At 45.8% G+C, this 116984-nt stretch overlaps 2 protein-coding genes across 4 annotated transcripts; both read left to right on the top strand.

The window, feature by feature from the left end:
• The first annotated feature begins 9941 nt into the window (after window positions 1-9941).
• Window positions 9942-15599, top strand: Gdf5 (growth differentiation factor 5). Of its 2 annotated transcripts, XM_076570991.1 has the most exons (3): window positions 9942-10348; window positions 11642-12498; window positions 14692-15599. In XM_076570991.1, exons 2-3 carry the CDS (start codon window positions 11886-11888, stop codon window positions 15564-15566), a joined length of 1488 nt encoding a protein of 495 aa, XP_076427106.1. In that variant the 5' UTR covers window positions 9942-10348; window positions 11642-11885; the 3' UTR covers window positions 15567-15599. The 2 variants fall into 2 exon arrangements, with proteins under 2 accessions (XP_076427106.1, XP_006988322.1); XM_006988260.4 differs by lacking the exon at window positions 9942-10348 and having other exon boundaries at window positions 10913-12498.
• An 11950-nt stretch (window positions 15600-27549) lies between these two features.
• Window positions 27550-116499, top strand: Uqcc1 (ubiquinol-cytochrome c reductase complex assembly factor 1). Of its 2 annotated transcripts, XM_006988259.4 has the most exons (10): window positions 27550-27825; window positions 36594-36698; window positions 45635-45730; window positions 46800-46907; window positions 52963-53035; window positions 62070-62127; window positions 79176-79284; window positions 103819-103896; window positions 112042-112155; window positions 114924-116499. In XM_006988259.4, the coding sequence occupies exons 1-10, from the start codon at window positions 27802-27804 to the stop codon at window positions 115056-115058; spliced, it is 900 nt and encodes a 299-aa protein (XP_006988321.1). In that variant the 5' UTR covers window positions 27550-27801; the 3' UTR covers window positions 115059-116499. The 2 variants fall into 2 exon arrangements, with proteins under 2 accessions (XP_006988321.1, XP_042132524.1); XM_042276590.2 differs by lacking the exons at window positions 27550-27825; window positions 36594-36698 and having other exon boundaries at window positions 46797-46907.
• The last annotated feature ends 485 nt before the right edge of the window (window positions 116500-116984 follow it).

Raw genomic sequence — 116984 nt, 5'->3', positions numbered from 1 at the left:
CTGTTTCCCCATCATGATTCTGCTTCTTTTATAGTAATTCTACTTTTTATTTGTTGATTTACCATTTTCATACTTTTCCCCTATGAAATTTAAGGTTCATGAAGTTATGAGAGTGAGTTATCCTGAGTGTTTCTCTTATAGTCTGACAATTGTCTAATAAGTATCCATTGAATTGAATAAGTCAAATTGTCCTCAGAGTTAAAAAAAAAAAAAGTTATAAAAACCCATCAGCAGGGGCTGGGGGTGTGGCACAGTTTGCCTGGCATTTGTGAAGCCCTGGGTCTGATAGAAGTAGGCGTGGTGGACAGGCCAGTAACTCCAGCATTTTTGAGGCAGACACAAGAATATCAGAAGTTCAAAGTCATTCTCAGCTATATAAAGAGTTCCTAAGCCAGCCTGGACAGCATGAGACCCTGTCTCAAAAACCAAAAATTAAAACAGAAGATCTATCAGCAAACTACTTTGGGAAGTGGATGTAGGTTTTAGATTATCAAAATATACCAATAAAGGGGTCAATGAAGTAGGAGATCAATACCAAACAGTAATCGTTAACCTTTGTAAAGGGGGAGGCATTCATGTCCTCACTAATTTATCCATTCATCAGGCAGTTGTTTGTTTTCCTATCAGATAATAACACAGTGTTAGCAACCTGTTGGAGATTCAGTGAAAATGTAATGAAGTGATACCACTGGGAACTGCCTGGACCAAAGCAGAACGTGCAGTTCCTGATGTGGAAAAGCGGGTGACATTGTCCCCTAGAGACTGTCTAGGCACACAGTGGTACCTCAGCCTTCGGGCATCTTGCAAGTGCAAGGAACATTTGGGACATCAAATAAAATTAAACTGGACATAGAGTCACAGTAGCCAGACTAGGGAGGAGGAAAGAGAGGAGAGAGAGAGAGAAAAAAAAAAGTGAATGAGTTAGAGGAAAACCGACACCAGTTCCCTCACCAAATTCCCCTTGACATCCTAAATTGAATCTCGGGGAATTTGCATTCTGTGCAGGTCCAATAGTGACCCTGCACTCACCCAACCTTGCTTCTTTCTTTTTCTCTTTTCTCTTCTCTTCTCTTCTCTTCTCTTCTCTTCTCTTCTCTTCTCTTCTCTTCTCTTCTCTTCTCTTCTCTTCTCTTCTCTTCTCTCTCTCTCTCTCTCTCTCTCTCTTTCTCTCTCTCTTGGCTTTTCAAGACAGGGTTTCTCTGTGTAGCCCTGGCTGGCCTCGAACTCACAGAGATCTGCTTGCCTCTGCTTCCCAAGTGCTGGGGTTAAAGACATGCGCCACCATCGGCTGGCCAAGTCTAACTTTGAATATTTATTAGCCGCTTATAAAGTCTGTTACTATCAGGGGTCTTGCTTCACTTGCCCAGTCTTTTCTGCAATGGTGACTGTGCAAGGCTAAGAACAAGTAGCTCAGTGGCAGTGTGGCTTAGCAGGAGGGCACTCTGTTCAACCTCAGCACCACAAAGACGAAGTAAGGCATAATCATAGAAGAGCAACTGGAGTCAGCTTGTTAGAAACATCTGAGCATTTTTTACTGAGTTCTGTGGGGAATTTTTTCCCTCTGGGGCTGGAGAGAGATGACTCAGCAGTTAAGAGTACTGGTCCAGAGGGACTGGGTTCAGTTCCCGGCACCCACATGACAGCTCACAAATGTCTGTAAATCCAGTTCCAGGGGGTCGGACACTCTCACACAGACATACGTGCTGACAAAACACCAGACCATGTAAAATAGAAATGAATAAATCTTTAAAAAGATTGTTTTCAAATGTGCATGTGTGTGTGTCTGTGTGTGCTGGTGTGAGCACAGCTTTGTGCCACAGCATGGGTGTGGCGGTCAGAGGACAATCTTGGGTGTCAGTTCCTTCTCTGTGCTCTGTGCCGGGGTCTCTTGCTCATCACTACATAAGCCAGGCTAGCTGGCCTGCAAGCTTCTGGGGAGTCTCCTGTCACCCCGCTCCCGCCCCCATCTCTGCCTCTTATTTTTCTGTAGATGCTTTTGGATTACCATTTGTGCTGCCACATCTGGCTTTCTGTAAATTCTTGTTATCCAAACTATGGTCTTATGCTTGTGTGACAAGTTTGCTGTCTACTGAGCCATCTCCCCAGCCTAGGAAATCACCTTGTGCTTAAAAAAAATTTTGAGATAGAATCTCAGTATATAGCCCTAGCTATCCTGGATCTCACTCTGCAGACCAGGCTGCCCTCGAACTCACAGAGATCTGGTTGCCTCTGCCTCCCAAGTGCTGGGATTAAAGGCGTGCACCACCACCGCCCGGCTAATAAAGTCCTTAAACTTCTTATCTGTTACATATCAACTGGGATTCTTGGGGTTTGGAGTTTGTTTTGCTTTATGTTTTGCTTTACATTTATTTATTTATTGACAATTTTCAGGAGTTAGTTCTCTCCTTTTATGTGGGTCCCAGGAATTGAACTCAGGATGTCAGGCTTGACAGCAAGTGCCTTTATCTTGTTGCTCTCTCCTGGAGTTCTTGTGTTTTTTTTTTTTTTTTTTTTTTTTTTGGTATTTTTATGTTTGTTTCTCCTAGGGTTCTTTTTTTTTCTTTTCTTTTTTCTTTTTAATGTATACAGTGTTCTGCCTGTAGGTATGCCTGCAGGCCAGAAGAGGGCACCAGATCTCATTATAAATGGTTGTGAGTCGCCATGTGGCTGCTGGGAATTGAACTCAGGACCTCTGGAAGAGCAGCCAGTGCTCTTAACCTCTGAGCTATTTCTCCAGCCCCTCTACTAGGGTTCTTATATGCAATGTGGAAGGTAGAATTTACCTCCTTGTGTATTTGTAAATTATTTTATTTGTGCACATGTGTTCAGGATTGAAAGTGTGGGCATATTGTGGTGCTTATTTAGAGGTCGGAACACAACTTTTCTGGAGTCCATTCTCTCATTCTTGCTGAGACAGAGTCTCTCATGTTTCTGCTGCGGTGCTGTGTTTTGTAGGCTGCTGGCTGGGAGCTTGTCAGTGATTCCCCTGTCTCCGCCTCCCATCTTTCTGCTGGAGTGCTGGGATTACATACCCTAGCTGCTGCATCCAGCTTTTTGTGGTTCCGAGGATTGAATTTAAGTCATCCTGCTAAGTGGCATGCACTTTTATCCACCGAGCCATCTCACCAGCCCGTTTGTTTTATGTGTTAGACAAAGTCTTAGTATGTAGTCCAAGCTGACCTTAAACTCATGATCCTCCTGCCTCAGCTTCCCGAGTGCTGGGATTACAGGCTTACATCACTATGCCTGATTTGGGAGATTGAATCATTAAAATCCCAGACCACACAGTGCTCCGGCTGTGCCTATCTACAGCACTCTCTGTCTCTATCCTCATGGTTGGTTCTGGGATCCCTGCTGGAGAGCCTGTCTGTGAGTCTATAAACTGACTCAACAGGTGCCCTGATTCCAAGAGTCTGACTGGTACCATTCTCACCTCCCCAAGGAAGTTCACAGACTGGGTTGCCAGGGCTACCAGTGGTGACATGTACCCTGACCTATACAATGGGTACACCTCAACTAGGTACACCTCTGAGACCTATGAGAAGGGACTGCCCCACTCTATATAGTGCACCTGAGCTCTCCTTAGAGCCCCTGCTATTGGTCCATGGTGTTGATAACTCCTGTATTGTGTCTTACTCCCAAAGGACAATCCACCTCAGTGTTCTCCTTGGAAGGAGGATGGTAGGAATGGAATATCCAGCAAGGATTTGAGGTTTCTGAGCTCAAGAATGGCAAGAAGCTGAGTATGGTGGCCTTGCCATTAATCCCAGCAGTAAGGGCAGCATGATAACCTGTTCAAGACCAGCCAGGACTCCGAGGCCAGCCTGGGGTACACAATACCCTTTCTCAAAAGACAAACACTAGAAAGTTTCCAGGTCCCTAACTGTTACCTCTGAGGTAAGAGCTTTGATTGAGGGGTTGGAGGGTAGAATTTTCTGTCTTTCTTTAAAACGTTGTGTCAACTATATAGACTGGCCTCCAGCTTGGGATCCTCTTGTCTCACACCACTATGCCAGGACAACATGATTTTTTTTTGTTTCTTTTTTTAAGTGTATGTGTGTGTGTGTGTGTGTGTGTGTGTGTGTGTGTGTGTGTGTGTGTGTGTATGTGTGTGTGTGTGAGAGAGAGAGAGAGAGAGAGACAGAGACAGAGACAGAGACAGAAACAGAGAGACACAGAGACAGAGACAGAGACAGAGACAGAGTCTATGTATACTTTCATGCAGTGCCCTTGGAAGCCAGAAGAGGGCACCAGATCTCTTTGAGAAACAGTTAAGAGGAGGTTGGAGCTGGGTGGTGGTGGCACACACCTTTAATACCAGCACTCAGGAGGCAGAGACAGGTGTATCTTTGTGAGTTCAAGGTCAGCCTGGTCTATAAAGAGAGCTCTAGGACAGCCAGAGCTGTTACACAAAGAAACCCTGTCTCAAAAAAAAAAAAAAAAAAAAAAAAAAAAAGGCCTAAGAACCTAAAAACACCTAGTCCAGATGTTACAGGCATGCACCTCCATACCACACACCACACTTCTTTCCTTTTTCTTCCTTCCATCCTTCCTTCCTTTATTATTTTGTTTTTGTTTTTGAGACAGGTTTTCTCTGTGTAGCCCTGACTGTTATGGTACTTTCTCTGTAGACCAGGCTGGCCTTGAACTCAGAGATCCACCTGCCTCTGCCTCCTGAGTGCTGGGATTAAAGGCATATATCACCATGTTCAGCCATACTTCATTTTTAAAAATACTTAATATATATATATATATATATGTGTGTGTGTGTGTGTGTGTGTGTGTGTGTGTGTGTGTGTATGTGGTGTGTCCATGTTTAAATGAACGTGCCTGGGGAGTCAAGAAAAGGGCGTCAGATTCCTCTGGAGCTGGAGTTACAGGTACTTGTGAGCCACTCATGTGGTTGCTGGGAACTGAACTCAGGTCCTTTGGTAGGACAGTACCTATTCTTTTTTGTTGTTGTTCGTTTTGTTTTGTTTTGTTTTTGAGACAGGGTTTCTCTGTGTAGTTTTGGTGCCTTTCCTGGAACTCACTTGGTAGACCAGGCTGGCCTCGAACTCACAGAGATCTACCTGGCTCTGCCTCCCAAGTGCTGGGATTAAAGGTGTGTGCCACCACCGCCCGGCAGTACCTATTCTTGACCACTGAGCCATTTCTCCAGCCCCCAAAAGATTTTATTATTATTATCATCATCATCATCATTATCACCACCATCATCATTATTGTCATATAATATTACTAAACTGAGGTACAGTGAGATTAAATAATTTGAGGGCTGGAGAGATGGCTCAGAAGTTAAGAGCACTGGCTGCTCTTCCAGAAGACTTGGTTCAATTCCCAGCACCCACATGGTGGCTCACAACCATCTGTAATGAGATCTGGTGCCCTCTTCTGGTGTGCAGGCATACATGCAGGCAGAACACTGTATACATAATAAATAAATCCTAAACAAAAAGGGCTAAAAAAAAATCATTTAATTGAGATCACACAGTTGGCAAATTGAGGCTCTGGGGTTTATTTGAAGGTTGGTAGTTTCATATTTGTAATCCTACGCTTGATTCTTCAATGCACTACAAATAAAACCGAACTCACTGTTCATGGCTTACAAAGCCACACTGATATAGTTCTGACATGTCTGACTTGATCTCCCATGTGACTCAGTCGTCTCTACCCCCTGCCCTGGCTCCCTCTGCTTTAGCAACACCAGCTTTCCTTGGTTTCTCATTTGTGCTCAGCAGATTCCTACCTTGGGGCCTTGGCATTTGCTGCACCCTCCATCTGGAATGATCATCCCCCACCCCTCAGACCTCAGTAGGCCTCCTTGCACCTCAGTCTCTGCTGAAACACCACCTTTCACCGAGACACTCCTTACTGGAACAGATACTATATCAAGTGTTTTGTCTCCTACACAGCACTTGGAATTCCCTTGAACTGTGCATTTATTTGTCTCTTTCATCAGAATTTGAACACAGACTTGGATGTCTTGTTCATTGCTATATAGCCAGTGCTCATAATTAAGCAAATAAATGCATGAATACTCAAGGCCAGTCAACTGGCAAGTGGCCGAGCCGGGACACAAACTGTGCTGTTCCATCCCTGAGTCCATCTCTCAGCTACTGCGCTGTGCTGGTCTGACTTGAGCTCTCAGGAGGCTGAGAGAACATAAGGAATATGAAATGCCTTTGAAACTTCCTGAGTGCTTGAATAAAACAAGGGATTATTATTCTTCAGTTCACCCTTTGCTTGTCCAGTAAGACTTGGGCTTACTGGCTTTATAAGGATGTTTTGTGAGGTGCCAATGAGATAATGGATGGGGAAATATTTAAAGAAGTTAAAGGCTTTACATAGTGGAAGGGCCTGCAAAGATTATTTCCATGCCAGTGGCTTCCCAAGGCTCCCATCCTCTACCTTGGGTTTGACATTAATATTGCTGACAGGAATGGGGGAGGGAAGGAGCCACAGGGGACCCAGAGACTCTGTGTCCCAGTAATTAAACATGTCGGGACTGAAGCGTAGCCAGCAGCAGCATCTGGTTGCAATTACCAGAGGGGACCAAAGTGATTAGTCACCTTTATAGTAAGAGCCAGGCAGGAACTCTGGGCTCCTCCCTGGAGAGGGCCTTCCATCCAGATTCGGAGTTTTTTTCCTTGCTCCTACCCAACTCCTGGGAGTCTCCTGGTCCTCAGACAATAGGCCCTGTCTGAGACTCCTCCAGGTCCTCCAAGTTCCAGACCATTGGGTGAGTCCTTGGCTGAAAGTTAAATTCCCCAATGTCCACGCCACACCACCTTATCATTTATGGTCCCATTCTAGAGCAAGATTCTTGGTATAACATGTTGAAAAGGCCCGTTGAGATGTCTCAGTAGATAAAGATGCTTCTGCCAACCTGATGATCTGAGTTTGATCCTGGAGACCCATGTGGTAGAAGAAGAGAACCAGCTCTCCCCATTGTCCTCTGACTTCCGTGTGCCACTATATGCAAATAGAAATAAAATTTAAGCTAGACCTTGACCCCAGTACCCAGAAGGCAGAGGCAGGTGGATCTTTGTAAGTTGGAGGATAGCCTGGTCTACATAGTGAGTTCCAGGACAAGCCAGAGCTACATAGTTGAGATCTGCTAAAAAAAAAAAAAAAAAGAAAGAAAAAAGAAAAAAAGAAAAAGAAAGAAAAGAGAGAAATAAAAAATTTAAATGTAATTTTAAAAATATTGGGACAAGGATGGTTGCGGTAGTACACACCTGCAATCCCAGCATGCAGGGAGTAGAGGAAGGAGAATCAAGAGTTCAATTTTTCCAGGTGGTGGTCAAGGCGCACACCTTTAATCCCAGCACTCCGGAGGTAGAGGCTGGCTGATCTCTGAGTTCGAAGCCAGCCTGGTCTACAAAATGAGTTCCAAGACAGCCAGGGCTACAGAGAAACCATGTCTTGAAAAAATAAAACAAAAACAACAAACAAACAGAAAAGCAGGAACTAGACTTCAAAAGTAACTTGGGGTAGTGAGACAGCTTGGGGGTGAAGGTGCTTGCCACAAAAGTTCAATCCTGAACCCAAGTACAGGCCAAAGGAGAGAACGGACACCACAAAGGTGCTCACTGACTCCCCTTGTGTGTGGTGGGGCTCACTCGCCCATGCATGCACATACATAACAACAATAAATAAGTTTTTAAGTTGGGCTGGAGAGACGGCTCAGCAGTTACGAGTACTGCCTGCTTTTGGAGAGTACTGAGTTCAGTCCTCAGCACTCACATCAGTCTCATTTACAATTGCCTACAACTTGAGCTCCAGGGGATTCATTGACCTCCTCTGGCCTCCAAGGGCACCAAACACACATGTTCACACACATATACACAGACACACAAAGAAATAACTTTAAAGAGTAACTTAAACTTTTAATTTACCTGTAAAACAAAGGAAGGAGGTTAAAATGTTGTTCAGAGTGGGGCATGGTTGTGAAGTGAGGCCTGACAGTAACGGAAGACAAAGGCCAGTGTCTGATGAAGAAAATGTCCTCAGAGGGGGGAGCTGTTATTAACATTTGTCGGGGTTTTAAAAAAGTACACAGTGTTTTGCATGCAGGTGTGCATGTGCTCAGAGAGGTGGGGAACTCAACCGCTTCTGAGAGTTGGCTCTGTTTTCTCCTTCTCTCTTGTGGGATCTGGGGATCAAACTCAGCTTGTCAGACTTGGTGGCAGGCACCTTTAACCCACCGATCCATCTCTCCAGCCCTCTTCTCAGGTTTTTAATAATCCATTCCACTGAATACCCACAGAGCTTTTGGTGGGACAGTACTGTCATCACACCTAACCAGAGCTGCAGAGCGGTGGGAAGCCTTTCCGAGATCACATAATGTATAACTAGCAGAAGCACCGTGATTCAGATCCAGGTCTGTCTACAGAACCCTCGATCTTTATCACACCATGTATTGGATGTCTCCTTCCCAGCTTTGTTTATTCAGTTGATAGAGCTTTGAAAATACTTAGTCAGTAGCAAGACAGCAGCTCTCCCTTTTAGGGACTCGAAGTCCAGTAGAAAAGGTAGGATATGTTAAGAATGATGGCTTCTCAGACTTAGCAAGACAAATAGCCTAGGCCTTGTCTTGTAGGAGCTTCTAGATTTATATATGTGGCCTGAAAGTCGAAGAGGGACCAGTGGCTACTAGGAGGATGAAGGGACCGATGGGGAGACGCGGGAACAGGAAGCGAAGAGGGGCCGGAGGAGGGACATGAACATCACATTACTCCCTTTCATATGCAGAAATTGTATATTTAAGTGTATAGAGATATAACAGGAGAATAGAAAGGGGACTTGGGTGGAAGAAGGAGTCTGTCTAGGTTGTGGGAGGTGATAGGAGAGTGAATATGACCACGGTGTAATTATATGCATGCATGAAAATATCATAATGAAACCCATTATTTATTCTAATTTTTAAAAAGAAATGATAACAAAGAAAATGCTGGTGTTTCTTTAAAAGGGCCGGTTTGAGAGTCATTCATACGACACACACTGAGAGTCGGCTGTGTGCCAGGCTCTGGGCCAAGCCCTGGGAATAACTGAAAGACAAATATGGTACAGTGTAGTTATAATCTAACGGGATAGACAGATATGTACATAAATCATGATAGGCATAAGGAATTCAGTCAAAGTAAAACTATGAAAAAAGCGCACAGACTGGAAAACCTGACCCGTGTTGGCGAGGGGGGCAGAGGCTGAGCTGAGTGGATTTGAACTCAGAGCAGAAAGAAGCGCAGCAGGGGAGTGGTGTCAGTCTGGAAGCTTGGTGCTTTTCCTGGGGAGTAAGGGTTGGCTTTGTGTAGCAGTCGGGACATGGGTCAGCTCGCATCCAGGGGCAGGATTGGGACTGAGAGCTCCTGAAGGCCAAGAAGTCAGTTCTAAAAGAATTAACTGCAGCAGGTAAAAGGGTGAGAAGGACAGGGACGGAGTCTGCAGGAGGAAGATGCCAGAGAGGACCGTAAAAGAAGACAAGGCAGAAGCAAAGACAAGAGGGATGGACCTGGATGACCTGAGAGGCTCTAAGGAGTCAAGCCATCCTGCAAAGTCCCTGAAGAAAGCGGGTGGTGCCTTGGTCCTTTGAGGTGGGCCCCTCGGAGCTATCAGTGAAGCTTGGCGTGGCTGAGTCAGTGAACCAGGAGCAACATTATGGAAAAAGAGTGCTTTCTGCTCTTGGGAAGGACAGCGTTCTGCTCCCCGCACCCATGTCAGGATGGCTCACATCTGCCAGTCACTGCAGCTCCAGCGGACCTAATAGCCTCTTCTGGTCTCCTCCAGCACACTCTTTCTACTCATACACAGAAACAAATCAAATACTAAAAAAAAGAAAGAAAGAAAAAGAAAACAGACTTGCAGCCACTTAGCTCTCCAGAGTGAGGACTTTGTTTGGTGTTGTCTTGGTGAGGGCTTTGTGCGCGCTAACCATGCACTGGACTACCGCGTTACATGCCTGTCTCCAGCAGAGAGTTTCTAGAAACCAGCTTTAGCGTATGAATGGGTCTGTTAGGTCAGCTCCAAGAGTGGAGGATTAATAAGGAAGGCTAGAGTAGGTGGTACAGTTCTGTAATCCCCTCCGTAACCAAGGAAGTGGAGGAGGTAGGAGGATCAGGCCTTCGAGGACAGCCTCAGCTAACATCGCAAGTCCAACGCCAACTTTTGCTACAGGAGACTCTCGCGCAAGAAAAGAAAAGGAAGAGAATTTGGACCAGGGGCGAAGCTCTGCGGCCGATAGTTGGCCTACTATGCTCAAGGGAGGCCTGGGGTTTCATCCCCATGACCTTCACCTTCACCACATGAAGCTATTCCATGTGAAGCTCTTTCCTCTTCTCCATGACCCTGAGTAAGTTGCCTATGGCTCTCTAACGTGGTTCTCCACAGAGAGAGTGTTTAAGTACTTTAGCAAGGCACTTTACGGAAACCCCTGAAGCTAGGTGGTGGCCCATGCCTGTAATCTCAGGGTCTGGTAGGTGTAGGATCAGGAGTTCAAGGCCAGCCTTGGGTACTTGGTGAGTTTGAGGCCAGCTTGGGTTACATGAGACCTCTAAAAAAGAAGAAAAGGAAGGAGAGGGACACTCTTGAGTTGAGCAGGAATTCCGTTTTCTTCACCAGCCCATGAGAACGTGCTCTCCCAACCTCCTGCAGGGGTCGCTGCTGCCTTAGGCTGGGGCTGCTGCCTCTGGCCTCAGCCAATTTCTTCTAAGAAAACTGGCGGTCTTTGCCTGGATAGTGGCTGAGTACAACACCCTGGACCTGTTTTCAACCAAGGGGCTGCAGGATGGCAGTGCTTAGCCAATGGCATTTGGTGGGGGTGGTACAGTGGGCACTTTGTTTTTTCTTCTGTTTCTGGGTCACAAGTTTATTAAAATAAAAGAAACTATTGGTAAATGCTGCCATCTGTGCTGCCCCCCCCACACACACACACACACACACACACACACACACACACACACACACACACACACACACACACACACACACACACCAGGTCCCAGACTAGACAGAGGGATTGAAACTGCTTTACAGACAATCCTAGGACTTCACTGAAAACTTAGTTCGTATGCTCAGTGCCTGCAGATTCTCTACAACACACTCCTCAGCATCTCTGCTCAGGGTGGTGGGGTGGGCTGCTGCAGGAGGTGGAGGTGAAGACCCCTGAGTCTGCTCTGGGATGGGGAGGCCCCCTAAGCCTGAGTCCCGCTGTGGGGCTCTGAGCCAAGAGCCCCCGTGAGCCGTGGCCTCCAAAGGGCAGCGGTGATTTTTTTCACATAAATATATCGCACTTAAATGAATTTAGACAGCATGACATCAGAGAGTAATTAAATTGGTTTGGGTTGGAATTCCGTTTCCAATTCCTGAGTTCAGGTTTGTAAAAGATTTTTCTGAGCACCTGCAGGTTTGTGTGTGTGTGTGTGTGTGTGTGTGTGTGTGTGTGTGTGTGTGTGTGCAAGTATTTTCACTGGAAAGGATTCAAAATTAGAGGGAAAAAAAACTGGAGCGCACAGGCAGCATTACGCCATTCTTCCTTCTTGGAAAAATCCCTCAGCCTTATACAAGCCTCCTTCAAGCCCTCAGTCAGTTGTGCGGGAGAAAGGGGGCGGTCGGCTTTCTCCTTTCAAGAACGAGTTATTTTCAGCTGCTGACTGGAGACGGTGCACGTCTGGACACGGGAGCGTTTCCACTATGGGACTGGATACAGACACACGCCCGGCGGACTTCAAGACGCTCAGACTGAGGAGAAAGCCCTGCCTGCTGCTGCTCCCGCTGCCGCCCCCGCTGCTCCTGAAGACCCCCTCCTTTCATGGTTTTTCCTGCCAAGCCAGAGACACCTTCGCTGCCGCTGCCTTTCTCCGTGGTGTCAGTCAGCGGCTGGCCAGAGGATGAGACTCCCCAAACTCCTCACTTTTTTGCTTTGGCACCTGGCTTGGCTGGACCTGGAACTCATCTGCACTGTGTTGGGTGCCCCCGACTTAGGTCAGAGACCCCCAGGGGCCAGGCCAGGGTTGGCCAAAGCAGAGGCCAAGGAGAGGCCACCCCTGGCCCGGAACATCTTTAGGCCAGGGGGTCACAGCTATGGTGGGGGGGCCACCAATGCCAGGGCAAAGGGAAGCTCTGGGCAGACACAGCTCAAGAAGGATGAACCCAGAAAGATGCCCCCCAGATCTGGTGGGCCTGAAACCAAGCCAGGACCCCCTCCCCATACTAGGCAAGCTGCAGCACGGACTGTAACCCCAAAAGGACAGCTTCCTGGGGGCAAAGCATCCTCAAAAGCAGGATCTGCCCCCAGTTCCTTCCTGCTGAAGAAGACCAGGGAGCCTGGGACCCCTCGAGAGCCCAAGGAGCCGTTCCGCCCACCCCCCATCACACCCCATGAATACATGCTCTCGCTGTACAGGACGCTGTCCGATGCTGACAGAAAGGGACGCAACAGCAGCGTGAAGTTGGAGGCTGGCCTGGCCAACACCATCACCAGCTTTATTGACAAAGGGCAAGGTGAGGGGTGGGGTGGCGGGGAGGGGCATTTGCACAGACCCAGGAGTTCCAAAGCCCTGGGGTGTGCAGGTGGGGGACAGTGTGTGCATCCAGCCTAGGGTGGGAGTCTGGAACTTATACATACCAAGTCCCGCACTAGGGGCACCTAGGCAGCTCCAAGCCTAACTTCTGCAAGGTGCAGAATGGGCACCAAAGGAACTAAGATGTGCCAGCTGGATACTAGAATCCAAGATCCACTCTTGATGACTGGGTCATACCTTTGCGTGGGTTGCAACGCTAAAGTTTCTGCGCCCTAGGTTTCCCTCAGATAGCAGAGAGAAAGCAACCTTAGGTCCCCGTGGGTCTTCCACTTTACCCTCAGAGAGGGGGCAAAGGGGTAGGATCTGTGAAGCCTGAAAGCGTGTCATCTTGGAGTCACAGTGGACCCAGGGTCTAACTCACACTGTAACCCTAGAAAGCTTTTTCCCTGGGGTATGTTTTCCTGTATGTACGCTACACGGGCATTGGACTGGGTGATGTCCGAGAGCTTCAAACGTGAATGCCTCTCGTCCTATCCTAATACCCGCCGTTTTCATCAGTAACCTGGGAGAATACTTGTCTTCCTTGCTTCTCGGGAGGTCTGCCCACCTAGTGTTACTGGCTCAACTCTTCCTCTCGACATGCTGTGTGTTCTCAGCAAATCCCTTCCTTTCTCAGAGCCTCGGGTTCGCCACAGTGCGGAGCTAGCTGGGCCGCTGGCAGCTGGTGAGGTGTCTTGAAGTTCACAGGCTCTGGTTCTGAGTCCTGGGACTTTGGCGGGCAGGGTGGGGGAGGGGCCAGAGAGTGGGAGAGGCTCCTCATTAGAGCTGGTCTGTAGGGGAATGACGGGGTGGGGGAGGCACAGAGGCAGCAGGTCTGGCAGAGGTGGGGGAGGTGGCCTGGCTGCCTGCCCAGCCAGGGAAAGCTGTGACCCCTCTAGGGCTCATAAAATAAGTCCTTGTGTCCCCCCAGCACGAAGGGAGCTTGGGGAGGGGGAGAGGGAAAGTTTAAAGGCCTAATTAGTTACCTTCTAGAGCAATATTTGAATATTCCCTAATGGCATGTTGGCATTTAGGAAGGAGGGCATGCTGATTCAGAGATACCACTGAGTTTCACACACACACACACACACACACACACACACACACACACACACACAGAGCACCTTATATTTTATACATATGGTTAATGAATCACATACACGCACACAGAGAGAGAGAGAGAGAGAAAGAGAGAGAGTACCTTATATTTTATACATATGGTTAATGAATCACATACATGCACACACACACAGAGCACCTTATATTTTATACATATGGTTCATGAATCACATACATGCACACACACACAGAGAGCACCTTATATGTTATACATATGGTTAATGAATCACACACACGCGCACACACACGTGCGCGCACACACACACACAGAGCATCATTTTTCAGGTATTCATGGAAGCCCAACTGTACTTACATATGCCAATAGCATATATATTACCTTATACTCAATCATGAACCCAATTGCACACACACACACACACACACACACACACACACACACACACACACTGGAACACTCATGTACACAAAGCTGTTAGACTGGGAACTAGGGAAGCTGAGTTACAGATTGGCTTTGTTATTAATTTGCTGTATTACCTAAATCATTTACTGCCCAACTCTGTGCCTCGCCCGGAAACAAGAACGCTGAGATCCTTAAGGCGGAAGAAGCTCAGAAAGGAGTATTAAAGTTCTAGGTTACGGTTCTATTTCTATTTTCCTCTAGCTAGATGACATGAAACGAATCCCCGAATTTACTCTGGGCTTCAGTTTCCTCCTCCGGAAAAGTGGGCAATTTAGACTCACATACCACCTGTCTTACATATGGGAGATAACCATGCTGGACCACGGATGGGGTGGACACTGGTAGAAGGCAGTCATAAGGCTGATGTGCATCCTCAACACGAGCCGCGGGGGCACTCAGATCCCACGAAGTGGCACACCTACCTTCGTTTGGAAAAGGGATCTTGGTGGTTTGGGTGTTGGCTTCCTCCATAGTGGGGAAAAGGTTAGAGAAATCTCTTTTGAGTGGGAGAGAGCTGGGTCCTCCCCGGAGGCCCAGAGGTGGCAGGCTGCAGTGGTGAGGTGACAGGAATTGACGTCTGGCTATTTTCTCCAGATGACCGAGGCCCTGTGGTCAGGAAGCAGAGGTACGTGTTTGACATCAGTGCTCTGGAGAAGGATGGGCTGTTGGGGGCTGAACTGCGGATCTTGCGGAAGAAGCCCTTGGACATGGCCAAGCCAGCCGTCCCCAGTAGCGGGCGGGTTGCCCAGCTGAAGCTGTCCAGCTGCCCCAGCGGTCGGCAGCCGGCAGCCTTGCTGGATGTACGCTCCGTGCCAGGCCTGGATGGGTCTGGCTGGGAGGTGTTCGACATCTGGAAACTCTTCCGAAATTTTAAGAACTCAGCGCAGCTGTGCCTGGAGCTGGAGGCCTGGGAACGGGGCCGGGCTGTGGACCTCCGTGGCCTGGGCTTTGAACGCGCTGCCCGACAAGTCCACGAGAAGGCCCTGTTCCTAGTGTTTGGTCGTACTAAGAAGCGGGACCTGTTCTTTAACGAGATCAAGGCCCGCTCTGGCCAGGATGACAAGACTGTGTATGAATACCTGTTCAGCCAGCGGCGGAAACGGCGGGCCCCACTGGCCAATCGCCAGGGCAAGCGACCCAGCAAGAACCTCAAGGCTCGCTGCAGTCGCAAGGCTTTGCATGTCAACTTCAAGGACATGGGCTGGGACGATTGGATCATTGCGCCCCTTGAGTATGAAGCCTTCCACTGCGAAGGACTATGCGAGTTCCCCTTGCGCTCCCACTTGGAGCCCACAAACCATGCAGTCATCCAGACCCTGATGAATTCTATGGACCCTGAATCCACACCACCCACCTGTTGTGTGCCCACACGGCTGAGCCCCATTAGCATCCTCTTCATTGACTCTGCCAACAACGTGGTGTACAAACAGTACGAGGACATGGTCGTGGAGTCTTGTGGCTGCAGGTAGCAGCACTGGCCCTCTGTCTTCCAGGCTGGCACATCCAGAATGAAACCCCTCCACACGCTCCTGGAATCACAGAGGAGCTGGGAAGCGGCGGCCGGAAGTATCCCGACAGCCTGCCTTCCGGAAAGGAGAGCTCAGCAGGCATACTCTCTGGGTGTGATCTGGGATAATGAGTCCCCCATCTGAAGACCCCTGCCCTTCTGTTCCTCTGACAGGCAGCGACAGGCCCAAAGAACAGACTCTTGAATGGGACTGAGACCCAGGAGAGGGGTTCCTGAATGAGACTCAGTCCACCACCTCTCCTGCCCGGGGCTTCCTCCTTTTCAGACTCTCCGCAGGAGTGGGTGCTATCCTAAGCACCTCATGGGACAGCCACAGTGCCATCCCCTCTTTGAGTCACCTTTGTGCCGGGTGACTTTCCACCCCTAGGGCAGATGAGATGCTCATTGCCTGGGCTGGTTGAGAAGGGGAAAGGACTTGGGTAGGGGTGAAGAGTATGAGCCCATTAGACTGTTAGACTAAAATGTACATTGATGAGATAAAAAGCTGAATCTTCATGCCTAAAGTTGTGGCAGGTTTCTTGCTTACTCCAGGGGACCTAGACCCCTTAAAGAATTGCTGACCCTAAGAGAGAAGGTAGGTTGCCTCAGGTATAAACTGTTTCTCAGACTTGGACCCTACCCCCACTCCTGGGAACTGAAGCAGAAAGGCAGTCAGGGCCAGTGCTCACCTCTAACCCCATTCCCGATCCTTCCAAAGGCCTGTTGGTCCCCAGCTCCTTCTGCTCCATTGGGGCCTAGCAAAGAGCTAGAGTTTACATTCCTTAATTTAGTTCATTGTCTCCAAAATGAAGCCTTAAGAGAGGGGGAGAGGCTTGATTTCCTTTCAAATCATCTCCACTTCCTTCACCAGCGTCTGCCCAATCTCAGGTCCCCCACTCTTCCATAATCATAGAGTTGACCGAGCCTCACTGAAGGGGCCATCTGCTTTTTTCCACCGAGGAATCTGGGCTGCCAAGGGTCTCTGCATCCCCATGGCGGTACCTCCTTTCTTCCACTGACCATTGATCCGACATGATCTGGCCTGGGACCCCAGGGCTGTTCTCTGGCTCTTGTGATCACAGTGCCTCACTGTCCACTCAGCCCCAGAGTCAGAAGTGGAGTACTCCCTTCACATTTCACATTAAATAAGCACATAATTACACACGAATCACCCATCTCCCTGCTGACTTCAGACAGACAGAAAATGCCATCCTCACAGTGTGCTTCCTGCTTGGCACTTGGCCCACAGTAAATGCTCACTTCCTTTTCTTCTAGAATCTTTGGGGAGGTATGGGACATGAACTTTTGGAGAAGACAGTCCTCTGGTGGGGAAATTTAGGCCCCTGGATCCCAGAGTGGAGCTCAAGGCCAGATTCTACCTGGCTGAGGAGAGACACAAGAACCAGGAGAAGTCCAACTCTCTGGTTCTTACCCAGAGGGCCTCAAAATTTTCCCCACCTCTCTCCAGCTGGGTCTTTGATTCCCAGGGCTCCCAGCCAAAGCTGTCTCAAGAGTAGGGATCCCTGCCCAACAATGGGCAGGTCTTGTGTCCTTCCCCTTTGGGTTGTCAGGACCTGAAGCCAGAGCCCAGTGCAGGAGGCAACCTCCTTTTGAGCTGCCTCCTTGGTTTGGAGGCCATTACCTGTCCCAGAGGGGCCAGACTGAGTCTGGAACTGAGTTCCCTCTGGCTTGGCTTCGTTGTGTTTGGCTAGTAGTGAGCCCGGGAGCTCTGGAAGTAAACAAAAGAGCTGCCACAGCAGACAGAAGCCTGGTGTGTGAGTAGAGAAGGAGCCCAGAGGAAGGTGCTGGTGAGGCCAAGGAGACAGCTATGGACACAGAGAGAGCAGTGTAGGAGCAAGCCAGCCAGAGACCCACAGGCAGAGGGACAGCACCCAGGGGTCACAGGTGCCATTGGCTGCCCCGAGGACTTCTTTCCTGGGTTGGGTATCTCTTGTTTCTTGGAAAGTTCTTCTTGCCTTAGCGCCAGTGGAGGATCACCTGAGCCACAGAGCTCTTCCTGTAGAAGGGCTCGGCTTTGAGTGAATGGTCACAGCTCTGGCTAGACAGCCGTGAAGCTTTCTTTCCCACCCCTGCCTGCCCCGGAGCTCTTTTTCTCAAAGGAACAACCCAGACTTTACAGCCCCTTCATCCAACTCTAGGGATCCAATCTGACCACCGGGAGTGGTAACAGACCTTCCACCCCAACCTTCAGATCAGGGCATTGGCCTCTTTGGAGAACTCTCCTCCCCAGCACCAGGGCTGGCCACAGTCATAGGAAGTTGCATACTTCTGTACTACATTCTTGCTCAAAGAGTAGGGAACTTTTGGGGGCTTTGGAGATGACTCATTGGTAATGTACTTAGCACACAAGCATGAGGACCTGAGTTTTGATCCCCAGCACCCACATAAACATCAGAGGACAGCAGTACCTGACTGTGATCCCAGTGCTGGTGAGGGAGAGCTCGGCAGATCCCTGGAGCTTGCTGGGCGGCCAGCCTAGCTGAATCTTTGAGTTCCAGGTTCAGTGAGAGAGACCCTGTCTCAAAACATAAGGTGGAGAGAGACGGAGGAAGACACCAGACATCAACCTGTGGCCTCTACATGAATACACATAACACACATGTACCCACAGCACATGTGTATGTTTGCACTTGGATGCTCATGTGCACACAAAGACATACCCCTCCAACACACACACACACACACACACACACACACACACACACACACACACACACACACACACCAGGGTTTCTATTCTATTCCATAGTTCACACTCTCCTCTCCAGAGTCCCCAGCTCTGAAGGGTTCAAAAGCTGTGTAGTTTCAGACTTCAGTTTTGTCTTCTGTCAGTTACAGGCCTTGGGAGCTGCAGAAAGAGCTCAGCCCTTTAGAGTGCTTGCTGCCCTTGCAGAGGACCCGAGTTCAGTTCCCAGCACCCACGTCAGGTGGTAACAAGCACCTGTGATTCCAGTTCCAGGACATCTGAACCCCTCTTCTGGCTTCTGTGGATACCCGTACACATATGTGAATACATACATATGAGTGTGCGTGTACACACACACATACACATAAACAAAAATAAATCTTAAGAAAAAGTTACAGCCTTGAACAAGAAGTAGGTACTGCCATGTGGCCAGGCTGCCCTACGACTCACTATGTACCCGAGGCTGGTCCTCGGCCTTTTGGGACTGAGGTGTGTACCACTTGGTTCAGCTCGGTTCCTCATTTGAGAGAGAAGGGAAGTAAATGAAGGACAGAAGGAAATAAAAAAGAACAGCGGCGGGGGAAACAACATATGAATTACCTATTTCATAAAGCGAGCTGTGAGATTTGAAAAGACACTCAACCTAGTAGAGTACGTGGCACAAAGATGGCACTCAGCAGACATCAGCTGTTGTCATTATTGTGCCTTAAATTGTCCTAAGAATAGGCAATGTGAGGACTATTTGTGTGTGTGTGTGTGTGGCTTTTTTCCCCAAATGGCAGTGTGTGTGTGTGTGTGTGTGTGTGTGTGTGTGTGTGTGTGTGTGTGTGTGTGTTTCTTACAGTATAGCAGGCTGGCCTTGAGCTCACAGAGATCCACCTGCCTCTGCCTCCCTAGTACTAGGATTAAAGGTGCGCGCTGCCATGTCCGGCTCCTAAGACTTCTGTTGTTTTTTACTCAGAGGAGTGGCAGAGCGGGAACCACAAGTCTCCTGCAGATCTCTTCACTCTTATACCCACTCTCTGGGCCCGAGTCCACTGACCCCTGTCTTGGCTAGCAATGGAGTCACCTCCCTGGCTTGGCTCCCTGGCCCCAAAACCATCTCCTTAGGGACACACCATGCTGTTAGTTCCTTGGGAAAAATAGCAGAGCAGAGTTTAGGGCAGGAAACATGAGAGGCCCAGAGGGGAGGAAAGAAGGGAAGCGTCCAGCACTCTGCTCCTCATTGCTGGGCCCTGTCCACATCCTGTGTCCCAGGGTCACAACAGGAGGAACAACTTGTCCAGGGCTGGGACACACAACCTTGGGAAGCCTTCAGCTCTCATTCTGACTCAACTGGCCCTCTTGATTTGAACACACATGTGAGGAGGCACAGTAGGGAGCAGGTAGTCACGCAGGTGGGCACTGGGGAGCTCCGGCTCCGGTTCTACCACTGTCCAGCTAAGTGGCCCAGGCTAAGTTAGTTAACCTCTCCAAGCCTCAGTTTCCTTGTCTGTAAAAAATGGATAATATGCCGGCCAGGGGTGGCACACGCCTTTAATCCTAGCACTCGGGAGTCAGAGCCAGATGGTTCTCTGTGAGTTCGAGGCCAGCCTGGTCTACAGAGCGGGATCTAGGACAGGCACCAAAACTGCACAGAGAAACCCTGTCTTGAAAAAACAACAACAAAAAGTTAATATAAAAGTTATAAACCTGGGGCTTGAGAGATGGCTCAGCTGTTAAAAGCATTTGCTGTTCTTGCAGAAGGCCTGTTTGGCTCCCAGTATTCACACAGCAGCTCACAACCATCTGTAACTCCAGTTCCAGAGGATCCAGTATACTTTTCTGGTCTCTGTGGACACCATCCATACATGTGCTGCACATACCTACACGTGGGGAAACACTCATACACATGAAATAAAAATATATAAATTGTTGGGCAGTAGTGGCACATGCCTTTAATCCCAGTACTCAGGAGGCAGAGGCAGGTGGATCTCTGTGAGTTTGAGGCCAGCCTGGTCTACAGAGTGAGTTCCAGGACGGCCAGGGCTGTTACACAGAGAAGCTCTATCTTGAACATATATGTGTGTGTGTGTGTGTGTGTGTGTGTGTGTGTGTGTGTGTGTGTGTGTATGTGTGTGTGTGTGTGTCTTGTAAAATTATAAATCCTTAGATTCTGTATATGAGGGCATTCATTCACTTTACCAATGAATAAATCTTTGATCTAGTCATTCATTGATTGATTAATGAATAATCACTGAAGGTCTGGTCAGACACAGACACTGCACTGAATGTCAGGATAATGATAGTCAGAAATACTGCACATTTACCAAAGGCTTGCTATGTGCTAGATTCTTGTACTTAGCACTCTAGGGGAAGTTTCATACTTATAATGTTCTTAAGGTTCATGCATTAATGGAAAAGAAAATGAAGAACCTAATGCGTGTTGGGATAAGGAAGGCTGGATGAGTGTAGACAAAATAGAACAGGAAGAAAAACCATACCCATTTAAATCCATGAAACCAACTCCATAAGTAAGTATGGGATATGAAAAATGTGGTTTCACCAACTTCGGATTGGAAGAGTATGATGATGTAGGTGGCTGTGAAGCCCATGGAGCTAATGGAATGTAATATGGCTGCCTGAATGCTACAACAAGTGTAGTATAAGAGCTTTAGGACTGGGACAACAGTTCATAGTTCAGGGGTATATAGCCTTGCCTAGCATGTACAAGACTCTGGGATTGAACCCTAACCCTGCAAGAAGAAAGTAAGAAATAAAAGTTTACAAAAGTGGGGTGGAGAGATGGCTCAGGGGTTAAGAGCATTGGCCGTTCTTCCAGAGGAACCGGGTTCAATTCCCAGCACCCACATGGCAGCTCATGACTGTCTGTAACTCCAGTTCCAGGGGATCTGACACTGTCATAGACATACATGTGGACAAAACACCAACACACATAAAATTAAGAATAAATTCTTTTTAAAAAAAAGTTTACAAAAGTGCTCATTACGTGAGTATGTCACCCTACCTGGCTTTGTTTTAGACATTTTTTTTTTTTTACTTTTTTTTTTGGAGACAGGGTCTCACTGTGTACCTTTGGCTGACCTGGAACTCACTATATAGATCAGGAGGTCTTCAAATTCACAGATATCCACTTGCTTCTATGTTGTGAGATATTTTGATCACATTCTGACAATAAAGTTTCCTTTGAATCAGAGGGTGGAGCTAGCTACTAGCTGACCAAAATTAATCGTAGCGGTTTTGGAGGACTGCGGACAGATAGAGAGATAGGAAATAGTAGGGCAAGGTTTGGAGAGCATCTCAGTCTTTTGGGATAGAGGAACAGAAGAGATAGGAGGTCACTGGTTGCTTCTCCTCCACTTCTCTGATCATTCAGGTTCTTAACCTGATATCTGACTCCAGATTTTTTTATTGATAAAGAATAATTAGATAAATGCAACATCTGGTACCCAACATGGGGCTCAAATCCATGACCCTGAGATTAAGAGTCTCATGCTCTATTTACTGAGTTAGCTAACCTTTCTTTTTAATTAGACGAAAAGGGGGAAATACTGTAGCATAATCCTTTTGTATACTGTGAATATATGTTGCTCTCATTGGTTTAATAAAGGGCTAATTGGTCAATAGCTAGACAGGAAGAAGTTAGGTGGGAGAGCCAGACTGAGAGAATGTTGGAAAGAAGAAGAGCAGAGTAGCCAGGAGATGTGGGGAGAAGATGAACATGTCATGCTGAAAAAGGTACACCACATGTTAGAGCATAGATAAGAAATATGGATTAGCCTGGTGGTGGCGGTGCATACCTTTAATCCCAGCACTCAGGAGGCAGACCCAGATGGATCTCTGTGAGTTTGAGGCCAGCCTGGTCTACAGAGTGAGATCCAGGACAGGCACCAAAACAACACAGAGAAATCTTGTCTCGAACCCCCCCCCCCAAAAAAAAAAGAAAAGAAAAAAGAAAGAAATATGGATTAATTTAAGATTTAAGAGCTAGTTACTAACAAGCCTAAGCTATCAGCCAAGCATTTATAATTAATAAGAAGTCTCCATATAGTTACTTGGGAGCTGGTTGGCAGGACAGAGCTAAACTGGCAGAAGACAGAATATTTCATCTACACTTCTGCCTCCTCCTGAGTGCTGGGATTAAAGGTATGTACCACTATGCCTGGCTGATTTTCTAACTTTTTGATATAAGCCATTACAGGATGATCAGAGGAGGATGTGGTAGTGAGACGTCTAGAAATAATGTCTTAAGATATTTAGCTGAAGAAACTAGAGCTATAATGTAATCAGACGTTTCCCATCCTGACTGCCCAGTCCCAAATAAACTTGCAGAGGCTTATATATGAATATAAATACTCAGCCAATAGCTCAGGCTTATTATTAACTAGCTCTTACATTTAAATTAACCCATTTCTATTAATCTATGTATTGCCACGTGGCTTGTGGCTTTACTTGTCCTCTAGCATCTTACTTCCTCAGTGGCTGTCTGGTATTTGTCCTGGCTCCATTCTCCTTCTTCCCATCATTTTCAGTGTGGCTTTCCTGCCTAACTTCCTGCTCAGCTACCAGCCTATCAGCTTTTTATTAACCAATGAGAGTAATACATATTCATAGTGTAGAAAAGGATTGTTCAGCATTTTCCCTTTTTTGTGTAATTAAAAAGAAAGGTTTTAGCCTTAATATAGTAAAACTATATATGACAAAAAGTTATTGAGCAAGAATTACGGTAACAATATCCAATCCATTTACATTTGGCAAAATTAGAGAAAATACTTAATTATCTATATTATCTTGGTGAGTCTAAAGTTTGGTATCTACTTTACTTTATTTTTTTTCAAACTATTTATTTATTTATTATGTACACAATGTTCTGCCTGTGTGTACACCTGCACACCAGAAGAGGGCACTAGATCTCATTATTGATGGTTGTGAGCCACCATGTGGTTGCTGGGAATTGAACTCAGGACCTCTAGAAGAACAGCCAGTGCTCTTAACCTCTGAGCCATCTCTCCAGCCCCCTAATTTACTTTCTATCATAACTAAGGAAAACTATAACTATTTAGTCTTCAACTCCATCAAAGACCCCAGAAGGATGAAATGTTACCTAATGACAGGGACATCAGGCTGGCTGGACAGTCACCCAAAGTTCCTCTGTAATGTTGGGGCATCCAACTCTGGCCTACAGGCCTAGCGTATCTGACAGACTCTCCTGTGAAGCAGGGAATTTTGAAGAACTGTCCTACCTTGTCTTGACAAAGTTTGGCAGTCACCTTTCTTGTATCCTGCTGGTCCAGTTTGGATAGTAACTGTCAGCAGTTGAGGCAAGGGCAGTTTCTTTGCCTACATGGCTAGCTTTTGCCATAAAGAAAACAAACTCCATATGGAGTTTCTTCAGTGCCCTCATCCTCTTTGAAGTGATTGGTACTGCCAGGAGCAAATGTGTCTCACTGTCAAGAAAAGTCTAAGTTATTAAAACATTTTAAATGCTATATTCTGTAGGTCTTTGAAGTGTTTGAAGATTGCCTATCTATCTGAAATATATCTCTATATGACCTTGAAAACATACCTAACATGACTATATGTTTGCTATTATAGATGACTATTAATCTGTATTTCTTAATTATATATTACCTTTTTTAAATGAGCTGTATAAGTACGATATCCTAAACAAGAGTAGAAATATACGTACAGCATAACAGAAATAACTTTAAATTTGATTCAATAAGCTAAAATCTATAGCAATGTAAAATATCCTGAGATGAATAGCTGTTTTTTGGATTAAAGTAAATTCAATAATCTATCCTTTTATCTTATTTCTATATCCCCCCTTTTTTAGAACGAGATCCCTGAATCTAATCTCCTTAGTTCAGTTTTTTTTTCCTGACTATTACCAATAACAACTTGTAACCAACCCCCCCTAAACAATGACAAACACTTATAACCAATATTTTGGGAATGTGGGCATAGTTTTCTAGACTACTTCCTGCTGATTGGGGGCACTGATAATCTTTGGGGGACCCTGAGTTCTGGGATTACAGATGAGTGACAGTCATACCTGCCTCCAATATATATAAACACACACACATACATTTGTTTAAATTTTCATTATTTTAAACTGTGTGTGTGTGTGTGTGTATATGTGCTCGTGCTCATGTGCATGCATGCACATGTATGCATACAGGTGTCCATGGAAACCAGAAGCATCGAATCTCCTTGGATCTGGAGTTGCAAGTGACTGAGCCTCCCCATGTGGGTGTTGGGAATAGAACGTGGTGCTTCGGAAAATCAGTATTCACTCTTAAACACTGGGCCATCTCTCCAGCTCCAACAGTAGTTTATTATTACTACTATTATTATTTTTTTAGAGAGAATCTCACTATATAGTCAAGGCTATCCTGGAACTCTCTGTGTAGACTAGGCTGGCCTCTGAGATATGCTTGCCTCTGCCTGCCAAATGCTGAGATTAACGGCATGTACCATCATGCCCAAAGCCCAGTAGTTTTTTTGTTGTTGTTGGTTTTTTTGAGACAGGGTTTCTCTGTGTAGCTTTGGAGCCTGTCCTGGAACTTGCTCTGTAGACCAGGCTGGCCTTGAACTCACAAAGATCCACCTGCCTCTGTCTCCCAAGTGCTGGGATTAAATGAGTGAGCTAACAAGTCCCAATCCCAGTAGTTTAATTATCTCCAAAGTATGGAAACAACAAAACCAAAAACAAGACAATTGTAACTACTTCAAACTAGAAAAAGAAACAATTATTAGAATGAAGAGACACCTATGGAATGGGGGAAAGTATTTGCAAATCATATATCTATCATGATGTTAATATCCAAAATATATAAAGACTTCACCCAGCTTAACAGCAACAAAAATATCTGATTAAAAACTAGGCAACGAGTAGCTCATTAATAGAGTTCTTGCCCCATTCCCGCTATGTGCAATGCTCTGGGTTTGATCCCTAACACCTCAAAACTGACATCTGCTGGTGTGGTGGTGCATACCTTTAAACCCAGACCCCAAACAATGGGCAAAGGATTTTTGAGAATAGTCATTTCTCCCCAAAAGATATGTAATTGGCCATAGGCATATGGAAAAAATACTTCATCATTAATCATCAGGGAAGTGCAAATTGAAACCACAATGAGATATCATTTCTAGGAGATTAGCTATTATAACCGTGTTGATGAGGAAGTGGAGAAAAGGGAACACTTGCAATACCGTAGGCAGGAATACAGGTTAGAATAGCCACTGAGGAGACAAAAACGGAAGACCCCCATGCAAACTTTTGTATTTTTTTTTTAAGTTTTTTGAGACAGAGTTTCACTGTGTAGCGTTGGCTGTCTTGGAGCTCTCTAGACTAGGCTGGCCTCAAACTCACAGAGATTCCCCTGCCTCTGCCTCCCAAGCATTGGGATTAAAAGTATGCACCACGACTCCCAGCTTGAATTATATTTTTGAATACCACTTGGAGTATTTTTCAACCTAAAAAAAGTGAATTAGTATATATATATATCTTGTTACAGGGAGCCCACCAGAGATGAACACTCAGACACAGTTTATAGGCAATTGAAAGTCTTTATTACAGTCAGCTGGGACTACACTTAAGTATTCTTTGCACCCTAAGTGTAGCACCAAGTGTTTGGAGCCCGGGGTTTTGGAAGCCAGAAACCACATCCTGACCTCACCCTTGGAAGCTGTGGGGGCTTCATGTAAGCAAGCAATTTAACAGAAGCTAAGCTAAGTGGTTATCTGGAGGGGGAGGTTTGCACAAGTGGACAGTTGAACAGAAGCTAGAATAGGTTAACTAGGGCATCTTGACCTTGGGTTTCTAGAATAGAGTTGGGTAATTTTCCACGGGATTCTCCATCAAGGAGATCAAATTCTAGTTAAATCTAAAATGGCCACAGCAAGAATACAAGATGGAATGCTGGGTGTGGTGGCACATGCCTTTAATTCCAGTGCTTAGGAGGCAGAGGCAGGGGGATCTCTGTGAGTTTGAGGCCCATCTGGTCTACAGAGTGAGTTCCAAGATAGCCAGGGTTGTTACACAGAGAGACCCTGTCTCAAAAAACAAACAAACAAACAAAAAAAGATGGAGGTACCTCTGTCTTGCCCTGTCATAACATGTAAACATTCAAAAACCAGAAACTCAATGAATACACAGAATTTTGCCAGATGTGGTGGCACTCGGGAGGCAGAGGTAGTTGGTTCCCAGTTTCAGGCCTGCCACACCTACACAATGAGACTGGCTCAAAAAACCAAAGCAAAATCGTTGAGTCTGGGTGTAGTGTCACAGCCTGTCATCCCAGCACTTGGGAGATGAGGCAGGGAAGGATCAGAACTTCAAGCCCAGCCTCGGGAACATAGAGCCTGAGGTCAGCCAGGGCTACAAGAAATTTTGTTTAAAAGAAAAAAAAAAAGTATCACCCTGGAAGTGACCTTATATGTCACTTTCTCAGGCTTTATTTGGCCAAGCTGACCAAGTAGTTGTCCATATTATGGTTCTTATTAGGTATTTATTGGTGCCTTCATGTTAGTTTTTTATTTTTCTCCCAAGTTGTCTGGACAAACCTGCCTGTACTTTCCCCAACCACTTCATGAGCTCCACCGGTTACCAGGCACCGGACGGTGTCCAGTACATATGGAATACTCAGTGGGTCTTTATTGACTGGGTAGAGAGGAAGTACTTCAATTGCTAACTCTTCAGCTTCCTGTCAGTCCCCCAAACAGCAATATCTTCTCTTTTATACTTCTCCTGGGATATAAGAGTTCTTCAGCCAAGACCATCCTCCCATTCCCACAGGCAACTCCTTCCCTCCTTCGTTCTCCTCATTTACTAATTATTTTTTTTCAAGGCAGGGTTTCGCTGAGTAGCCTCTATGTAGACCAGGCTGGCCCCGAATTCAGAGATCTGCCTGCCTCTGCCTCGGGAGTGCTGGGATGAAAGGCGTGCGCCACCACCACCAGGCTGTTCATTTACTAATTCTTTCCTATCAGTATTCAAAGATGCTCCCATTAACCAGCCAACCACATGCCTCAAGTTCCTCTTTTGCCAGGTCTGGCAAGTGACGACCTTCCTTCTTGGCTTTCCAGGACCGGGCTCGTAGGTTCTCATACTCCTCGGGCTCTTTGGAAACTATCGGGACACCGGAGGTCCTGCTCGCCCAGCCCCGTCGTCTCCTGGGGGTGGAGTCACGAAAAGGAACGGCTGTCAAAGGGTTACCGAAGGGTGAGTGGGACGGGAGAGGCCGGGGTCCCGGAGGCGGCGTGGGGGAAGAACGTGCACCCTTGTGACGCACAGCCGGGACGGAGTCTCGCGCCCTGGAACCCCATTCAGATCCGCTGCGGGGAACGCGCGGGTGCGCAGTGCGACATCTACGCCTGCGCTGCCGGAGCCCGACTCCCTTTAGCAAGAGGGCAGCGTCCACAGGGGGGTGGTGAGAACCGGGATCCCGGAAGCCCATCCTTCACCCGGAAATGATCGTGGAGGAACATGGCGTTGCTGGTGCGAGTCCTTGTGAGTGCAGGAATACTTTTCTATAGACGCACGCGCGTCTCCGGGTTGGGATTGGAGAGGGCGGGGCGGGAGAGCAGGGGAGAAATGGGGGAGCCCGTGCCACAGCTCGCTTGCGTGGCCGCCTTTCCACAGGGAAACTGGGACAGCTTCCCATTTCTCCTTACCCCTCATTTGGCCTTGGCTTCCCCGCCTTTTAGAAGATAGTGACCTCGGATCTTTATGTGATGAGGATCGCTGTCTGGGAGAAGAGCTCGGGACGCACTGACTGGAGTCGGGGTGGAATTGGGGGCGCGTCTGCTGCACGTCTGTCTCAGTGTGACCTTGAGTCAGATACTGGGGGTTCCAGGTCCATGTGAAAAATGAGGACATACCTCCTTGCAGTCCCTTTGGATTCTGAGGTTTCTTTAGTTTGTTTTAGAGACTTTAAATGAATTCTTGTATAGTTCAGTGGGATGTATAGGTTATCAGTAAAAGCTTTAGGGGAAACGGCCCTATGGCTTTCACTGCCCAGCATTGTATTTGGCACAGCCTCACACTTATTGAATGAATGAAGGAAAAGAAAGACTTCCGGATTATTTCTAATCTTCTCGGGGAGCTCTGTCCACGTCCCTCGTGAGATTTGGCCTTAAATCCTCTTGAGAGTCACTCCTGATCTCTAGGAAGGGTTAAGAAAATGGCAGCGGAGTTCCTAGTCACAAAGGCATGGGGCAGTTTGTAAATTTTAGTCAGGTATTTGCAAAACTTGGTCAAGAGCACTCTTTGATGTAGCAGACACTATTTCTGCCTCTGGCTAGCTTTTGGATTGTTATTTTATGTGTTTTTATTAACTTTATATGTGAGTAACTACATTCTCTACGTACGTTCCTTGTTACCCTAGCAAAGTGCAGAACTCTCAATTGCTGCTCAGGATATTTTGTTTGAGGTGTCTTCCTGTTGCCTAGAGAAGGATTCATTTGCTGAAGTACTTACAGATGCTAAGGCAAAAGTTGAATTAAAATCTGAGGATGGCTGGTTAAATGGCAACTGGTCTATTATAAATTGTGTGTGTGTGTATGTGTGTGTGTGTGTGTGTGTGTGTTGAGGGTTAAACCCAGGGCCTCATACATGCTAGATAAGGAATTTACTGCTGAGCCCTAAATTAGTTTTTGAGATAGATAATTTGGGGGAAATAGAAAACAAAAGTTTATTGAGTTGCAGACCTGAAATGAACAGCTTGATTTGCTTTGGAGATTTGTGCCCAACTCTCTTAAATTTCTTGTTCCCGAGCATAGGGGTTATTACAGGTTCATTTCTTCTTATTAGTAGCACCTATAAAACCCGCCTCATCTGCCCTCTGTCAGGTGTGCCCATTTCTCTATTTCCTGTTTATCTTTCTTGGCACAAAAATGCAGGGTTAGATAAAGAAAATCTCCCCAGGTCTTCTAATACACTGTAACAGAGCTTGATGAAGCTATGGTAAATTTTCTAGGGCTAATTCAAAGTGGAAATCAGTAGCAGGTGTTTATTGCTCACCTGCTTGGGAGCGGGATTTGGGCTGGCACTGCACCTTGCAAGGCCTTCACAAATACACAAAGTGAACCTCTCTAGGATCTGGAAAGTCATGGGGATCTTGGTTCCACCACCTGCTGTAGGGGGAATCTTGAATAAGCGTCTGACTTCTCTGAGCCTCAGATTTTCTTTCTTTCTTGTTTTTTTTTAGAGTGTGTGTGTGTGTGTGTGTGTGTGTGTGTGTGTGTGTGTGTGTGTGGCTTTGGCTATCCTGGAACTTGCTGTGTAGACCAGGCTGGTCTTGAACTCAGAGATCCTCCTGCCTCTGCCTCCCAAATGCTGGGATTAAAGGCGAATGCCACCACTGCCCGGCACCTCAGACTTTCCTTTTTCTTCCTTCTTTCTTTTTCTTTTTCTTTCTTTCTTTCTTTCTTTCTTTCTTTCTTTCTTTCTTTCTTTCTTTCTTTCTTTCTTTCTTTTTCTTTCTCTCTCTCTCTCTCTCTCTCTTTCCTTCCTCCCTCCCTCCCTTCCTTCTTTCTTTCTCTGTCTCTCTTTTTCTTTCTTTCTTTCTCTCTCTCTTTCTCTCTTTCTTCCTTCCTTCCTTCCTTCCTTCCTTCCTTCCTTCCTTCCTTCCTTCCTTCCTTCTTTCTTTCTTTCTTTCTTTCTTTCTTCTCTGTCTTCCTTTTTTTGGTTTTTCAAGACAGGGTTTCCTCTGTGTAGCTTTGGCTGTCCTGCAACTTGCCCTGTAGACCAGGTTAACCTTGAACTCAGAGATCTGATTTATTTATGTGTGTGCATGTGCACTCGCCTGGGCACGTATGCTACACTGAGTGTGGAGGTCACATGACAACTTGAGATTCTTCTCTCCTACCTTGTGAGTCCCGGCGATAAAGTTCAGGCCATCTGGTTGCCTTTTCCCAGTGAGCCATCTCACTGACCCCAGATTTTTTTTAAATCAGTGACGTTGTTAGGTTTGACCAGAGAATCAACTAATAAAAACTGTGTTTCTGTGGTGATGATTTCTTCCTCTTCTCTTTGAGACAGCGTCTCAAGTATCCCAGGCTGGACTTGAACTTGGGTATGAGATCCTCCTTCACCTCTCCAGTGCTGGAATTACAGGCATGCTCCACGATGTCTGGTTTATGTGGTGCTTGGAGTGGAACTGGGGCTATGTGCGTGCAAGCACTCTACCAACAGGATTACATCCCTGTATTTAATTTTTTAAAAAAATTTGTCTTTAAGACTGTGTGAGCGCGCGCACACCACTCAGCTATAAGACCTACCTGTGGTAAAAGGTTTATGGTATTTTTTTTTGGGGAGGGGGATAATTTTTGTGATTATACTGGAAATAAAATTAGCACCATAATTTTTTAAATTTTTATATTTATTTATTTATTTTGGTTTTTTGAGACAGGGTTTCTCCCTGTAATTTTTTGGTGCCTGTCCTGGATCTCACTCTGTAGACCAGGCTGGCCTCACAGAGATCCACCTGGTTCTGCCTCCTGAGTGCTGGCATTAAAGGTGTGTGCCACCACTGCCTGACCTGCACCCTAATTTATTCCAATTTAGTTTAAATTGGTACCAATTTGATTTCAGAGATATAAGAACTATGCTTCTATAAAGCTCTATTCTATTTCCTGTGTTTTATAATTCCACTGTCATTCAGATCACAGCTTTCTATATGTATATCAACAGGCTTATAATTGTCTTTTTTTTTTTTTTTTTTTTTTTTTTTTTTTTTTTGGTTTTTCGAGACAGGATTTCTCTGTGTAGCTTTGCACCTTTCCTGGAACTCACTTGGTAGCCCAGGCTGGCCTTGAACTCACAGAGATCCGCCTGGCTCTGCCTCCCAAGTGCTCGGATTAAAGGCATGCGCCACCACCGCCCGGCTATAATTGTCTTTTATAATTAACTTTAAGTTAAAAAATTGAGACCTAAAGCCAGGTGGTGGTCATCGGAAGTATAGGCCTTTAGTCTTAGTGCCAGCACTTGGGAGTCAGAGGCAAGCAGATCTCTGAGTTTATGGCCAGCCTGGTCTATAGTACAAATTCCAGGACAGCTAGGGCTATACAGAGAAACCCTGTCTCGAAACCCCCCATGCCCCACCCCAGAAAAAAAAACCTCAGAGACCTAAAAATTAAAAAAAAAAAAATCTATTTTTATTTACTTAAGTAGTTACCTTTGCCAATGTATTTTATTTCCTCATGTAGATTTGAATTACTGTCCAGCATCCTCTTTTTATTATTTTATGATTTTATGTGCATATTTTGCCTGCATGTATATATGTGTACCATGTTCATGCTTTGTACCCACTGAGCTCAGAAGAAGGTGTTGGATCCCCTGAGAACAGAATTACAGCCAGCCATGAGCTGCCATGTGGGTGTGGGGAACTGAACCCGGGTTCTCTGCAAGAGCAACAAGTGCTTTTAACCATTGAGCCAACTTGTCAGCCCATCTAGGGCCCTTTCATTTCATTAGGAAGGAATATTTTTTTGAGGTTCTGTTTGCTGTCTACACATTCTCTCTGTTTTTGTTTATCTGGGAAGTTTTGTTTTACCTTCCATTTTACTTTTGAGTGATAGTTTTGCTGGATATAGAAATTTTACTTTTTTTTTTTTTTTTTTTTTTTTTTTTTTTTTTTTTTTTTTAGGGCATGGTCTCACAATGTAGCTTAGACTAGCCTCAAACTTGCCAGTATCCTTCCCCCTCAGCGCTTTGGTGCTGGCTTTACAGGTCATGTCCTAGCATGCTCGGGTTGTGACAGTCTTTTTCATTTAACATCTTGAGGATTTCTTCCCATAGTTTTTCGGCTGCTGCGGTTTCTGGGGATAAATCAGTTCAGCGTTACTGAGGGCCCCTTGTGTATGATGAGTTGATTCTCTCTTGCTGCTGCAGTCAACACTGTTTTTTCTCTTTGTGTTTTCTCTTCCTCTTTTGACAGTTTGATTATGATGTATCTTTTTTATTTATCCTACTTAAAGCTAGTTGAATTTCTTAGGTTGTAGAACAAATTTGGGGGTATTTTCTGCTGTGTGTGTGTGTGTAGATTTTATTTACCTTTATTTTATGTATGTGAATGTTCACCTGAATGTGTGCCTATGGATCATATGTGTGCAGTGCCTGTGGAGGCCAGAAACGAGTGTTGGATCCCTTAGAACTGGAATTATGGATGGTTGTGAGCAGTCATATGGGTGCTGGGAATAAACCCAGGTCCTCGGGAAAAGCAACCAGTACTCTTAACTGCTGAGACATCTCTCCAGCCCCTCCCTGATGCCTTCTGTTAGTTTGTTTTTGTCTTTTTCCTGTCCCTTTCTTTCCTTTCCTGCTAAGCTTCCTGACGCTGGACATATTTGTTGGTTTGATGGTTCCCCGTTGGTGTCTTTCTGTTCCCTTGACTGGAGAATCTCAACTGAGGCATCTTCAGGGTCCTCAGGTCTTCATGCTCAAGTCTGCTGTTGAGCCACGCCCCTTCGCATTTTGGTTATTGTACATTTCAATTCCAGATTAAATTTTTTTTAAATATTTTTTTTTAGACACTCTTCTGTAGCCCAGGTGGTCTAAACCCACTAGGTAGACAAGGATGACCTTGAATTTGACTCTCCTGCTTCTGTGCATCTCTGTGCTTAGTTTCATGTGGGTGTCCTGGGCATCAAACCCAAGGCTTTGTGCCTGATAGGCAAGGCACTGTACCCACTGAGCCACGCCCCAGCCCTAGAGTTTCTTCTTCATCTTTCTATTTTTTTTTTACTCCCATTCAGTGGTGCTGGGAATTTAACTCTTTTTTTTTTTTGTTTTTTTTTTCTTCGAGACAGGGTTTCTCTATGTAGCTTTGCGCCTTTCCTGGAACTCACTCGGTAGCCCAGGCTGGCCTCGAACTCACGGAGATCCGCCTGCCTCTGCCTCCCAAGTGCTGGAATTAAAGGCGTGCGCCACCACCGCCCAGCGGGAATTTAACTCTTACACAAGAACTTTACTACTGAGCACCATTAGTATATGTGTTTATACATGTTCGGGTGTGTGCAGATGAGTGTGCATGTGTGGAGGCCAGAAGTCGATGTCCCGTGTTTTCCTTGAGCACTTGTCACCTTGAAAACAGGGATCCTCCACGCCTTTAATCCCAGCACTTGGGAGGCAGAGACAGGCAGATCTCTGTGAGTTCAAGGCCAGCCTGGGCTACAGAGTGAGTTCCAGGAAAGACGAAAAGCTACACAGAGAAACCCTGTCTTGAAAAAACAAAACAAACAGACAAACAAACCAGCAGGGATTCTCACTGAACCTGGAGCTTGCTGATTGGCCAGACTGTTGGCCAATGAGCTCTCGGAGCTCCTCCTGTTTCTTCTCCCCAGTGGCAGGGTTACAGCTATGCACTGCCAGCTTTTTATGAGGGTGCTGAGGAACGGAGCCAATCCTTTACACACCAAGCGCTTTAGACAGCCATCTCTCTAGCCACTAGCCCTATTTAAAAAAAAAAAACAAGTTCTTTCTTTTTTTTTTTTTTAAAGATTTTTTTTTTTTTTTTTTAAATATGAATGGGTATTTTGCCTGCATAGATAGGTACATCACATGCGTGCCTGGTGGGATGGTTCTCCTGAGCCTGGGGTTACAGACAGTTGTGAGCTGCCATGTGGGTGCTGGGAATTGAACCTGGGTCCTTTGGAAGAGCAGCCAGTGCTCTTAACTGCTGATCCATCTCTCCAGCCCAGATAATTTCTTTATAGAAATTAATAGTCTCTATTTGGTGGCACATTGTTCTACTTGTCACTGTTTTTTTTTTTTTGTTTGATTTATTTATTTACTCATTCATTCATTCACTCATTCATTCATTTATTTATTAATTATGTACACAGAAAAGGGCGCCAGATCTCATTACAGATGGTTGTGAGCCACCATGTGGTTGTTGGGAATTGAACTCAGGACCTCTGGAAGAGCAGTCTTAACCTCTGAGCCATCTCTCCAGCCCCTTTGTTTGCTTTTTAAATTACAAACGACCAGGTCATTTGTGTCCCAGGCTGGTCCCTCTAAAACTGAGAATGACCTTGGGTACTGATTCTTCTGCCTCCACCTCCCAGGACCAGGATTACTGGGCTGCACTGGCATGCCAGGCAGGTGCTGGGGATTGAATCCAGGCTTCATGTGTTTATGGCACCAATTGGGCTGTATTTCCAGTCTAGATTTGCATTCGCTTCCACCTGTTGCCCCCTCCCCCCCCCCTTTTTTTTTTTTGGTTTTTGGAGACACGGTTTCTCTGTGTAGCCCTGGCTGTCCTGGAACTCATTCTGTAGACCAGGCTGTCCTTCAACTCACAGAAATAAAAATTTTTTAACTACTGTGTTTGAAGTGGAGTCTGTCTAGCTCAGGCTTGCTTGGAACTGATGATCCTTCTGCTTCAGCCTCCCCGTTAGAGAAGTGATCAGGGATGAGTGTCACCGTTGTCCAGCTGGCTTCCCTGTTTCCTTTGGAATATAAGGTTCTGTGGATGGCCTGTTAGAAACATACATAATCTGTGAACTTGTGAGACACTTCAAAAAAGTACCTGAAGATTTAAAGTTCTAATGCCTTCCCTCAGCTCACCCCTGACCCTCCTGCCATCCAGGAAATGGGGATTGAGTTCAGCTTAATAACACAAGGTACAGTTGTGGCAGTGTGATCTATCTCTAACTTAGAGAGGAGATAACCAGAGCTCATAGAGTTTGTTATTTTGTGTGGTTTATGACTAGAGGAGCCAAAGCTTTCTGACTCCGAGTACATGGCTCTTTCCAAGGTGTGCTGTTTGTTATGTGTATATGTGTATGTGAGTGCAGACATATGTCAGCATCATACATGTCAGGTCTTGGGAATTGGTTTTCTCCTGTCACCTTGTGGGATCTGAGGATCGAACTCTGGTCATCTGCCCACTCATTGAACCATCTTACCAGCTCCCAATAAGCTGTTTTGTTTTGTCTGTCTGTCTTCTTCTTCTTCTTCTTCTTCTTCTTCTTCTTCTTCTTCTTCTTCTTCTTCTTCTTCTTCTTCTTCTCTCTCTCTCTCTCTCTCTCTCTCTCTCTCTCTCTCTCTCTCTCTCTCTCTCTCTTGTTTTTTGAGACAGGACTTCTCTCTCTATCCTGGCTGTCCTGGTACTTGCTCTGTAGACCAGGCTGGTCTTGAACTTACAGAGATCCATCCGCCTGCCTCTGCCTCCTGAGTGCTAGGATTAAAGGCATGCGCCACCAACACCTGGCTTTTTTTTTTTTTTTCCTTAATTTTTAAAAAGATGACTCTATACCTTATTACATTTATTTATTTACTTACTTGTTTTCATGTTTGTGCACAGACACATGCACATGTATGCACATGTGTAGAGGTCCAAAGAATACCCACAGGAGTTGGCTCTGCTTCCACCGTATGGGTCCAGGGCAGCAAACTCAGGAGGCATGGCAGCAAGTCATAGTGCCAGCCCCAAATATGGTGTTTTATTTCTTTAAGATTTGTTTGTTTTAAATATTCATGTATATGTGCATGGATGAGTACAAGTGCCAGCAGAGGCCAGAAGAGGGCATCGAATCCCCTGGAGTTACAGACTGTTGTGAGTCCCCATGTTGGTGCTGGGAATCGAACCCCAGATCTGTGTGACAACCGGCACCATCCTCCCACCCCCAATATGCTGTTTTAATTGACTCAAAACACTATCAATGGTTCCAGTATTAGAAGGAGCTTTGAGGCGAACTGTTCCTTTTGATCTCATGAACGGGCGTGGGTTCTGGAGGCAGCTACCTGGCTTCCAGTATTCATCCTAAAGCTGCCATCTGTTAATTTTGGGACATTGGAAGTTGTTGACACACAAGCAGAGCAGGAACAGTACACTTAGGTTACTCTGTGGCACTCGGGCGAGTGTGAGCTTTAAGTGATTGGCTCCTTAGCCAGCCAGTCCTCTGTCCTTAGAGTCAAGTCATCTCATAAACTCTTAAGTGTGAAAGTGGTTGTCATGAAAGACAAAACACTCATGTCTGAACCCCAGGAGGTCTAGGAACTCTTGCCAGGAACCAAACTTGAAGGCTGAATATGTATTTCTTCTCCTCCAACCCTTTTTTAAAAAGGGTTTCACTATGTATCCCTGATTGGCCTGGAATTCAGTATGTAGTCCAGGCTGGCCTTAAAAGATCCTCCATTTCTGCCTCCCAATGGAGGAATTAAAGATATTTACCAAATATATAATTCTTACTGTTTTACAATGTCAACAGGTACACTCTACTCTCTACATATGGACTCTGATATAGATTCCTGACAATGTTTTTCTTTTCTAGAGGAACCAGATTAGCATCTCCCAGTGGGTTCCAATATGCAGCCAACTGGTATCAGTATCTCCTACCCAAAGACAGTGGGGCAGGACTCTCTCCAGCATTTCCCAGGTAAAGTTGTTCTTTTGGTTGGTATGAAACCTTATTTATGTGCAAACCACATTTTATGATGGCAAAGCCCCAGGAGAACAGTGAGGGTCTCTGTGATGTCGGTTCAAGACGGGCTCTTTGAGTGACCTGTCCAGGGCATTGCTTCTAAATACCCCAGCAGTGGAACTTAGCCTGGGATACCATGTCACAGTCTGATGGTTTTTACTGTTAGGGACCTTTTCCAGATATTCATCTTAGAGTTAACGTTTCAGTTTTCTTTTTAAAATTATTTTGTGCTACTTTTCTTTGGGTGACAAAATATTTCATTTTCTTTATGAACGTAAAATCCAAGACATGATTATTTAGGGCCTTAGTTTATCATTGATCACATGGTTTATTGTGATGTCTTTAACCTTGGGCTCTTTAAAGAGTTTTAGTTTCTTAATTTTTTCTAAGTCATATAACACTTTTTGTTTGTTTGTTTTTGTTTTTTTTTTTATTTTATTTTTTTTTTTGGTTTTTTCGAGACAGGGTTTCTCTGTGTAGCTTTGCGCCTTTCCTGGAACTCACTTGGTAGCCCAGGCTGGCCTCGAACTCACAGAGATCCGCCTGGCTCTGCCTCCCGAGTGCTGGGATTAAAGGCGTGTGCCACCACCGCCCGGCTTTTGTTTTTTTTTTTTTTTTTTTTTTTTTGTTTTTCGAGACAGGGTTTCTCTGTGTAGCTTTGCGCCTTTCCTGGAACTCACTTGGTAGCCCAGGCTGGCCTCGAACTCACAAAGATCCGCCTGCCTCTGCCTCCCGAGTGCTGGGATTAAAGGCGTGCGCCACCACCGCCCGGCTTGTTTTTTTTTTTTAAAGATTTATTTATTATGTATACAGAAGAGTGCGCCAGATCTCTTGAGCCACCATGTGGGTGCTGGGAATTGAACTCAGGACCTCTGGAAGAGCAGTCAGTGCTCTTAACCTCTGAGATATCTTTCCAGCCCCTGTTTGTTTTTTTTGAGACATGGTTTCTCTGTGTAGCTCTGGCTGTCCTGGAACTCACTCTGTAGACCAGGCTGGCCTCAAATTCACAGGAATCTGCCTGCCTCTGCCTCCCAAGTGCTGGGATTAAAGGCGTGCACCACCACTGTCCTGCTTAGTCATACAATACTTTAGTAATAAAGGGAATAAAATCGCCCGTGACTTCAGATCTGAAAATGTCGGTATTTTCGTCTCTGCTGGTTCTCGTCCCATCTTTATGGAAATGTGTACGTATTAATTTTTCCCTTAAGTACCCTGACAGGGCTGGGGTATAGCTCAGTTCCTTGTATGCATGAGGGACTGGGTTCAGTCTCTAGCACTGAGAAAAAAAGGAAATAGTTAAGTACCTTAACAAATATCAAATATATAGAATTATATATTCTGATGCCTGTTCATTTACTAGTACAGACATTATTTATGTTTAGATAGTCTTTATTTGTTACTAAAATTGTAAATTATTTCCGTTTTTTGGCATTATAAGCTCTAATTTTCTTAACATTTTTCCTTCCTCTGTATAGTCCTGGCTGTTCCAGATCTAGCTCTGTAGACCAGGCTGGCCTTGAATTCAGAGCTCCTCCTGCCTTCGCCTCCCAGTACTGGGATCAAGGGGGTACACCACCACACTCAGGAGATTTTTTTCCCTTATTTTTAATAGGGAGTTTGAGCATCCTAATTATCAAATATAAGTGTAGTCAGCTTGCTTATTTCACTTAGCTTAAGTTCTTTTGTGTTCATACTGTAGCATGTTACAGGATTTCTGCTTGTAAGGGCTGGCCTAATGTTCTGTATGGTTCATTGGACGTTTGGATTGCTTCCATCTCTTGTTTGTCGTGAATAATGTTATAATAGACTCTGGTGTGCAAAGATCTCTCTTGAGACCCTGCTTTTGGATATATGTCCAAATTGGATTGTTTGGTTATATGATAATTCTCTTGATGGTTCTAGACTAATAATCATTACAGTGATATTGCCCAATGTTGATTTCTTCTTTCTGTTGGTCTTACATTTATTGACTGAGGATTTATTTATTGAGACAGGATCTTATTTTATAGACCAGACTAACCTTCAACTCAGAGCTCCGCCTGCCTCTGCCTCTGCCTCTGCCTCTGTAGTGCTGGGATTAGAGGCATGGGACACCACACCCAGTTTCGTAACTACTATTTTTATTACTATATAAGCTCATACTGCTCGAATAAATTTAATCCTCACTATAAAGCAAAAACAAAACAAAACAAACCCCCCAAAAACCAAAACCAAAACAAAACAAAAAAATAAAAAAATAAACTGCCCTAACCTACCTTCTCTAAGTTCCAGCCTCTCCCTTGGTTTTAGTCTCCTCATCTATGAAGTGAAAAAATTGGCCTGGGAGACCTCTGTAGTGTCTTCCAGCCCCAGAGCTGTTCTGAGTTACTTAATTCTTCAGTTGCCTTTCCTCCAAGCCAAACAACTCCAGTTCATTTTAACCTTTCCACCAGGACCTTTTCGTCCTCCTTTGATCAGTCTGTGGTTCTTTTTTGGACCTCCTCCAGGTTGTCCTTCTCTTTGAACAAAGTAGAAAAAAAAATCTACCTAGTTTTTATTGAGTGCTGATTCCGTGCCCAGAATGGTGTTGAGCACTGGGGCGGAGAATAAAAGGATCTAAGTGGGCTGTGCCCTGGTGGAGCTTACAGTTTGGCTGGACTGTGAGACACACGTACCCTCAGCATCCAGTAGTTGTTTGAGTCTGTCTCTGTCCTGCTCCTCCTCCCATCATGGGACCTCTTCACTTTCAAGACCCTTTGGGGGTTATTGTTTTACCTATTTACTTGTTATTTGTTGACTCATATGGTCCAGACTGGTCTTGAATTAACCGTCTGGGTGAGGATGACCTTGAACTGCTGCTGTGCCTACTTCCACCTTCTCTGAGTGCTGGCATTACAGGCCCACCCCACTACACCAGCTTTGGGTAGTGCTGAGGGTGGATTCCAGGGCTTCGATGCCAGCCCAGCATCCCCAGCCCTCAAGCTTTTTGGAAAGGAAAAATAAGTGTGGAATCGATTTTCAAATTTCATTTATTTTATATTGTGTGTGTGAGTGCAGGGTACCTGTGTCATAGTACTCATGGGAAAGTCACAGGACAGCATAGTCTTGCCACCTTGTAGGATCTGTACTGAACTTAGGTTATCAGGCTGTGTGCAAGGTCTTCTGTCCACTGAACCTTCCTGCCTTCCTGTTGTATGAGATCTTACACTCTTTCCTTTTTCCTTCCTTCCTTCCTTCCTTCCTTCCTTCCTTCCTTCCTTCCTTCCTTCCTTCTTTCCTTCCTTCCTTCCTTCCTTCCTTCCTTCCTTCCTTCCTTCCTTCCTTCCTTCCTTTCCGTATGTATGTATGTATGTATGTATGTATGTATGTATGTATGTATTTTTGAGACAAGGTTTCACTTTATAGCTCTGGCTGTCCTGGAACTCACCATGTAAACCAGGCTGACCTCAAATCCACAGAGATCTGCCTGTCTCTGTCTCCTGAGTACTGGGATCAAAGGTGTGCACTACCATGCCCAGCTTCAAAATCTTAAATTTTTTGTAGCATGGGCCTATCTGCAAGAGTTTGTGGTGATAGTTGTCTGGAACAGACCTACGTTTATATTGTATATTATCCATTGTAGTTTGCACATCTCTTTTACATGCATGATTTGTTTTTGGTTCTCAGAACATTTGTGAGGAAGCTAGAGCTTCGGCCCATGGCCCTGTGTGCATTCTTTTCCTGCATCAGGTTCCTCAGCTGCACTCTCACTTCCCTGCTTTGCCCTCTTTTAGGAAGGATTTCCTGGTGATTCTGGGTCATTGTTTTCTCTTTCTGATTTCTGTTGTTTATTCTGCCTATTCCAAACCTAAGTAATCTTGTATATTCTTCTCGGGATATAAGATAAACGGAGGAAAAGGCACAAATCAAAAGTGTACAGCTCAGTGAATTATTATAGAGTGAACATACCCAGCATCCAGGTCAAGAGAACAAGAACCGAGGATATTCAAGTCAACTGGTAGAGTGCCTGCCTAACGCTTATGAAACGGCACAGCGGCACATAAACCAGGTGTGGTGTTGCATGCCAGTAGTCCTACACTTGGGAAGTGGAAGCAGGAGGACCAGAAGGTTATCCTCAGCTACGTAGTGCATTTGAGGCCAGCCTGGGCTACATGAGACTGTGTCTCACAACAAAACAAAACACATTACCAAGATTGCAGAAGTCTCGTCGAGTAGTCACACCTTTAATCCCAGCACTCAGGAGGCAAAGGTAGGCAGATCTCTGTGAGTTCGAGGGCAGCCTGGTCTGCAAAGCAAATTCTAGGACAGCTAGGACTGTTACACAGAGAAACTCTGTCTTGAAAAACAAAACAAACAAACAAACAGATTGCAGATGTCTCTGATTCCCCATTAGCCACTACCCCAGCCAAGGTTAGCAGATCTTTACTTTGTATTCTGTAGATTCATTTGCTTTTTTTAAACATCTGTTAGGCAGTCTCTTGTGTTTGTCTGCTATGATTCAGCCTTGTTTGAGAGATTTAATAAATCTGTTCTTTGTGGTGATGGTTGACTATTTCTCACATGGTATTTACTCTTTTGGGCCTGGGGCTTGAGTGCACAGTATTTTATTAAATGGCGATGCCTTGATTGTCAAGTTCTTGTGCTGATGGTTGTTTGGGTTGTGTCTCCTTGGGGCCTTACCTGACACTGCTGCTGTGAGTGCGTGCAGTCGCTTCTGTTTGGTAAGATGTACGATTCCCCAGCCTTCCTTGCTGGACATTAATCTTAACTAGATGCTACCAAATACTGTTCCAAGTGGCGCTTGCACGATGTCCTCTTCCAAGCAGTGTGTCAGCCTTCTGGATGCCCTCCATCCTTCCTGACACTGCAGTGTTTTCCTTCTGCTGAGTGACATTTTCAGTGTGCTACGTGGTTCTGTTTTTTTTTTTTTTTTTTTTTTTTTTTTTTATATATTAAGTTATTGTTTGTTTTCTTTTCTTTGTAAGACTATGTGCTCCCAGAGGACACAGATTTATTTCTGTCCCAAAACCTGTATGAGGGATGGCATATCTTGAGCATTTAATAGAGCTTAGATAAATGAAGCATGTATCTATGGTGTATATGTGGTCAAAGGTGGTGGGGGTGGGTAATCAAATAATTATTGTGCAAACGGAGGATTTGTTTTGTCAACAACTATTTACATGTCTTCTTTCCATCATGTATCCTTTTGACAGTGGTGATGGAAAATAAGCAACTACTTCAGTGAACATATAATTATATTTCAGTAAATATATAAATATAATGAGTACCATGGAGGAACTGAATAGGCTACCGTTTGGCAGAGAATAATGGGATGTAAAGAACTGTTCTTTTGACAAGGTAGTTAGGGAAGGCCTCTTGAAGGACTGGGGTGTAGCTCAGCTGGTGCTTCTCTAGTACACACCAGGTCCTGCATTTGGTCCCCAGCACCCCATCAGGTTGGGCAGTGTAGTCCAGGTTTGCCATTTCAGCACTGGTAGAGTCAAAATTATCCTCAGCTACAGAGTGAGTTCAGGGATAGGCTAGACCACATGAGACCCTGCCTCAAAAAAAAAAAAAAAAAAGGAAAACCAGCAAGAAAACAAAAACCAAAAGAAGAGAGAGAAGGTCTCTTTGAAAAAGAAATGTTTGAGTTATTTGGGGCAGTTTTGTTTATTGGTGTCTCTTCGGTTTGAAAAGATGAAAAACTGAGATGTTCAAAGGCCCTTTTTGAAGGAAGCAAAGGCAAGGAGAGTGGTCTGCAAAGTAAATGCGTGTTTATAGATGAGCAGAGGAGTGGGAGGCTGGGTGTTGCCCTGGTGCTTCGCAGTTCAGTAAAGCCCAGTGAGAGGAGTCTGTGACCACTGTGGAGCTATGAGGACAGAGAAAGGTGTCTGAGCTACACCAGCAGAGGAGAGGCCCGGACAGAGAAAGGTGTCTAAGCTACACCAGCAGAGGAGAGGCCCGGACAGAGAAAGGTGTCTGAGCTACACCAGCAGAGGAGAGGCCAGAGTCCTTGCTCAGGCTGCACTCGCTGCATTCTTGGAGGCAGCTGAAGTGCTTTGTGCTCTGGATGGGCCATTACACTGATGTGTGTGATGTCATGGGAGGTGTTCTGTGTTTAGTCTGTATTTCACAAAGCCTGCTTGGTACTGGAGAATTAAAGCATAAGTGTCCTGGGACTGCAGAGGAGTTCTGACTAATCTTTTAATATCCTTGTTTGGAAAGAAATACAAATAGTACTGTTCCACAATGAGAAAGTATTTTTCCCTTTATTAGGATGAAACAGCAAAATCATTGTTAATTCCGTTTATCCCTCCTCTTTTTGGAATAAACCAGAATTGAAGGATGAACCCTCTACTCCCCCCGCCCTCCTTTTTTTTTGAGACTGTCCTGGGTAGAACTCACTCTGTAGACCAGGCTGGCCTCAAACTCAGAGATCCACCTGCCTCTGCCTCCTGAGTGCTGGGATTAAATTAAAGACATGTGCCTCCAAGCCCAGCACCTACAACCCCCTTGTAATTAATTTAAAGCAATTAAAACATTACTGGGAATTTGGACACTGAATTCTCAAACTTACCCATAATGCATTCTTCCTTTTCCTGTGGTGCAGGAGGTCAGACCCAAGGTCTTGCCCATGTTAGGCAAAGTGTCCTACTGCAGAGGTACATTCCTCATTTGCACCCCACAAGACAGTTTGACCAAGTAACCATTTCATTTCCATTTATCCACACGCATTCATGATTTTGTTTGTAATTTTACCTATGTTTTCAAAATTTCAACATTTTTTACAATTCTGTTTTTTATGTTCATCGCTAGTATAAACTGTGGTCTTTGGGTGGGTAGTGATGATCAAGTTCACTGTAACAATGTCCTGCTCTGTGGGATGCTCACAGCGGGAGAGACTGTGTGTGTGGAAAAGCAGGACAGTGTATACGGAACCCTGTGCTTTCTGTTGAAACCATATTACAAATAACACTGTAGCCAGGTGTGGTGGCCTGTGTCTTTAATCCCAGCACTTGGGAGGCAGGCGGAAGCAGGCAGATTTCAGTGAGTTCAAGGCCAGGACAACCGGAGTACATAGTGAGACCCTGACTCAACAACAGCAGAATACTGTAATCTCAGCACTTGGGAAGCAGAGGCAGGAAGAGGCCAGCCTCAGCTACATAATGAATTTGAGGCTAGTATGGTTTGCATGAGACCCTACCTAAAAATAAATGAATTAATTAAAAAGAAAGAAAAGCAAAATATCAGTGGGATGTAGTAGCCCAGGCTGGACAACATTGCAAGACCCCAATTCTTTAAAAAAAAAAAATTCAATCCTTAATTATCTGATTTTTCGAGTGATTCTGCCTTAGTTTATGCCCCTCACTGGATATTTCTGGCTTCATTCTTGTAGTGCTTACATACAGTTTCTCTTGAGAAGTTTATTTCCTGAAGTATTATTATTATTATTATAGCAACACTAACCGACTAGAGTTGTAGGTGGACTGAGGAGGAAATTATGGGAAGCATGTAGCTAGCCCTGGCCGTGATCCTAAGTGGCTATTGTGTTGCCATACTGTTGTCAAAGGCAGGGTGGCCGACAGGAAGGCCGTTGTGATCTGGTGGTGACTGCGACTTCGTTCATTTAGTACCTGTTCAGTGAGATGCCCTTTCCACGCTTCCCCATTCAGGCCTCACTGTAGCCCGGTGCAGCAAGTTGTCGATGGCCACTGAGCTTTTAGATGGCAGAAGCAATTTAAAAAATTATATTGTTTTATTTTTTAATTTAATTTATGTCATTGGTATATTGTCTGCATGTATGTCTGTGTGAGGGTGTTGGAGTTTTTGGAACTGGAGTTACAGACAGTTGTGAGCTGCCATGTGGGTGCTGGGAATTGAACCCTGGTCCTCTGGAAGAGCAGTCAGTACTCTTTAAACACTGAGCCATCTCTTTAACCTCAAGGTTTTTGTTTGTTTGTTTGTTTTGTTTTGTTTTGTTTTGTTTTTCCAGACCTGAGGACCGAACCCAGGGCCATGCGCTTGCTAGGCAAGCACTCTACCACTGAGCTAAATCCCCAACTTTTTTTTTGTTGTTGTTGTTGTTGTCGTCATTTTTATTTTTGTTTTTTTGAGACAGAGTTTCTTGGCATGGCCCTGGCTGTCCTGGAATTCATTCTGTAGACCAGGCTAGCCTCAAACTCATAGAGATATACCTGCTAGCAGTAGCATGTTTTAAACTTAAAATCCATGCCCTCTCTCCCACACAGCAAACATTGTCAGCATTTTCATGGAAACTTATTGCAGTACTCTTTCCTATTATAATTTTATTTCTCTGAGTTGACTCAGATTCAGTCTGTATTTCTAGGACTGAATCCTTTTATTTCTTCAAGAATTAATGAATTCAGGAGCTGGAGTGATGGCTCAGCGGTTAAGAGCACTGGCTGCTCTTCCAGAGGACCCGGGTTCAATTCCCAGCACCCACATGGCAGCTCACAACTGTCTGTAACTCCAAGATCTGACACTCTCACAAGATATACATGCAGGGAAAATACCAATGCACATAAAATAAAAAAAAAATAAATCATTAAAAAAAAGAATTAATTAATTCATTTTTGAGTTTTATTTTGTTCTTTGGAACTGTCTCTCGCTATGCTGTGGACTGGCACTGAACTCACAGCAGTCCTCCTGCCTCAGCCTTCCAGGGATTGCAAGTGTCAGCCATCACATCCAGCTTCACATATTTAAGAGATATTCGTTGAGCACCTGCCACCTACCAGACACCACTCTGGCTGCTGATCTTGGGTCCTCGCGGTGATCTTTCACCAGAAGTTGGGCAGGCAAGGTTGGGGGAACCAGCCAGAGCAGCTCCACTTGGGTTAACTTTGATAAGCAATGCTCGAGTCCCTTACATCTGTCTGTTCACCCTCCAGAGGCCACAGATGGAGCAGTCTCGAATCTGGGTGGGATCCGAACACAGTGTTGGGATGGACACACAGCAGAGTAGGAAATACCACACCACAAGTAAGGTGAGTGTGTCCTCTGCTCTAGACCGCCTGCCTGAAGTGAATGTAGAAGGTGAGGTTGCGGGGCTTGAAGGGGTTTCCCCAAGTTTACAGAGGGTGGTAAGTGACAGACTAATTGACTAGGTGAAGTCTATCTTGTGAGCTTGTAGCCTGTTTCTTCTACTGTAGGCTCTTGTCTAGAAATTAAAAATTGTTTTAGAGGAAAACTGTTTTATGGACTTTGTACAAGTTTAAAACAGCCATAAACCTTGCAAGAATTTCTTATTGGTGAATTATCTACCTTTCTTTATTGGAGGCATTGGAGCAGGTTTTCCTGGGATTTTTCCTCCTCCTTTTTTTCTTCCTCCCTCTTCTCTCCCTCCTCCTCTTCTGTCTTTCCTTGTCGCTTCTCCACACCCACTCCTGCCCACCCTTCACCCCTTTTCCTTCTGTTTTTTATGTGTAAAGGGTGTTTTGCCTGCCTGAATGTCTGTGCACTATGTGCAAGCCTGGTGCCCTCAGAGGCCACAAGAGGGCGTCAGAACCCAGAACTAGAGTTACAGGCAGTGTGTGCTGCAATGGGGGCGCTGGGAATTGAACCCAGGTCCCCTGGAAGAGCAGCCAGTGCTGTTAGCCACCGAGTCCTCCCACTCTTTTTCATGTCACCTTTACTCTAGTACCTCTAGTCTGTTCTTTCCTAATTATGGGGTCACAGGCACATGGTTATTGAGGTGGGTATGTCTTGCTTTGTAATCTGGAGGATGTCTCTTAGATACCATTTTGGATGTGTTTGCACTCCTAGGTGAGGGCTTTGAGTCTGGCTCCACGAGAGAGCACTTGCCTAGCACTCGTGAAGCCCCGGGTTTGGTCTCCAGCACTGTACTAAAACAGAACAGAACACTCAAAGCAAGCAATCATATAAAGTCCCCAAAAATCATTCAAAAGAAATCAAGAGATCAGGCAGAAAAAAAGAAGTCAAAGTGAAAAGAAATCTAAGCAATAAAAATGTCCTTAGAATAAATAAATAATAAAAGCATTTTATTTAGAGAATTTCTTGTGACTAATTTTGATTTCTTTCTCTTTGGTTAAGTAGCTTCCTGCTGCCCGCGATTTCCCGCAGCCTGTTGAAGAGAAGGTTGGTCCCTTCACGAAGATCATCGAAGCCATGGGATTCACTGGCCCTTTGAGATACAGTAAATGGGTAAAGGCTTTTATGTTCCTTTGGTCTGTGTCCTTTTTTCTCTTGCTCATAGATTAATTTTAGAGCTTCTGCTTTGAGAAATTCATACGTTCTTTTGAGAATTTCTTGAGAATGCATCCCTCTATCCTCTAGTCAGATTTGTTGTAGAGGTAAGATCAAAGTACTCCTTCAGCCCAATTCCTTGGAAGGGTCGCAGTTGCTGGCTGGGTGGAAGTTTTCAGGCCCTTGCCTTATTGCAGGATAACAGTGTTTAGACGAGTTTAAAGGGACATTCCAATGGGTTGCATTCTTTTGTTCTTTTTTTTTTTTTTTTTTCAAGACAGGGTTTCTCTGTGTAGCTCTGGCTGTCCTGGAACTCTCTCTGGTAGACCAGGCTGGCCTCAAACTCACAGAGATCCCCCTGCCTCCACCTCTCCCCCACCTCCACCCCCGGCCCACATGTTAGAATTATAGGCGTGAGACCTTGCTTTCTTAGATTAGTTCATTTTCCCAACCATTTTCATGGCAGCAAATGCAGGTTTCTGTCTGCAAGCTTTTGTACACAAATTATGAATAGTCAACATTAATCGCACATTTTGTTGATAAGGTTTTCAAATATATGGAGAGGCTACAGATGCTGAGTAACTGATGTTCTTAGAGACCCTGCAGCCTCTTCTAACTCTTCAAGGAAATAGTTATTTTCATTAAAGTTTTATATGTGTGTGTGTAAAATTCTTGACAATTTATGAGTTGTTGATATGTTTAATTACAACTAGACCTTTACTCCCTGTTTTAAAATTTAATTAGTTTTTTTTTTTTCTTTTGAGACACGGCATCATACTATAGCCCAGGCTGTCCTAGAACTCCTAGCAATCCTCTGCCTCAGCTTCCTAAGTGTTGGAATTATAGGTGTAAACTGTCATGCCTAAATTTTCCTCAATATGTTCTTTTATTGTTTGTTTTCATTTTTCAGAGCAGCATTTCTCTGTATATTCCTGGCTGTCTTGGAACTAGCTCTGTAGACCAGGCTGGCCTCAAACTCAGAGATCTGCCTGCCTTTACCTCCCAAGTGCTGTGCACCACCACTCTTGACCTATTCATAATTTTTAAAATGGCGTTTATTTGTGCGTGTGTGCATGTGTGACCGCATGCATGCCATGGGGAACATGTGAAGGTCATAGACAGTTTGGGAACTCTGTTCTGTCCTTCCACAGTGTGGATCCTGGGCATTGAATTTAGATCATCAAGCTCGGTGGCAAGAACCTTTGTTCTCTGAGCCATCTTGTTAGGCCTTCCCTCTATTTAAAAAGAAGTTGTGATTATGACATTTGTAATATAAAACTTAAAATATGTGTGTTGTTTAAAAAGGAGAAATTAAGTCAGGAGTGGAGGTGCCTGCCTTCAATCCTGAATGGATCTCTTTGAGTTCTAGACAAGAATGGCCTCAAACGCAGAGAGACCTCCCTCCCTCTGCCTCCCCAAGTACTGGGAATACAGGCGTGTGCTCCCCTGCCTGCCCCTCCAAAGAAAAAAATGGAGAGTGAAATGGAAAGAAAGAAAGAATAGAGGAGAAAAGTAACTGTTTTACTCATGTCTTAGTAATTGGGTTCTCTTGGTTGCTGGTTGCTTCCATACTTTTTGTCTAGTCATATATTTTGTTTTTTTTAATGATTCCTGAGGGCAAACTGGCCACCATTTGAAGGATTATGAGACCAGTGGGAGAATTCTCACTCTTATAGCTGAGTTAGTCTCTGATTTTTCTTGATTCCCTTTGCTACCTCAATTAAATGTTTGCAGTAAAAACTTTTATAATGTGGCAGTTTTTATAGCCTTCATTTTAAAATCTGTCACATCAAAATATCACAGTATGACATTCTGGTATGATTTTGGTGGGAAAACGTAGTTAGGACTTCCATTTTGAAAGCCTTATAGATAAGCGCTTTTTAGCACTGTTAACTCAGAAGTCTGTGGCCAGATACTTGCATTGGCTTGCATGAGCAAAATGCTTTGTTTGTATTTTCATATGTGTTTGGTTGGAGAACAAAATGTTTAATTGGCTACTGATGCTTATGACCTGCCTTTTCTCTATATTTTTCTTGAATGTTTTCATGTGTAGATTCCTATAGAATCATATTTGGGCTTTATTGCTGCTGGGATCTAACTTGGGGTTCTTTCTCATGTTAGTCAATAAACCATGTCCCTAGCCTATATTTCAGATTTTAAAGGTAGTGTTTCCTTACTTATTTCAGCATCCTGAAATAACATTTTTCTTTGTTTGTTTGATTGTTTTGTTTTGTTTGAGACAGGGTCTCTCTGTGTAACCCTGGCCGGCCTGGAACTAGCTATGTAGACCAGGCTGAACTCAAATTCACAAAGATCTGCCTGCCTCTGATTCTCAAGTGTTGAAAGTAATTGTAGATGTGCAACACTATGCCCAGCTCTGAAATAACCTCTCCCCTGTTGTGTTTACACAGCAGTGTCATGTAAGAACTGAAGAATGGCTGAGGAAAACCATGAATGGTGGTATAGGTCTTTAATCCTAGCATTTGTGTGACAGAGACAGGCAGATCTCTCTGAGTTTGAGGCCAGCCTGGTCTACATAGACAGTTTTAGGCTAGCTAGGGGGACACAGCAACCCCACCCCCCCAAAAATAGAAAAAGAATAGTTGAAAGAAATAGAGATACTTATTATAGAAAAGAGTAGACATTGTGACCTCTTAGTATTGAGGGACAAGTCAACGACAAATAAGTGAAGATATGTTAGCTGAGGTACTCAGAGTAGCGGCTAACGAAAGCCCTCGAGTAGGACAGCTTTACTAGGTTGTTCTTCTTTGAATGGGGCTCAGATTGTTAAACATGAATCAAGAATGTTGTAAAAAGAATTCCAGCCCAGAATAGGAGGTTCAAGTGACAAAAAACCAAGCCAAAACAAAGCAAAAAAAAACCCTGCAGTTCTCACACAACCGTTAGTAGGGTTAGTACAGGCCTCTTACCCTGTTCACTCCTCATCTGTGGGAGGGTACACATGTCCTAGCAGGTGGGAGAGCAGGCCTAGGTGTCCTGTCCTAGGCAAGTGTCATGGTGGGCTCTCCAGAAGTGAGAGTGAAGTAATCATGAAGTCATCCGTGGACCGGAACAGCTTGTATTGACTGAGTGGAAATTTAGTCTGCCTTCTTCCTTCGCTCACATTAACGCATGGTTCTCAGAGAGCTTCTTTCCAGTTGTTATTTCCAGTCCCTGCATGATAGTCCTCAGGGACTTGCTTTAGAGATTTGTCCAGGAAAATGGCTCACCCAAGAATAAAGGTTTGGCTTTGCTACAAGAAAAGTGAAGAACTATAAAATGTTTCTGATGGCCACAGTATGAGCACTGTATAAAGATGCTGGCCGGCCTGGTCAAGTAGTCATGATTTGTAACCAGTGCTTTTTTGTGGTTGTATTTGGAGCCCTGGGCCTTGAAGGCAAGTCTGCCTTTCGAAGGGCAGAGTGATTAGTTGTGACCTAAGGAGTTTATACAGAAGATCCAGAAGGAAACTACAAGCATGGTGGGAGGGTCAAGAATTAAGTGACTGGGAATTTTAGTTAAAGTTATACATTTGTCTTAGTTAACCGGGGCCGTACACTCAACTAGGGCAGGAATTTTTGTCCATTTTGTTTATCCCTCAACCGTTAGATCTGCGGCAGGAACTCAATGGGGTACTCAGTACTGAGTGAGCCTAAAGTTTTTATCTCAAGGCTGGAAGGCCTTCTGGAGTCAAAAGTATCAGGATAAGGGTGTCATTAGGCCAGTGATGGTGTAGATCAATGCTTTCTGAAACCTGTTTTTTCTGTTCCCTGGTTAAACTTGTTCTTGTTTTGTTTTTTGTTTATGTTTTTTTTTTTCCCTTCGGTTTTTCCAGGCAGGGTTTGTGTATGTAACCCAGGCTGTCCTGGAATTTGCTCTGTAGACCAGGCTGGCTTTGAACTCACAGAGATCTGCCTGCTTCTGCCTCCCAAGTGCTGGGATTAAAGGCGTGCGCCTTTGTGCTTGGCTGAATCCTAGTTCTTGACGAAATTTGACAGGCAACTACTCCTCTCTCATCCCTTCTTCAATTTGCCAGTTTGGGGTTCAACTTTGCATTTCTTCATAAACCCCTTCGATTGTGATGTGTTATATCTTAACTCTTGATGGGCTCTGTTTTTATTTATGTTGGAGATAGGATATCATGTAGATGAAGCTTGAACTTCTGATCCATCTCAGCCTCCCAAGTGCTGGATGGTCAAACATGAGCCAGTGTACCTGCTTGTTCAATTTTGCTCTTGTTTCAGTTATTTATTTGTATTATGTATATACGTATTTCACCTGCCTGTATGTGTGCCTGTCTGTGCACCACTTGTGTGCCTGGTGCCTGTGGAGGCCAGAAGAGAGCTTGGATCCCCTGGAACTGGAGTTACAGGTGGTTGCGAATTGCCATGTGGGTGCTGGGAACTGAACCTGGGTCCTTTGTAAGAGCAGCCAGTGCTCCTAATTGCTGAGCCATTTCTCCAGCCCCTGTTTTTAGGTTTTGTTATTATTTTTTCTTTTTGTTGTTTGTTTGCTTTGCTTTGGTTTTGAGACAGCCTTTCACACTATAGTCCAGACTGGCCTTGAACCTGTTTTATAGACTAGACTGGCCTTGAACTCTTTCAGTGCTGGGATGATCAGCATGGGCCACTGTGTTCAACTTGCTCTGTCATTTCAAGAAAGAAAAAGAATCTTGTACAAGTCTTTTGTTGATGTACTGGTTTATTTAGTTTTGAAAGTCATTGATACACCTGTTCGTGTTACTGGCTTGTTCTTCAGACCAACTCAGCTCTTTAAGAATTGATTTTTAATTTTTAGATTTGATCATAATTAAGATCAATCTTAAGATGTAGTGTACATACATAAAATACAATATGTACAAAATACAGAGCTTAGGTAAAAAACAGAACTCATTAAGATCCAAGGGAATTAAAATTTTCTTTTGAAAGATTGATTTATTTTTGTGTGTATGAACCTTTTTGCTTGTATATATGTTTGAAAATGTACCACACGAGTGCCTGTTGCCTATGGAGACCAGAAGAGGATGTCAGATCTCCGGGGGCTGGAGTTAGAGAAGATTGTGAACCTCAACATGGGTGCTGGTCCTTTACAAGAGCAGTGAGCGCTCTGGACCACTGAGCCACGTCTCCAGCCCCTGGGGACACCTCTCTCTCTCTTTCTCTCTTTCTCTCTTTCTCTCTTTCTCTCTCTCTCTCTCTCTCTCTCTCTCTCTCTCTCTCTCTCTCTCTCTCTCTCTCTTTCTCTCTTTCTTTCTTTCTTTCTTTCTTTCTTTCTTTCTTTCTTTCTCTCTCTTTCTCTCTTTCTCTCTCTCTCTCTCTCTCTCTCTCTCTCTCTTTCTTTCTTTCTCTCTTTCTCTCTTTCTTTCTTTTCTTTTCTTTTCCTTTCTTTTCTTTTCTTTTCTTTTCTTTTTTTTTAAGACAGAGTTTCTCTGTGTAGTTTTGGTGCCTGTCCTGGAACTCACTCTGTAGCCCATGCTGGCCTTGAACTCACAGAGATCCGCCTGGCTCTGCCTCCAAAGTGCTGGGATTAAAGGTGGGCGCCATCCCCACCCCCAGTGACATTTCTTAATACTGTATACTAAGTTCTTCATATTTAATACTTTGAGGCATAGTGGAGAGTATTTCATATTTATTAGAGAATTTTGTTTATGCACACAAGTTCTGTGAGTCTGTAGAAAAGAAATGCCTCCCTTCCCCCCCAAAAAAAACCCCAAAAAACTGTAAACTAATTAGTAGAGCCTCCGAGCAAAGATTAAAGGATTTCAGGGGTTTAAAATTTTTCAAATTTTATTTATTTATTTTTAAAGGTAGAGATGGTGAACTGAACTACAGAGTCAGTTCCCAGTAAACATGGGCTGCTTGAGGTCTTATCTCTAAAACAAAACAAATTGCCCGCAGATAGGTTTGTACCCCTCCTTCTAGCTGAAGAAACATGAGTTCTGCAGTCCATACCTAATGACACTAGAGCATCCTCTTGGTCATGTCTTGAGTTTGGTTTTATTCTCTTTGTCTAGAAGATTAAGATCGCAGCCCTGCGCATGTACACGAGCTGTGTGGAGAAAACTGACTTTGAGGAGTTCTTTCTGAGTAAGTGACTCTCATTGTTCTGAAAGGAAATGATACACTGTTTATTTTTGTGGCTGTGGATTTTAGGTTTTTGTTTTAAACCTTTGTTTTGTGTATGTTGTATGTTTTCATGCATGTATAGCCCAGAGGTCCACCTTGGCGGGATCCTCTGAAACACTGTCTATCTCCTTTGAGACAGGGTCCTTCATGGGCCTGGAGCTCACTAGTGATCCTCCTATCTCTGCCTTCCCATGACTGGGATTACAAGCACAGGCCACCATGCCCGATATTTTTAAGGTGGGTTCTAGGGATCAGGCTGAGGTCATCATGCTGGCGTGGCAAGCACTTCACAGACTGAGTCACCTCCCAGCCCTTGATATTCTCTCCTGGAACCTGCTGTGCGGCCAAGGGTGACCTTAAACGCTGATCCTACCGTCTGCCTCCCAAGTGCTGGGTTTACAGGCTTGTGCCACCGTGTCCTCTCTTAGCATTTTGACATGGATTTTTGTCAATTATTTCTCTTTTTGTTTCTAGTTTTTGATTGTTCTAGTGAATCTTGAAATAAATAAATTTCATGATTTGTAGTCAGACTTTCCTTGGGGACACCAGCTCACTTATTAATTATGAAAGCTTGGCCATTAGCTTAGGCTTGTCCCACTAGCTCTTATAACTTAAATTAACTCATATTTTTATTAATTTATGTTCTACCACATGACTTTCACCTCTTTTCCATTCTGTATGTCAGTGTCTTGCCTCTATTATCTCCTCTTCCTCTCTCTGCCCGGAAGTCCCGCCTGTCTCCTGTCTAGCTATTGGTTGTTCAGCATCATCCCCCGCCCCCCCATGAGGACGAACCCAGGGCCTTGAGCTAAATCCCCAACCCCGGTTGTTCAGCTTTTTATTACACTAATCACAGCAGCACATCTTCACACAGTGTACAAATATTCTGCAACAATGATTCTTCTTCTTGTTTTTTTTGGAAGGCTATTGATCTCAAAGGCTTATATAATTTTATTACTTACATCCCATTGATAAATTGCTTTCCAGAAGGATTTTTAACCATAAATTATAATTATTAACATGGCTAACTAAAATAAGTATTTGTAAGGTCCCTGGAAAATGTAAGCTCTTCCTGTGTCCACAGACTTGAGAAGGAATCCTGCTGCTCTCTGTGCAGCAGTCCTGCCCTAAGGAGCCAGGCACCTGACAAGTTTGTATAACGGGCGCTTTACTCTGGCAACAAATATCTGAACACAGTTGAGTTCACAAAGAATGCTAGATGCAGTTTGGATTGCTTAATAACTATTTTGGTTGTTTAAAACTCAAATATAAGTTGTTTGGCTATTTCACTATTTCAGCAGATTAATATTAGAGACTTTAAATATTATACTGAATTATAATTCTAATTTATTTTTTTACTTTATATTTTCTTTTCTTTTTTTTTTTTTAAGGTGAGGAATAGATTTTTTTTTTTAAAGATCTATTTATTTAGAATGTATACAGTGTTCTGTCTGCACATATCCCTGCAAGCTAGAAGAGGGCACCAGATCTCATTACAGATGGCTGTGAGCCACCATGTGGTTGCTGGGAATTGAACTCAGGACCCTTGGAAGAACAAGCAGTGCTCTTAACCTCTGAGCCATCTCTCCAGCCCCTACTTTCTATTTTCTTGTTCATCAGGAAAGACAATTTCCCTGCCCCTTTGTAAACAAGCCGTTTTTTTAATTATTAAAAAAAATTTATCACTGTAGTTTGTGTGTGTATGTATGTATATGCATGCACATGTGTATAAGCGTATATACCATGGGGCCCATACAGAGGTCAGAGGACAACTTATGAAAGTTGGTTCTCTCTGCTGTGCGGGTTCTGGTGATCATATTCAGGTTGTCAGGCTTGGCGACAAACATCTTTACCTCCTGAGCCATCTTGCCAGTCCTAAACTGTTTCTTATTATATAAGAAATTAGTCAAGGGGTTGGGGATTTAGCTCAGTGGTAGAGCGCTTGCTAAGGCCCTGGGTTCGGTCCCCAGCTCCGGAAGAAAAAAAAAAGAAATCAGTCAAAATGAGAACATATACTTTCTTCAAAAGATAAAGAAAATATTGAGTTTTCCCCTAAATCCATGTGCATTCTCCCTTTTTTATTTTATTAGTTTACTTGATTTTTTTAAGTATAATTTTAATTAAAAGTAACATTAAAAAACACCCCCACAAAGCAAACAAACAAATGAACAGACAACCATATCTGGAGCCGGAGAGATGGCTCAGAAGTTAAGAGCACTGAGCACTTGCCGTACTTCCAGAAGACTGAAGTTTGATTTCCAGCACTCTCATGATGGCTCACAATCATTTGTAACTCCAATTCCAGAGGGTCTGGTGCCCTCTTCTGGCCTCTGTGTGCACAGACATACATGCAGGCAAAACACCCATACATATAAAATCAGAATAAATAATCTGAAAAACAAACAAAGCCAACACATCCACCCCATGCTTTTGTCTGTGTTTTCTTGCCGTTCTGGGAATCTTGCACATGAGAGTATCGCTAAGGTCTCCTCCAGAGTACCGTCCTACCTTTTTTCATAGAAACATTGTCTTCATGGCCAATGAGATAGCTCAGGGAGTGAGATCCCTTGCTGTGCAAACATAAGGGCCTGAGGCTGGGGTCCACATCCATGGGAAAAGCTGGGCATGGCCCCATGTTGGGAATGGAGGAAACCTTGTGTGAGTGAGTCCTCAGTGAAAGTGTGTTGTTGACCTGGGCACGGCCATGTTAAGGACCTCATAGCCTCAGACTGATGGGAAGATGACAAAGCCTCTTGGGATTAGGCTCAGAGGAGTGGCAGAGCTTTCTTCAGGGGTCCGTGTGTAAGTGTTGACATTGTGTAGAAAATGTCCACTGTATCTTTCTTCCCCCAGAAATTCACAGCTTGATGACTGCTCCGATGCAGACTTCTCCTACCATGATGAACCAATCTTGCCTTAAACTTGCCTTCTTGTTCAGCTGTGTGCTGTCACCCTGTCTCTGTTCAAATCTATGTCATAAGCAAGCTGAGCTTCTGGGTGTTGTGGTTTCTCTATCTAAGACCCCAGGCCAACCGAACCCAGCATTTTTCTCTGTGTCCATGTGTCTGTCTGTTTGTCTTTTCTTCATTGTTTCAATGAAGAAACAAGTCAGGTCAAGTCCCTTGAGCCATGTAAGGACTCGCAGCCAGATGTGCCTGTAACCTCAGCATTGCAGAGGGGAGGTGACCACTAGTAGATCCTGGGAGCTTGCTGGCCAGCCACAATGGCGAGCTCCCCTGTCTCAAAGGAATAAGTAGAGAGCCATAGGGGAAGACACTTGACAGGCTCCTCTGGTCTCTGCATGCACATGTGTGGGTGCACTCAAACACTCATGTGCATATACCATGCACAGAAGTACAACACACAGCTGGGCGGTGGTGGCTCACGCCCTTAATCCCAGCACTTGGAGGCAGAGGCAGGTGGATCTCTGTGAGTTTGAGGCCAGCCTGGTCTACAGAGTGAGATCCAGGACAGGCACCAAAATGACACAGAGAAACCCTGTCTTGAAAAACCAAAAAAAAAAAAAAAAGTACAACACACATGCAAAAGAAAAAACAAAGGTTTATCATCAGATATTTAATCCTTGATTCATATTTATTATAATTATTTTAGATGAATGCTTACTTGTCTTCAGTCCTCATTATTATTCAGTCCTCATTATTTTTTAAAGTTTTAGTTTACATGTATGAGTGTCTGGTATGTATGTGTGTATGTACACCACATGCAGTCGGTGTCCTCAGAGGCCAGAAGAGGGCATTGGAAACCTGGAACTGCAGCTCCAAGACAGTCAATTGTGAGCTGCTGCCCTGTGGTGCTGGGAGCCAAACCCACGTCTTCAGCAAGAGCAGAGGTGCTTTGAACCTCCGAGCCATTTCTCCAGCCCCTGTGGAAGGTTCTGAAGTTCTGTTAGGTTTTTTTTTTTTGGTTCTTCTGTGTAGCAGTCCTGGCTGTCCCGAAACTCGCTCTGTAGACCAGGCTGGCCTTGAACTCACAGAGATCTGCCTGCTTCTGCCTCCCAAGGGCTGGGATTAAAGGCATGCGCCACCACCGCCTGGCAGGTTTTATTAATATTATCGTATCAAATAAAAGACTTATTACATAGATAGTTAATATTCATATTTCAATCATAGCTTACAGATTACCAACTTAAGAAAAGTTTCAGAAGGTTATAATTACATATTAATAGCTCACATTTATTTGCTCTCGTGTTTGTCCCCTTTAGGAGTTTCCCAATCTTGTGGGATAGTAAGTACTTGTATTTTTGTTTTGTGTTTAGAAACGGTTGAGGCTTAAAGAGCTCAGTGACTTGCCTAAGGTTGCCTAGGCAAGCCCTGCACCTGTGTTGTCTGCTTAAACCTCAGGGATTTCCCCACTGTACCATGCTGCCTGTGAATGAATGTAACCACAAACTAGACATTGTAACGCAGCTTAATAATTTGGGTTTTGCTTTATTTTGATGATAGTTCCCTTTGTGAGATATTGTGTTAGTACTGGAAACTGGTGTTTATACACACAATGGTGTCTATCTTGGTGAGTTTTGCCCTGGCTTTGTCCTTCAGGATAAGTGGCAGTGAATTTCCTGGTGATCACACTCTCCCTTCAGATTTTCCAAGACTTTATTAGGAATTGGCCTATTAAAACCTATGGCGTAGCCTGGGCATGGTGGGTGGCACTTGGGAGGCAGAGAATGGGAGATCTCTGAGTTCAGGCCAGCCTGTTCTACATAGTGAGCTCCAGGCCAGCCAAGACTGCATAGAGAGATCCTCTTTCAAAACAAAACCCACCACAAAAACCTAGAGTCAGGGTGGCACATGCCTGTAATTCGAGTACTCACAGACAGTGGCATGAGGATTGTCATAAACTTAAGGTAAACCTATTCTACACACTAAGTTTCAGGCTAGTGAGGACTACATAGTAAAACCCTGTCACCTGTCACAAATAAACAGACAAACCTATGGCTTATTTGTTCTGCTGTGGCCCTTCTTCTTCTTCTTCTTCTTCTCCTCCTCCTCCTCCTCCTCCTCCTCCTCCTTTTTTTTTTTTTTTTTTTTTTTGGCGAGGTTTACATTTTAAAATCAAACCAAAGGAGTTCCAAAGTGTGGCTAGTGAACAAAGAGCAGATTTGGAAAGTATCATCTGGAAGCAAAAGTTTTTTTTTTAATCTGTAAAATGAGACTGACTTTCTTGTGGTTTGAATCCTAAGGAGTTCAGTGGGGATTTGAATAAAATGAGGAAATATATACATTGCTTCCTATGATTATACCTTTAAAGTGGCCGTGCCCATTCAGATCTTTGCTATAGGGCTTGACTGTAAGGGTCCTGAAGACCGAGAGCTTTGGATAGCTGGCAAATGTTATTCTTCCCCCAGCAAAAGGAGGCTGATGGCATTTCTTGAAGACCGTATGTGAGTGAGTTGTTGGGTCACAGGATACTATGCCTATCAGCTTCTTGGACAGCCCTCCCTAAGCTGCCAGAGTTGTGGGCCTGAGTCACGTCAGAGCCTCAGTGTTTGAGGGCTGCGATCTAGAGCACTCGATGCATCTGAGTGGTCAGCTACCTCGGCAGCTGCTGTTCCTACAGGCTCTGGTGATGCCCCTCTTGTCACAAGGGACATGCCTGCTGTAGTTTGTCACTGCTGTCCTGGAGCACAGACAGCCAGTGAGCTTGTGCTTAATTCTACATTCTCATCTGTGACTCTTTTTACCTCTACGGAACTGATTACCTTGGAGAGGAGGGGCTCTTTAATGAAGAAATTCTGAGTCAGTAGTTGAGGTTTCATTTTATTTTGTGACAGAGTTTTAACTGGTGAAGCCTTTCAAAGATAATTTGAACCCTATTATTTAATTAAATTCAGTGGAAACAACAAGAGTGAATATTGAGTCATTATACCTCTCATTATACAGTCTCACTGTGTACCCCTGGTTGGCTTAGAACTCACTATGTAGAGTAGGACAGTTTCTAACTCACAGAGATCCACCTTTCTCTGCCTCCCAAGTGCTGATGCTGGGGCTAAAGGCTTGTGCCACCACACCTGGCTTTACTAGGCATCTTACAGGTCTTTGATCTTTCCTTTATCATCACAGAAACCCTAAGGTAGGCCCCTTGTTCTGCCCACTGACCTACAGAGAGCAGGAAACTGAGCCTCTGAGAAGCCCAGGAACTTCACCTAGATCCGCTTAAATTTAATTAAATATTCTGACCTCATACTAAAATATGATAATATCACTCTCTGGTGACAGTAATGGAATTATTTAATTTTACTGAACCTGGTTCAAGAAAGAGCCTAGCCTCAGGAAAGAATATGCTGCGTGTATATTGGAGCAAGAGTGTGATCATGGCAGAGTGTCACAGGGTTTAACCTGAAGTATGTAAACACATTTTGTTGAGCTAAGAATCGTAGTTTTGTGTTGCTCATAGTCAACACTCAGTTGTTGGTTTGATGTTTTTGAGGTCTACTCTGTGGGCTTCTGTTCTGACCGCCATGGGCACAGGGAATCACTCATGTGCCAGCTCTTTTCTCATCAGCCCTGAGTTGACCCCCAGAAGGGAAAACTGTGACCCAGGGCCAGCTGCTGACCTGTTTGTCTGTCTGTGCTTTCCAGCCCAAGAACTGATTCCACCTCTGAGGAAGCTGGACGGGCTCCTGCAGGCTGCTGGGAAGCTTTGATGGAGAGGCAGCAGCTGGGCAGACTGTCCTGCAGGAGCAGCCAGATTTCAGACTTCCAAGAAAACTTTTCTTCTTAATGTTTTGTTCTACCATCCAAAAAAAGACCCAACTTGAGATCCGGGCTTGAGAGTTTCTCGGGGCTATTCTTGTTGTAGGCGGAGAGCGGCTGGCCCGCTCTCAGATGGCATGGGTCTTAATAGCTGGATGGCTGGTCAGGCTAGCCTCCAGCTCCCTCCTGCTGGGCTCAGAGAGGAAGTCCACTTGACAGCTGCTGGGCACCACCCAGTAAGCTCACCCGAGTTTTTTGGTGTCCTTTTGTGACAGACCTGGATTCAAACCCCAGCCTTGCCACTGCCCTAACATGGTGGCTTGCCCATAGTTACTTTGCCTTCTTGACTCTGCTTCTTTACCTCTAAAGTAGGACTCTAGTGCTCCTCTCCCAGCTTGAGGTAAGGATTAAGAGAAATATTGTATCAAGACGATTAGCAGTGGACTGGGTGTGGACACTTCTCAAGGAAGTGTCCACATCTTAGCATTAGAGAGGTACTCACGCAGCAGTCCTCACACTGCACAGAGAATCAAGGAAGTCTGAATTTAATCCCATGTGTCTTGTTCCTTGGTGTTATGGTTCTGTAGTCTTGAGCAGTTGTCTGGATAACACTCAGTTTCCTCTCCTGTCAAATGGGGGTATGTCAGGACCCACCTGCTAGGGTTGTTGGACAGATTCATTGACCTAATGACCGTGAAGCGCTTGTTATGTCTGGCATGCTGCAGGCCCAGCCACAGGGAGTGAGGACTCCCCGTTAGTGTGGGTGTGCTCCTCCCTCCTCGGGTTCTGCCCTGTAGTCACTCTTAGTGACCCTCGTCGTTAACTGGAACCTCACTGAATGCTGATTAGCAGGAGATTTGTGTGTGTGTGTGTGTGTGTGTGTGTGTGTGTGTGTGTGTGTGTGTGTGTGTGTTGTTTTGTTTTTTGGCATATAGATTTGCTATAGCCCAGGCTAGCTTGGATTTTGCAACCCTGCCCTGCCTCACAAAATCACAGGATGTGTGTCAGAGCTCTAGGCAGGTATATCATGCCTTACTTCCTTTTTTTTTTTGAGTTGTTGCTGCAAAAGACTGCTTCTACCAGAAGGGCTCACTTTCCCCACTGATCTTCTCCCCTTCACCCTTCCTGCTCCTTGTCAAGCTTTTCTCCTTGTCTTGTAATAAGGGGGTACATGTCGTGGGGACCCCTCAGCCCACTAGAGGGGTTTCTTAGAAATCTGAGGATGGAGAGACTTGAATGTCTGAGCTGAGCTCTGACTTTCAGGATCTGAAACTTAGAGGCTCTGCCCAGTGTTGTCTCTGTAGTCGAGGACTGGCCTTTCAGGGGGCATAGTCCTCTTCCTGATTCAGCTCCAGCTCCTAGAGTCCCACTTCTACCCTCCCGGGTATTTGGGTAAATCATCTGGCACACTCATGGCCATACCACATTGGATTGTCTTAAAAAATTGGAAAAAGCTGGGCAGTGGTGTCACGCACGCCTTTAATCCCAGCGCTTGGGCGGCAGATGCAGGCAGGTCTCTCAGTTCCAGGCCAGCCTGGTCTCCAGAGCAAGATCCAGGACAGTCAGGGCTACACAGGGAAACCCTGCCTCAAAAAACAAAAACAAACAAAAAACAATGGAAAATAAGACCAGAGCAGAAAGGCTTAACCCTTTCAGAAGGGCTCAGATGATCACAGTAGCTGATGCTGATGGGGAGCTGGGAGGTGTATTTGCTTAGCTCTTGAGACTTCAAGCCCAGAAAGGGAAACTAGCTTAGAACCTCATGACGTTGGAAGGAACCATAAGAAACCATCTCTTCCACAGTCTATAAAATGAGAAATTTGAGACTCAGAGGGAAGAAGCAGTTTGCCCAAGACCACAAGGTGGTAACAAGGCTGGAACTGGAAGACCGGTGGTCTGGCTGCGTTCAGTGGTCAGGCTCATGTTTTTTTCTTTCTTTTTCTTTTTTTTTTTTTTTTTTTTTTTGGTTTTTCGAGACAGGGTTTCTCTGTGTAGCTTTGCGCCTTTCCTGGGACTCACTTGGTAGCCCAGGCTGGCCTCAAACTCACAGAGATCCGCCTGGCTCTGCCTCCCGAGTGCTGGGATTAAAGGCGTGCGCCACTACCGCCCGGCTAGGCTCACGGTTTTACATTGTGTTTTTACTGATCTTTCTGCAGTTTCATGGTCAGAAATGTCATCCTGCCTTACATTTTAGTTGAACAGGTCCCCACCAGTGACCAACACAGTCAGTATGCCTCCTCTACACCTTCACGTATTTACACTTCGTTGTTATTTTCTAGGATGTCAGATGCCTGATACATTCAACTCATGGTTTCTTATAACCCTGCTTCACGTCTGGTAAGTGAGGTCACCAAATGTGTGTGTGTGTGCGCGTTGTAAGGCATAGCTTTCCTGGGGTTTGAGTCTATGAAGTGGCGTTTGTTCAACATGAAAACCTGCTCCTTTCATTTTCATAACTGCTGCCTTAAAGCACATTTTTATTAAAGGTCAAAGCAGAAACCCCAAAAGAAACTAATATTTGTAATGTATTTTTTTTTTCAAAGAACACCTAACCCCATGAATAATACTATCAGTATCTCTAAGAGACTCTCTGAGGTTGGATGGAAAGTTCTCTCCCTTGACTGTTTTAGGAAAGTTCACATTTACGTAAAAGTGGTTTGAATTGTGAGAATCCGTGGTCATTTCCATCCCTGGTCCTCAGAAACCTATAACAAATTATACCACTGACATTTGTGCCTGTGCCTCTAAGTGTGTGTGCAGGTTAGAGTCAAGCCAAGTTACATGTGAAAATATTTAACACCTTAAACAGTATAGTTTTTCTTCAGCTGTGAAGTAGCCTAAAAAAAAAGAAATACATTTTCCATCTACTGTCACACAGCATTAAAGGTCAAAGGGGGGCACAGGAGTCACGGAAGTGGGGGCTGGGGGACCCGCCAGATCTTGGGAAGGTAAACTCGGGAGAACTGGGTTTACTACCTTCACCAGAGTGAGCAATCCGGGGAACGTGGGGACTGGCTGCCTGTCAAAGGACCCTTGTTTAGGACTGTCTCTAGCTGAGCTCTGCATCACAGGCCTAGCTGCTATATAAAGATGTTCAGTTACGATCACCTCTGAAGTATTTCTTCCTCCAAACTCACATCGTCACTGAGTTTGGCTAAGGAGCCTGAAGGGGCAGTTTATTTTATGGATTTTTTTTTTTAATCCTCTAAACCAGTAGTTTTTAGAAGGTACACTATGTCCTGGGCACTGTGCTGGGAACCAGGGCTAGTTCTCAAGAAGCCCAGTTTTAGGGAGGGAGATAGGACACATAAATGGCCCGTTATAAACTGGGGTGCTAAGTTCTGGGATCTATGTAAACGGTGCTTATGGGATTGAAGAGGACCCTACAAGTGTTGAAAGCCTTCCTAGTTCTCTTTGAGATATATACTGTGGCTTCTTGTCGGGCAGCTGAGAAGGCACACTGTCTGCCTTTGGTGTCCATGGTGGAGGTTAAGGAGAGGGTGTGGGGGGGGAACTGGACACATTGAGAAGAAAAATGCTTTTTTAAGAGCTGAGGACTGTATGGTAGAATTACTCATTGGAAAGGTGGGAGGGTTGAGAGAAGGCTGAACTGTTCCCAGAGGAGCTCAAAGATAATATTCAGAGCCTGTATGAAAGACTCTTTATTGCCCGTATAGCTAGAGGTATCAGAGTGGTAGAGGGAGTGGATGGCAAAATAAAATATATAATCCCTGTGACCACATCCCAAGGTCAATACCTGACTAATAGCAGCGGGTAGAGCCTTGAAATTATTTGTATTTCTTTAAACTTTCCAAAATGTCTACCCAACCTTTCTTGCTGAAGTTAACTTTTCAGAGTGGGGTATACCCTCAGCAGCTGAGTGAGGGGTGGGTTTACCCCCAGCAGCTGAGTGAGGGGTGGGTTTACCCCCAGCAGCTGAGTGAGGGGTGGGTTTACCCCCAGCAGCTGAGTGAGGGGTGGGGATATACCCCCTGTAGCTAAGTGAGGAGTGAGGTGTACCACCAGCAGCTAAGTAGAAGAGGGGACCATCTATTCTTTATCTTTCTCCATCCTCTACCTTGCTCTTTGTGTGTGTGTGTGTGTGTGTGTGTGTGTGTGTGTGTGTGTGTGTAGGGTTTGAGACAGGGTGTCTCTGTGTAACCTTGGCTGTCTTGGAATTTGCTTTGTAGATGTAGACCAGGCTGGCCTCGAACTCCCAGAGATCAGCCTGCCTCTGCCTCTGCCTCTCTGCCTCTGCCTCTCTGCCTCTGCCTCTCTGCTTCTCTGCCTCTCTGCCTCTCTGCCTCTCTGCCTCTCTGCCTCTCTGCCTCTCTGCCTCTCTGCCTCTCTGCCTCTGCCTCTGCCTCTGCGCTGGGATTGAAGGAGTGCACTATCACTGCAAGGCCTCTTCCTTGCTTTTAATTGCCATGATCTATCTATATAGGTTTTGGTAAAACATCTCAGTAACTTTTTTATTTGAATTAGCAAATCCCTGTCAAGGACCTGCTGTGTGTTTGGGATCATGGGGTGTTGGAGAGAAGGCTGTGGTACCATACACACATTCAAGAAACTGCAGTGGAAATGGACTTTGAGTGCAGTTGTCTATAATAGATGATAATGAAAGGTTTGTCTCAAAGCCCAAAGTGCGTGGAAGGACAAAGGGAGAACTAAGCCTGAATTCACTGGCAGGAGTGAGGATAGCGTTGGGCAGAGGTGATGTTTGAGGGGTATCATGAAGGGTAAGGAAAACGACTGCCGTAGAAAGAGAGGGTGCCTTACGTTGAAGACTGCACCCACAGAACACGAGGTGCTTGAGGACAGCCAGTTGGCTGAGTGTTTGGGGGCAGGTTGTGAGTGTGTGTGCACGAATGTAGTAAAAGGTCACCAGAAAAGTAGTTTTTTGGGGGGCGGGGAAAGCCATGTGGTGATGGAGGCAGTGGATGCCTTTAATTCCATCGAACTTGAGAAGTAGAGGCAGGAGGATCTCTGTGAGTTCAAGACCAACCTGGTCTACAGAGCAAGTTCCAGGACAACCAAGGCTACACAGAGAAACCTTGGCTACAAAAATAAAAACAAAAAGCAAACAAAAAAAGTAGTTTTGGGCTCAGTTGTACAGTGTCTTCCCAGAATTGGGGAACTCCCTCTCCTAAGGGGTAAAAACAGTTGGGAGAGGGATGGATCCACCCCAAGTCTGTAGAAAAGTTAGGTTCTTCCAGTCCTGTTCTCTTTAGCCTGAGGATTCAAGAGTATAGACTGAGGGCCAGGCAAACTCCATTTAGAGATGGCCGTAAGCTGGGCCACTGGAGGACCACGAATTGAAACATCTCTTGGAGTGGGAACTGTGAGACGAGGTGAGGAGGGGGCCACAGAGAAAGACCAAACAAAACCAGACAGACTCCTAGGAGTGGAAGGACCCCGATGACAGACTTGGAGAACATTTGCCTGGGCCCGTACGTAATGGATCCTTATTGGTAGCTGGGTTAGGAACAGGTGCCGAGCGGTCCTTTGTGTTCTCTGATGATCTTGTACTTCTCCAGTCTACTCTTTCTGGGTCCATAGTTTTTCAGTGGGCTGAAGTGTAAGACTATAGACCCTTCTGTTCCTAGAAGACCTTTGTTTAGTTGTATATTCAGTGTGCTTGCTGTGTGTGGCACTGACTATATGTGTCCATTGTCTGTGCTTAACAAGGTCAGTACTGACTGTAGCTGCTGAAAAGATGCTGCTGTTGAAGATACCCCTCCTCGGGTTTGGTGAAGCAGCCCTCCCACATTTCCGTATCCCAGCCATCCATTGTGAGTCCTCAGGTGCCTGCACCAGAACCAGGAGTTCTCTTGACGTGCCCTTCATTTAACCTGGTCAGTCAGTCATCAGTTACCTAGCTCAAACTCTTGACCCCGAGCTAGCAGAAATAAATGAATTTGACTTTGTAACCCAGTGTGCACGCGGAGTCTTAGGTATTCATCGTTCTTACTGCTGGACAAACTCTTGTTCTTTCCTTGGTATCTGAGTAAGCCATGATTTTCATCATCAGCCTTCTCTTCCCTCTGAAGGCAGTTCTGGGACCCTTTGGTATTTCTTCCATTTTAAAATTTAAAAAATTTAACTCATAATGTTAAAAACATAAAAAGTATACACATTAATGGAGTGCTGTGTAATATTTTGGTACATATATACATATATATACACATTATATAATTTGTGTTTGTGTCTGTGTACATGTGCTTTAGTATGCAGAGACCAAAGGAGAGTGTGGGATGTCCTGCTTTATCACTGTTTGCCTTAATAATATTATAATAACTGTGGTGGTTTGAAAGAAAAAGACCCCCAAAGGGAGTGGCACTATTATGAGATGTGACTTTGTTGGAGTAGGTATGACCTTATTGGAGGAAGTGTGTCATTGTGGGGGTGGGCTTTGGGGTCTCATATATGCTCAAGCTATGCCCAGTGTCCAAGATCACTTCCTGTTGCCGCCTATCAAGATGTAGAATTCTCCAGAACCATGTCTGCCTGTATGTCTCCATACGCCCAGCCACCCTGTTCCCTGTCATGATGATGATGGACTAAACTTCTGAAACTGTAAGCTGCCACCTCAATTAAATATTTCTCTTTATAAGAGTTGCTGTGGTTGCTGGGTGGTGGTGGTGGTGGTGGTGGTGGTGGTGGTGGTGGTGGTGCATGCCTTTAATCCCAGCACTTGGGGGGCAGAGGCAGGAGGATTTCTGAGAGTTTGAAGCCAGCCTGATCTACAGAGCGAGTTCCAGGACAGGCTCCAAAGCTACACAGAGACACCCTGTCTCAAAAAAACCAAAACCAACCAACCAAAGAGCTGCTGTGGTTATGTTGTCGCGTTGCCGTAGTTATGGTGTCTTTTCACAGCAATAGAAACCCTAAGTAAGACAGAAGTGGGTACTGGGAATGGGGTATTGCTGTGATAGGCTGGACCATGTTTTTGTTTGGAGTAATATGGACTTTGAGAGTTTGAGTTAGGAAAGCAGTGGACTGCTTTAAGTGCTGCTTAATGGGCCATCCCAGCAGGAGCATGGAAGGCAGCGGTGCTGAGTGGGCTCTGATGGACTGTTGGCGGGGGCTGGCTTGAGAGGTTTCAGAGAATGTTAGTATGTGGCCTAGAGATCACTCTTGTGATATTTTGGTGAAGAATGTGGCTGCTTTTTGCCCTTGTCTGAAAAGTCTACTTGAGGCTAAAGTGAAGAGTTTTGGATTAATTCCTTTGGCAGAGGAAATGTCAAAACAGCCTAGGATAGACCCTGTTGTGTGGTTACTAGTGTTAGCTCTAATGAAGATTTATAATGAAAAGGAGCAAGCTGAGCAAGGAAAAGCATTTGAAGAGAAAAAGAACACCAGAAAAATGGAATGAAGCTAAATCCCATATTCAAGATGAGCAAATTAAGAAATGGGATAGAGGGAGTGGTGAGCCAAGGCAAGATCCCACCCAGCTGAATTTCCAACTTGTGGAAAGGAATTAAAGAAAAGCTTAGAACCAGGTGTGGAGGTGCACACCCTTAATCCCAGCACTCCAGAGGCAGAGGCTGGCAGATCTCTGAGTTTAAGGCCATTCTGGTCTACAGAGCAAGTTCCAGGACAGCTAAGCTTAGGCAGTGAAGGAAACCATGGAAAACAAAAGGCTGGTGAAGATGTAATTGAATGAGGGGCCATGTTCCAGCCCCAGCAAGCAGCAGAACTTGGCAGCTTCAGCCACGTGGTTCTGCAGTTAAGGACAGAAAAAAGGGGCTGTGGAATGGTGTGCACTCTTAAACGCCAAGCCCTGTGCACACACGTGCGTGCACACACATGCGTGCACACACAGTAGATCTCATCCGTAGCCATACTGGGTAAGTGGATGAGAGGACTACTTGGATTGAAGGATGTGGGAATGACCTGGTCCCTTCTAATCTGTGTAACATTACCTGCAGAAAAGGAACCCGAAGGTAGCTTCGTGGAAACCCAGAAGACAGTTTTAAAAACCACCTATCTGGTTCAGTCCCCTTGTCTTACACAAGGAAAGGTGGTCTTGGTGATTTTACACATTTGTCACAGGTCACTTCACGTTCCCCATCAGCAGTGGACTGTTGACTGTTAACCCCTGAGTGTTTGAAAGGGATAGAGGTCTCTTCCCCTGAGTATGAATAGCAATGGCAATCACTTATTGATGGCAGCCGTGAGGTGAGCACTGCTTTTCTTGGCATTCGCTGTCTGTCCTGGTGAGCCCTGGAAATGGTCGATGGTTAAGGACAACAGTTGTTGGCCTTCTGGGGCCCAGAGCCAGAGGATGGCCTGAGCAGTGAGGAGAGGAAGAAGTAACTTGTAAAGTTTCGAGTTCCAAAGGAAGATGGAGAAGGAACATTAGAGAAGCCAGCTAAGAAGACTTGTAGAGAAGAAAAGGAAGTAAACTGGGTGGGAAGGGGCTTGGGGAGCATTCTGTCCCCATCACAGTGCAGCCAGAGAACTAACTGCCTGGCAGGCACTGGCAGCATCTGCACGGGGCTCCTGAAAACCGCCCTTGCAGCTTTCACGTGGCTGAAGGGCGTCCAGGCTCCTGCTGGATTCCAGGAGCTTGAGACCTGCCATATATGGTGGGCCCTGGCCACGTGCACAGCTGCTTTCTCCTGCCCCCAGCCAGAGTCTCGGTTCACACACCCACGAGCATAGGTTGCTGCTTTTTTGTTTTTCTTCACACCAAAGGTTCATGAAGCTTTTATCAGCACACATGACCTTCAGTGCCCTGGTACTTGCCAGCCATGACTTGGATCTTTCTAATGGATCTTAGTTATATGGTGTATGCTTAGTGGTAGTTCACGTCAGGTGAGCTGGTTTCAGGTAGCATTTTTGCCCCACTTGTCTCTTGCCACAGACACATCTGGTGGCTCCTATCCTCCCCCTAGAAGGCTTAGGCTTCACAGGGAGGAAGTTTAGGAAACCAGGTAGAGATAGCCCCAGGAAAGGGTCAGTGTGCCAGCTCACCAATAAATAAACCATTCATTCGCAATCTAAGTGGCATGAGCGTGGCTGTGTTGGCCTGGCTTTCATGGCCTCAGCTGATGATAAAGTAAGGCAGACAAGCTCTATGAAAATTCCACTTGAGATTCCTTTATAGGAGTCAATGTGACAGACCCGATCACATGCCCACTGATACTGAATTCAGAATCAGATCCCCTCAAAAGCAGCTTACGTGATCCAGCCAGGGCAAATCCTGAACACGTCCGAGTGAGACAGGCTGTTAGCGCTGCCCAAATGTGGCAAGAAGTCAGCATTAGGAATCACAAGAATCCTGCCCTCTAGATGGATGCTGAGGAGAGCTGTGGCCTTGCTTTGTGGCCTGAGGAGAGGAGAGGCTCTTGTTGCTTTTGACTATGCAGACAAGGATGTGGCCCTAGCAGGAGGAGGCTGCTGGTGCTGGGCCATCACTGAATTGAAGGAATAATGTGAGAGACACTGGCCTGGGGAAATCTCCAGCTGTGTCTCAGTTCCTCTTTTTCACCGTGCGACCTTCAGTTCCTTACGTGCCTTGCGTCTCTGTGAAACAGAGAGCTGCACTAGATCGGTAATTGTGTAAACAGAAGAAGATGATGATGGGTTCAAGTCTTCTGTTGTCTTCAGTCCTTTGTCCGAGACTCCTGCTCAGTGAGCTTTTCCTCCTTGGCTGTCTCTGGGCTGGCCTTTTACAGAGATGGAGAGCTCTCCTTTTCCTCTTGACTTTGCTAGCTGGGTTATTTGCCTTCCTTATATGTAAAAGAGAGCAGGATTATTTATGAGCCCCTGGAATCACTGAGAGACAGGATAGTGCTGAGGCTTGAAACCTCGGTAATAAATTGTGGGTTTAAGAGCATCAGCAGCAGTGCAGGAGAGCGGCGGGACTCACACTGTCTTCGAAGTAGGTGCTACAGGGACTTGTGAAGCAAGGGATTGGTTAATTACTACAGGAACTTTATCATTACCTTTTCCAGATGTTTACTTTGCATTCATAAGGGTAAGTTTTCCTTCCCCAAAGAGGCCTTTTCAGCATTTAACATAAAATCTGGATGTGGGGATACAGGGCTGTAATCTAGCACTTTGGAAGTAGAAGCAGGAGGATCAAGTTTTAAGACTAGCTTGAGCTGTGAAAAACTCTGTCTAAAAAGCTGGGCGGTTGTGGCTCACCCCTTTAATTCCAGCACTTGGGAGGCAGAAGCAGGTGGATCTCTGTGACTTCAAGGCCAGCCTGGTCTAGAGTGAATTCCAGAAAAGACAGGGCTACACCGAGAAACCCTATCTCAAAAAACCAAACCAAACCAACCAACCTACCTACCAACCAACCAATAAAAACCTTGTCTTAAAAAAAAAAAAAAAAGAATAACAAAAAAAAAAAAAAAAAAAAACATTAACATGAGCCTGAGCACTTAGTATGAGGAATACGTTCACAGTGTCAAATTAAGTATTGGAGTGGAGCTGTTCGGTTCTTTTGTGTAAACTTAGTATTCTGGAAGTTGACTAGCTCATAATGACTCATATTATACAGTCAGGGTGTGGCACATTAGCTTTGTTTAGTAGTAGGCCCTAGAACCCATCTAGTCTTTAGATGAGCCATTTTGAATTTGTTTCATTAATTTTGCTTTTACCTTCCAACTTGTGTTTTTGCCTTTGAATCTCACTTGGTAGTTTTATTCTCGTCTGTTTCCCATTAATTGGTTTCTTTGGAGTCAGGGTAGGGGTTCATCTACCTTTTTGCTTTTTGAGGCAGGGTTTTCCCTGTGTATCCTAGGCTACTCTCAAATTTAGGGTGTTATTGTATTTTTGCCTCAGTCTCTCTAGTGCTGGAGTTACAGGCTTGCAACATCATACCTGGGTATGTATGTATCTTTAGTAGAATTGAGTTTCTTCCTTTCCAAGAGTGGCTTTTGTTCTCATAGAAAGGCTTGCATCAGTTTAGGCTTCTTTCCCTTCCAATGTGTTTTTTCCATTTTGGATTTTATATTTTTTATTTTTAATTAGGTATAGAGAGTGTGTGTTTGTGTGTGGGGGGGAGGGGGAAGTGCACATGTGTACACATGTCCAGAGGCCAGAGATATCATATCCCCTGGAACTGGAGTTAGAAGAGGTTGTGAGCCATTTGACATGGGTGTTAGGAAATTAACCTTGGTCCTCTGGAAGAGCAGACTAAATAAAGACCATGTTCTTAACCACTGAGCCATCTCTCCTGTTCTCCAATATGCTTTTTCTTTTAAAAAGAAATTTTTAAAGATTTATTTTATGTATATGAATGCATTGCCTGTGTTCATAAATATATGTGTACAATCACATGTGCACCTGGAGCCCTCAGGGGTAAAAAGAGGGCATCGGATCCCCTGGAATTGGAGTTATATGTGATCTGTGGGTGCTGAGAATCGAACTCTGGTCCTCTGCGAGAGCAGCCAGGGCTATTAGCCACGAGCCATCTCACCAGTCCCCCAATATGCTTTTTCTAATGTGATGCTAGTTTTAAAACTTGAAGTATGCCCTGTGAGGATTAAAGAGAAAACAGTCCGTAGATTATGGAGGGCTTGTTCTGGTCTGTGAGAGAGGCAAACAAACCTGCCTTAGTGTAGTTCTGGATGCAGGGCTCAGTGCTGACTCCAGGTCTGTAACTTTGGGTGGATTACTGCTCTAGATGTGGGGTTTTTTTCTTTCTTAATTTTTCATTTAAATCTGCCTCCCCCCCACCCCCAATAGGGTTTCTCTGTGTAGCCCTAGCTGTCCTGGAGCTTGCTTTGTAGACCAGGCTGGCCTTGAACTCACGGAGATCTGCATGCCTCTGCCTCCCAATTAAAGGTCTATGCCACCATTGCCCAGCTAAAAATTATTATTTTAAGTATGTGCATGTTTTGCCTACATGTATGTCTGTGCATCATGTGCATGCCTAGGACCCCTGGAAGTCAGAAGAGGACATCTGATCCTCTGGAACTGGAGTTACAGATGGTTCCGAGTTACCCTGTGGGTGCTGGGAATTGAACCCTGGTCCTCTGGAGAACAAGTACTTTTAACTGCTCCAGCCCCAGGCGAAGATGTGAGTTCTTTCAACAGTGAGATCAAGACAGTAGGAATATCAGAGATGCAGAGGCCGAGACAGGAGGAGTCTTGTCCTGCCCGCCCCCCACCCCCCACGTGCTTTGTTTTTTTGTTTTGTTTTGTTTTGTTTTTGGTGTGTGTGTATATGTATGTGTTAAAGTCTCACACTTCTGCCAGGCTGATCTGGAACTTGATATGTGGTTCAGGCTAGTTCTGAACTTGACCTAATGGAGGTCCTCCTCAGTCTCTGAGAGCTGGGATTACAGGTGTAGGCTACTATGTCCCGTATGGTAATTTGAGGGCTATCTATATAGCAAAACTATGAAAGCAAGAAAGAAATGCCCTACAGCACTTAGCCAGGGGCTTAGGATGCAGTAATGTCAGCCGTTCATTTTAGCATTTGCTCTCTCTTGCTATTTAATTGTTTTCTTTCCTAGTCATCTTTAGAATATTAAAAATTGCCAGACAAGCTGTATTCTGCCTAGAGCAGATGTCACTCTCACTGTTTGGGATTTGTGTGTGTGTGTGTGTGTGTGTGTGTGTGTGTGTGTGTGTGTGTGTGTGTGTGTGCACATGTCACAGTGCCTGTGTGGAGGGCAGAGGACAACCTTGGGTGTTGGTCTTCACCTTTCATTTTGTTTAAGATGGAGTCTCCGGATGTTGTGCTGCATGGGCTAGGCTAGAGGGTCAGTGAGTGTCCGGGGATTCTCCTCTTCCCTTCTCAATGTCAGAATAGTGTGTGTAGATGCTACCATGGTGAAGAAAGGAAAAGCTGCCGCTGGGTATAGAAAGGAAGACTAGACACTGGTACTGTGTGTGTATAGATTATGTAGAAGGACTCCTGAGGACCAGCTGCTGTAGCTGCTCTTGGGAGGAGACGGCTTGGGAAGGGTTAGAAAGGAATCTTCCTTTTCATTCCTTGTATTATCTGTTCAAAGCAGTTCCTAAGCAGAGGAGAAGCAGAATTGAATGTGATGAGCTGCAAGGTAGGGTGTTCTAGGAGCTGGCCTTGAACTGCCCATTGGACATCCCAGACAGCTGCCTGTCTTACCGTGTGGGCGTGGCCCTCAGCTCTTCTTCTTCTTCTTCTTCTTCTTCTTCTTCTTCTTCTTCTTCTTCTTCTTCTTCTTCTTCTTCTTCTTCTTCTTCTCCTTCTCCTTCTCCTTCTCCTTCTCCTTCTCCTTCTCCTTCTCCTCCTTCTCCTTCTCCTTCTCCTTCTCCTTCTTCTCCTCCTCCTCCTCCTCCTCCTCTTCTTCTTCTTCTTCTTCTTCTCTTCTCCTCCTCCTCCTCCTCCTCCTCCTCCTCCTTTTTCTTTTATTAAGAGAGTAAGTACAAACGTTCTTTACAGTGGGACTTTGCTTCTTAACTTCTTACAGAGTTTGATTCATGAACTTGGGGCAAATTGATGAGCTTCTAGTCAGCGTGGTAGCTGGAGGACCCTGTGGGTCGGACTCTTAGTTTTTCCTGACAACACAGGAGCCTTCAGTACATACGCTGAGAGAAAAAACGGATTCTTGGCCTTCTAAGGAGATATTTGCTGTTGAGCTTTATAGTGTGAAGTGCTTTGCATCGGCCACATATGAACTAATTTGATGCAGTATTTTAGGAATAATTTGAACTTTCTCTTCTTTTGTTGATAGCCTTCAATACTAAACTATTTCCTAAACTATTGGGAGCACCAAAGATAGATTGTGGTTCATAACAAATATCGCTGTTTATACATTTCACTCAAAAGGCAGGGCAATCTTGTGTTTCCAGACAATGACCTTGGTTCCACAAAAGAAAGACTTCCTCCTCTTTGTCGCTTTCCAGCCTTGGTGTTGTTGATATTAATTGTGGGCTAAGGCTGGGAGGAAGAGCTAACTTCTCGGTGACTCATCTGCTCTGAGTGCCAAGATGGAATCTCATTACATCTTTTCTCCCAGGGACTTGCCATTGGCTGCTTAGTCCAGAAAGGTTCAGACTTTTCTCAGCATGACATTTCAAAGCCACTCAGGATTTCTCTGGCTTCACTCTCCTGCTTCTCACACTCTACCCTGTCACAAAGTTAGGTCTTGGTTGTTCCCTCAACATGTGCTGACTTCTTCCACGGGCCTGCCTTTGCTCCGTGTTCTGGCTTTTGGAAGGCCCTGGCCTTTTGTGCTGTTTGCTTCAGCCCATCCTCCCAGGCCCAGATATGTTTCCTTCCCATCAAGCTTCCTCAGATCCCATCCCTCCCAGATAATCTTTTGAACTCCATTGCATATTTTTCTTGGGATACTGCCTTCTTTTGTTTTGCGTATATTTATTTATTTTGTGTGTGTATGTACATACATGTGCGTATGTGCCATGGTGTGCATGTGTAGTTGAGAGGCCAGCCCTTGGGAGTCGATTCTCTCCTTCTACCATGTGGGTTCGAGGCAGTCAGCCATGGCAGCAAGTGCCCTTACCACTGAGCCATCTCACCAGCCCCTTTCTGTTGTTTGTGTGTGCCCTGTTCTGGTTCTCCTAGGAGACGCACGGCTTGAGAGCTGGACTCCTGGCTTTGCCGTCACTGTGATCCCTAGTCATTCCACCTTAGACCTACATGCAGGAGCAGCTCAGTTTCCGTTCACGGGCTAACTCGTCAGTCAGCTTGAGAGGACCTTCATTGTATATTACCTTGGTAGCGCAGATGACCATTGAGCTGACTATTATCTTATAATGGCTGTAGAACAAGCTGTGCTGTGAACCCCCAGACCCTTCACCTCATGTTGATAGAGTTAGAAAGTTTATGGTTAGAAAAAATCCATGCCTTTTAAACCCCAGCGGGCAGGTGTAGTAACAGACTACAGAATTTTCAAATAAATGAAGAATTCCATTACCTCACTATTGCCGTTGATGAATTGGCCTCCTATGACACTTAGGCATCAGAACACATTGCGTCTTTTCAGGTGAGAGGCTGACAAGAACAATTTGATTAACTTCTTAAAAAGCCTATAAAGATGTGCCGGGCGGTGGTGGCGCACGCCTTTAATCCCAGCACTCGGGAGGCAGAGGCAGGCGGATCTCTGTGAGTTCGAGGCCAGCCTGGGCTACCAAGTGAGCTCCAGGAAAGGCGCAAAGCTACACAGAGAAACCCTGTCTCGAAAAAAAACAAAAAACAAAAAACAAAAAAAAAAAAAAAAAAAAAAAAAAAAAAAAAGCCTATAAAGAAAATGCTATTGAACTTCCCTCAGTGCATTCCTACTTTGAAATATGCTCTCTATTGTATACTGTAGTCCAGTCTTTCTCACAGCCTGCTCATTATTGTCTCAAGGTCTTACATTGGGTACTAACTGGAGTCAGAGGCTAATGAATGAAAATACCAACAGATCCGCTGAGATCAGCAGTGAACCTTTGTTCAGAAAGCTTTGTGCTCGGGGTCCGGGATGCTCAGTGGTTAAGGGAGGTACGATTTTTACAAAGGACCTGAATTCGGTTTCCAGCACTCAACTTGGGCTGCTCACAACTGCCTATAAATAATAATAAAAAAGGTTTCGTGTTCACTAAACATTTATTCTCCTTGTGTGAACTAGCGAGTTTTGTACATTTTGAAGTTGTCTGTTCAATTACTTAAATCTTTAGGTACTTGGCTGCTGGACAGGCCATCAGAATTGGGGGGCAAGTGCCTTTACCTCCTGAGCCACCTTGCCAGCCTGCTCCTTCATCTTTTTTCTCTTCCTCGTCTTCTTAATTTTAATTTTATTTTTAATTGGCCCATCGTTGTATATATTTATAGATTATACAATATTTTGACACATATGTACATTGTGTTACAATCAAACCAGGGTCATTAACATACCCATCATCTCAGATCATTCTGTGGAGTGAGGATTTTTAAAATCCTCTCTTCTAGCCATTTTCAAATATATTACATTATTGTTGCTGTAGTCACACTACTGTGCAATAGATCAGAACTTACTCTTTAATATGACTGTAACCTCATTTCTTCAGATACGATGTTCAAAGTTAGAATCAGTAGATGCTGCTATTCCAAGCGGATTTAGAGTCTTGCTTTGCACACTTGAGGACATATTTCAGTTGTATCTAAAAGCACATTAATTTGGGGTCAGCATCATTATTCTCTTGACTTGCATCGAGCATGTTCTATTACCTTCATCTTTAAAGGCTTTTTTATGTTGGTTGGTAGGTGTGGCTCATATATTCTGGACCTTTGGACCTTTTTTCCCCTGTTGAGATTCTTGTAAGGTGCAGCCCATTGAGACAGACTTGTGGAGATATTTTTGGTTCATAGTTGGGTCATGTAGCATATTTGTTCTCTTGCCCAGCTTGTCATCTGCCCATTTGATAAGTATGTTTTCTTCTTCCAATTTAGTCATTCACAGAGATGTTGAGGCAAGTCAGATTGGAGTCATTCCATTGTTGCTTGTAGATTTTTCTTTTACAAAGGAGTGTAGTGAGACAGAGTCTTACTCTGTAGCTCGGGCTGGCCTTGAATTTGCAATCCTCTTGTCTCTACCTTCCGTGTATTGGGATTTGCATATATGTGTCCTCATAGCCTGCTCGGAACATGAACCTGCTGACTGCTTCTCTTCTCTTCTCTTTTCTTTTTTTTTTTTTTAAAGGCAGAGTCTTGATGTGTAGACCAGGCTGGCCTTGAACTTACAGAGATCCTCTACTGGGACTAAAGGCAGATACCACTACTCCTGGCTAGTTTTTAAAGATTTATTTTTATTTATGCATATGTGTATGGGTACCTAAGGAGTCCAGAAGAGGGTATAAGATCCCTTGGAGCTACAGTTACAGGCCACTGTGAGCCACTCAGTGTTGGTGCTAGGAACTGAACTCGGGTTCTCTGCAATAGCAGCACATGCAGGCTACTCGGGGCAGTAAGTGAAGGACAAACGGACAGACACATGTCCAGTGAAGCTGGATCCAGTGGGGTTCTCTAATGAACTGCAGTCTCCACAGCCTGCAACCTCAGCGTGTTTATTAGGTATAGCACCAGGGGAGGGGTTAGCCTGTCTCAGTAGGAGGTCTGTATAGTTGAGGAGTCTCAGGGTGTTCATGGAGGAGGAAGTTGCAGTTGCTAGTCTTTGTGGAACACCAATAATTGTCTATGCTTTGACTCCCAAGAGAAGCTTTGTGTTTCTCTTGAGCCTGGCTCATATGGGTCACAGCTTTGCCAAAGTTTTCTCATGGGTCTGAGGCTCTGGGCATCCTTGAGATGTGGCCATTCCCGTGTCAAAATATATATTCTCTCAGGACTTCATTTACTCAGGACTTCTTCAGATCCCTACACACATACATTTAACTGCTGAGCCATCTCCCCAGCCCCCTTTTAGTTGATTTTAATGGGCAGATTTTGTATGAAGATAGAATTGGATAAAATATTCTGAAATTATAGCAGGAACTGTCTTTCAGGTGACCAGTCTGTTGCAGTCGCTTAATAGCTAGTTCAAAACATTAGAAATTAGTATGGTAATAAGAATGTTAGGAACTACTTTGAAAAGTTAGTAACCTTGATTATATTCTTTTGTATAATTAAATACAATACTTGCAAAACATTTGTATTATTTTTAATTATGTATATGCATGTGTACCCGTGTGTGGGTTTGTGCGTATGAGTGTTGGTATATGAGGAGGCCAGAAGCCTTGATACCCCTGGAGCTTGAATTACAGGTGGTTGTGAGCCACCTGATGTGGGTGCTGGGAACTGAACCCGGGTCCTCTGGAAGAGTAGAATGTGCTCTTAACCATTGAGCCATTTCTTCTGCCCCTAAATATAATATTTTTTAAATTAATAAAAAGACATAATTCTTGCTGAGTATGGTGGTGTTCACCTTTAGTCCCAGCACTCAGGAGGCAAAGGCAGGTGGATCTCTTGAGTTTGAGGCCAGCCTGGTCTACAGAGTGAGTTCCAGTTCCAGGGCAACCAGAGGTACATACTGAGACCCTGTCTCAAAACAAAACAACAACAAACAAAAACAAGCTTGACCTTTGCCTTCAATGGAATTTACATCTAGTGGGAGAACAATTTGATAATTATAAAAATATAATTGTAATATTCTCAGTGATCTGTATGCCAAATAAACATTAGCCAAGAAAAGTAGCATGCACACCACAAATATAATTGAAAATTTTCTACATTTCTAGTTACATTTTTAAAGTAAAAAGAAATGAAAGTGACTTTGAAGAGAATGTTAGTTTTAATGTGTGGAGTATGTGGAGGGTGGTGGTGGGGGTACATGCAAATGAATGTACCACATGGGATGCGGGAGGAAGATGTTATATTTCTTCTATTGCTCTGCACCTGATGCTTACTGTTTGGACCAAGCCCCTGACCAGGGAGCTCTCAGGCGCCACCTATCTCCAGCCCCCAGCCCTACAGTTGCAGGCATGCCCAACCACGGGTGTCTTTTTCTGTGGGTGTGGGGATTCTGATTCCAGGCTTCATGTTTGTAGAGCAAGCGCTCTTACTCACTGAGCCATCTCCCAGCCCCTGAAATTAATTCAGTAATAGATTTCATTTAAACATGGAAGTAATATTTCAATGTGACAGCAATATTTAAAATGTGGTTCTTTTTCTTACTGTATCTTTGAAATCCTTGGAGTAGCCATATTTAAAGTACTGATAGCTAGCGGCTACTATACTAGACAGGAAAATTCTTCGCCCACCTTTAAAAAATTCTGTAGTGGTGAACAAATATTTTCCTCAGCTGAATGGAGAATTTAGACTTGATTCTCTTCTAACAACTACATATGATTTCTTCCATGTGTGAAGAAGGCTTTTGAGGTGTCCCTGTTTTCATGGTTCATGGTACTTATATTATCATGAGTGATATGTAAAATTTTTTTCTTTTCTTTCTATTTTTTTGTTTTTGTTTTTCAAGACAGGGTTTCTCTGTGTAGCTTTGGAGCCTGTCCTGGAACTCACTCTGTAGACCAGGCTGGTCTTGAACTCACAGAGATCCACCTGGCTCTGCCTCCCAAGTGCTGGAATTAAAGGTGTACACTACCATCGCCTGGCCTTTTTTGTTGTTGTTGTTGTTGTTGTTATTTTTTTGAGACAGGGTTTCTCCTTGTAGCCTAGGTTGTCCTGGAACTTACTCTGTAGATCAGGCTGTCCTGGAACTCACAGAGATCCACCTGCTTCTGCTTCCCAAGTGGTGAGATTAAAGGTATGCACCACAACTGTCCAGCACAAGTTTTTTTCAACTGCACACTTCAGATGGACTTTTTTTTTTCCCCTCACAGTGTCTGTATTATAGCCGAGTTAAAGACCAGCTGAATTTTTGATTCAGTGTGCCATGTTAAAATCATTCTTCTATAAATTGTGTGAAAAAAATGCAGTCATCCAGCCACTGTTTTTTGCTTCTACTTAGGATGTGTCTAGTCCGAATGAAGCAGGAAGGCCGAACTGGAAAATACATGTGCCGGATCATAGTTCATTTTATGTGGGAAGACGTGGAGCAGCGAGGCAGAGTCATGGGGGTAAGCGCTTGCCTGCGGATGCCGATCCCGGACAACTGTGAGGAAAGAATGTCTGACCTGAGTCTGGCGTTCTTTCTGCTTTAGGGTACCTTTGCTTTTGGATTTCTGTGAAATGTTGCCTAATGTCAAAGAGGCAGTTCAGCTATAGTCCCTTTTTTTTTTTTGCCCCTTGGAAGCCTGACATACCACAGATACTTTATGGGTTTGTGCACATTATTGTGGTTTGTTGGTATGAGGACATCTTGTATACAGAAGTAGATAGGATATGGTGATAGAGAGGATGGAATGGGGAACAAATGTTAATCTAGTTTAAGGACACTGCCTTTGACCTTATTCAGTGTTTGAATTAGATCCCCTTTTAAGTTCTTTGGTTGATTGGTTGATTGGTTTTGATATCTTTGAGACGTGGATGCATATATGCTGGCCATGGGCTTGCTATACAGCCAAGAATGGCTTTGTACTTCTATTCTCCTGCCTCCACTTCCTAAGTGCTAGGATTATAGGCATGTACCACCACACCTGACTCTCTAAGTCAGTCCTTATGGGAAGATCCTAGTATGGGGTCTGCTATCCTAGGACCTAAAGAAAACTCCGGTCACTGGCAACCTAGAAGATTTTGGCAAAATACTTGCTGAAAATAAATACTTTAGTAAATTTAGTAATTAGCCTGAGAGGGGAGAATATAGAACTTACGGTCATGTGCGTGCGTGTGTGCATACATGCATGTTTGTGTGTGTATGTGTGTGTGTATGTGTAAAATGACTGCTAGTTATAGAAAATAAATGGTACTGAGTTTTATGCATGTGTGTATGTTTTATCATACATGATCTCATTCTTTCTGTACTTCCATGCAACTCTCTTTTTAGCGCACCATTGTTTGGAGGCCTTTCCATGTTGCATGGGTGTTCAGTCATGGCTGACCTGTGTTACAGTGCCCATTTTCACAGACTCCTATGCTATTGTCTGTTAATCTCGTGTACTTGTTCTCTGTGTAAAATTGCAGCCTTTGAGACTTAATACCATGCATTTAGGTGATGGCTTCCTCCTGGGATCCTGGGTTCAGGGTTTTCTTGTGTCTTTGAAGGAACTATAGTGTAGGAAGCACTATAAATATGGGTCTGCCTTTAAGTATCTTTATGGACATTTACGTGCCATTCTGTGGGGACAGCATGCCATCGGCATTTCTGTTCATGCTGAGAAAATGAAACATCAGCTGTAGCTGTTACCGTCACCGTCTGCCTTGAAGTCACGAGTGAGCGCTCACACTCTTTAATGTGTGTGTGTGTGTGTGTGTGTGTGTGTGTGTGTGTGTGTGTGTTCCTGAATGTATGTATGTGTGCTGTGTACATGCAGGAGCCCTCCAATCCCTTCAATGATACAGTTGTGAGCCACCATGTGGATGCTGGGAACCGAACCCAGGTCCTCTTGAAGAACAAGTGGTACTCTTAACCGCTGAGCTGTCTCTGGCCCAGTACTGAGCTCTGTTTACAACTGTCCTCTTAGGTTTTTGTTGCGTTTCTCCCACTGTCATGCCCGCTGGCTTTCTTTGCAGTCCAGAGGGAGGTCAGCAGACTGAGCGACTCATAAGCTGGATTTTCTACATCCTCAAGTGTTTACTACTCAATCCTGGACACATGGACTGGAGTGGTGTTGGCATCTCCGCTCACCCTGTTAATGACGGCCAGTAATACCCTCTGGCCGGCCAGAGCCTGCGCGGACTGCCAGGGCTTGCGTTAGTGGCTCTTTGACTCAATGAACCTGCTTTGCTGATCTCTGTTGTCTGAACTCCGCTGGCAGTGGGACCACTAGACCCATGTGAGCCACAGCTGTCCTGTCCTAAATAGCCTAATAATCCCGAAATTGCTGACTCCCGGACCACAGGAATTTTTTAATTCCACCCTCTCCCACTGATTTTCTCTTCCCTATGAAACAGCAGCTGACACTTTGCGCCTTTGTGTGTGATCTCCCTCCTCCATCGTAAGCTATGAGAGCAGGAGACTGGTCCGTTCTATTGTTTGCTTATGTGGTGACTTCAAATGGATAAGGAGGATGAGTGAGTGAGGGCATATGGTAAACTTCAGCCTCTGCTGTATTCTGTTTGTTTGTTTGCTTATTTGTTTGTTTGGACAGGGTCTCCTTAGATGGCTCTAGCTGGCCTAGAACTTACTATGTGGACCAGGCTGGCCTCTTATTCACAGAGACCCACCTCTGCTGCCTCCCAAGTACTGGGATAAAAAGTGTGCACCATGATGCTAGTAGATCCTGTTTTAAGGTAACTTAGTAGATAAATGGAACTTGATTTATTCCTTTCTGTACAGTCCTCAGGAGTTTTTGAATTTTTTTCTCCTTTCTTTTGTCCATTTGGATTGTTCTAGATACTGTGCCATCCTATAGGGCAGTATAATATTCCTCCTTTTAGTGTATCTACAGTTTATCTGGTGACCTTGATAAAGTACAGATGTGATTCAGCGTTTCTGACCAGAGCCAGGGAATATGCTTTCCCTCTCTCCCTCCCTCCCTCCCTCCCTCCCTCCCTCCCTCCCTCCCTCCCTCCCTCCCTCCCTCCTCCCTCCCTCCCTCCCTCCTTTCCTTTCTCTCTGTCTCTCTTTTCCAGAGTAGCCTTGAACTCATTCTGTAACCCAGGATGACCTTACACTTCTGATCCTCTTGTCTCCACCTCCTGAATGCCATGATGGTAGGTGTGCACCATCACCCCCTTTATGTTGTCCTGGGAGTGAACCCAGCATGCTAGACAAGCACTCTACTGGCTGAGCCCTAGCTTCAGCCCTGAGAGATTTTCCTCTCCTCTGTCTCTCTCTTCCACAGGATCTCATGTAACCCAGACTGACCTTGAACTCACTACACAGCCGAGGATGACCTTGGATCTCTGGTGGTCCTTTTGCTCCCACGTCCCTTCAGGTGTCCACCATCATATCCAGTTTAGTGTGTCCACTCTTCTTTTTTTTTTTTTTTTTTTTTTTTTTGGTTTTTCGAGACAGGGTTTCTCTGCGTAGCTTTGCGCCTTTCCTGGAGCTCACTTGGTAGCCCAGGCTGGCCTCGAACTCACAGAGATCCGCCTGCCTCTGCCTCCCGAGTGCTGGGATTAAAGGCGTGCGCCACCAACGCCCGGCGTGTCCACTCTTCTAACAAAGCTTCCAGGTTATGCCTGTGTTGGTAGGGGTGTGGGAGGTGACAACCGTATTTTAAAATAGCAAGATGTTAGTGATTCCCCTAGTGTAGGCTCCTAAATTACCGTTGTGAAGAGAAATGCCCAAGCTCTGGCTTAGTTACAAAAACTGTAAATGAAAGGTGGTGTTTTAAAAATAGACATTTAGAAGAATTGGGTAATTAGTGTGCTTGCTTTTTATTGTATTTGACACCCCCTCTCTATCTTGATGGTATAAACAGGCGCCTTTTCTATAGGGAAGGCAGTTGTATATTAACTCCTTACATTTTGTGAGCGTGTGCAGGTCCAGGGGCTTTCAGGGTTATTGTACCGCCCGCAGCAGTGGGACATGAGACTTGAGAGAAGCACTAGATGGAATGATAGAGGCTGGCCTGGTGCTGCCACAGTGGACAAGCCTTGACTTCCCTGTGCTCCAGTACACACAGAAGCAGGTCCAAGGTGCTGGCTACATGGCCGCCACATCTCTTTTCAGCTGTGAGAAGATCCAGATTGGAAGGTGGTAATTTGCAAATCTTTCTGTGTTATTTGGCATTCCAGGTATACTTCTGTAAGGAAAGTCACAGAAAAAAGTACAACTTATAAAGCCAGTCAGTGTTGTGGTGGTTTTTCTCATGCCAAAGCATTCTTAGAAGCCATTACTTTGAGTGGTGGGTGTGGCCAAGCTCAAGAGCCAGAAGTGCCTTTTGAAACTGATGACGAGTCAGAAATTCTAATCAAGAATCCTTTGAAACTAGAATTCCAATCAAGAGCTCATTTGGTATTCGAGTTCTGGTCTCCTACAAGGGGAAATTTGGCTTTCCATCGGCTTCTAAGAAGCCCAGCTGTGGTGGCCCATGGCGCAGACTCATGTGTCATTGGTGAAGCCAGGACAAAAAGCAACTGCTAAATTTGAGGTTACAAAATCACATCGATAATTTAGTGTTCTGACTTTTTAAAAGGAAAAAAAACCCCAATATTTCAATATTTGGGATTTAAACATATAAATTAGCTGTGGAAATAAAGTTCATTATATCACCTCATCTGGTCTTGTTTTATTTCATTAACCGGTTCTTAAAAACCTTTGTGAGCCGAGGTGCAGCTGAAGGGCTGGAGACCATTTTTCCTTGGCCCTTGCCGCACTCCTGAGTGTTGGTAGGAGTGAGAACCAGGACTTCACACAGCTGTGAAAACAGACAGCCCTTTGGCCCCAGTGCTTTCTCCCGCTGCAGGCGGATTTCAGATGTAAATTTCACTCGGCCTCTCCTACTAATGAAGTAAGTTTCTTTTGCTGGGTTTGCACCAGGTGTGTCCAGTCTTGGGGCTAACTGGGTGCTTTACTTAAATTTTCCACTTGTGACGTTTCAACCAAACTTCAAAAACAAACACGAATTAGCTCAAAGCAGTGGCTCAGCGTGTTAACGTAACCTTAGGCTGGTGAGATGGCTTCCTGTCAGCTCTGCTCCGCCAGACATCTCCACCTTACGCCTTCACTGAGCAGGTTGAAGCTTTCCAAGCCCAGGTGGGAAGGGGTGGGGCTAGGCTGTAGTTAAGGAATTACAGTTCATCCTCATCAGTGGTTCCTACACTCAGGTTGCCTCAGGAAGACTTGAGTTAGATGACATCTTGCTAGCGGTGTTCTAGAGTGAGAACGACCCTCCCGTCACTGCCTGGTCCTCTGCCCTTTGTGTCTGAGCTGCTCGATGAGATGAAAGAGGGAAGAGCGGGTAGGACAGCTCTGGTGCAAACTGGTCCCTTGGTGAACTTCGCTGGTCAGACCCAGTGTCTTGAGTTGCAGAATCCTCTCTGGTCACACTGTAGTCTGTGTCAACTGCTCCAAACTCACTTCCTGCAGTGCTTCTTGAGCCTTAGGCACGAGAAGCTTCTAGCACACAAGCCTGGCATTTACTAAGCACTTAGTGAGATTCACCGTCCCTTGCCTCCAGCCAAGCCTTTGCCTTGCTGTTCCTGTCTGGTGTCTTCCCTTCATTCAGTGTGTGCATTAGTGTCCTCATAGTCCATCCCCAGTGCCTCTACCAGAATGGGGCCAATCCGGTCCTCCCTTGCTGCAAGTACCATAGTAATTTATGTGGCCTTCTGTGGACTTTTATTCCTTCTCTTATGTCGTGGTTGTCCATGCATGTTGACTATCTTCGAGATGAATTCCAGAGGGTCAGGACCATCCGTATCCCTCTTCGTAGTCTCCAGGGTGCTTATAATTACCTGTTGGCTAAATAGTAAATATCTGAATTAGGAAAACGGACAGTTCTGGAGGCCTGGGATAGGTATTGGGGGAAATGGGGCACAGAGATGCCCTTTTTTTCTGAGGATATTTGTCTGCTGTTTTAGTTTTGGGGAGAAAAACTGTGGTTTTTTAAAATTACATTTACTTGTGTGAGTGCCTGTGCATATGTGTACAGGTGTGCATATGCCACAGTATGTGTGTGTGTGTGTGTGTGTGTGTGTGGAGGTGGGGTGTGGGTGTGCCAGGTGTGTCCACAGAGGTCAGAAGAGAGTGTCAGATCCCCTGAAGCTGCAGTTTCGGGTGGTTGTGAGCCGCCTGACAGGATGCTGGGTACTGAACTTGGGTCCTTTGGAAGAGCAGGGGCACTCTTAACTGCTGAGCCGTCTCTCTAGCCCCAAAGCTAAATTCTTAAGACAAGAATTAGTTTTAAATATTAGTTTTTTCATTGGGAGTTGGCTCATGAATTTGAGCTGAGTCCAGAGGATGTACCCCTGAGGTACACTCTCTGTCCCCATGAGTTCCAACTTCCAATCCTTAAAAGCCGACAGGAGCATTGGAGGAGGTATTCAGGCAGTTTGCCAGCCCCCAGTGAACACCTGCCCCCAGAACACTAGTCTGATGGCTGTCACTTTTCCTTCTGAGTGACTCTCTGGGTCTCTGTCCCACCCCTCAGTGCTGGATATCCAATCTAGTGCCTTGAGCATGCTAAATGAGTCTATCATTGATCTAAGTTCCCAGCCTTCCTTTTTGCTTTTTATTTTTAGAACAGGGCCTTGCTAAGTTGCCCGAGTTGGCCTTGAGCTTCTTCCATAACCCAGGCAGACCTTGAACTTTGATCCTCCTGCCTCAGCCTCTGGGGGAGCTTGCACCCCCAGGCTCTGCCTAGACCCACTTCATTTTACCTGGAATCCTTGAAAAAGGAAGAAAGGGAACTCTGTATAAAAAAGGCATTCAGCAAATAGGTTAAAAAAATGAATTTGATCTCTTTGTTGTTTTCAGTTTACGGCAATGGTCTCCCCCTCCCCTGCCTGGGTCTTTTAAATTACATTTATTTAGCTGGATGCCCCTACTCAAATAATTTATATAAGGAACAGTGACTTTATTCCATTTTTTTCAAAGCCCTTGCTGGGGACCAGTGAGAAGATGGCTGCCTCAGGATGCTCACACTCCACAAACACCCTCCTTAAATGCCCCTCATGCTGAATCTCCTCGCTCAGCTCTCAGTCAAGGGACCAGCTTCCCCTCTGGTCCTTCTTGTTTCTTTTGCCTGGCTTCATTTGATATCCCCTGTTCCATAGTCATAACGTGAGTAGAGGCGAGTGCATGGTGGACGTGCTAGCGACAGATATAGCCAGCCAGAGTCATTTCCCAGCTCACCTTTCAGGAACTGCCAATGCTTCTTCCAAATAAGTCTCACTCTCCGGAGTTTGTCAGAGGACAAACAGCTCCATGAAAACATCCTTCCTGCCTCACATCTGACGTCACGAGCATCAGTTGAGCCTCCTAAGCTGAATTCTTAGTCAGCCTCGATTTCTGCCTCATTCTCTGCATATCGTTGGCTTGTCGGTTCCATGCTTCGGATATCTCCAGGTCTTACTGTGGCTGATCCATTGCTTCACTTCCGACATCATCTCTGCTTATTGCAAGTCACTTCTGAAGGAATTCTTGGCTGTTCCCATTGCAGGCGGCCCTCCTACGTGGGGTTGCCAGAGGCTGCCTTCCTAAGCCCTGCCTCTGGCCATGTCCCTCTGATGCTACAAACCTCTGAGTGCTCTCGTCACATAGGGGACAAATTTAAACATCTTGGCAGTGTGTATAGAACCTTTTGTAGGTACATAAGCCAGTGTGTTCTTTTCTCTTATCTTTCTTTGTTTTGTTTTTTTGTTGTTGGTTTTTATTGTTGTTTTTGCTTTTGAGATGGTCTCACTATGTAGCTCTGGCTGTCCTGGAACTCACTATGTAGACTAGACTGGCCTCAAACTTATAGAGATCTTCCTGTCTCTGTCTCCTGAGTGCTTTCTTTCTTTTTTAATTAAAACATTGAACTGTTTAGATGTTTCTAAAATATTAAAATATTTAAATGTTTTATTTGCAATTTTTAAAAATTGAAATACAATTACATCATCCCCCCCCTCCTCCTAAACTCCTTAGAATGTTTTGGTACCTGCAGCTATCAAATGATTTAACAAAAGGAAAAAAAAAAGGTGTTTAAACCTCAAATGATGAATGTAGGTGCGGAGGATCCGAATGGCTTGAATGACAAGTATTTTACTGACTGAGCATCTCCTGGCCCCTGAGCAGATCTTTGAAAAAATTAGATTTTTTAATTTTATTATATATATAAATTTTACCTGTGTGTGCCTGGTGCTGAGGAGGCCAGAAGACGACATCAGATTCCCTAGACCTGGAGTTGCAGATGGTTGTAAGCCTCCATGTGGGTGCTGGGAGTTGAACCCAGGTCCTCTGTTGGAGCAGCCAGTGGTCGTAACCTGCTAAGCCCTCTATCTCCCTAGTCCCCCTGTACAAATTTATAAGCTAGAATGTTCTGCGGTGTGTCCTAGTTGATTTATGCAGGTAACTCACATTAGGTGTCCCCAGTGTCCCTGGTGTTGTGTGCAGCAGAGTGTCTGCTGTCACCAGGGCTCGTGCTTGTTGGATGAGCATAGACACCTGAGTGTGCCATTATCATCTGTTAACAGTCATGTCTGATCATACCTGCATTTGTTCTGTGGCTCTTCTCCCTACACCAGCGTCACCAACAAAAGGTTCATTATCCTCTCACCCTGCCTCATGGCTTCTGTGGTTATACTCTGAATCTACTTTACAGGGAAAATGGGCCTCAGACTTGAGTGGAGAGCGAGAGCCTGGGAGAGTCTTTAACTCTGATCTTTCAATCCACGAAGACTGTGTAGATTGCTGCTTAAATACCACAGATCTGGATCAATTCCTTCCCATTTTTTGGTGAGGATATTGAGGTTCAGCAATGTTCAGTGGCTTTGCCCCAGATCATCCAGCTAGCACACGGAAGCATGAGGACCATAGCTGTGACATTCCTATTCCCAGTATCCCCTGATACCAGCCCCCAAATTCTACCTCCTCATCTGTCTTGTTACCAGAGACCAAGGGGGTGGCTTTCCTTGAATCTGGAAATATCTGCTTCTTGGAAAGACTCAAGCCTGAAGTCCCTTTTCATTTGGAATTTCTAATCCAGTACAGCAGAGGTTTCGTAGGCAGAACTAATAGAGACTGGGGGAGAAAAGGCAGGTGCAGATGATGCCAGTGATGATGTGACTCTGTCCTTCCCCGGCATTTAGAGTCCAGTGTGTCTACGTCTTGTGAATTTGCCTCGGTTGATCTTACAACTATTTTTCAGAGACTCCTCAGTTATGTTTTTTTAAGAGGAGCAGAACAGGGAGCTGAACACGGTTTGAGAGGCTGGGCCAGGAGACTAACAAAGGCAGTATTATGCTGCTCCTGGCAAAGCCAATAAATGAATTCAAGAGACACCTAGATGTGTTTCTTGAGGAGGGCATGACGGGAGGGGTCTGATGGAGAAGCAGAAAGGTGGGATTAAGATAAATTAAAAGGGGGCCAGCTTGCTGGATAAGGGGACCATGTCTTCCTGTTCCTACTGTGTTTCAGACTTCTTGTTCTGCATAGTTGAAAAGTTAGAAACTAGTCTGTACCGTGTACCTCATAGTCACTCTTTCAGACCTTTCCTCTTAGGGTAAGAAGTTCGTCCCAAGGCTGTTTCAGCGTGTGCAACACTGGTTTATTGCTGGAGTGCTATACACATCAGATGTTGCTGGAATCTTAGACTTCCTCCTGAAAAGGAATTTTGAACTAACTTCCCGAAGAGTCTCAGAGTTTTGTTCCTATACCTGAAGCCTCAACATCACTTGGAATTTTCTAAGAATCAGCTGGATGAGGAACTCTGGGAGTAGGTCCTGTAGTATGTGAACGAGACTGTCCCCTATGGACCCAGACGTTTGAATACTTGGTCCCTGGTTGGTGGCACTGTTTGGGGAGGTTTAGACGTGGCCTTGCTGGAGGCAGTATGTCACTATGGGCAGTTTTGAGGCTTCAAAGCCACCTGCCATTCCAGGTTTGCTTCCTCTGTGTCCTCTTGGTAGTTCAGGATGTTGAGGTTGTGCGCCCTCAGCTTGTCACCCCAGCCGCCATGCCTGCTGACACTGCCTCTGCCCCATCGTCGTGGACTTTTGACCCTCTGGAACCATAGGCCCAAATGCTTCTGTAAGTTGTGTTGGCCACTGTTTTATCACAGTAATAAAGTAGCTAATCCAGGGCCCAACAGGGTTTATTTTTAAAACAAGCCCTTCTGTTTCAGAACCAGCCCCTAGTCTGACCCTGTCTTTTACCTAACGGAGAGTCAGGGAGATGAGTCTAAATCAGAAACCGACTGGGGAGCCCAGGCTGTCCGTTGTCAGTTCTTAGCGCTCTTCTTGCTCAGGGGCATGAGGTATGTGTGTATACTGATGCCCCGGGATGAGAACGTGTGAGATGGTGACAGCCACATCCACTCGGTGCTGTCTCTTCACCAGGCCCTTCACGAGAACTGCTTGGCTTTTACCCTCTTAAAACTGCCTGTCTGCAGGAGAGCTCGACCCTTGTGCTACAGTTGAGGAAGCCAAAGACTGGAGAGAACATTCTATTTGTTTCCGGTAGCGGCCATAGCATTTATTACCACAAACTTGGTGGCCTGAAACAACAAGTTTATTCTCTGATAGTCCTAGACTCTAGAACCTAGAAGGAAAAATTTTTTTTCTCTGGACTGAGATCAAAATGTTGCTAGACCTATGCTCCTTTCTGGTGGTTCTGGGGAGAATCTGTTTTCTCCCCCTTCTAGCCTCTGATGGTTGCCAACATCCCTTGACTTGTGGCTGCATCTCCAGTCTCTGCCTCTGGCCTCTTCCCTCTGGTTCAAATCTCTCTCAGCTTCTCTCTTGTAAGGATGTGTGGAATTGCATATAGGGCCCTCCCAGATATTTCAACTGATTTCCACATCTTAAAAGTCTTAAAAACAGGTTTATCTGTTTATTTTCTGTATAAAGTAACATTCACAGGGTTCCAGGAGTGAGGTCGCAGGGGTCTTCTAGAAGACTTATTCATTTAGGTAACTTAACCAAGTCTGCATGGAAACCCCAAAACGTCCCCTACTTACTCTCCAAGGTCTCACTCAGCCTCCTAAGTGCCATGGTTATAAGCATGAGCTCCCCCAGCCCAGCTTGGCCCTGCCCCATCACTGCTCTGTGTGGCATGACAAGGCCATGAAAGCTACAGCTCTAGGATTGGCATCAAGGTGACCGCTGTCATCTACTTCTTCCTCTGACGTCCGGAACTCATGTCATGTGGCACTGAAGCAGCTGGTCCTTTCCTACCTTAGTTCACTGCTCCTGGCTCCTCCCACTGGATGGTTAGCTCCTCAAAGGAGGAATTCCGTTTTTTCATTAAACAAAAAATTGATACATAATTCTTCCAACCTTCAACATTTTGAATGTGGTTTTTTGGCTGATGAGCTGGCTCAGCCCCTAAGCCTGATGACCTGAGGTTTGATCCCAGGGGCATGAGTGGGAGAGGAAGAGAACTGACCCCCATAAGTCACCTTCTGACCTCTGCAAGCTACGTGTAGCTGTGGCACATGCTCGCCTGCTCACAAGCACAACGAATAAGTAGTGGTTTTACGTAACTTCGCAGTGTTACATACCTGCACCACTGTCTAATTCCAGAACATTCCCATCACCTCAGAAAGAAACCCTGTGCTCATAACATCACTCCTTTCTCTGTTCCCCACCCTTCTTCCATCTCTTCAGTTTACCCATTCTGAGCTTTTCGCCTCAGCAGACTATCAGCAGAATGTAATGTAATATGCAGCCTTTGACGTCTGGCTGTTTTTACTGAGTATCTTTTCAAGGTCCATTTGTGTTGTAGCATGCTTTGCTTTTTTTCTTTGTGCACATTGGACATTTGGGCTAAATTTTTGTCTGAACATGTTTCTATTTTCTTGGGATTCACTGGATCCAGTGGTAACCATCTGATAGCTTTAGTGGAGACCCAATATTGTTATATCAAGTGATCCTAATTCCTAGCATGATATCCATAGTTTGTTATATATTATTTTTTAGTTTTAATTATGTGTCTATGTGTATGTGCATTTGAGTGCAGCGCCAAAAGAGGCCAGAAGCGGGTGTCGGAGCCTCCTGGCGCTGGAGTCACAGATGGTTGTGAGCTGCTAGACGTGGGTGCTGGGAATCCAACTTGGGTCCTCTTCAAGAGCAATACACACACGTTCCTCTTAGTCTCTGAGCCCTCATCGCAACCCCTACTTGGTTATAATGAAATTGCGTTCTCACAATGTGCAGTTGAACATTGCCATTTCAGCCTAATGAAGGGCGGTGTGGGTGTGGTGTAAAGGAAGGAGTTGTAGCCTGCCTGCAGCTTGCCTAAGTCAGGTCCCCTTGAGTCCCTGAGAGGTGAGTTAGATAATCTCTACCTTCTTTTCCAGACTCAGCCTTCCACATCTGGGAAGACTAGAAAGCTTGCCTCATGCTATGTTCAAGAGCTCATGTTCTGCTTTTTGGTTTTTTAAACTGCAGTTCATCAAGTACAAAATTTTGCCTATCTATTCATTTTATTGGGGCCTGCTAGCTTCCGGATTCTATGTTAAGCACCAGAGCTACAAGGATGACTAAGACTTCCTAGTCCAGCAGAAGACAAACATAAATGTAATTATAATACTGAGAAATTACAATGTTTAACTGGCTGAGAATGCCAGAAGAGAAGCACTCAGGTTAGATGGCATGGGGATGGCTTTCTGCATAATTGAATGTTACAGAGTGACGTGAGAGGACAGTGTCTAACTTCATTTGCTGGCCTTATTCCTTTTCCTGTGGTTGTGAAAGCAGGTTCTCTCTATCTGGCTCTATTTTGATCCTTCTACATGTCTGATATTTACAGATTCCTTGACCTGAGGGTCTACTATATCTTGTCCTGAGTACTGGCCACACACAAACCCTCTTCCTTGTTTTGGGTTTTGTTGTTTGTCTTGAGAAAAGGTCTCTTTCTGTAGCCCTGGCTGACCTGCCAGGCTGGCCTCAAACTTAGAGCAGTCTGCCACCTCTGCTCCCCAGTACTGGGATTAAAGATGTGCACCACCACATCTGGCCTCTGCTTTATTTTTAGAGCACTTCAGACTCAGTTTCTGAGTAAGGAGATTTACTGAATATTTGAGGAGTCCTGGTTAGATCTTAATTTTCTTTGTAGTATTAGCTTGGTTTGGGCATCCTCAAATGCTCTATTGTGCCTGTAAGTGTTTTAGTTACATACAAAATGTCAGCAATGTGACATTGTACAGTCTGATCACCACAGCCCAAACTAAATGTTTAACAACTGATTAGAAATATATATGGAAGACCGGGTTGGTGAAATGGTTCAGTGGATAAAGGCACTTGCCTCCAGACTTAAGGACCTGAGTTCTAGTCTGTCCCCGGAACCCACATGGTGGAAGGAGAGAACCGACTCCTGCCAACTTGTCCTCTGACTCTGTCTTCTGACCTCCACACATGCATACACACTCTCAAAAACAAAACAAAACAAAACAGCTTTTTTTTTTTTTTCACTTTGGAAAAGAAATATATATGGAAGGCTTTGTTTTCAACTGCCCCCTTCCCAGCCCCCAGCCTTCAGGAGGGGTCATTGTACCGCTCTTTCCATGGTCACTGTTCTCTTCACTTTTACTGGAGGGCAAAACTAGGGCAGAGAAATAATTTTTATTCACTTCTGAAAGGTTACAGTAATAAAGAAACTCTTGTTAACATCAGAGAACGGTGCAGCCAAGAGTTTTCACAGTCTGGCATTGTTTATTTTACATGTAATTTGGAACCTTCTGCACTCTTAAAATATTGGCACAAAAATGTTTTAACTCTTGCAGTGCTTCACTGGAGGCGGCAGCCGTGTGGTGTCAGGGGCAGCAGGGCTCTGGAGGACCATTCACCCTCTTCCTGCGGCGAAGAATGGTGTGTGTGTGTGTGTGTGTGTGTGTGTGTGTGTGTGTGTGTGTGTGTGTGTAAATATGCATGTGTATTTGCATTTACTCAAGGGTACAGTACCTCAGCACTTTCTCTGTCCTGATGAGTTTACAGATTCCCCTCATTAACCAGAGAACGGTGGAATAATCGCACTTGCCTTTTGCTGTGACTCCCAGGAGTATAAAGCTTCCCTTACTTAGATGCTCCCATGGGACCAGTCACTGGTCCTCTCTTGCACACTCCACTCCGTGCCCCGTTGGCTTCTGTCTGAGTTAGAGGTATACTGCGGAGGAGCCAGAGTGTTCGCCGGGCAGTTCGCAGTCGTTGCTGTCCTACTTGACAGATGAGCTTGGATAGCCTTGAGTCCATCCATGGTTTACAGCCGAGGTGAACCCAGGAGGAAGAGCAAAGCATGTGCCCGTGGCCACCAGAGTCACAGGCCAGATCTGGCCGTGTCAAAGCCTCTGCCCTTTTAGCCACCATATATACTTTGTAAGTGGGTACAACATAAATAATAATAGAGCACATGAATGAATCATAGAGTATGTTGATGGCTACGTGAACTGATCCCAAGATTATATAACAAGCTGCTGCTGTTAAGTCCGAGCTGGTTCCACCAAAGGTTTTTGTTCCTATTTTGTTAGGTTGAGATTAAGATTTAAAAACCTCCCTCCATCTGTCTCCCTATTATTAGGGCTCAGGCAGTCCTCATGACTGGCCATGGTTTTCAGTAGTCTTTCTGGCTTGGGACTGTGGCCTGCTGCTCTCTTTCCTGAAAGTCTGGCATTTTCTTTCTTCCAAAATAGAGCTTTTGCATGGTGGATCTTACAGCTGTTGGGTGCTGTCGCCACGCTGTGCCCTTCTTCAGGGATCGCCAACAAAGGGCCCTTCCCCAGCGGGACTCTGGCTCTGAGCAAAGGCCACAGGGCTGGTTAACAGTGGACCACCTGGTTGAAGACCTTGGTGCTCTTACATTTTCAGTGCCCACAGAAGAACAGGAAGAGCTCAGGACTTCTCAACTCTTCTTTGCCCAGAGAGCGCTCTGTTGTTCCCTTTTGAAAGACACAGGAGCTGTCCCCATGATGGAAAGTCCCTACTAATGTATGCACCTCTGGACCTGGGCCAGGCCCTCTCACATGCAGCGCAGCCCTCTGTGTGTGCCTGCTGTCTGTCTCTATCACGTAGGCATTCGGTGCTGAAAAGCCCAGAGGCCAGTTTCCAGTTTTCCAACAGTCACCTTGCAGCTCCAGAACTTCCCTAGCCAAGTGGATCTAGGTTCTAATCATGCCTCTGCCCAGGTGGCCACTTCTTGCCTTCATTCCTTCATCTATTAGTCACACATTGTTGGGTGACTTAAACAATAGAACTTAGTACAGTGCTCAGTGCTGGGAACATATTAGGCACTGGTAAATGGGAGCTCTCGGGCTGTGTATGGGCCTTTTCAGCACCGTCTCACATAAACATCAGGGGACTATGTGTGCATCTGCTGGGCACTGCTGGACGCTGGGGTTTGGGAGGATAGAGATTCTGTTTTTCATCTTCGTTGGGGATGGGGGTGGTATTGGAGGCCTGGATCGGGCACAAACAGACTCACTCCCTTAGCGTGGCCTGGGCACAGCATGGTGGGCACGAATGCTTTAGTTTCTTCATCTGCACTTAGGGAAATAGTAAGCCCTTATTTCGGAGTCTTTGAGAACAATTTAATATGAAATGTGTGGTGTTTGGAGCCCTTTGAAAGGGAGGGTCCTAGGGAAATTAATGGTGTTATTGCTGTTCTTGGGAAAGCCCTTTGTGGTTCTCGGTGAATAAATTATTTGGAGTGAGTTTTCTAACACCTACCCGGCTGGTCACTGTGGCTTTTTTTTTTTTTTAATAACTGTCTGCTGTAATGCTTTTTTTTGCTCATGACTTATAAAGATATATAGTTTTGGTGTTGGACTTTTGACCCCTGCCTGCTCCCAGGAGAGACATTTCTATCAGAATAATAAAAGGTGTAAACTATCTGTCGCTCCTTTTCTAGGCCATGGCCTTGTGAGTAGCTGAGGCAGGGGATAAAAGATGATCACCCCACTCCCCTTTTTCAGCTCAGTCCCGTGCCCTTTGCTAAGATTCTTTGGCTTTCAAATAAGCCATTGTCTTTGGCATCCTGGGTAGATATGCACAGCTTTCTCTTTTAGAAACTGGAGCTGTTTATTGTCTGTGGTGCTTTAGTCCCAAAGCGATCGCCTGCCAAAGGAAGCCTCTCTGGAGAAAGGAGGACTGGCCTTACCCTGTCTCGTCTAGCTTGGTACATGTCGGGGCCTGTGGTGCTTGTGGAGGCCTTGGCTTCCTACACTCCTTCCCTCTCTGTTCAGAAGGCCTACACCACCATGAAGCGTTCACTCGGGCTGGGAAGATGGTCCAGTCACTGAAGTGCTTGCCACACAGGTGTGAGGACCCCGGTTTAAATTCCTGCATCCACGTAAAAAGCCGGGGACATAGAGAAGTCTCCAATCCGAACACTGGGAAGGAAGAGAAAGGGTCCCTGAGGTTTGCTGGCCAGCCAGTGTGGCCAAGCCAGTAAGCGAGAGGCCCTGTCTTAAAAACACAAAGCCAAACAAAAAAGGTGGAGAGCAATTAGGGAAGACGCCTGCCATTGCCCTCTGTAATAGCCAGCTCGCTCTTGTGGCTCCCCTCCTCGCCTGCATCGTTGTTGACTTGTGTGGCCTTTCTGCCACACAGCTGGGCATGGGGACAGATGCCTATAACCCATCACTTTCGAGATGGAGGCAAGAGGATCCGTAATTCAAGTCATTCTGCACTGCTGTTGAATTCCAGAACAGCCTGGGAGACCCTGTCTCAAAAAGACCAAAAGGAGAAAGAAGGAGAGAGTTTCATTCATTATTGAAGGAGCACCTCTGTTCATTCCTTAGCACATGCTAACCCGTAAACACTGTCGGCTAAGAGTGTTCCAGGGAAAAGTGACCTTGCAGGTTTACAGGCTGTTGAACGCCAGGAAGATAAATGGCTGTCTTCCCGGGTTCAGTTCCAAACTAAATAGATAAACAAGAGAGATACGCGCTCACCTGCCATTTTGTTTTGCTTTTGAGGCAAACTTCCTAGAGAGGCCGCCCTAGTGTACAGGAGTGTGACTGAAGGGAGGATGGGCCGGGGTGAAGGGTGGCATGAGAATGCAGACCGTCTCTCCAGGTGAGCGAACAGGTTGAGTTTGAAACTTCCTTTCTGAGGCATATCTCAGAGTGCTTGAGAGCGGTGTGTATGGCACACGCCAGACTTCATGTGTTCACATGCTGCCCCTAGCCATGTGGTCAAGGTGCATAATCTCTGTGCCTCAGTTTCCCACCTATAAAAAGAGATGGCAGTGGTACCCAGCCCCTTGTGAGAGCCAAGTGAGGTATCTGTCACATAGGAGGTCCTTGAAGCAGCACCGGGAAGTAGATGATTATTTCATTATTTATTGATAAACATCTTCCCCTCACATGTTAATATGAGAACTATCGTAATATGAGAAAAGGCAGTTAGGCCTAGTATCGGTGGAAAACTGAGGCCTCCAGTGACCTTTGTTCCCGGGCTGACAAGGTGGGGAAATGGGCTGCTGAGACTTTACTTAGATAGCAGTGCAGTTTCTTAGTTGTCTTCAATACAGACCACCAAAGAGCTCTCCGTACAAGACATGCATTCTTTCCAAGGTATCCTCTTTCCTTTGGGTAAAATACCATCTAAAGAACATTTTGCTTATTAAAAGGAAATAAAAAACAAGCTGGAGAGATAGCTCAGAGGTTAAGAGCATTGGCTGCTCTTGAAGAGGACCTGGGTTCGATTCCCAGCACCCATACAGTGGCTCACAACCATCTGTAACTCCTGTCCGGGAGATCTGAGGCCTTCTTTTGACCTCCACAGGAACCAGGCACACACATGGCCAGTAGACACACATGCAGGCAAGACATTCCTACAGTAAAAATAAAGAGATGATTTTTTAAAAATACAACAGCAATACTCTTTAGAGACCGCCACTCGCAGAGCTCACAAGACTAGGCACTAGCTCCATTTTAAGGATATCCAAGGTGTTCCTCAATCACTTTGGGTGGGAGTGATCCCATTTGCACACTTAGTCCCATTCAGCCTTCTCCAGGTACTTCTGTAAGCCATCAACTGGATGGCAGGTCTCTCTAAGCCTTAAAGGAACATTGTGCCAAAATAGAAGAGGCTCAGGCAAGAGCATCACCCGAGCCTAGAGTTCTGGAATAACAAACACAGCGAGACCTTGTCCCTCACACACAAGTTGGGCTCTGATAATTGGACAAGTCACTTGAGCTGTCTGAGCCTTTGTCTCCTCCTTTCTGCATTGGGGAACGACCTCTTTCCCAGATTACCATTGGGTTGGTCCCTTGGAAAATTTGAACTCTGAACGGTAAGCAGTAAGGACACAGTGGTAAAAGAGAAACATCCTGTGGCCACTGGAAATGTCTGCTTTACTGTTTAGTCTGTAGACTTTAGTCTGCGCCCAGGTGGAGTCACCAGTTAAATAGTGTGACTGTTCCCTGGGGACATCCCCACTTCCCTACCTGAAGAGAAAGGCAGGGCTGTTGGATGATGTAGCTAGGACCCTCTTAGTATGACAGGGAGCCGGATGGTGGCGTCTCTACGCAAGCATTGCTGTGCCATGTCATGGATCTGTTGGAGGACTGCAGAGCAGGACAAAGGACAAGAACTGGGCCAGTGATCTCAGCAGAGTCTTCCGGTCCCCTACATTGTTTTGACCCCACCATCCATTACCTTGGCTTTCTTAGTTAGGAGTTCACTGAATTGTTGATTGTCTGTTTTTACCTATTGGACCGATCACATTTGTATATTTGAAGTGGCTAATTGCAATAGGGAGCAAGCATCTTATACTTTTCCACTGTGCCATCCCTGTCTATGTTTAATCATTAAGAAAGCAAAGCTGTGCCTATGGCTTTCTGTACTCATAACTGTAGTCGTGAGGTCCAGGGTACAATGAGGAGTCTGTGAATGTCTCTAGAAACCCCCGTGTGTCAGCGTCTTCTCACTGACGGTCATCAGGTCTCGTGGCCACAGGCTGAAGACAGAGGACCAGAGGAATGGCGTCTATGAACGAATGGCTGAGCAGGAAGCTCAGGCCCCTCGGCTCTCCTGTGCTGTACCCCACTCCCCTGGAGACGCCTGCTGGGCTCCAGCTAAATATACATCTTGCTCACATTACATCTTATCCAAGTAAGATTTTCCATTACCACAGCATCGAAGACATTGAGGGCACAGTGATTGCTAGAACCCTGCAAGACTAGTTGTCTACACTTGGTGCCGCCAGGGTTGGAAAGGCACCAGTGTGTGACTGTGTTGGTCATTGCCTTTCATCTTTCTCCGCTCTTGCTTTTCTTCAGGAGGTCTGGTTACGTGCAGGTTCTGGCCTCACCCTTTCTCCTTCATTGATGATAACCTGATCCCGTTGATCCTGCCCCATACAGCATAGATGCTCCCCCGTGAGGCAGAGTCACGTGCAGCAGAGGCTAACTTCGAATTTTGGATACTCCCATCTCTGCCTCCCAAGTGCTCGGATTATAGGCATGTGCCATTACACCCAGCTTACAGTTGTCTTCCCTGCTGCATTCCTTGTCTTCCTGTTTCAGCTGCCATCGACTGCGTCCCTTATCACTCTCACCCGGACTGTTACACAACCTTCTCTGTGATTTCTGCCTTTGGTCACACAATACAGAATGTTGGCCTTTCTGCTTCTGCCCACTATGGGGTTTGGTTTTCTCACACACACACACACACACACACACACACACACACACACACACACACACACACCCTGGCACACGTGAAAGTCAGATGACAGCTTGTGAGAGTCGATTTTCTCCTACTATGTGGGTCTGAGGTTGGACACAGGCCACCGGAGTTGATGGCAGTGCTTTTACCCCCGAGCCGTCTTGTCAGCCCCCAGTCGAGTTGTTTTTGTTACAAACTTGGCTCTGAAGCTGGACGTGCTAACACATGCCTTTAAAACCCCAGCCCTCACCGGGCGGTGGTGGCACATTAATCCCATCACTAGGGAGGCGGAGGCAGGTGGATCTCTGCGAGTTGGAGGCCAGCCTGGTCTACAGAGCGAGTTCCAGGATAGCCAGGGCTACACAGAAAAACTCTGTCTCAAAACAAACAAACAACAATACAAAGCCCATCCCTCCAAAAGCAGAGAGGAGGATCACTGAGTCTGAGGCCCGCCTGGTCTACTTTGCTCTGAAAAGACTGTACTTGTTTTCTTCTCTAGCTTTGCACATACCACCCTTTCTGTCTCAACAGACCCATGCACACTCTGAAGTGCAGCATGATGCATGGCACATCTTCTCCAAAGTCCCCACCACCACCATTGCCATATTTTACACGGTCCGTGCTTGCACTCCTTCTGTAGATAGACTTATGCATGAAACTTGTAAAACGAGATACAGTCTGAAGCTCTGAGGTGTGTGTGTGTGTGTGTGTGTGTGTGTGTGTGTGTGTGTGTGTGTGTGTGTGTGTGTGTGTGTGTGTGTCTCCTGACCTTAAGAACATTAAGCTGACATTTGATCTTCTCAAGACTTACGGTATCTTATCAGCTGCTTTTCAAGGTGATCATGACAGTTGTGTCCGAATGCCTGGTCAACTGGAAAAGTGATAGTAATGTCCAAGGACAGCCATCTGTTTAGATTTGCTTGTTTGATTTTGAAACAGAACTCAGGCTGGCCTCAAACTCCGTTTGTAGACTAACACTGACCTTGAACTTGTGATATGTCTGCCTCCCAAGTACTGGGATTACTGCTTTGCTTTTTCACAGCCCTAAGGAAAGGCCTGCTATGTGACCATTCCGAAATTAAGGCTGCTGGTTTTGTGGTTCTGACTGCCAACCATGTACCTTGTTTTTCAGACATCATCAAACTAGTTAGGTTTTAAATGTAGAGATCTCAATGAGCAAAGCCGGAATTTAAAAAATGGAGATAAAATGGTACCCTCTCAGAGTTCATTAGGAAGGATTAATTGAGCTAATATGTATAAAGTTGTTAGCATGCTTAGCACGTGATAATAGCTAATCGTGTGTCCTGTTGCTGGCTTTGAATCATTCATGGTACCTGTAGATTGGGGAGAACTATTTTGGAGGCTAGATCTTTGAAAATGAGGAAGAACCAGCATCCCTTCCATCAGTAAAGACAAGAAGGACTCTTGTTAGTGTGGCTAAGAACAAGAGTGTACCACACAGCCGTGGAAATGGCAGGTTGACTCGCCAAGACTAAAATGAACTTGGGGAGACAAAAGGGAGCGCGGCCAGAAAAACAACCCAGGAAACCCCCTGGAGCCCCTTCCAGGGCTCGCAGAGGCCAAGCCGTGATCTCCTTTAGTCTCTGCACCACAGTCCGCTCCTGTAAAGCAGGAACATCTTTAATGGCTGCCGCGGTGAGGAGGGGACGGGGCAGTGAATTGGCCTCAGATGAACTGGCATCCCTTTAAAGCTCCCATCCCTCCCTGAGAATACTCCATTAATTAACCGCGTGCCTTGTGAGAGGCCTTCTTGCCCGTGCTCCCTGTCGGCTGCCTCATTCATTAATCTGCTGATTAGGAGCCCTGCACACTCGCACCCCCTGTTTTCTGCATTCCCCTTTTAATATACTGTGCTGTTCCCCCGGGACATAAACTCCAGGACCCGTCCCTGGCCTGTTCATGTTTGTTTTCTTTGCCTCTTATGCCTGCCTCTGCTATAACATTTGTAGTATGTGTTAAGTAATCCTTAAGGTAACATTTTTATTATGTCATAAAAAGTGCATGGCAAATATATTATAACTCGTGGACTTTGTTTAAAAATGAACGGATAATTTATTGAGTGTGTTACATGAGCCCTGCCCCCTCCCCCACTGCAGCAGAGACCTGCTGCTCATTTAGCCCAGCCTCCTATTGAGTGCTCCCACCCTGTGACATGCTGCGAACGCAGAGCCACGGTTGGCTAGAAGTGACATCATAGTTTATGTACTCAATAAAAATTTAATTAAGTCATTACAGGAATTGCAGTCATCATTTAACCCTCTGATTTCTTCTGTTTAGTTTATTATTAAACATTCAGTAATAGCAGTCATCGAATCCTGATGGCTTATAAAATATCTGCATGAATTTTAATAGCTTAAATAAATGGGAAAATATGAGTAACTGATATAAAGGGAGCCTTTCCCATGTGGTGGCTCAGTATATATGGGTTTTCATAAAAAGCAAAGCATTATGGACAGGATAAGATCTTAATGAGCAAACAGCCCAACACCATCTTCTGCTGGGGGATCTGCGTATTCATAAGCAACATGCTCCGTATAGGATGATCTAGGATTGGGGAGATGCGGACCCTGCACCCCAGCAGAAGATGCTTAAGTGAGGGAGTAGAATGGGGGTGCAGCAGAGGGAAGCTCCAGCATCAGGGGCCCAGTGGGGTGAGTCTAGCAGCTCAGGAAGTTGCTGTCGCTTCCTTCATCTGCTGCCTGCAGATCCGTGTTGCAGCGATCAAGCTTGCACTGTCTTCCAGAAAGGGACCTTCTTATGATCTAATCTAGCCTGGGTGGTGATAGCAGAAAGCCATTCCGAGCTGTGGCAGCTTGCCTTCTCTCTGCAGAAGTGATGGGGAGCTCACAGGAGGGCACTGGAGTAGACCCTGGCTAACACTGAGCTCCATTCCTGACTCCGCTCTCCCCTTGGCAATCAGCAGCCGGTCATCTTCTCCGAGAGAAGATGCGTTTGTCCCTGTTTGGGCCTCTCTGGAAAGCAAGAACCAAGCTTTGCAGAATACTATTTGGGGGCTCCACTCTAATCCCGTGCTGATGGTAACTTGGTGTGTGACCTTGGATCTGTCCCTTTCCATGTCTGAGCCTCGTTTCACCATTCATTCCCTCGGGGTCACTGGGTCAGGTGATCCCCGAAGGCCCTTCCAGCTTCAGCACTAGTTGGCATGATGCGGTATGTACGCTAACTCCGCCAACCGAGCAGGTTTGGTAAATGTTTGCCTAGGAGTGGTGCCTGGCCTTGTGTTGGATGCCCGTGGTGTGCTCTTTTGGCCCTGGTCATCTTGCACATTTAGGAGAACAACTAGTACATATGTAAGGGGGAACCCAAGTGTATTGAGGGCTGGGCGACCTCTCGTCCTCCAGTGACAGGAGGGACTCTTAACTCCGGCCTATTGTGACTCTCTCACCACGGCGCATTAGATGAAGCAGTAGAGAGAAATAAAGTAGTGTCTAGTTCTGGGATTGCAGAAACACAGAAGGTGCTTTTTCAGCAAAAACAAAATAATGTGGGGCATTGGATAGAGCATGCTGTGAGTGGCCCTTGCTTTTGTTTGTTTGTTTGGGGTTGCTGAACCCAGGGCCTCACACACTAGGCAAGTCCTCAGCCCTGGGTGGTGACCTTGCAAGGATTCATTATCAGCATGCCTGTCTTAGCCCCTGTCCTGGGCCAGGTGTTTGCGTGCCAAAATGATTCAGTCCTGCTTCCTGTGACCCAACTTGAGTAGCTCACAGACTGGTGAGAAAGACAGGTATACAAGCAGCTCCAGCCATACTGTGTACCTAGGGGGAGAAATACACCCCGAACTCGGAGAGCACAAAGGAGCAGTGGCTGACGGGCCTGGCCTGAAGGTGGGTCGGAAAGGTCATGGCTTACACTCCCAGACACCACCGATCTCAGATTTTCCAGCCCCAACTCCACAATTCTCTTTTCACTGTTGAGCATTGTCCACGATGGTAAAGCACTGGAACTGCTTTTAGTTTTCGTTTTGTGTAAACAGACCAGGGCTTACTCACAGTTGCTCATGTTTGCAGAGTTCGCTGCCATTTACCAAGACTTCCAGGGTATGTTGTTAACTTAATGAATGAATGCAAACGAACTTCTGTGCTCTTGAAAACAGCTCTTGTGTGCAGGGCAAGACAAAACAGCCTCAGAGAGCTTGGCTTGCTCAAGACCACATCCAAAATATATACCAGAGTTAGGACTTGAATCCGGGTTTTCTGAGTCTAAACCCAAATCCTTTAGCCTTTTCTGACCTCCAGAGATGGTTATGAATCCCAGGATAAAGGTCGCTTAGTCTTTGATTTATTATATGTTATGATTTGAATACAAACTGTCCCCCTGCAGGCTCATGTGTCTGGACACTTAGTTTCTAAGTGATAGACCTGCTAGGAAGGTTGTGGAACCTTTAGGAGGTGGCGGCTCCCTGGAGGGAAGTGTATTTCAGGGGACAGGCTTTCTGCTCTCTGCTTTCTGATCCACCAAGATGTGAACTAGTAACCTCACTCCCCCACCATTAGCCTGCAGCCACATCTTCATTGCTCAGTGGACTGTGTCCTCTCAGAACCGTGAGCCAAAATAAGTCCTTCCTGGCTTAGGTAACTTCGTTCAGGTATTTTACACACACTCACACACACTAAGATAATAATGATAATTTAAATTCTGTTTACTTATTTGTGTGTGTGCATGTGGAGGTCAGAGAAGGACTTGGCGGTGTCGCTTTTCTCCTTCTGTCATGTGGGTCCTGGGGATCGAACTCCAGTTGTCAGGCTTTGCCTGCCCAGCCATCTCAGTGGTCCTTTCGTTGTTTGTGAAACATGGTCTCATATAGCCCAGGCTGCATGGCCTTGTTATGGCCTTGACTTCTGATACACACATGCACACGCGCACGCACGCACGCACGCATGCACGCACGCACGCACACGCATCATGCTAGGGATGCCAGGAGTGGGCTCCCACACCTGTGAGTAGTTTTTCAATGCCTGTTTTCCTATGCTAGGCTGTGTGCTTCTGTAATCAGACACTGTTTCTGATGCTTTGTGTTGATCAGCACTAACTCAAAACTGACATGCAGTGGAGGGTCCAGTCATTAAAATGAATGTAGTTTTGAATCAAAATCTGAAGGAAGTGGCAGTTTCATTGTGGAAAATCCTGACAGCCAGGGGCTTGGAAATGCACTGGCAGTTGAACCTGAGTTCCTTTCTCTTTGTTTTAACAGCCTATGACAGCTAAGAGACACCGTGCTTTTCCTTACTTTCATAATTTTGTTTTTGTAGGTTAATTCCTATATCCTAAAGAAGAACATGGCCCTCATGACAAACAATTTCTATGCGGCAATCTTGGGATATGATGAGGTAAGATCATTTGCCAAGCCTTAGTTCATGGTGGCCTCCCCCAAAAGCTCCACCTTCCTCCCTTCTGCTCCTCCTCCGTGCTTGTTAAAGAGTTTCTTTTTATTTATGTGTCTATGTCTGTGTCTGTGTGAGTGTCTACCACATGTGTGTGAAGGTGCATGTTAGTGCCTATGGAGGCCAGGAAAGGGCATCCGTCCCCTAGAGCTGGAGTTCAAGGCTTTTAAGTTGTGAACCACACAACGTGAGTACTGGGAACCAAAGTGGTTAACAACCGTACCCAGTCCCAGCAAAGGCTCCCTGTACATATGTGTGTGCATGCGTATGTGTATGTGTGTGTGCCACGTGTGCGTGCGTGCGTGCGTGCGTGCGTGCGTGCGTGCATGTGTGTGTGTGTACCAGCAGAAGCCAGAAGGGGGTGCTGGATCCCCTGGAGCTGAAGTTACAGGCAGTTGTAATTCACTGACTTGTGTGCTCAGAACCACACTTGTGAGCTCTGTAAGGTGCTTATAGCCGCTGCGCCATCTCCAGCCTTTGAGGAGACTGAAGGAAGCTTTGAGGGTGTGTTCTCTACTTGCCATTTTTGCTTAGTACTTATTTCTTCACCTTCATCTAGTGCTGGGGAAAGAGAGCATTATATAATGTGGTCACCCATTTAACAAGTTAGCATTGAGTGCTCACTGAGTGCTGGATGGGGGTACAGAGGTGAATCAGACACTGCCACAGTCCCGGCTCTTCCCAGAGAATGGAAGACACTCATACGTAAATGACATGATCTGTGGGACAAAATGTATACTGTTTTATTTTTCATTTTGAAGCAGCACATATTCATTTATGTGTATGAACTTTTTGCCTACATGTATGTATGACCCATGAGTGTCTGGCGCCTGGAGGTCATTCAGATTTCAATGAATCCTCTGGAACTAGAGTTAGGATGGTTGTGAGCCATCATGTGGAAACTGGGGACTGAATCCAGTTCCTCTGCAAGAACAAGTGTTGAACCATCTCTCAAGCCCCCAAGTGCTGGGATTAATGGCATGCACCACACTACACCTAGCTGCATAGTACTCGTTTTTAACGTTCACAAAACTGTACGAACCTGCTTGAAGTACAACAAAGGCCTCGTTTTTTCTCCAGCCCCAGAGGAGAAGTCACCATAGTCCACTGGGTCTCCTTCCTGGTGTCACCTGTGCGTAGACAGCAGCTCCTCGCCTCTGAGCATAGGAGTTGCACCTGCATGCTTTTCTGCAGAGTGCTTTATGCACAGAGCTGTGCATGTTGAGCAGTCACAGTCTCAAACTGGAAGTCCGCCCATTGAATGCCAGCTCTCCATTTCCCCCTCCTCGACCCTGGCAAGCGCTTTTTTCTCTCTGACTCTATGAATCGACTGGGAACTCGTGTGAGGAGAATCTTCCAATTACTGGCTTATTTCACCTAGAAGCATGTCTCCAGGTTCATCCAGGTTGTCTCTGTGCCATTCCCCAGCCCTCCAACTTTATTATGGAAATTTCAGGCGTGTAGAAAAGTTAGAAAGATGGTGTAATGAACACCTGTATACATACTCACAGCATTCATCGTGCCTCATTTTTTTCTTGATAAATGATGTGCTTTTAAACTCATTTTGTGGTTAACTCCCGTCTGTGCAGGCACCACCTCCTGGGAGAGGGTCCCTGGCCTTCCCCGGGCTTAGCTCATTCCACCTGCCCTGGGTGCTTCCAGCCCTTTCCAGCACTGACGTCTGTCACCTGGCTGGCTGTGGATTTCTTCTGGAAGTGACAATGCCCAGTTGTTTCTGAAGCTTGGCATGCAGTGAGGCGGGGAAGAAATGGACAGAGCAGGGCTGGGCTACAGCTCAGTTGGTAGATCACTTACCCAGAATTCACAAGGCCCTGGGTTTGATTCTCTGAACTGAATGAAATGGCATGGTAGCACATGCCTGTGGCCTGTGATCTCCGCTGGCGTGTTCTACCATCAATTCATGTTAGGGTTGAACCCAGGGCTCTGTGCATCTTAGGCAAGCACTCTGCCAACTGAGCTATTGGATGCTTTTTTAAAATTCTCCTTTTTCATTGTTTGAGAATTTCATGCATGCATATCATGTGTTTTTATTAAATCCACCTCCCTATACTCATATCATACTAGATATAAAGCAAAGAACAATCAGACTGCAACCCACAGATCCAGGGAGGCTACATAGCAGGGGGGACCCTAGGATGACTGTGGCTTATGATAAGTTTTGGTTTTACTCAATCACTGGGCAAGCCTCAGTGAAACATTTCACTATTAGAATAAGAATTAGTACTGTATCAAGCTGATAATAGAAAAAAAAATTAAATTTTAAAAAATCCACCTCCCTTTCTCTCTCCTACAATCCCCCATCACCACTTTTCCCTTCAGACTTCTGTGTCTGCTTGTCCCTTGGCTCCCTGAGTTCGCTTGTTGCCGTCTGTATGTGCATGGGTTTAGGACCATCTACTGGAGCCCTCAGGTTCTGCACCCAGGAGACACTTTAAATCTGATCCCTGAGACCCTTTGAAGGCTGTGACCCAGCAGGAGCCACCTGGCGCTTCAGCAAGCACCCAGGCGACATGAACAGGAAAAGCTTGGGAAATATGCCAACGACCTGGGATACTTTCTAGAAGTTTCAGTGTCAGGAACCCATCACCCAGGGCTTCTGGCTTAACTGGTGTGGGTGGACAGCCATAGCTGTAAAAGTTCCCAAGGGGCTGGAGAGATGGCTCAGCGGTTAAGAGCATTGACTGCTCTTCCAGAGGACCCGGGTTCAATTCCCAGCACCCGCATGGCAGCTCACAACTACAGTTCCAGGGGATCCAACACCCTCACACAGACAAAACACCAATGCACATGAAACACTACTAAATAAAAAATAAACAACAACAAAAAGTTTCCAGATGGTTTAGATGTGTGAGTCCAGAACAGCTTGTCTTAAATTTTGAAGTGCAAGTGAATCATGTACAAAACGGGGTAAAATGCTTGTTAGATTCAGCAGCTGTGGGTTGGAACCCAAGGAACTTCACTTCAAAGAAGCTTGCAAGCCATGCGGAAGCAGCCATTCTTCAGAACACTCTATAATCACAAGGTTCTAGACCTGCCCCAGACTAGCTGCATGCCACTATTTTGATTTCATTAAATAAAACAAACTCTTCGCGTCCTCATCCTGTTGGTCCTGGTGGTGCTCAATGACCATGTGCCAGAGGCCACTGTGGTAGACGGTGAGGAAAGTTCTGTGGACGGCGCCATTGTGCTGTGAGCCCTTCCTACGTGACTCATGCTTCCTGTCTCTCTGCTCTGTTCAGTCCAGGTGCTTCACAGTATCACTGTATGAACTGTTGTGCTGTTTCGTGTCCACTCCATCTTTCCCTCTCATTGCCTGCCCTCCGAGGGAGGTCTTTGGCCTCACTGCCCTGCAGAAGATGTTGAGACTGTTAACACTCTACTGGCTGTTGAGTGTTGAAGTCAGTAGCGGAGAAGGAGTCAGCTTGTTACCTTGAAGGACAGACACTCTGTGTTCATGCATTTTTCTCTCTTGGTTAGAATGTCCTGCAGTGCTCCCCATTTCTTTAAAGATTGACTTACGTATGTATGTATGTATGTATGTATGTATGTGTGTGTGTATGTATGTATGTATGTATGTGTATCTGCCCGCATGCCCGCATGTAATGTGTTCACCATATGCATGCCTGATAACAGTGGAGGCCAGAAGAGGGCATCAGATTCCTTGGATATCTGGTTACCACCAGATAGGAGCTAGGGACCAAACCCACTTCTGCAAGTACAGCAAGTGCTCTTAACCACTGAGCCATCTCTGCAGCCTCATCTGTCTGTCTGTCTGTCTGTCTGTCTGTCTGTCTAATGAAGCCCTGGCTGTCTTGGAGCTGGCTATATAGTCCAGCCTGGCTTCGAACTCACAGAGATCCTCCTGCCTCCACTTAGAGTGCTGGGGATCAAAGGCCAGCTGATCCTGCCAGAAGGTTTTTTGTTTGTTTGTTTGTTTTGTTTTGTTTTTGTTTTTGTTTTTTGACATAGGGTTTCCCTATGTAGCCCTGGCTGTCCTGAAACTCACTCTGCAAACTAGGCTGGCCTGGAACTCAGAGCTCCTCCTGCCTCTGCCTCCCGAGTGCTGGGATTAAAGGCGTGCGCTACCACCACCTGACTTGATCTCCTTGTTCTTAAAGGCCACTTTTTTGCACACTTCTTTTCTAACCTCTCTAGATCTCTTGTGTTTTTAATGTGCATTTATTTCACCATCTATCTATCCATTTAACAGTGGTTTTTAGCATGCTTATCACGTGTGATAGATGAGGAATATGTTGGTGAATCAAAGAAACATGATTCAGTCTCTTTCCCATTGAAGTTACTGAGACAGGTGGCACATGAGTAACTCCTAAGTAAGCAGAAAAATGCTTAATTACTAATAGAGGGCGCTGATAGAGATCCACAGTGGAAGATACAGTGTGGACGGGAGGGGCTCTCCAGGACTCGTTCAGAAGTAGACTGAGGAATAAGGAGGCAAAGGCAGCCGTGGATTGTGGTCTCACCAGGGAACTTAGCATTTGTTCACTGCCCATGATTTTGCTCTGTGCTACCTTGTCCCTTCTGGATTGCAGGACCCTGAGAGCTGAGCGCAGTCGGTACGATTCTGTGTTCTTAGCATTGTGTTAAGCACGTAGTGGTAGTTGCCACTTCTGGATAGTACCACAAGTTCCTCTCTGTTACTCTAGACCTAGACACCCTAATTTCCTAAAGAATGCCTTCTTTTATGCCACGAGGTAAACAGTGGGCACCCCACTAGATTGTGGGAAACTGGCCCTGCACCCTAGTGCTTCTTGATGTTCAAATTTGCACACTTGAATAGTCTCCCATTTGTCCTAGCCGTCTGATGGGAAGAAGGCTGCAGCTGAGTTTGGTGTTGGAGTCTGCCGTTTTCAGCACACAGCTACTGTGTGCCAGAGCTGGGTGATGGCACCATCCCCTGACCTCAGCAGTGCAGGCAGGTTCCTCTCTCAACACCAATTACCTCGATAACCTCTGAGGGAGCCTCGGTTCTTATCATTCAGGTGGGGGTAATAATACCTGTGCTGTGTGGTGCAGGTAGTCATTAGACACTAGCTGGCAAAGAGACTGGTAATCTGGAACAGGTTCTTAGCAGGGCTGACAGCTCCCGAGTCCCCCTTTGCCTTCTGACTGCTCAGGCCCCCGTGTGTGGATTTGCCCAGTCCCAGCCAGCCATCTCCCCCAGCTCCAGGTCCCTGATGGCAGCAAGCTCTGACTCCCCACTTCTCTTTTTCTGGGCTCTGCTCAAGCTCCAAGCCCCTGTGACACTCCCACCCACTCCTTCCCATATCACATAAGTGGGTCTCTGCCAGCAGCGTCCCGCCTGTGCCCAGGGCACTTCACACACAGGCGGGCTGTTGTGTTAGCACATCGCTTGCGGGAGGATGATGTGCCTGAGCTTGTCCTTGGCTGTCGTTGCCATCTGCTAGAAGAAGCGGATTTCCCCGGCTCAGCCATCACACCGGGAGTCTTCAGCTGCGGAACTATGGGGGCGATTTAGCAGAAGGCATCTCAAGCAGGTGGATTGCTTTTCCACCTATCTGTTGACTCCCTGCATGTAGGTTGAACCTTTTTGTTGGCTGACCTGGAGTCAGCCTTATATGCCCCAGGCCCAGGAGGCTAGACCACTGCATAACGCGGACTAAGTATCCCTACGGTTTTGTATTCCTTACTAGGGAGAGAGCTTTTCATGGACATTGTCTCTTAATTCTTTTTTTTTTTTTTTGGTTTTTCGAGACAGGGTTTCTCTGTGTAGCTTTGCGCCTTTCCTGGAACTCACTTGGTAGCCCAGGCTGGCCTCGAACTCACAAAGATCCGCCTGCCTCTGCCTCCCGAGTGCTGGGATTAAAGGCGTGCGCCACCACCGCCCGGCCCATTGTCTCTTAATTCTTAAAACTCTGTGGGATAGGAACTAGTCAGGCTCAGCTAACAAATGAGAAACTGAGGCTCCAGAGGAGCTCAGGGCTTTTCAAAGGCCACACTACCCTAAAGTGACAGAGCTGGCATTGAACTTGGGTGGACCATCTCTCAGACCCCACTGCTGTCTCGAGTGTATTAGTTTCCAGCAAAAGCATGCTTTTGTTTATTGTAGCCAACGCATTTCACTTTTTAAAATGGCTTTGTAGCCTGACACGATGGCACATGCCTATATTCTAGTACTTGGGAAGTCAGGAGTTCAAGGTCTCCCTGGGCTACAAAGAGTTTGAAGGCAGCCTTGGGTACATGAGACTCTGTCGAAAAAAATCAAAAAGCTGTGCTGGAGAGAGCTCACTCAGTTAAGACAGTTACCACCAAGCCCTGTGGGCCAGGCTGGATCCCAGGGACCCACATGGTGAATGGAGAGAACCAGACCTTGCAGGTTTTCCTGTGACCTTCACATGCACTTTGTGGCATGTGCACACCCATACCCACATGCATGCAAAATCAATACTCGTAATTATTTTTAAAAGCCTTTACTTTTTTTGTGTGGTGGTGCAAGGAATTGAATCCAAGGCTTTGAAGATACTAAGCAAGTACTCTACCACTGAGCCACACCCCCAGGCCACATTACCTCATCCTTGTAACTCGAGGATGCTGTAGGTAGAGCAAGTATTTTCTTTCACCTCTGCTGCTCAGGTCCTGGGGTGATAGGCATGCACCACCCCACCCATTTTAGAGCAAATGTTTTCATCCCTTTGAGCATCCAGGAAGCCCTATGACTCGGGTTTAGCCATAACCATTGAACCTGACTGTGGCAGACCAAACGCAGACTGAGTCCAGCCTTCTGAGTCCAAGGCAACACCTCACTTCCATGTCCTACTTTGGCACAAAGGCAGAAGCACTTCTCAGGGCCTTTCCCTTCAATTTCCTTCATCCTCCCTGCCCTAGAGGTCTGAGCTAGAAAATGGCTGTAATTGGCCTCTGTAATATCTGGGCTTCCAAACAGAGTTCCCAGTGCCAGGAGAGGCGATATCAGGCATACAGACGGGCTCCGAGCATTGCCCTGTGCAGCCCCGTGTGGCCCATGGCATACCTACTCATCAGCCTGTTCCTTGCCTCGGTGTCTGGGCCAGCCATGGTCAGACGGGGGACAGTGAAGGTATAGTGTCTCCTTCCCTTCCCCAAAGAGCCAGCTGCTTTGCAGATGTGTGACCTTGGACCAAGCAAGTATGAACAGTCCCCACCCTTGCCCGTGCCCAGGCAAACACAGACTTGCAATGCTGCCAGCCCGCACCTTGTGAACAGCAGCAGGAGTGTGGCTACTGCACTGCCCTTGCTGGGCCTTGCAGACATTCATTGCCTAGGCCAGGCACAGTGGTGGAGGTGAATGGACCACACCTGGAAGGGTCCAGCAGATGTCAGAGCCAGCTCCGCATTGCCTTAGCCAGTCCCATGTCCTTCTTCTGTATAAAAAGAAGGGTTGAGGGACTAGAGAGGTGGCTTGGTGGTTAAGAGCACTGGCTGCTCTTCCAGAGGACCTGGGTTTAATCCCTAGCACCCACACGATAGCTCACAATCATCTGTAACTTCGGTTCCAGGAGATCTGACACCCTCTTCTGACCTCCACAGGTAGCAGGCACTCACATGGTATACATGCAGGCCAAACCCTCATATACACAAAATAAAGCCGGGCAGTAGTGGTGCATACCTTTAGTCCCAGCACTTGGGAGGCAGAGGCAGAGGCTCTGTGAGTTCGAGGCCAGCCTGGGCTACAGAGCAAGATCCAGGAAAGGCGCCAAAGCTACACAGAGAAACCCTGTCTCGACCCCCCCCCCCAAAAAAAAAAAAAACTTACTTTTAAACAAAGAAGAAGCACTCAGGAGGCAAAGGCAGCTTTGTGAGTTCTAGCCTGGTCTCCAGAGTTTCAGACCAGCCTGATCTACAGAACAAGTTTCAGGCCAGCCAGAGCTACACAGTAAAACCCTGCCTATCAATGCCCCTCTCCAAAAAACAAAAAACAAAACAGGCGTTCCAGACGTTCTCAAGCTCCCCCATTACCCTCTCACTCCTGAATCCATTCTTTGGTCTCCTTTGTTCAAATAGCCCAGCTTTAGTGTCATGGCTCTGCAAGACATGTCCTGTTCTGTGTTCTAGGGGATCCTTTCAGATGATCGTGGACTGGCTGCCGCCCTCTGGAGAACCTTCTTCAACCAGAAATGTGAAGACCCTCGGCAGCTTGAGTTGCTGGTGGAGTATGTGAGGAAACAGGTTAGTGCCCTCTCCCTGCCCCCATCTGGTGGCAGTGTGGTCCTGAGTACATGGTGCTAGCATCTTGGTAGGTCAGGAGAGACCGACTGACCAGGAGCTTGTTTAAGGGATTCTGACCCAACCACATCAGCAGTAAGCACTGGTGAGGACCCAGCATCTCCTAAACAAAGGTTCTTCCTTCCTTTTTCCTTCCTTCCCTCCACCACTTCCTTCCTTTTTCTTTCTTTCTTCCTTTCAGACAAGGTCACATGTAGACCAGACTGGCCTTGGATTCCTGATCCTTCTGCCTTCATCTGTGAGCCACCAGGCCTAGCTTAAGATTGAACATCTTCAGCCAGGCATAGTGGTGCACGCCTTTTTATCCCAGCACTTGGGAAACAGAGGTAGAGGCAGACAGGTTTCTGTTAGTTCAAGGCCCGCCTGGTCTACATAGAGAGGGTTCCAGGTCAGCCAGGGCTACATAGAGAGACCCTGTCTCAAAAAACAAACAGACAAACAAAACCACAACAACCAAGAATGGGGATCCCAGGGGTGGGGGCGGAGAGGAAAGGAGCCTTCTGCTGCAGAAAGCCATGGTATTCATGTGCTCTTTCATCACCTGCCGGCACCAGGTGCTGTGTTAAGTACTACGCCCTCGGTCCTGGAAGATGTGGCACCTCTAGTTCGCCCACTGGCTGCTCTTCGCCATCAAGCAGGGTCCCCACATCAGGTCCTTACTCTGGCTTTTCAGGGCTCCTGACCCTAAAACTTCCAGGAAGAGCTCCTTGGGAGGAGGACTGCTTGAGCACAGGGCAGAATTCACTCCTGATGGCCTGCCCTAGATCCTTCGTGGATAGGAAGCTCATGCCTTCTGCATGACCATTCACTCACTCATCCTGAGGCGGGACGTGGAGGCTTTTCTGGGGTCTCCCGGTGGTTCACCCTGCACAACTGGCCTCAGAACCCGAGCGGGGTGAATCATTTAACCACTAGGAGCCACAGCTGCTGCGGACAGCTCACCAGCTTGAGCTGTCTGTGAGTCACACCTTTGCTTCACGGACGGACGTGGCCTCTGGGGCTGGAGGGGCATCATGCCACAGTAATGCTTGAGTCCATGGCCCTGCTGGCCTCCCACAAGCAGGAAAGGGCCGGCCAGACCCCAGCACTAGGGCAGACAGGACACTAATCGGACCAGCTAGTTGCCTGATGGAGAGCGACATGCTGAGGCTGTTGGCAGCCAGAGCGTGGGGAACCCCAGAAGCCAACACTGCCGTTTGACAACATGGGCCAGGGAGAAGGCACTGGCCTAGAGAGCCTCACCCTTCGACGGGAGTTGAAATTGGCGAAGTAAACACTTTTTTTAGAGACCCACCCAAGTTTTTCCATCTGTCCTGGTGGGCTTGTGCCAGAGGCTATGACAAGGCATAGCTAGGACCTCTCTCCAGGGGCCCCAAAGAAGAGTTTGCCGTAAGTAATGCTCCCGTGGGAAGTCTCCTTTGGCCCCATTAGAAGTGGGCAATGACAAGAAAGCAAGGAGTCTTTGTTGGGGACCCAGTTCTGTCGTGCCTTAGAGTGCCTGCTGTGTCAGGCCTGGGCTGAGGGCGGAGTTCAAGGCCTCAGTCCTGCCCTCAAGGAGCCAGACAAGTTTACAGGCAGCCTTGGGGTCAGTCAGCCAGTCTGCAGTGTGATCCAGGTTCGGGCTGGTGCTGGGGAAGCCAGGGAAAGGCATGTTCTGACCCAGGAAGCTGGGCCTTGAGCAGTCTCTGCTACTACACAGTAACTTGGTTACCATTTGGTAACCAATCTTCAGTTAACAACCAGGAGGCAGGCAAGATGGTGGTGTTCGGGGGAAGAGCTGTGGAGGAGCTAGGAGGAGGCGTGGGCTGCGATTCAGTGAACTGCGTCCCGGAAAGCTGGTCAGAGACCGGGACTAAGTTTGAAAATGAAACCGGAGCAGTGAGCTCTTGGAAGAGGAGACAATCCAAGGCCTAAGATGAGGCCTCAGTCTTCCTTCCCCTCCCCATAAGGCTAAGTGGGGCCCACCGGACAGCATCAGGGCCCACTAAAGGGTAGAGTCAAAGATGTTAGGAGGACAGTTGGGGGCCAGTGTTCTGCATGCACTGTGCTGCTTACTCTCCTCTGTGCCCTGGAAGATGCACATTTCCAGCTGCTCTGGACAAGGGGACAGCAGTTCCCAAAGTGACCCCCCGGCACATCGCCACCAGAGCAGGGCAGAGAGCAGACGGCGATCTGGAGATCGTCTGGTCTGACTTCCTGGTCTGCGAGAACTTTGTAATGAGCGTGTAGCAGAGGTTAAAAATCCCTCATAGGGAACGTGTGGAGTGGGGAGATATGATAGGGAATTCACTAAAACATTGTCAGTGTGATTCTCCAGGTCACTGGTTCTCATCCTTCCCAATGCTACCACCCTTTAGTACAGTTTTTCATGGTGTGGTGACCCCCAACCTTAAATTTATTTTGTTGCTACTTCATAACTGTCATTTTGCTACTGTTATAAATGGGAATGTAAATATTTGATATGCAAGATATCTGACATGTGACCCCTGTGAAAGGGTTGTTCACCCCAAAGGGTCACGACCCACAGGTTGAGAAGCATTGGCCTCGGTGGTTGTTTCTCCAGATCCCCTTAATGCAGTAATCCTGGAGCTGGACAGTGAGATTACAACCACCACCACCCCTTCCCCTGCCCTTCTCATTCCTCTCCGCGGGGAAGCTGTCTGTCACCCTCACACATGCCTGTATCCTCTGGTCCCCTGCTCTGTTTCTAGATGCAATACCTGGACTCCATGAACGGGGAGGATCTGCTTCTGACAGGGGAAGTGAGATGGCGCCCTCTGGTGGAAAAGAATCCACAGAGCATCTTGAAGGCCCACGCTCCTACTTACAATGATGAGGGCCTTTGAGAGACTGACTCCCCTGGACAGTCGTGGCTGGCTGGCTTGGAGGAGCCTCCATGGAAGAAGTGCCTGTGTGTCCCAGGACCCTGAAGAAGGTGGCCTAAACTGACTTTTGAACAGCACCTGTTGAATCCTCGGCTCATTTGTGTTGAGTTTCTTCTTCTGAGCCCAGGAGTCTGATCCAGTGGGGGTCCTACTGGGGGGTCCTCTCACGCCTCTGACATGTTCCCTCCATCAAGAGAAGCCCAAAGCACACTTCCCAAGTCCTTCCAGCAACACACATGACTGAGAGCTTTTCTAGAAGGCTGAGGAAGGGATGGGTAGGTTAGAAAGGGGGCCCGCTCACCCAGGTCCCCCATGCCTAGGAGCAGTTTCTAATGCTAAGTTAAGACGGGTAACTATATACTGTCCCCCAGCTGTGAGCCATGGGAGTGAAGTAGCCATTAAAAAAAAGAGACTTATTTCTGCCATGGTTCTTTGTTCCGGGGTCTTTTAGAAACATAAAGCCAGGCAGTGGTGCAAGCCTTTAATCTCGGCACTCAGGGGGCAGAGGCAGGTGGATCTCTGTGAGTTTGAGGTCAGCCTGGTCTACAGAGTGAGTTCCAGGACAGCCAGAGCTACACACAAAACAAAACAAGAAAACAAAAAGAAACGTAGGTGAGGCAGTGGATGCTCCAAGCTCAGGAATTAACTGCAGCTGCTCATGTCTCCAGTTCCAGTTCACAGAGAGGAGGCAAAGCACGGTCTGCCAGGCACGTTCTCTGGGACCCAGGAGGTCTCTGAGGGCCGAGGGGCTTGTCACATCCTAAGTCATTTAGAAAGAGGTTTTGAGAACAAAAGTCCCTTTGTCATCCACAGTGACTGGGAAGGAATGCTCTGTCTTTCCTCTCACGGTCTTTACAGGAGACAGCGAGGTGACGAGAACTCTTCCTGGCCTGTTGGTACCATCCCAAGCCCCAGCCGAAGCCCAGTTTCTACCCTCTCCCCAGCTTCTAAAGCATGTGCTGCAAGGGGCACCTGGTCTCAGGCACTTAAGGGGCCTGTTTTCTCTGAGAGTTTGGGTCATCTCTTGGAAGGTTTTCTGAAATTGAGGGAAGGGGGTGGGAACCATCCTGCCCCTTCCTCCCCCATCCAGCTTCCTTCATTGAATTTGCTATAAAATGAGTCATATAAAGAAACTCTATACTGTGAGGTATACGCCACTTCTGTGAAAACATTACAAATCAAGCCGCCTTCTCTTGGTTTATTTAAGATGCTTTTGTTGCAAGCGGGGCTCTGGAGTGAGGCGTCCTCTGTGAGTGTGAGATAATAACACCTTGTAACTCATTACATCTGGGCACTATTTACATAAACCAGAGGCGAGCCAGGCAGGAATTTGCTGATTAATTTATTTTTAATGGAGTGAAGTATGCCATGCACCAAAATAAACTTTACTGTGTGTACCTAACTGCTCCTGGAATGGATGGAAAAATTAATGGAACAGATTTTGGCTCCTAACTCTGCACATTAATTCATATATAAAAGTTATTTGAGCGTTAACCCATTTGCTGCCCAGGGCGGCTCCCCTGCCGCAGATCCCAGCCCACAGCACCAGTGAGAGCTACTGGGCTTGCTTTAGGAACCTCGACCTTGCCAGCAATTTTAAAGGTCATTAGGGCCCATCCGGGTACCTTTGCCCACCTTTCTTAGGTTCTGTGTTCATGCAAACCCTAGCGAAATCCAGCAGCAGAGTGGCCCTTGCTTGCAGAGATTGTATCCATAGAATTCAGTGTTAGGATCCAGCAACTCTTCACATGGAGTTGTGCTGTGATTCCCGGGGTCCTTACCCATGACTCTATGCACCAGTTGCCATACCACACTCTCTCATCTTCAAGACAAAACTCAGGTACTTTATAGGCCACAGGTCTTCTGTTGACTCCCACCTCCATCCAG

This window comes from Peromyscus maniculatus, chromosome 4 (genome assembly GCF_049852395.1).
Source record: "Peromyscus maniculatus bairdii isolate BWxNUB_F1_BW_parent chromosome 4, HU_Pman_BW_mat_3.1, whole genome shotgun sequence".
Classification (NCBI taxonomy): domain Eukaryota; kingdom Metazoa; phylum Chordata; class Mammalia; order Rodentia; family Cricetidae; genus Peromyscus; species Peromyscus maniculatus.
This window is presented reverse-complemented; position numbering and strand designations above follow the sequence as displayed.

Bases quoted from the DNA above. Each gene is read 5' to 3' on its own strand.
- Gdf5 (XM_076570991.1), top strand. From the start codon at position 11,886: ATGAGACTCCCCAAACTCCTCACTTTTTTGCTTTGGCACCTGGCTTGG. The intron at 12,499-14,691 runs GTGAGGGGTGGG...TATTTTCTCCAG, and splicing joins CTTTATTGACAAAGGGCAAG to ATGACCGAGGCCCTGTGGTC.
- Uqcc1 (XM_006988259.4), top strand. From the start codon at position 27,802: ATGGCGTTGCTGGTGCGAGTCCTT. The intron at 53,036-62,069 runs GTAAGTGACTCT...GTTATTTTCTAG, and splicing joins CTTTGAGGAGTTCTTTCTGA to GATGTCAGATGCCTGATACA. The intron at 103,897-112,041 runs GTAAGATCATTT...TCTGTGTTCTAG, and splicing joins CAATCTTGGGATATGATGAG to GGGATCCTTTCAGATGATCG.